The sequence below is a fragment of the Diadema setosum genome, unplaced genomic scaffold (assembly GCF_964275005.1).
Source record: "Diadema setosum unplaced genomic scaffold, eeDiaSeto1 scaffold_50, whole genome shotgun sequence".
In the NCBI taxonomy this organism is placed as follows: domain Eukaryota; kingdom Metazoa; phylum Echinodermata; class Echinoidea; order Diadematoida; family Diadematidae; genus Diadema; species Diadema setosum.
The window spans coordinates 1-124,100 of NW_027307676.1; the positions used below are offsets into that span (position 1 = coordinate 1).

The 124,100-nt window shown below is 39.4% G+C and overlaps 2 protein-coding genes and 1 pseudogene across 2 annotated transcripts; 1 reads left to right on the plus strand and 2 right to left on the minus strand.

Annotated features, from left to right (window-relative positions):
- Window positions 1–15,651: 15,651 nt before the first annotated feature.
- LOC140245877 (probable lysosomal cobalamin transporter) lies at window positions 15,652–85,387 on the minus strand (the record flags this gene model as incomplete). The annotated part of the gene is made up of 14 exons (XM_072325361.1): window positions 85,383–85,387; window positions 84,692–84,867; window positions 83,604–84,037; window positions 63,432–63,510; window positions 48,514–48,611; window positions 42,276–42,339; window positions 39,697–39,788; window positions 32,433–32,503; window positions 29,296–29,348; window positions 28,735–28,808; window positions 27,890–28,014; window positions 22,866–22,880; window positions 16,734–16,943; window positions 15,652–15,754 (listed from the first exon to the last, which is right to left on the minus strand). Coding segments are annotated over exons 1-14 (1,599 nt in total), but the record flags the coding sequence as incomplete, so codon positions are not given.
- LOC140245881 (uncharacterized) lies at window positions 21,960–22,439 on the plus strand. Its single transcript, XM_072325363.1, has one exon. It carries the CDS (start codon window positions 21,960–21,962, stop codon window positions 22,437–22,439), a length of 480 nt encoding a protein of 159 aa, XP_072181464.1.
- Window positions 85,388–110,794: 25,407 nt separating the features above from the next.
- Window positions 110,795–124,100, minus strand: part of LOC140245878 (probable lysosomal cobalamin transporter) — an 18,283-nt pseudogene continuing 4,977 nt past the window's right edge.

Genomic DNA, 124,100 nt, shown 5'->3' on the forward strand with positions numbered 1-124,100 from the left:
ATTAGATTCCCATGGGTGTGTGGTAAATATTTACAATTAGATGAACGTATTATAGACATTGCAAATGTGTTCGCGTTTACCAGTTTTCATCGTTTCTAGTTTACTTTAATTCAACTTCAAGTTTTCATACTGGAGTTGTTGAATCATTGGATTAAAGCAATTGACCTTGTGTGACTAGAAAAAATGAGCAAACGTGGTAAATTGAAGCAATCTACATGTTATTATTATCATAATTCATTCATTTTATCTGGATTTACATTTTTCGCTTGCACGAGGTAAATCAGATATATGCCGTACACAATTTTCGAGGTGCCAGCTAAAAGTTTTGGATTCTTTAGTGACTTTGGATTCTTTAGTGACTCGAGGAGACTTGGTATGCATTTAATATTCTTGTTTATATCTCTTTAAGATCTATAATGTTTGTTTTATGTTATAAGTGCTGTCTGGGGCAAATTATTTGTATAGGGCCCCATTTCTCTCTCTCTCTCTTCTTTCGATCTTTAAAATAACAACAACAACTTTAGTGACTGGCAGCAGTTACTATTTTCTTCTTCCACTCAGAAAATAGTGCTCAGGTGCTATGCCTTGCAGTTACCTCAGATTCCCATAGTTCAACTGGAACCTAATCTGCGCATGCTTTAATTGTTGTAAATTACGTGCCAGTCCGTACATCCAGCTGTGTTATTAAATATTCATAACATAAAATGATTTTGTTTCGTATATTGATCATGAAATAGAATTGCGATGTGGTCCAATGCTACATCTTATCAATTTACTAAGTCACGACGTGCTCAAAATGCTTTGTTGCTCTGGTCTTCATTGGAATGATATTGCTTCTCTTTATTCCAGTTCTTTAAAGTCTTTACTGGTTATACCAGTGTCCAAAAGGATAGAGTTTAAAATACTGCTCCTCATGTGGAAAGTAAGACATTCTTCGGCCACAAATACTTGCAAAACATGTTCCCAGATTATGTTTCTGATAGAAATTTCCGCTCTTTTAATATATTGAACCATTAACAGTCCAAATAACAGTCTCAACTCTCGGAGAAAAGGCTTTTATTTCTGCAGTCATCTCTCTGGAATGCTCGTCCACTGAGGATCCGATCAGCAGAAACCACTGAAGTGTGTTTGCATCTTGTTTTGATTTGTTATTCGTTGGATTTTTTTTTTCACTTATTATAATTATTAGTAACATAACAAGTATACCCTCGCCTTCAGTTTCTCGCCGTGGTAAAACTCATCCTTTAGTGTTGCAACCATGCATCATAGTTGCATTGATAAAGTTGGTAAGCCCTTTTCAGTCATTTGAAATAATCATATATGATAAAACGTCCAAGGCATGCCCAAATTGTGCATGTGCGATACACAGACCAAGTGCTTGTGTTGCACCTATTATATTGGTCACCTCGGAATCTCGAACAGCACAAAGTAACGGTCAATATTGATCTACGCCTCCGGCGTCCTTTGGGCTCTACATGCAGTCGGCCATGGACCTTGCTAGGTCCATGAGTCGGCACATGCGTATCATGTTAGGAGTTCGGGGTTTTGTATCCGAATAAAGAAACTTCTGAGATGATAGGGATTTCCCGTGTATTTGGCGATTTATCACGACGAGAAAGAGAGAGAGAGGGGGGGGGGGGGACGGGAGGGGTGGGTAGAAGCGAGATTATTGACAGTCTATTGTCTTAACCCTATATATAAAGCCCAAAGGGGGGCACATTGTGCCCCCCCCCCCCCACCACCAGATTTTCTTTCGCCACTCCTTCGCCTTCGGTCCATTTTTAACCAAATTTGGTGACTTTTCCTAAAATCTTATTCCGAACATTTTGATATATAATTTAGCTATATTTGATATTGCTGGTTGCTATGGCAACCACAAACTGACGACTATGTCAGACAGATTTTGCGTATTTTTCTGTTCCAATTCCAATTAACAATCTTTAAATGTATGAAATGGGCGTTTCTTGGCTGAAATTTGCTGAAAAATCAAAATGTGAAGTAATTATGGCCCTGAAATGTTTTTTCCTATTATTTCCTTTGTTTTTCTGTGACAACGACATAAAACAATAGATATAATAGAGATACTTGAAAATAACAGTATTTTCCAAAGATTGTTGTTCTATTTTGTGTCATTTTGATTCCTTGACCCAAGTTATACCTCTAATATCATTTGTTTATCACATTATCAATCTGCAAACTTAAAATTCCAATATTATGGGAATATGAAATATGATGACTATGCATTTACCTATCCCAGACAATACATCACAGGTCTCATAATGTATTTCTTTATTTTGTAATGAATAGCGCCCCCATGTGGTGACCTTGAGAAATTTTAACCACAACAAATAATGAGCTTTGACTTGCACATCATTTGTGGCAAATATGAAAAATATTGGTCAATGATAAGACATGTATACTGGGGATAAAGAAATTATACAGAAAAATCATGTTTTTAGCATATTTCCTATGTATTTCTTTATATTTTGGTAAATAGCGCCCTCTATGGGTGACCTTGAAAAAATTCAAGTATGCGGTCATGTAGAGTATGAGTTGCTCTACCCATGTGCCAAATATGACGATGAAACATCAAACAATAACAAAGTTATATAGGGGGGCACAATGTGCCCCCCTTGGGCCTGGGAAGGGTCAAAATAGCTTGGGCTTTATAGGGTTAATACAAGTCGTGGCCTTGCTGAGTGAACACAGCCAATGGTTTAAAGGGTGTGTACAGTTCTGGTCGAGGTGAGGATTTAGTTTTGCGAGATATTCAGAAACCACTCTATGAGATGTCAAAGAACATGCAGTTCTAAGGGGTATCAAAAGTTTATTCGATGAAAATCGGTTTTGAAATGGCTGAGATATCCAAAAACAAGGCGAAACAAAGAGATCCTAATAAAGTTGTGGCATGTCGCCTTTTATTATTAGCCCCTTTTTGGATATCTCAGCCATTTGAAAACCAATTTTCATCAAATACACGTTGAATCCTTCTTAAAATTACATGCTCTTTCATATTTCATGAGAGGCTTTTCATTATCTCACTTAGGAATGTTCAAACCATGAATCCCCACCTCAACCAGTACTGTACAGTCCCTTTAAGGTTAGAGCGTACAGGTTAGAACAATCCATTCTGCCAGCACGTGTCGGAAAATAACAAAAACAAACAACAGGGTGACTCAGCACAACGAGGGGGAGGGGAGAAAAACAAGAATTCGGGCAGAAATTCTGTGCTTCGAGAATAATCCACTTAAATGCGTTCTCATCATGTGCGTATCACTATGAAGGCCAGTGAACATAGTGGTGCAAGGTCTGCACAATAATACCTGTCCCACTTTGCAAACAATCTTAAAGGGACTGTACAGTACTGGTTGAGGTGAAGATTCCTGTTTTGAACATTCCTATAAGTGAGATAAAGAGAAACCCTTTATGAAATGTGAAAGAGCATGTAATTTTAAGAAGGATTCAACATTTATTTGATGAAAATTGGTTTTCAAATGGCTGAGATATCCAAAAAAGTGATAATAATAAAAGACAACAGGCCACGCCTTTTATTAGGATCTCTTTGATTCACCTTGTTTTTGGATATCTCAGCCATTTCAAAACCGATTTTCATCAAATAAACCTTTGATACCCCTTAGAATTGTATGCTCTTTGACATCTCATAGAGTGGTTTCTGAATATCTCGCAAAACATTAATTTGTTTCAAGTAAGTTGGCAGCGCTTCATCGTGCCCTTGCTATAGCGAGCAATATTTGTGATAGCCTTTTGTCCAGGCCCTCTCGCTCAGCTGCGGAGAGCCCAGCCGAGCGCGATGACCCCCACTCGGCTGTATATGGACTCTCTTCGCCATACAGCAAGAGGGTCTTGACAAAAGGCTATATATTTTGTCATGACTCCAACATTAATCGAATACTGTAAGATAAAAAGAAACAACTATATATTTGACTGGACATGTACTCCTTGGATTTCATTGTGAGAATAATCTAATTTGGAGAACAGGGGCCTCCTTTAAAGAAATTGTTATTATGTTGTGTCTATCGGTCACTCAAATTAACACAAACACCAACATCACCAAGTAATTTTTGTTTTATAGCAAGCAATACATTTGTCTTTTAGCGTTGATAGGGCAACAAATTTGTTGAAGTGAGATTTAATTTGAAATTTCTGTGGTCAACACTAGAGATCAGGGTGGTTGAGCATGTTTCAAACATCAAAATTCTTACTTGAAAAGCTGATTTTTTTTTTTTTACTTTATTCAATCAACTTCCATTGTAATCTATGATGTACGCGAGTGGACACAATAGATTTTGCGTACACAGACGTATTGATTTACTTGTCGGATTTCGCGTTTCCCCTTTGTAATCCTTTCCATTGTCTTGATTTTTCTCTTCGTCTCTTTATTTTTTCTTCTCTTTATCACGTTCGTTTTCCTTATTTTCATGGTATTCTTATATATTTGTATGTTTCGAAATCAAATCATAATTTCCACAAAAGAAATCCAATTTTTAGCCAGATCTGCCACGAAAGGAGGAGAACGTTTCTCACTGTGCTTGTGCAAAATGTTCATAACAACGACATAATCAAGTTGTGACATAGATAGCTTCCCTAGCCCCAATTGTCACTAAGACTTTCTAATAATATTATAGACTACCAACCCTACCTTCTTACTGTGATTGCAATTTTATTAAAAATTGATTGACAAATTTTCACCGACCGAACTGTTACTTATGCTTTTGAGTCATATTGACCGGCGCAATGTGTAACTTGATCGCTGAGATGCAGATTTTGAGGGGCCAAAACTCACTTTAAAATGTTGTTGTTGTCGTCGTTGTTGCTTTGTTTGTTTGTGTTTTGTTATTTATTTATTTATTTATTTATTTATTTATGTTGTTGTTGTTGTTGTTGTTGTTTTACCGCGATCGCGTTTCGAACGAAATGGAATCGTGTGAAATTTACTTGAAACGGCTTGAAATTGATATGGAATTTCTACCATGTTGTCCATGTTATATAAGCATAATCATATTATCATCAGTGTATTACTTTCGAATGTCGAACAGAACAGAACAACAGCAACAACAACAACAACAACAAAGGAAATGAAACGAAATGATACATGGCTGATCGAGGTAACTGAACTTTGTCAGCAAACAAACTTACGGACAGCAATAAACCGGATTCCATCATTTCCAAATAATTACACCATTGCAATTAGCCAAGCCGGAAACCGGAAGCCACTTCCGCTCTCCGGGAGGTGTATCAGCTGGTTATAGCCAGATTTTATCCAGGTGTTTCATTTATTGATATCGAAATTCGCCCAATCCAGATGAGTTATGTAAATATAATTATAATGATCACCGCCAACGTATGCCGGCACTACTTCCTCAGTTTCCACGCTCTTTCACCGCCCTTTCCCACGACTTCTTCCATCGATGCCAATATCTGTGCATGTGTTTGAAATGCGGATGTTTGAAAATGAAACTGAAGTGGAACGCATTGTGCAGTCACTGTTTCACCTCACTTCAACCACCCCCCCCCCCTTTCTTCTTCCCTTGCAAGCTCAGTACACGCTTCACAGCATACACCATTATGCACGTGTAATGGTGAACAGTATTTTTGAATGGTAGGCCCTATGGTTTTTATGCACTGAGGCTTATCGGTTGAGCTTTATACATGCAGTCAGGCTACAGAGGATGGAAAAATAAGGTGTTTGTACGGGTGCACGTCACGAGACCGACACCCACGAGTCATACAGCCCATAGTCTGGTTTCCAGACCCTTTGCCATCTGGACTCCGCGGCGACGAAGTCGCCGCCTTTGCCGAAAAAAACCAACTTAAACTATACTAGTTTTCGACGTTGAGGGCGTCAATATCCTGAATAGCGAAATAGTATGGGCAGAGGGTCTGGAAGCCAGACTATACAGCCCACGAGTTATACAGCTCACGAGTCATACAGCCCATTAGTTCGACGCTTAGCTAACAAGGCCCACGAGACCGACACATTAAAGGGCAAGTTCATCTTCATTAACATAAGGATTGAGAGAATGTAGCAATATTAGTAGAACACATCATTGAAAGTTTGAGGAAAATCGGACAATCCGTTCAAAAGTTATGAATTTTTGAAGTTTTTGTGCAGTCACCGCTGGATGAGAAGACTACTGCAGTGTATGATGTCACACGTGTACAACAATATAAGGAAAATATAAAGAGAATTTCACAAAATTTCATCTTTTGAAAACAGTACACATTCCCTTGACTCATTACTGACATAAGTTATGGGTAATATTATTCCCATTGCCTTTGGAAAGAGGTAAGTCAAGTGCTCTTTTATTATGCGAAAAAAAGTGAAAATATGTTGAATTTTCTTTACATTTTCTTTATACTGTAGTTGTACTCATATGACATCACGAGCCTTAGTAGTCTCCTCATCCAGCGGTTCCAACACAAAAGTTTTAAAAAATTCATAACTTTTGCATCGATTGTCCACTTTTCCTCAAACTTATTGTGTTCCACTAATATTGCTGCATTCTCTCAATCCTTATGTTAATGAAGGTGAACTTGTCCTTTAAGCCCCATGTTGTATCTGTCGGACTCGTGGGCTGTTTTAGTGTCAAACTAATGTGCTCTATTTGCCTGTGTTAAACTCATGGGCTTTATTTGCCTGGTGTCGACCTTATGGGCTGTATGACTCGTGAGCTGCATGACTCATGGACCTGTTTTCAATGTCGAACCCATGGGCTGTATGACTCGTGGATGTTGGTCTTGTGGGATGACCCCGTTTGTACTACAGGCCTGCACCCTCAATGTGGCCTATGCTGCATCCGATTTGGTCATGGTAACTTTTGTTGTTGCTTATAGGGCCTAGGTGTTCACATCACAAAATCTGGATTTTTCATAATCAAAATATGTATCAGCAGTTTTGCATCATTTAGGCCTATCAGTTTAATTTTGTCTGGCGCAGGGCTCACTATATACTCTGTTTAGGCTCCATCCTGGGAGGAAAATATCTTTCTTGGCTGCCGTGATATTAACATCAAGAGTAAAGTCAGCAGCGATAAACCTAATAGCAACACCTGATGGTATGAACTTTCCCACAACCACGTGCCCCAGCTCATAGTGGCAAGACAGTTTTGTACATCAGTAATTCCAAACCTTTTCTTGCTTAATATGAGTTTGCAGAGCTGCCAAGTCTCCCTGGTTCTGCATGAGTCTCTCTGAAAATGTCAAAATCTGTTCGTGTCTGAATAAGAGAATATTAGAATCTCCCTGATTTGGGAATTATTTTCGCCCACTGAAATGCATGTAACACACAGATACATCCCTGTTTGCTGTGTGGAATCTCTCTGATTTGGATGTGGGAATGTTGACAGACCTGATTTTGTGCAATAGACAAGGTATATACGGCACATGTATATGGCGGTTACAGCTCGTTATTCCGAAGCTTCGTTATTCCGAAGGCTCTTCAGTCCGAAGATTCGTTATTCCGAAGGTTCGTTATTCCGAATTTCATTTTTGGATTAACAGATCTTCGGAATAACGAACCTTCGGAATCACGCCACAAATGTTCGGATTAACGAACCCTATTTCATTTTCGGATTAACGAACCTCTAGGTATAGGGAATTTGTGTGTTTCGGATTAACGAACCTTCGGAATAACAAACCTTCGGAATAGCGAACCTTCGGAATAACGAACAGCACCCGTATATGGCACTACCCATTGTGATGCTTATTTCAGCTGACTTTACTCCACTTAACATCACAAAAGGCGAGACAGTTGCGACTTCCAGGTGTCCAGTGTTTCTTCTTCTTATTTTTGTTTTAAGTTTCTTATGAGGGAGGGGTTGGGGCGGAGCATGATGTAGTGGGTGCAGAAAAATCGAATATTGAATTTAAGAAAAAAAAATGTTGGATAGACATTATGAGATCAAATACAGTTCCATATTTTGTGATTTGTAGACCTATTTACATCAGCAGAAGTCAACATAACTTATAACTTTAATATCATGGGACCTTTAATCGGCTCTCCGCCATTAAAGGACACACCTAATTTTCCATCTGCCAACTAAAAAGTGTATATTTGCCTCTTGGTCTATATAGGTCTGTAGCTTTCCGGTAGTGACGTGTTATGTTATGATACAGCGTATATCTATCCAAAGTTGTTCCAGCCTTGATCGTTCGAATTAACCTTGGTGGTATGGCAATAATTATCATAGATTTCGAAAAGCAGCAACATTAGAGCAGTGATAGCCTGATCTAATTCATACAGCGAACTATTGATACAAAGGCGTCAATCCTTTACGGATTTCCACAGCAGTAATCAAGCAGAAATCCACACTAACCCATCAGGTGTTGCCTCACACAGTCAATGGGTTACCTGTTCGAGCCCCATAATCCGAAATAGCATCGTTTCCTGCCCATGCGAAGTGAACACAACTGGTGTTGTTATCGTGTTTTCTCCTCTGTTTTTGTAGGTGTGTTCTTGTTTTGTTGTTGTTTTTTAATTAGCAAACACACTCTGTCCTTATATATGCCTAGTCAGTATACGACAGCTCACGAAACGTATGCACATAATAGGCGAGAATGCATGTTAGCTGACCCCGCCTCAATTCTTACGACAAGCAGGATCATGAACACCCACCGAAGAGCACATTGGTCTGTTTCAGACCCATTAGGAAGCGCATCTAACACAATATACCGACCAGTGTGTAATATTAAAGACTGAAGGAGCATTTCAAAGAATGAAACGAAGAAACTAGTGAGCAAAATGAAGAGGAATAGTATAGAAGATGATGATGATATGATGATGAAGATGAAGATGAAGAAGAAGAAGAGGAGGAAGAGGAAGAGGAGGAGGAAGAAGAAGAAGAAGAAGAAGAAGATGATGATGATGATGATGATGATGATGAATTAGAAGATGAAGAGGAAGAATGAGAAGAACAGAAAGAAGAAGAAAGACGAGGTTGGAGAAAACGGTCGTCTGCTTCCGTTGACATCACTTACCCAATAATTATTCAAGTGTGTATGTTTATTTTCTGCCCACTCGTGTTTCCGGTATGAAGTGTTTTTGATATGGATATGCCCATTTACTTAGTCTACCAGCTGATTAATACGCAAGATTCATGCCCATGTTCAACGTATACTTTAGTACATGCCTTTGATAGATAAAGAATAGGGAGCTAAGTGAAAATGAAACAGTATTGTAAAGTCTCCGTCAAAAGCGGACCGAAAATGAAAGATATTGAACTCCAAGGTTCCGTATAGATGCTCTACGGAAACAGTGATGCAAGGAGTAACCATTATTACAAACAAGGCGGAGTATTGACCGATTCTGTGACGCGCTATGTGTATTTTTGGCATGGGCAGCGCCATTACGCGGTGTCTCAGCCGACCCCCCCCCCCCCCCCTTCCCACTCCCCCACCCCTCTCACGCGCGCAGAATGAAAAACTGATGCATGGTTGTTTTAGCCAATGGGCATCTCGTACTGAGTGCGCGAATGCTTGCTTAGTGCGCGAACCTTTGTTACAAGTGCGCGATAAACATGTTGCCCGGGGGGTGGGGGAGAGCAGGGGGGGTCGGCTGAGACACCGCAATTTGAGCTCATGGCTGCGCGCCCAGTGCCATAAAATTGTCTGCTGCCCTCAACGAACCCGAATCGGTCAATAGGTGAGGGTGTCACTATGTAAGAAGTCTCTAAATGACCTGAACGGACAAACCTGCCCCAGCGGCCACCTGTCTATATAGCGACCACTCTTTTTGTCTCCCTTGGGTGGCCATTTAGACAGGTTAACTCGACTGCAATTGCATCATCACATAATTCCCTGTTGGCACGGTGTTGTCCTGGGCAGCAAATTTCATAGGCATGTGATGACCTATGTTAACCAAATACTTTTATATGAGGAAGGGTTTGTATAGCTGGAAATCAACCACGGAAAAGTATATGACATAATAGTTGAATATATTTCTTGGGGATTAACCTTGAAAGGCTGGTTTAAGCCTATGTTGATTCCTCCACTTCTCTTGATATAACGCCTATGTTTTGTATATTTTTTATTTGCCTTTATGATGTTCCTTGTATGCTGTAGTGTACAATGTTATTGTCTCTTTTATCAGATTTGTGGAAGTAAATTGAATTGAATTGAATTGATAATTTTTGGAAGAACTTTAAGGCTGATGCTATATCGTCACCTTTTCTAATTTGCTTTTGTGATTAGTTCCATCCATCACTGTTGTGTGAAACCAAGTTTAGAGAGTACATAACTTTTTAAAGTCATTTTGCATCTTTTTTCCATCCGAGTCTGATGAAACTTCTTTAATTCTACTCGTCTTACGCTACTCTACATTAAAGTCAACTTCAGCATGATGTGAAAGCGAACTAGAGTGAGCGAATTATAAATGAATACAAGCAATTCTATTGTGATATTGGGTTACAGAACAAAGTTGAAAAAACTGTTAATTATTGTGTACGTGTCAAAAGGAAAGAAAGTCCTCACCAATAAGACACGTGGCGGAAGATTACAATTACAATCCGTGTAAAATTTCTTTTTTCACCGTCGGGGTCGCTGGTTTCCCGGAAGTCCGGACTTGGAAGAGGTCAACACATCCGCGGGCATGCGGGTCGAGTCGTAAAGCTAGGACCGGAAACGGAAGTTAGACATAGAGAGTATGCGCGTGGGGCGTTACACGGTACTTCGACCATATCAGAAGCGGATGCGATCTCAGTCAATTAGGCTATGCTCACAAGCGACAATCGTGTAAATAAGAGATAGAATATTCCGGGCCTTGTCACGCAATTATTATAAAATCTTGCGCAGATTACTAAGTAATGTAAACGTTATCGAACGCTGAAGCGCAATTTCACACAATCGAGGTAAAACATGTAAAAGTGAAATACGGGTAAAGAGAACAGCAAAGGTTTTGTCAAAGTTCAAAATGTTTTCCTCTATTTGATTTCGGTTATGAGCACACCTGACAATGTTCCCACTCCGTTTGTAAATAAAGTAAAAGAAACAAGAAGAAGATTGATTTCAAAGATTACTTGTAGTTGCTACATAATTTAGTGGTTTACAAACCCTTTGTCCTCATCAGTAGTCTTTTCGAGGCTATTACTGGACTAGAATAATTTGATTATACCTTTCACTTTACTTTTACCTAAACCTTTTATGAATTCGTTAAACATTCCCTCTATATTCAAAGAGTTCCTTCCAGTTCATTTTCCATATTTCGCTTTCTCTCCAATTATGAAAGGATATTTACCACAGCGTAAAGTCACAGAGATCACAATATAAAATGCACTGGTTTTGTTTCGGTTGTCTGAACAAATACCTGAAAAAAAAAAAATTAGTCAATAACGTATAGAAAAATGATTGAAGCCAAGTATATCGCTTCCTATAGAAGTATATTTCTCTTTCTTCTTGGGCTTTGGAGACCTAGATGGTAGCATAATGTTGGAGTGATGCTCAGCCAAGGATATGAATATGCTTTAGGATTAGGGTTAAAGTTTACTCAATTTAGGATTAGGGTTAGGGTTAGGATCAGAGTTATAGGGTCTCGGTGTCTTAGGGTAATAAACTGAGTAAACTTTAACCCTAATCCTAACGCATATTCATATCCTCGGCTGAGCATAATTGCTCCAATTACGACCTAAACGTGCTGAATGGCTGTTGCCCGTCAGTACGGGTCACATCCGAGGGGATGGTATTCGTTGGTCCTCATTTCCCTTTGCGAGTGGCCTTCTAATGCGGAAGTGATGAAGTGCAGCACCCAGGGAAGTTGGAAATGGTATATGCCAACGGTGAAAGGATTCCGAAAGTACACGGATGGAATCATCACTTCGCTTGGTTTATCCACTGTTTAGCACGCCCGGGTGAGGGATCGGGGTAAGACCCGGGGTAAAACTGTCGGGGGTAAATGTCAGGGGTAAAAATATCAAGGGTAAAAAGGTCAGGGGTAAAAAATGTCAAGGAATTATTATCATGGTTAAAAGTGTCAGAGATGAAAATGTCAGGGGTCAAAATGTCAAGGGTAAAAGTATGGCGCGACATTTCAAAACAAATGTCAAGAAACATCTTTGAAATTAGATGATGAATCTTCTCTTTATGTGTCATGGTGGAAACCCCCTGTGTGCCACATTATTCTGAGACACCAACAAAGTCATGCTTTGAGAAAATATCATGTTGGGTTTTTTTTTAATCGATTTAACTTGTATAGATCTCGGTTAAGCTGGACATGCAGTGAGCAAAGTTGTAGTGAAAATGCCAAGCTTTGGCTTGATGTAAATTGTGTATGACTAATCTATGATTGTTTTTCTTTCAAATGACCAACGGCGTAAATCCATACTGAGGAGTGGGGGGGATGGTCACCATCACCACGATTACAAGCCCATAACCGGACCGGCGCAGCTTTTTTTTTTTTTTTGGGGGGGGGGGGGGGGGGGGGGGGGAGAGAAGCTTTGTGCCCCCCTCCTCCCCCCCCCCCCCACACACACTTTACAGGGATCGGATGCCCCACTCTTTTGCATGAAATATAAAGTGGGAGAAAAGTGGCAGCAACAACATAAAGACTTTTTGTTCTTGTTGCTTTGTTTTTTGTTTTGCTTGTCAGACGACTTTCGGCGGAAAATCAGACCTTAAAAGTATGAAAACATTTTTCTTTTGGAAATATCTGTGAGAGGGAGCGGAACGACCGAACGGGGGAAGGGTGTGTATGGGGGGGGGGGGGTATCCCTCTCCCACACGAGGAAGATTTTGCATTTTCAGACCTGAAATTCAGCGATCTGGTGCTCACTTGTGGTGAAAATTTTGTTTTCTTTTCTTTAAAAAAACAATAAGAAAATGAAATATTCACAATATATTATTGAATGACAAAATCGTGGTATTTCAGCTCTTGCTGTGCGACATCACTGTGAAGGCCTACTAAATAATGGGGCCCATCATCGGCGTAGACAGGATTTGATCTTAGGAGGAGCGGTTATGTGAGGGAACGAATCAAGCGAGGGGGGAGGGTATGGTAGGGGGGCTTCCCCCTCCTACGGTGAAATCTCTTTGCGTTGAAAATTTTGACATTTTTCAGTCCAAAAACTGCCGTTTGTAGCTATATTCTTCGCTATGGAAATTAAGGGGGGCACACCAGGCGCAACTGCTGTCAATCACTGGCAGTAACATCAGGAGAATGGCATAGCGATTAAATGCGAGCGAGCGGAGCGAGCGAGCATGAAAATTTTAACATTTTACAGTCTAAAAACTGCCGTTTGTAGCTATACTTTTTCGCTTTGGAAATTAAGGGAGGCCGCATCAGACGCAACTGCTGGCAATTACTGGCAGCAACATCAGGAGAATGGCATAGCAGTTAAATGCGAGCGAGCGGGGCGAGCGAGCTTGAAAATTTTGACACTTTACAGTCCAAAGACTGCCGTTTGTGGCTGTATTTTTTCGCTTTGGAAATTATGGGGGCACACCGGGCGCAACTGCCGGCAATCGGGCAGCAACATCAGAATGGCATAACGATTAAATGCGAGCGAGCGAAGCGAGTGAGCTTGAAAATTTTGATATTTTACAGTCCCACATGTTCTTTGTGGCTGTACTAGTATTTTTTTCGCTTTGGAAATTAAGGGGGGCGCACCGGGCGAAAACTGCTGGCAATTACTGGCAGCAACATCAGGAGAATGGCATAATGATTAAATGCGAGCGAGCGAAGCGAATGAGCTTGAAAATTTTGACATTTTCCAGTCCAAAAACTGCCGTTTGTAGCTATATTTTTCGCTTTGGAAATTAAGGGGGCGAACCGGGCGAAAACTGCTGGCAATTACTGGCAGCAACATCAGGAGAATGGTATAATAATTAAATGCGAGCGAGCGAAGCGAGCGAGCTTCAAAAATTTGACATTTTAAAGTCCCCAAACTGCCGTTTGTAGCTATATTTTTCGCTTTGGAAATTAAGGGGGCGCACCTGCTCACAATCACTGGCAGCAACATCAGGAGAATGGCATAGCGATTAAATGCGAGCGAGCGGAGCGAGCGAGCTTAAAAATTTTGACATTTTACAGTCTAAAAACTGCCGTTTGTAGCTATACTTTTTCGCTTTGGAAATTTAGGGGGCACACCGAGTGCAACTGCCGGCAATTACTGGCAGCAACATCAGGAGAATGGCATAGCGGTTAAATGCGAGCGAGCGGAGCGAGCGAGCTTGAAAATTTTGACATTTTGCAGTCCAAAGACTGCCGTTTGTGGCTGTATTTTTTCGCTTTGGAAATTAAGGGGGCACACCGGGCGCAACTGCCGGCAATTACTGGTAGCAACATCAGGAGAATGGCATACTGATTAAATGCTAGCAAGCGAAGCGAGTGAGCTTGAAAATTTTGACATTTTCCAGTCCTAAAAACTGTCGTTTGTAGCTATAAAGTTATTATTTTCGCTTTGGAAATTAAGGGGGGCGCACCGGGTGCACCTGCTGTCAATCACTGGCAGCAACATCAGGAGAATGGCATAGCGGTTAAATGCGAGCGAGCGGAGCGAGCGAGCTTTAAAATGTTAACATTTTACACTCCAAAAACTGCCGTTTGTAGCTATATTTTTCGCTTTTGTTTGTCCCACTTTTATTTGAGAACCATCCCCCCCCCCCCCCATCGACGCCTCTATACATATTAGGTTGCTTTTGTTAAGTGAAAGATCTGCTGCACACTCTTTGATAAATTAGGGAATATACGTCTATGTCAAAAGTGTACAAAAATTATCCCTTATCCTGTATAGCGGACCTTTTGCATGTTCATGATTGCAATACAACGATCTGGTGCATAGTTCTGGCGATATTTGGACAATTTTCCATTAAGAAAGTTCGAGATTTGTCCTCATCTCGGGAATTGATTGGGGGATAAATGATTTGTCTGTCTATACACTTTCTTTGGGGCGGGGCAAATGCCCCCTTTGCCCCCCATAGATTCGACGTCCCTGATCTTCCCTTGGTATGCCCATAGATGTATCCTGACTGAGTCATCAGTCACTGTCGTTTCTCAGGAATGATTCAGGAAATGGAGGGGATTCAATTATGGCGATAAAGTTGTTGTTATTGTTTGTTTGTAGTTTTCGTACATATTTTGCAGATGGTCCCCAGTTACTCGCGTCATAGCATGTTTACATGTAAGCCTATACTATTTGACGTTGTCAACGTCTGAGCCATACCTTACAGTGTATGTCGATGTTACTTTCTTCGCGAGCGAGCGAAGCGAGCGAGCGCTTGAGAAAATTATACATTTTCCTACAAGATAGAATACTGTTCAGCTCTGTTACCTGTCTGAAGGCCGGCGTACAAACGTCATGCAATATGCCAAAATTGATACAATCACATTTCTGCTTCCTCCATTTTTTTCCCCTCAAAATTCAGGGGGGGGGATGATTGTACAGGCCATCCCCCCCCCCTCCTCCATTTCAGGGGGGGGGGGGGGATATATCCCCCCATCCCCCGGGATTTACGCCCATGCATGTCATACATGGCTCTGACAAACAGAATGTTTCTCCAAAAGCACTCATGAAATGCTGTCTAATGTGACACACAAGGAAATTTGTCCCTTGGCACACAGAGATTGAACCAGGTTGGAACAGCAATCAACAGTTTCCTAACCCAAGAGCATCACTTGAATAGTGTGTGTCAAGACCACTTTACCTGCTGTGCATACAGGAGAATGATTTCCACAAGGTTAGGGAAGCGTCTCTGCCGAAGGACGTAGCCAGAGCGTGGTCCGAGGGAGTGGAGGGCTCTGTCAAGACTGGAAGGTATCCACAGAAACAAAAATTACAGGAACTGTAATGATTGTTATTACAGCTTGCACATCGCATCACCACTACCACAACAACAAAAACAACAACAGCAGCAACAGCAGCAGCAGCAACAACAGCAGCAGCAGCAGCAGCAGCAGCAGCAGCAGCAGCAGGAACAACAACAACAACATTGCAAAAACACACAAAAACATGATTAGGGGACTTTTATCCAAGGTCGTAGATGTCTCTCTCATTGGCCTCTCTAATTTCACCCTCGCTCCCCCCCCCCCCCACAAAAGATAACCAAATCAAACAAGCAAGCAAACATGTTCGGCATCGGACGGTTTTGCTTGTTTATGCTGTGCATAATAGCATCCCTTAGAAAACTAGCCTTAATCAAGGTATATATATATATATATATATATATATATATATATATATTCTTTATTGTTTTTACATCCTGTCTAATTTAACCTCTGCCCAAACCCCTTTCCTCACCTAAAAAATCGCACTCGGACAAGCACGCATATACACATAGAAACATAAACGCATATACACACATCAACTAAGGTACAATAAGTCAATGCTCATACGTGTATTTCAAGGGATGTAACAGGATTATCTTCTCAGATAGGCAATGTTTCCTGACAGAATTTGAATGTTATATTATTGCTTTCAGATAAAACAGACATGATTTCTATGGTCTCAGTAATAATAAACTGAAAGAGTAAGAACCCCAGCCTAAGACAATCTGGATAATCCTTGAGTGCAGGGAAAGTGACCTGACAGGAATACTTACATCATTTCTTAAAGGCTTATTCACACTGATAATTTTTGGGCAAGCACAATTTGTTTCCAAGAAATTCTGTGGCAATTTGATAAAGTTTAAGTCAGTAAAGAATGCACAAGAAACTGCATTCAAGGAAAATTTACTTTGCCATTAAAGCTATGTGTAAACTAGGGTCACCCATGGATGGCTAGAGTTACCTCGTAATGAAGAGAGAGGTGATCAACAAGAATGAGAGCATCAAGAAAAGGAGGCCGGCTACGACCTGGAAAGGCCTCCAGAACTTCCCACCCTTTGCCGCCAGTGATTTCTCTGTGGACTCGAAGTGGCGCTCTCTGCGTTCTATCAGCTGCTCCTCGTCGTCGAATTCCTGCAGCCTGCGGAACTGGTGTCGGGATGACATAAATCTCCTCTCGGCCTGAACAAGGAATAAGAAGTAAGGCAGTGTGTATGCTTTAGTTGATTTTATGTGTTTCATATGATTAATCCTCCCCTGATAGCAGACTGACGTCAATAAGACGTCCTAATATGGTCGCAACTGGTAAAAACTGGGGCCCGTTGCATAAAAGTTACAATTATGGTAACTTTGCCATCCAGTCAGTGGCGTACCGTGGGTCAAGACATTGGGGGGGCACCTCATGGCAGCAACATCAGAATTGCATAACGTAACAATTAAATGCGAGCGAGCGGAGCGAGCGAGCTTGAAAATTTTGACATTTTACAGTCCCCAAACTGCCGTTTGTAGCTATATATAATAATATATGTATGTATATATATACAAATATATATATATATATATTTGCTTTGGAAATTAAGGGGGTTGCACCGGGCGCAACTGCTGGCAGTTGCTGGCAGTAACATCACGAGAATGGCATAACGATTAAATGCGAGCGAGCTTGAAAATTTTGACATTTTACAGTCCCCAAACTGCCGTTTGTAGCTATATATGGCATATAACGGTTAAATGCGAGCGAGCGAAGCGAGCGAGCTTGAAAATTTTACATTTTATGTTCCCAAAACTGCCGTTTTTAGGTATATTTTTTCGCTTTGGAAATTAAGGGGAGGGGGCGCACCGGGCGCAACTGCTGGCAATTACTGACAGCAACATCAGGAGAACTGCATAGCCATTAAATGCGAGCGAGCGGAGCGAGCGAGCTTGAAAATTTTGACATTTTACAGTCCCAAAACTGCCATTTGTAGCTATATTTTTTCGCTTTGGAAATTAAGGAGAGGGGGCGCACCGGGCGCAACTGCTGGCAATTACTGACAGCAACATCAGGAGAACTGCATAGCGATTAAATGCGAGCGAGCGAAGCGAGCGAGCTTGAAAATTTTGACATTTTACAGTCCCCAAACTGCCATTTGTAGCTATATTTTTTTCGCTTTGGAAATTAAGGAGAGGGGGCGCACCGGGCGCAACTGCTGGCAATTACTGACAGCAACATCAGGAGAATTGCGTAACGTTTAAATGCGAGCGAGCGAAGCGAGCGAGCTTGAAAATTTTGACATCTTATAGTCCCAAAACTGCCGTTTTTAGCTATATTTTTTCGCTTTGGAAATTAAGGGGAGGGGGCGCACCGGGCGCAACTGCTGGCAATTACTGACAGCAACATCAGGAGAATTGCATAGCGATTAAATGCGAGCGAGCTGAGCGAGCGAGCTTGAAAATTTTGACATTTTTTTTGACAGTCCCAAAACTGCCGTTTGTAGCTATATTTTTTCGCTTTGGAAATTAAGGAGAGGGGGCGCACCGGGCGCAACTGCTGGCAGTTACTGACAGCAACATCGGGAGAATTGCATAACGTTTAAATGCGAGCGAGCGAAGCGAGCGAGCTTGAAAATTTTGACATCTTATAGTCCCAAAACTGCCGTTTTTAGCTATATTTTTTCGCTTTGGAAATTAAGGGGAGGGGGCGCACCGGGCGCAACTGCTGGCAATTACTGACAGCAACATCAGGAGAACTGCATAGCCATTAAATGCGAGCGAGCGGAGCGAGCGAGCTTGAAAATTTTGACATTTTACAGTCCCAAAACTGCCATTTGTAGCTATATTTTTTCGCTTTGGAAATTAAGGAGAGGGGGCGCACCGGGCGCAACTGCTGGCAATTACTGACAGCAACATCAGGAGAACTGCATAGCGATTAAATGCGAGCGAGCGAAGCGAGCGAGCTTGAAAATTTTGACATTTTACAGTCCCCAAACTGCCATTTGTAGCTATATTTTTTTCGCTTTGGAAATTAAGGAGAGGGGGCGCACCGGGCGCAACTGCTGGCAATTACTGACAGCAACATCAGGAGAATTGCGTAACGTTTAAATGCGAGCGAGCGAAGCGAGCGAGCTTGAAAATTTTGACATCTTATAGTCCCAAAACTGCCGTTTTTAGCTATATTTTTTCGCTTTGGAAATTAAGGGGAGGGGGCGCACCGGGCGCAACTGCTGGCAATTACTGACAGCAACATCAGGAGAATTGCATAGCGATTAAATGCGAGCGAGCTGAGCGAGCGAGCTTGAAAATTTTGACATTTTTTTTGACAGTCCCAAAACTGCCGTTTGTAGCTATATTTTTTCGCTTTGGAAATTAAGGAGAGGGGGCGCACCGGGCGCAACTGCTGGCAGTTACTGACAGCAACATCGGGAGAATTGCATAACGTTTAAATGCGAGCGAGCGAAGCGAGCGAGCTTGAAAATTTTGACATCTTATAGTCCCAAAACTGCCGTTTTTAGCTATATTTTTTCGCTTTGGAAATTAAGGGGAGGGGGCGCACCGGGCGCAACTGCTGGCAATTACTGACAGCAACATCAGGAGAATTGCATAGCGATTAAATGCGAGCGAGCGGAGCGAGCGAGCTTGAAAATTTTGACATTTACAGTCCCAAAACTGCCGTTTGTAGCTATATTTTTTCGCTTTGGAAATTAAGGAGAGGGGGCGCACCGGGCGCAACTGCTGGCAATTACTGACAGCAACATCAGGAGAACTGCATAGCGATTAATTGCGAGCGAGCGAAGCGAGCGAGCTTGAATATTTTGACATTTTACAGTCCCCAAACTGCCGTTTGTAGCTATATTTTTTCGCTTTGGAAATTAAGGAGAGGGGGCGCATCGGGCGCAACTGCTGGCAATTACTGACAGCAACATCAGGAGAATTGCATAACGATTAAATGCGAGCGAGCGAAGCGAGCGAGCTTGAAAATTTTGACATTTTACAGTCCAAAAACTGTCGTTTGTAGCTACATATATATATTTTTTCGCTTTGGAGGGAGGGGGCGCCCGGTGCTTTTGCGCCCCCTGGATCCGCCACTGGTAGTCAAGGGTGTCGGTTTATGTTCATGATTGGGGGAGGTATGACCAGCGAGGGGGCGTCGAAGTGACCAAGCGGGAGAAGGATGTCCAAAATCTGCACTTTATATATAGAGCATCCCCTGATTTGTTTGTGTTTGTGAGTGTGTGTGTTTCATATAGATGGAAAAGTTAGGAAATAGCCAAGGCCAAGTCTTATTATTGGCAATGCAAGGCATTTGATAGACTAGTATGTAAAGCAACACTGCAAAATCAATGATCAAGCTTTGATAGCAAATGTGTACAACCTATCAAACATCACATTGCGCAACATTGCAGCGACTCTTTCTGCCATTCCGATGTTCTGAGCACACTGCGCACATCCTGCTTGTATTCAAAATGCCAACCAGGAATCACACTGAATCACAATCTTTTGTCGTCTCCGGGCTTTTTGAACAATGTTTAACTATAATACCTCTTTATATCGATGGTTAAAAGAAATCTTAGAAAAATATCTTTTTTCTTGATCATCCTTCCATGTCGATTTCAAAAGTAGTTTACCAACCCTTGAATTACTATTTTGGTTTTTTTTTTCTTTTTTTTCTTCTTTTTTTTTTTACCAGCGGATTGGGGGGGGGGGGGGCACGTGCCCCCCCCCCCCCATGCCCCCCCGTAGTTACGCCACTGCATCCAGTGGTAACTACCATGGCAACAATACTCAACAGCCAATCAAAATCAAGAATTCCATGGAAGTTACCATTGGATGGCAAAGTTACTATAATTGTAACTTTTATGCAACGGGCCTCAGGTCGCACGTCATATTAATGCTAGGAGTCCACTGGGCCGGCGCCAGTTCGCGCCAGTTCGCGCCAAAGATTATGTGACTGGCGCGTAGTGGCTCGCTGTGGCGCCGAATTAATGTTCGCTCGGCATGTGTGTCGGCAAGTGGAATAAACTGGGTGTCATATGGCGTGCGCCAAATGCCACCTGCCTTGCTTCAAAATGGTGCGCCAGTTCGCGCCATTACACGGCCATTTGATTCCAAATTTCACCATGTTGGCGCCATTTGCGCCGATGGACGGCTACTTTGCGCCACTTGGTGATTAGTTTGTGCCAAAGGTCGCAAAATTGGTTTAAACTTGCCGCCACTTTGCGCTACTTGCCGACAATATAAATATCGGCCATCGACTACCTGGTTCAGAACCTCTTCAGCTGCTGTATGAACAACATCTCTACTAAATATTCACAATTTCGATATGTCCGAGGATTTTGATAATGTTGGAGTGATGATGCTGTTCCATCAGAAGATCATGAGAGATGCTGAGGTGGCCACTGCCTATCAACTTATGGTGGCCAATCCTGAAGAAGAAGAGCCTCGTAAGAAGAAAAGGAAGCACACATGGTGGTTTAGACCCATGCTCCACCCACAGCTGAGGGCCGAACGTGGACAGTACCATACCCTCATGAATGAGCTGAGGGAGAATGACAAGAGGAAGTTCAAGAACTACACCAGGTTGTCCCCAGAGATGTTTGATGAGCTATTAATCAGGCTTACACCCCACCTGCAGAAGAAGGACACCCACTTCAGGAAGGCCATTCCCCCTGGTCTCAAGTTGTGCGTCTTCCTGCGCCATCTCGCCACTGGGGCCACCTATGCCGAGCTGGGTTACAACTTCCGAGTGGGCAAGGAAACCATCCAGAAGTTTGTCCCTGATGTAGCTAGAGCGATAGTGGATGAGTATGCTGCAGAAGTCATCTCCCTCCCCACAACCAATGAAGGCTGGCTTGAGGTTGCAGGTGATTTTGAAGCGAGATGGAATCTTCCTCACTGTCTGGGAGCCTTGGATGGAAAGCACATCCGTATTCAGAAGCCCAACAACTCAGGCAGCCTTTACTTCAACTACAAGCAGTTCTTCTCGGTTGTCCTGATGGCTCTCGTAGATTCAAAATACCAGTTCCTAGGGATCGATGTGGGTGGGGTTGGCCATCAATCTGATGCCCAGATCTACAACAACAGTGAACTGAAGGAGTGCATTGATGCTGGCACTTTAGGCATCCCAGATCCAGCTCCTCTACCCCATGATGATGACGACCACCCTATGCCGTACTTTTTCGTGGGAGACGATGCCTTCGCCATGAGGACGTACATGATGAAACCCTATGGCCGTCGTAACCTTGACCAACAGCAGAAGATCTTCAACTACAGGCTGTCTAGGGCAAGGCGTGTTGTTGAAAACGCCTTTGGTATTCTGGCCTTGCGGTTCCAGTGCTTCCTTGGCCAGATGAGACAGGAACCAGACACAGTCCGCCTGCTCGTTGAAGCTGCCATCATGCTGCACAACCTCATCAGGAAGCGCTATCAGGCGCTGGAAGTCCGCATGTTGGACCAGGAGGATGCCCAGCACAACCTCATCCCTGGAGCTTGGAGAACTGCCGCCATCAGAGAGGATTTGGACAGGCCCATCAGGGGAAACAGGGACACTGAGCTTGCCAAACGCCAGAGGGATACGCTCAAGTATTACTTCAACAGTGCGGGAGCGGTTGCATGGCAGGATAAGATGGTCTTGACAACATTTTGTATCATGGTAGTACTTTTGCACAGGAGTAAAGACTGTCTTAGAAAACATTGATTGTGATATTGTATTTCACTATGGACTGGTGTGATGCACTAGTCTGGTTATAGGTATAAATAAGGAGTACCTGCACTCTGAATTCATTTTGACAGACACTGCTAGAAATCATTCTTTTATTGCTCATGTCACATAAAATGACATTTTGGTACACATTGATGTTGTTGAGAACTAGAGAACATGTTAGATTTAAAGAAATGTCAAAATTATATAACCATGTTGGCAAAGTAGCAACACAGAAAAGCATATATGGGGCTGTATAATATTTGCCGAGTGGCGAACACAAAAAATAACGCCATGCTTTAACTTCGAATTCTACAAATATTCAGCACATTTTAGTTGAATTATTTTCATAGAACAACATTAAAATAAGATGCTTTTAGGAGAGAAGCAAACAGATGGGAACTCTATTTAAAGATTTTTCACCCATTACCGTGATACTCCAGATTACCTTTAACATAGTGCTCTTTGTCATATTGTATTGTTGTATGAAAATTTTTGTCATATTGAATTGTGTTATGAAAAACTTAGCTTTATTACATTGCAATAAAGCCCAACACTCATGACAATTATTTCTTTGTGTCAATATGTTCTATGAATGATAAAGGTCTAGTGCTGACATGCTATTTGTAGAAAGTAAAATTTATCCATGTTTAGCAGTTAAAAAATAGAATGTATATCAAATATTCCTAAACTACTAAAATACTTTTGCTGTTTTGGTAAATTATCAAATAGCAAAAGTAAATAGTAATTTAAGGAAAAACACATGCATTAATATTTGGCAGTATTTAGTATTTCACTGTTAAACATTTACTTAGCCATTCTACCAAATGGCCCCGAACAATATATTATTCATGACAACTTTGTAACAAGACAACAATAAATCACAAATTACAATTTCATGGAATTTTATTGACATAAGGAAAATATGCATACATCACAAACAAAAACAATCATCCAACTGTCCAATAATATCCATAAACATATTAAATTATTTCAGATGGTTGCCATCGGCAAGCGTAATTACGCTCTTTTCAGAGCGATTTGCGCTCTCCGTGATTGGCTGCCGGTAAACTGTAATTTACCCCGGAATATTACAACGCTGTAATAATTCGATGGGTAACGACGAAAATGGGAAATATTAACCAAAAACGTTCAGTCTCAGAACGGGGTCAGGCTAGACTCGGACTCGGGGATAACTCGGCCTCGCTTTCCTTGACGGCGGGATGAGTTGTATTGGTCGTCCCTCGGGATTGTAAAGTGTTGTACTCATAACGGCCTGTATAAACTACACTGTACATAGCGTTCTGGCCAAAGACGCTTAACTGGTAAGACAGGAAAGTGCGCGCTAATCCTGTACAAAACAAATGGACAGCGCGCGGTCCTCAAGCGTATTACGCACATCACCTGAGACGCGCTGCCTTGACGCTTGATAAACAGCAGCAGTGGGGTTCACACCTAGATCCCTTTACCTTAAAGGGGCATAGTCCCGGTAGTGTAGATGGCGCTGTTGATGATACTGCCGATATTCGTTAGCATTTCATTTCATTTTCATTTTTTTTTTTTTTTTTTGCATTGATACGAAGATTACCGAAGTTGAGCTGTCATCAAGAGTAAAGTGCGTAGGTGTTGCTTAGTAACGTTGCCTTTGTTGTCTTCTTTGCGCATCGCGCAGTCTGTAGTAATGCCAGGGTGCGTGCATATGTGCTTGTTATTGTGACATCACAAAAGAAGTTTACTAAAGCTGTCATCCCCCTCAGCCGATTCATGACCCGAACTGTGATCGGACCACTGACTACACTGAATCGGACTTCTTCGGACTCGGGAAAGTGGGCCAAAGCGTAAGCGCCAAAGAGAAGTCGATAGCGTAGGTCTCTATAGGAAACTTGTGCCGTGCGCCCGCGTACGCATTTGACTAAAACACCGGGACCATGCACCTTTAAAGTGAAAACAAAGTTCTGATATGGGCTTGAGAACCCGTCTGGCACCATTTCATATTTACTTGCAATATATCGAAAGAGTCTACAAAGAAACTTATACCTGGCTGACGCGGTTTGCCGGAATGATGAGTCGTTTTGGAGTATTTTGAGAAAAATAATAAAAGTCGGTAGACCGACTTTTATTCCAGAAGGCTCCAGACTAACTCGGTCTCAGGGAAAACTCGACCCTTCAGACAATTTACACACAGTTCGTGGTCGCCATGTTCATCAGTACTCTATTGACCGATTCGGGTTCGTTGAGGGCAGCAGACATTTTACGGCACAGGGCGCAGCCATAGTGGGTGTATCAGCCGACCCCCCCCCCCCCCCCTGCTCTCCCCCACCCCTGGGCAACATGTTTATCACGCACTTGTAACAAACGTTCGCGCACTAAGCAAGCATTCGCGCACTCAGTACGAGACGCCTATTGGCTAAAGCAGTTTTTCATTCTGCGCGCGTGCTAATGTAGGGAGAGGGGTGGGGGAGTGCGGAGGGGGGGGGGGGTCGGCTGATACACCCACTATGGCTGCGCCCATGCCAAAAATACACATAGCGCGTCACAGAATCGGTCAATAGGGAGCTTTAGATTTTAGACGCGCGGACGTTCAAAGAGAAAAAAAAACACGATCTGAGCGTGCGCAGTAGCGCGGATCAAGTTACTGCGCACACTCAGATCATGTTTTTTTCTCTTTGAACGTCCGCGCGTCTAAAATCTAAAGCTCCCTATTACTACGGGTACCAAACGAGGCCTTGATGAGCAGACAGGAAAGTGCGTGCTAATCCTGTACAAAACAAATGGACAGCGCGCGGTCCTCAAGCCTACTAGTATACGCACATCACCTCAGTTGCTGAGACGTGCGGTCTTTGAAGTTTTTGTTGTTGTTTATCAAGCGTCTTTGATTGTTTTTAGAGGTGCTTGAGAGGCGCACACTAATTTTGCATGCGCGCCAAAGAGGTTTTTGATGCGCGCGTTGTAACAACTCGGACCATTACTGCGAGTAGCCAGAACGCTACAATGTACTCAGTAGTTTATACAGGCCGCTCCCACACCACACTGTACAATCCAGAGGGCCAAGGGACAACCAATACAACTCATCCCGCCGTCAAGCAAAGCGAGTCCGAGTCTAGCCTGACCCCGTTCGGGTAAGTTCTGAGACTGAACGTTTTTGGTTAATATTTCCCATTTTCGTCGTTACCCATCGAATATCTTGTTATTACAGCGTTACTCCGCACATTTACTAGGCATACGTTCACATTTTGGAGCAAAATTTGACAACTTTTGCAGGCGTACCAGAACTTTGTTTGGGCTTTAAGTATGAAAGTTAATGGAAAACTTAATGATACCAAAGAGTGTCATTAACTACTCCGATATCACGCATTACATCGTGTTTTCTCTGCCACAACGATGCTTACCGTCTTCGGTAACCGAGGAGCGGTTGAATCTTGTTATCATGGTATCCGTAGAATTCAGAGAAAAAAAGAAATATGGCCGATCTTCGAGGAATTTTGTCATTTTATGTGAGCAAAGAGGTTGAGATCTTCGCGTGCGTAGGTGAGGGGTTGTAATCAAATACCGGAGTGGCGCACGGAGCTCTTGGGTTGTAATTACAGGGGGCGTGCAGCAGTGCGCATTGAGGGCATATTTGCGCGTGTAATCATCATTTTGGCTTCTAACAACGCGTCTGATTGGATGGAATAACAATTAGATGGGAGGAACCTAAGATAATTACAGGGGACTTAATCATACCTTAATTACGTCCTCAGAATACCGATTTTGCCCATGATTAAGGGCCTATTAACCTCACGACTTAATCACGAAGTTAATTACAGACTTAATTACGACCTCAGAATACCACCCCAGACTATACCAAATTGCGTTTGTTTACAAGCAGAGCGCCACTACGACAAAATATTGAAAGATTTGAATTTAAAGCGCGGCCGAGCCCGGTAGTGTAAACGGACAAAATTGCTCGGCCCCGCAATTGAGGCTGGGCTAGGCCGCGGCTCGGCCGCGGCTCGGCACAACCCCGCACTGTAAACGGGGTCTTAGACATCCCATGTGTTTGCATGAATTACGAAGAGTTGCCACTCCATCTCTGTAACACATCCCTGGTCTAGATGACTAGGGTGGCTATATGTACATATAATAGACTGACATTACGTCATCAATGGTTGTGCACTATCATAGATCTCGCTGAGGAGTACGATAACTGAGCAGCAAATATGACGGGTGACACTTGCCCGTCTTTTTCTTTTTGTAAAAAGACGTCAGAACATGACGTCTTATTTTACGTCTTGTGCTGGTGCAAACTGTCGACTATAAAATGTGAATATATAACGTGAATATAACTCTAAAATAGTAATTATATATAACTCTAAAATGTGAATATATAACGTGAATATGACGTCCATGAAGACGTCATAAAGTCGTAAGAATATGACGTCTCATTTTACGTCTTGTGCTGGTAGAAACTGTCGACTATAAGACGTAAATATATGACGTGAATACGACGTCTGTCGTGACCTAAAAGACATAAATTTGACATAATTTTTAACAGTCTATGCTATCAAGGTGTTGACTGTGACTGGCTGAAGCTGAGGGCAGAAATCAAAAAATATCTTCAATTGTTGAAAAACTCGAATACACCCAACAAATGGCTGCTGGAAGTACCACAATAAAGACTATACTGACAGTGTATGACTGCGTTGAAGAGTAGGCGTCTAGATCTGGCTCTACAAGTGAAAATCACTATATGGAGGTCTGGAACCAAGGCTAGCATGACACAATCACCGTAGATGCTGAATATGTCAAAGACGTTTTATCTTTGATAATTATCATAATAAGAATAATAATAACAGGGGCTACTTTTATAGCGACAGGTCCACTTTTCAGTGGTCACGGCGCTTCAAAATTGAAAAGATAATACATGCATAATAAAATTATACATGTCAAAACATGTCAACGAATAAGAAAATGGCAAACAGAAAAACAAACATATACCAAATAAAGAATACAACATATACCAATTAAAAAATACAATATTGTTCCGAACACCAATGACATGCAGCACTTACAGTCCTTAAATCAAAATTTAATTTTTGCAAATTTAACAAGTCAAAAAACAAAACAATGCAAATTGAACAACCAGCTAAAATATCGCTCTCTACATAATATGTGAGTAATAAATATGAAAGCAAATGACTTGCATGAAACATGGGCAGGCAGCAGCTGCACATACATGTAGATGTCTTGCCTGCTGTACGTGCTCATACAGTGTACACGCCTACACGCCGAGGGCATGCACACAGTACAATATCCGCGTTTCGCATCCTAAATTCAAACACTTGCGAAAATTATCGTGCAAAGTCCCAATGTCTGAAATGTTATGCCAGTGAAATATATGATATCAGTAATGTAGAATGTATGTGTACACCTCTGCAATGCTCCGAAGACCAATGAAGTATATTTTGCTTCTCTCGACTGCATTCTTCCTGCGTTGAATATCCTGAATGGCTGAGTCAATTTCATCTGGCTCAGACTTCATACACTGGGTGCCTTTGATCATGGAGATTGGAATGGCTGCCATGCCAATTCCCTGTAAAAATACAAAGATTATCAGTGTTATAATTATTTGTGCCATGTGACCACACTTGTGTAAATGGGTCCTTATAACATCATACTATATCACCACAATTCATGCGTGTAAAAGATCCTATTGCATTCATTCATTGCAAAGAGCAGGGTGCTAACCCAATATGTGGATCCCCACTCACCCACACAAGAAAACGTGTGAAAGATGCCGATCCCTCCTGGCGTGCCCCAGGTAACTAGCAATAGTTAGCAAATGACATCAACCAGGCACAATGTGCCATATGCTTCAATGAATTGTTTCTCTGATGATTACAGTGACAAATAGAAAAGCCCTCGGAGGGCACAGACCTTGGTCAAGCAACTCACATCCATCCATACGTGCATGTTGAAAATCGCCTATTAACCCAATCGTAAAGCCTTTCGTTTATGTCATCAGCTTAACCCGTTGAGGACGAGTCCCGAGTATACTCGGGAAGGTGTCTATGGAAAATGTATGTTGTACATTGCAAAATCAGTCCATCCTCAACGGGTTAACAATAATCCAGTCTACAAGTACTTTCTCTTTACAGCTTTCAACATCCTATTAAAAGTAGACATTCTTCTTCCATCCGAAGGATTTTTCAGGATGTTGTGCTTTCAATATAGAAACACAGCTGAAATCAAGCATTTGTCCTAGCATGAATCTAATAAGACATTTATTTCTTTACAATACGTAGGTACCTACTGTATATCCGATGATACCAAACATGCCCAGCAGTGCGATGGATCCAAGCAAGAAGCAGAGAGCATCAAATCCCTCTGAAACAGTAGGAGTAAAACATACATTGTACATCATACATAACTTGCTGCATTATGTAAAAGACTGATCTTTCTATCAGGTCAGTAACTCTTCTATTACCATTGCTGATCTGTTAATACTCACAATGTTATTGTCTCTCATATAAAGCTTTCAGTGCATATGCCAAGCATGCAGTATGTGTTACATTCGAGTGTGCAGCATAATCATGAATAGTCACATCATTCAGAAAGTACAGGGTTAACACACGTGTCAGTTTCTCCTTAGCCTGGGACAAGCACCGGATACATTATTAGTGAACATAAAAGGCAAAACAAAATAGTATACGTGAGTTTAACGATACTCCTGGGCGAAGGATAGTACAGGGTCCAAACAGGAAGTGTAAAAAGGGTGATAGTGTAATCTGAGCAAGATGTCAGCTTTTGCAGATACAAGTTTTATAAAACATTAAAGGAAAAATGCTATTGAGAGGTTATTTTCTGTTCTTACTTCCATTTAGAAATTCATCTGCGTCTGGAATACCCTGCCAAGGAACGAAGGCCCTGCTCCAACAGAAGTGTGTGTGGAGAAATCAATTGCACATTTTATAGACAATACATGTATCAAGTAATACCAGTCTGCTATGGAAATTCAATGCCTAGGCTTCATCATTAATTGCAACTGATTGACAAATTCTCGCTATCGCCAATGACGTAAAAAAAACTCCTGCGCACGCTGAAGAGCTCTGTCACAGGTGCACTGTGGGATTCCTCGGTCCCTTGTTCGCTTCCGGTTGTCTCACGCGAATCGCAGTTCCCATACGATTTAATGGAGTTCTTTGTTTGCTTTTCCGTTGTTAGCCCTTTTTCTCTTGGCTATAATTCAGCTTAAAAGAGTTGAAAGTGTCTAAGCTTTACCGATTTGCGGTCACTAGAGTCATGGTTCACTACTGCAACGCTTCAATGTGCTGGTCACATGATGGAAAGCGAATAAATCTTCAACAAAAATACCTCTTTATAAAGACAGAGCGTGATGTAAGTGCATGTGCAGCCAAAACCGGGGCAAGTTTGTCCCATGAGCTATCCCATAATGCATCTAAAACGCTGCTCTGCGCACGGCACGTACGTATTGGCGATATCCCCAATTGCCCTTCATCGACGTATAAGTACTGAATTTATCAGTGGTTTAGTAGTAGCCATGGCAAAAGAAGTCATGGGCGCACATACTCGAGCAGGATTCAGACCTACAACTTCCTGATCTACGGATAGGCATCATCTCCACTAGACCATCGAGCTCCCGTCCGACACGTGTGCTGGTTCTCATCCTTATAACATACAGCGGCTACTGCGCAATCATTCATATTCATGAAATTCTTCTGTCGGGATATTTTTCTTGCAACTGATTGACACACTGCCCTACGTCGACGTAAATAAGCACTGAATTGATCAGTGTTTTAGTAGGAGCCATCCCTAGTCGTTTTTCCCAACTGAAAAATATATTTTTTTACATATTTTTCGGACATTTTTTGAGTATTTTTCTTTTAATTTGCATATTTCTGTGATTTTTTTTTTTTTTTTTTGGGGGGGGGGGGGAAATACTCTAAAGATAGCGTATCTTATTCATATTAAAAAAAAAGTACTCTGAAAATAGCAAATTTTGGGGATATTTTTTCAAGTCTTCAGATGATACAAATATTTTTTTCTATATTTTTTCATCTTCCCTACAGACGTTCTTGTCAGTTTCTAAAAATACTCTGAAAATAGGATATTTTTGTTAAATTTGAAATACTATTTATATTTTTCAGTATTTTTTTTTAGCTTAATCATTCAAAAACAAATTGATAAACAAAGCATTAAAATATGCTTTAAAATAAAAAAAAAATGTGGTAAAATTGTGGTAAAAGTGAATTCAGTTGGTACAAATTAAAGTCAGTTGACATTTCAACTAGCAAACTATAATATGTAGACCAGGTATGTATATGCTCTTGTGTGTGTTTGGGTATATATATATATATATATATATATATATATGTGTGTGTGTGTGTGTGCGTGTGTGTGTCCATTTGTGTGTAAACAGTTTGACACTTGAAAGCTATGAACCTGACTGGGCTTGCTTACCAGTTCATTCCAGACAAAAACCCATTACAAAACCATAATACCAGTTGATTCCAGTTGGTTTTTACTGGTTTCTACTGGTCATGCATATTCATAAGCTATTCAAATTGAATATTGGAATTGAAATAAAAAGAATATAGTTCGAATTGTTGTTATGATTACAAGAAGCTTTGAACTGTGTTAAAAAGTTTACTCAATATTATTATTATAGTGTTATTCATAATTTCATCTTGTGTTATGAGGAGGCATTCTCATCTTTAAATATCAAAAGTGTAATTTACTTGGTAACCACGTCTTAAAGCATTATAACTAAATGGCCCCTTATAAATGAGTGTGATGTGTCTGGTACCAATTAGGTATAGGGTGTAGATACATCTGTAGGTCTATATAGGCCTAGGCTCTAAGACTAGCTGTAGGGTTATGGTTGTGAAAGGTTACTTTGGATATTGATAATGTCTTCACATATACATAATGTACATTCTATTGTGTTCTGAGATACACTCTCAAACATCAAGATAACTCATGAAAATATTATTTATTTTTGACCAAACTCAAAAATGTATTAAAAAGTATTTTAAAAATATATTTTTGCAGTATTTTTGTACCCCCAAACCATAATGGCATAAAAAATAGCTAGAAAACATATTTTACAATTTTTTTTTTTTTTTTTTGCTGTAGCAGCACGACGTGACAAAAAATATTCAAAAAAATATTTTTAAGGCATTTTTTAAATACAAAAATATTGTAAATAAATATATTTTCTTGGTGATGTTTGAAATATTTGTATAATATTTTTGTGATTTTTTTTTTTTTCGAGCAGGGATGACAAAAGAAATCATGGACGTATACTCAAGCAGGATTTGAACCTACAACATCCTTATCTCTAGACGTGCAGGCATCATCGATGAATATGAATAATCATTAACATAAATATATGACAAATTTGAGTTTCATGGGGCCGGTTCAATGCCAGGGAACCATTCCAAACAAGCCCATGCATACCATGTCACACAACACATATCATTTCATTGCACAGAACTGTATCCTACTGAAACACTGATCAATTCAGTGCTTATTTACGTCAATGTAGGGCAGTGTGTGAATCAGTCGCAATATCTAAACTGAAAATATGTCCTCACATATTCATGTTATATGAAATACACAGTTTATCACAGATTATTTTCTGAATTTTCAGAAAATCATCCATGGTATCCTTGTTTGTTTGTTTTGAGAACTATTTGAAATAGTTTCCTGCAACATTACTTCTCCCGTTATCAATATGCAGTTATGTACAAACTGTATGTGCATCCATGTACTGTGTATATGTATGTACCGGTACCAGTACATGGATGCACAGCACACATGCATTGCTGTCACATTCATGCTGGGATCAGAAAAACGTATTTTCACATTTTCATAGAATTTGTGAATCGCAAACCTCACAAAACATATGACATTTACATCCACAGTACCCCTCCCCCTTGGGTTTTCAGAGTTAATTTTGACGGAAATCTACTTTTCTTTTCTACTCACCTGACCAGCAGCAGGACACCAGCAACCACGACATAGCATGGGGTGTACTTATAAATGGCAGTGCAGCATCGCTGAAATCACAGATTATAATACACCAAAGAGGAAGGTTAAAGGGTGTATACAGTTCTGGTTTAGGTGAGGATTTACCTTTTAACATTTTGCGAGATATTCAGAAACCACTCTGTGAGATGTCAAAGAGCATGCAATTCTAAGGGGTATCAAAAGTTTGTTTGATAAAAATAGGTTTTGAAATGGCTGAGATATCCGAAAACAAGGTGAAACAAACAGATCTTAATAAAAGGTGTGGCTTATAGTCTTTTACTATTATCACTTTTTTGGATATCTCAGCAATTTGAAAACCAATTTTCATCAAATAAACGTTGAATCCTTCATAAAATGACATGCTCTTTCATATTTCATAAGATGTTTCTCATTATCTCACTTAGGAATGTTCAAAACATGAATCCCCACCTCAACCAATACTGTACAGTCTTTTTAAAGGTTAGTGAGTGGACCATGTGTCATATTAAATAGACAAATCTAGATATGATAATGACAATTGATCTTAAACTGAATTTGGAAAACTAAAAAAAAAAAAAAAATGTGTGTGTATGAGTTGCTTCACCACAATTCTGTCATATTCCCTTTAAATATGCAATGAACATAGGAATATAGTATGGTTGAGGGGTCTAGATATCGCGCACGAAAATTTGAAATGCTCTTATAATAGAAGTTATTCCATAATCGTACCTGAATTTCTCAATGAATATCACGAAAATGCAGAAAAATCACCTCCCAGAATCTCCTGATGATACTATGACGGAGTAGTGCGCTGTCGCCGTTTGTATGTCGGACTTTTTTTTCTGCGTTCAATTTCTCGGGGTATGTAAAGATCGCGCAGCTGCCCTCTGTAGTTTCATACGTGAAAGTGTCTGCCCCTCTGCGGCTGTAACGTGCTCCGGCTTTCGTAGAATATTTTTTCACTTGATATTAAATTTGTCCCTGTTAAGCAACAGCAGTTTTACCTATCTTGTGTATATTATTCTTATTATTATTATATGTGTTATTATTATTATTACTATTATTATTATTATTATCATCATATGTGTTATTATTATTACTATTATTATTGTTATCATTATTACTGTTATCACCACCACCATCATCGATCATCATAATCATCATTATCATTTTCATTATTATTATTATCACTTCCACCACCATCATCATTTTATCATTCTCATAATCATTATTTTCATCATTGATATTTTCATAATCGTTAATGATTTTCATTTATAAAGTTTTCTTACAATATTTCTAATCACTTTAACCAATAATATACACGTAACATAAAATGGAAAATAGTAAAATATGAACATAATCCAAATTATATTTTGTGTGTGTGTGTGTGTGTGTGTTTGTGTGTTTGCTTACCCATTCGTCACCCTCTCATTTTCGTCACCCATTTGTCACACTCTCATCTAATTTGTTTTCTTCAGTATCATTATGGCCCTCCCCTGTCACAAATATATCACAAGTTAGCGCAAGAAATCACAAGCAAATTCAAATTGAAATCACACTTCAACTTCGATAGACTGAAATATTTATTCCTTTGTAATATTATAATCGTTGTGTTAAAATTTGACTTAAAACAACATTTATTAACAGTATGTTGATTCCTCCACTTCTCTTGATATAACGCCTATGTTTTTTATGTTTTTGTTGTTGTTGTTTTTTTTTTGTTTTTTTTTTGCCTTTATGATGTCCTTTGTATGCTGTCATGTACAATGTAATTGCCTCTTTTATCAGATTTGTGGAAATAAATTGAATTGAATTGAATTGAAAAAAATTGAATTTCAGCGTAGCTGGCAGCATACATTGTTCTTGTGTATGATGACGTCACGTGGTAAACGATCGATCGAACAAATTACGAATTCTATCGACTACGAACGAGACAAGCGAGACGACACGTCTAGGCTACAACATCCTTAGAACAGATTTTAAGGGAAGGTAGGTTTGTACAAGGTAAAAAATTGGAAATTTAGTGGAAAATTTGTTGGAAATGAAAATTTCTTTCCTGCTTCCTTCTCATGTTGAGCGGTAAGTCAGGTATGTTTATTCCATGGGCGTATCGGCAAATTTTACGCTTAGTCCTACGCGTAATATCGCTTTCTATACGCAGTTACGCTATGCGCGATCATTAGGTCCCTGCGCGAGACCTAGTACCCTTACTATACATATCAACGCTGTAATATTCTATGTATCCAGGTACAACAGTGTACCGGTAATCTACCAAGCTTTAACATTAGCAATTAAGCCTGTTCAGGCGCAGCAACATGTCTCAGTCCAACAGGAAGGCCATGGTGACACAGTGCAAACTAAAGCTATCACTCAATGTGATTAATACCCCCGTAGAGCCCACTAATGTCAAAATCGCCCACAAACAACCACTTATGTCCTAACACGTCGACGACAAATGTCAAAACAACCACTAATGTAATAACACGTCGACGACAAATGTCAAAACAACCACTAATGTCATAACACGTCGACGACAAATGTCAAAACAACCACTAATGTCACAACACGTCGACGACAAAATAAAATATCAAAATCGGATCAACCACTAATGTCATAACACGTCGACGACAAATGTCAAAATTTCCATTTTTACTGCAAATGTCATAACACGTCGACAACAAAAGTCAAAACAACCACTAATGTAATAACACGTCGACGACAAATGTCAAAACAACCACTAATGTCATAACACGTCGACGACAAATGTCATAACAACCACTAATGTCATAACACGTCGACGACAAATGTTAAAACAACCACTAATGTCATAACACGTCGACGACAAAATAAAATATCAAAATCGGATCAACCACTAATGTCATAACACGTCGACGACAAATGTCAAAATTTCCATTTTTACTGCAAATGTCATATAAACACGTCGACAACAAATGTCAAAACAACCACTAATGTAATAACACGTCGACGACAAATGTAAAAGCAACCACTAATGTCATAACACGTCGACGACAAATGTCAAAACAATGCATGCATGTGACTGATCGACTACGAAGCACCCACTACAGGCCTAGACAACTTCTGTATTCGTGGCCTAAATAACACGTAACAGACTTTATTTTTACGAGGAAATGTATGATTTCACCCGAGACTTGAAAGAGAAAACAATTTTATTTATTTATTTATTTTTTTGGTGACATTCTGATAAAAAAATGTCTTGGGATTTCGCGGTACGAGCCTCGACATCTCGCTCTCATCGGGAGCATAATAGATAGGTAAGCTCAGGCTGTTGTGTGATACTTCCGGGTTTGCCCTTCACCCCATGACGTCATGGACACGCCCCCAAAATAACCACGGATCTTCCGATTGAACATGATTCAGAATACAATTTTTCTAAGCAGCCGTTCTCCAAAACGCAATTTTCTAAATGAATGAATTAAAGGCCGCTGTGTTTATCATGCTCTAAGCTTGAAATGGGTATATAATCCAACAATATTAGCTTTTCTTTCAGTATTCTGCTTTAAAAGAGGGAGTGTCTGAATGGAGTTGTCTTAGTTTCTACCATGAATTTGAATAATTTTTCAGTCATAAGAGAAGAAAAGAGCTACTGTATATAGAATAAAGATGCATTTTAGAAACTTCACTGGTGTTGATTTTAGTATTTTATTCATTCATGACTTCAATTACCATTGTTTCTTCTATGTGATTTTAACACAGCCAGATGTCAATGATTTGCCCTTCACGTGTGAATGTGATGTAGTGGTGTTGAAACCCAAATACAGGCTTCTAGATAATGTAGAGTGTATATACAACATTGCATTTTTTCCTGTGGCATTTTGGCATTGCCTTATTAATTTGCATCAAACGTGAATATTTTGGTGTCACTTGACTTTATTAAGACATTCAGAAGATCTCAAATGCTGTAGTTAATTGATGTTTTATCGAGTGCTATAGTTAATGGTTTTGTTGGCGCACTGTGAATTTTGTGTATATATAATATATATAATATATACATGAAACCATATAGTGTGAATAATAACAATAAAAATAATAATAGAGGCTACTTGTATAGCGCACAGTTCCACCTTCCAGTTCTCATGGCGCTTCAAAGATACACACACACGTTTTCCTGTCATCTGGCGAGGTGCTTTATTCAGCTCTGTTTCCCTGATTCACCTATCTTGAATGTCTTTCAAATCCGAAGGTTTACTCCTCCATTATGGTAACTAATGGAGAGAGCAGTGACTTAATGACCAGTCGTATGGATATGCATTATTATGGTGATGATAATGAGATCTCTGATTCCGATATTATAAAAAGGTTAAACAAACAAACTCCAGAATTTGATTTGTCTTATGATGAGAATGATACAAAGAATGATACATTGCCGCGATGTAGAGGTTCCGATTATATTTCCCCTCAGGACATACGTACACGTGATTTTTTTCAAGATGGATAACAACTTTCTATTCTTCATTTCAATATACGAAGTTTGTATAAGAAACTTGACCAACTGAAGACATTTTTGAATTTACACAATGCGGATTTTTCTGTTATAGGTTTGTGCGAAACGTGGTTGTCTGACGTGTCACTTCCCCTAGTTAATTTGGATGGATATTCTCTTGTGTTTAATAACAGAGTAAATAAACACGGAGGGGGTGTGGCTCTTTATGTTCAGAAAGGATTCAATTTTGATTTGATTCAGAATTTATGTCATATGACTGAAGATTCTGAAAGCATTTTTATTGAAATCGACATACCAGCTGGAAAGAATGTTTTGATTGGTGAGATTTATAGACCACCAAATTGTAATCATACTGCTTTTTTTGATGTACTGAATTCCGTATTGAATTTTGAGTCTTTGCATAATAAACATTGTTTTTTAATGGGGGATTTCAATCTTGATTTACCGCAGTATCACGAGAAGCCCTGTTGCCAGGATTTTGTGGACACTATGTTTTCATATGCTTTTACGCCTTGTATAACTAAACCTACCAGAATATTTGATTCAACGTATACAATTATTGATAATATATTTACTAATATTCATTATCTATCTGATCAAGGTATAATAGTTTCGGATATGTCTGATCATTTCCCAGTGTTTGTTTCCAGTACATTTATACTAAATCGTTTTAAGCCTGCAATTTGGGAAATGAATTCTACAGCTCAATATTTCAATACATTGTATTGGGTCATTTATGTATCAATTAAACTCAGGTGGTCTCCCTGATGTGTTTTCTTCGATGTTTGTCAAAAATACTGAAGTTCATTCTCACCCTACTAGACAAAAAGATTCTTTTCATCTTTCTCCTGTACGGACCGTATCTGCTTTAAAAACAATAACCACTACAGGACCTAAACTTTGGAATGAGTTGGATAGAGAAATAATCCAATCTCAGTCTCTTCATTCATTTAAGCATGAACTTAAACTAGTTTTTCTGAATTCATATCTATAGCTATTTTTCAATCCTCCTCGACATTCTCTGTTCATACTTCACATTACTGACATTATCGATTATGTAACATGTGCCTCGCTCGCGATTTCTGTATTATCTCCTGAACTTCCTTTGTACACATTTGTTATCTCTGCTATTGTACACTGCATCTGATTTGTACCTCGCTCGGGTGATCACGCAACTCTCAAGAAGTCTTGTGCCGCGGACATTGTTTTCTTTTTTTTTTTTCTTTTCTTTGTTTTGTTTTGTTGTTGTTGTTTTTTTTACGTTTTGGCGTTTATTTTTCTCCAGTCACAAATTGTCATTCCTTTGATTACATATACCAAGTAAGAAATATTCTCACATCCGCATCTGGGAATCTACACCCTACCAGCAATGCTTCTATGTAGATTCCTCATATTTCACATGTTTTATTGTCTTATAAGCTGTACTTGACAATTCATCCATGCTTTTGTATTGTGATGTTTATGTTTTATGTATTTGTTGAAATGTGGAATGTGGAACAATAAAAAACAAACAAACATATATGCCAAATAAGAATAAAACATATAACAAATAAAGAATACAATATTGTTCCGAACATTAATGACAGCAATTACAGTCCTCAGTGTGAAAGGAACAGATACGTTATATATATATATATATATATATATATATATATATATAATTGTACTAGTGTATATCATGTGTGCTAAATGCCCAAGGTGGCATATAGGTGAAACTAGCACTAAATTCTATATGAGGTTCAACATAATTTTCACCCTTTGAGAGGTCTTTATGTTATTATACTTGGCAACATACTTAGCCTTGACGTGTTACTCGTATACGTATGCATTTTCCTCACCCTCTTCCTCTTTATTTTCTTTTTTTTCTTTCTTTCCTTCTTTCTTTTTTCCTACCCTTCATTCATATTTTTTTGCTCTTCTCTCTTTTCTCTTACTGTATGTAACATACGAGCACATGACAAATTGTATCATTTCATTGCCATTATGACGCTTCTGTGTGAGATCATCGCTATTATGACGTAACAGTCACAAGTGCACAACTCAGCGAGTGTAATGGATCTTTCCCAACTTGGGTCTGATCTGAATCAATCCCAACTTTGGGTTCAATTTCTAGCTCTGTATCGTTCCCAAATGGCTTAGTGAAACAGTTCCTAACTTTTTGGGAATGATCGATCCCCTAACTGCCCCTGAGATCAATTGAATTGAACCTAGGATTGATCCCAGAGCTTAGTGAAACACGCCCTGGCTTCTTCTTTCGCAGTTCTACGCTCGCGCTGTGTAGCTCGGAAAAATCAACAACAGTGAATACACAGTGGCCCATTACATTACAGTATAGCGCAGCGGCATCGTTCGCTACACGCTGCATAGCATGCATTGCTGCACTGCCACAGCCTGGAATTACCGAGAAGCCTGCACATTTCCAAAAGGACACCTTGTCATTAATTTAGTAAAATGCTCGAGAGGGACTCCTACAAATATCGACTGCTTTCTTTCGGATCATGGTAAAACTATTTGCCCTCGATGATTTCTCAACAGTGCCATGCCCCTCAACTTCGTCTCGGGGAATAGCACTGTTGAGAAATCACCTACTGTCCTCGGTGCAAACAGTTAATCACCATTTCCCTCTGAAGCAGTCGATATTTGTATATTATCAATTGCATAGCTTGAAGTAATAGAGACTGTGCAATGGCAAACAAGAATATGAACTTATAAGTAAGACAAACATCTTGACTCTAGATTGAAAAAATACCAATAACTTACCTCTGACCCTGTACTGTCCTCATCTCCTTTATAGAAACACATGACAAAAGGTATGACGAAGAAGATGAGTACAGCATTGCAACAATAGAGAGCTACAGGGAGAAGAAAAAATGATTTGATATTAACATAAAATGTGATATGCAATTTACCTTAGTCCCCTAAATTCATCACAATTTGCATTGAAAGATACCCAGTAGTGTAATGACCATCAAAACAAATAAACAATTAGTTTGATAAAGTTTATCACCTCCGAAAAGTCATCTCTAAATAAACCTTACCTAATTTCCAGTGCTTTAGAGTTGCTTTTGAACATCCCCTATAATCCTAAAATCTGCTTTATATCAGACATTACAGATCGTCAGAAATAAACAGAAACAGTAGAAGAAGCCATGGTGAAAAATGCACATCTAATCAGTTGTACATCCCCTACGCAAAATCAATTTGATGTCACTGATGATAAGCGGAGAATGACGGAAGTGATGTGTAATTCATCAGTTACTACGACAACATAGGAAATTACGTTTAAACCAAGCAAATGATATGTCCTACACCTACAGCTTAAATGTCATACATGAAAGAAAGAAAAGAAGAACAAGGAATGGAAAATGAATTATTTAATTCTTAACTCTTTAGGTGCAACATTCACATGTCGGAGTAAGTTAACAGCTTGCCAAGTTCACATATTTTGCACCAGCGCACAACCCGCCCAAACCGAGGGATAAATCGCCAAAATGCCACAGTACGCTGTGCAATTACAGCTTCACTCGTGAACATTCCTCACACGGAAAACTTGCGTTGTGCGTTGATTGAATAGTGGTGTTCCATCTCGGTTGTTGTTGTTTTTGTTTTTGTCGTTTGTTAAGTTGTTTGTTTTTGTTCACCTTCCTTTAATTTGATGAATAAGAGAGCATGTATTTGGGGAATTGAGGGCTTTTACTTGAATTTGACCCTTTCATAATTTTATGCATTGAGTATTTTTCAAGGTATGGAGAAAAAGTGCAATTTCTGTATTGAATAGTAAATTGTTAACCATTTTCAACTGGACTTTAACCTTAGAATTCATAAGAAAATCACTGTCAGGCAGAACATGCATAAATATGTACTAAGTTTTAAGATAACTTGAGCCACTTCCAAGATATGGAGGAAGAAGTAATTTTAGCACTTTCACTCGATCTTTGACCTTATGACCTTTGACCTTTTTGGCCCCCCAAAAAAGAAAAAAAAAAAACTTCCCAGAGAATCTCTATTGAGTTATACACAAAGTTTGAAAAAGAAAATAATCCTGCCGACATTGCATAAATATAAGGGAAATAGTAAAATTTTGAAATGTTGCCCTTGACCTTTGACCCCTGACCTTTGACCCCATGAACCCCAAATTCCCTAGATAATTACTGCCAGTCAGTACATGCATATAAACTATGTTCCATGAAGATACCTTGAAAAATTTCCAAGATATGGAGAAAAAAGTTACATTTTAACATTTTTACTTCACCTTTTGACCTTTGACCCCAAACTCTCACCAGATAATCTTAATTGGGTAATACATGTATACACTAAGTTTCAAGAAAGTATCTTCAGGCATTGCATAGATATGGGGAAATAGTGAAATTTTAAGCATTTGACCTCGATCTTTTGACCTTTGACTGAGCATGTGCACCAAAAAGTTGATAGGCACAACTTCACCCAATAATACACACACATGCAAAGTTTATTAGGATACTAGTACCTCAAAGGTTTTTTTAGTTACGCTGTCCGAAAAATTCATTACAGACGGAAGGACGGACAACCCGAAAACATAATGCCTCCAGCAGCACTTCGTGGCGGAGGCATAAAAATACAACACAGCAAGGCTAGGAATGTTCGTTACTTAAAGGTAGGGGATACCTTTTACAGACCTCCCAAAATGCAGCAAAACATTAAATATGAACCTCAGGGGACTTGTTTAGGCCACTGCTGAGAAATTTGGAAGTCAACAGTTATCTACAATTTGAATAATGCACAAAACTCAACTACTCAGTAGTTCTGTGTGTCAGCCACACTTAAGCCTTTTTGTTGCAGTCTTCTGTATTTTTTATCTATAAACACAAATCTAAAAGTATAAGAGCTGATATAATAACATATAGAGTGTGTGGCAAGAATGTATAAAGAAATGTTTGTAAGTTTCGATGAACTTTATTCACAAAATATACATGATGGACACACATGCAGTGCATGGGTCTGCAAAGGTAGCCTAGTAATGTACTGGAATTTACGGTGAGCCCCGAAAAAAATTAAATTCAAAATCTAACGGTCAATGAAAATGTACTAAATGTTACCTTCCACTTTCAATACTTTATGGGAGTTTATAAAATGATACTCTCTTCAACATACCACTGTATTTATACAACTCTTCATTTGAGGCATGCAAATTGGATTCCCTACCTTTAATGTTTCTATAAAAAAGTTACATATATGGCTTTGAAAAACAGAATGTCCTCAAAAAGTGATCATGCATTGCAGTCTCAGATTAGTGTTGAATTCAGGAAGTATACACTTCAGCACACATACATGTAAAAATGTAGAGCAAAAGAAGCTCCTACCATAGTAGCTGTACTGCATATACTGCTGAATGTTGCTTCTGGTCACATTGTCTGCTGCCCAGTCCTACAGTGAAACACAGAGAGTGAACATGACAGAGGTCAAAGTATTACGTACTCAATATGAAAGTGAAAATGATGACACTAATTTTTTAAATGATGCTGAGACTAATTTTTCAAACTCAATTGTCGATTTATATCCAATTTCATTATTTTGCATCAAGTTGCTTCTGTGGCAACAGATTGACAAATTGCAATTCACTGATATAAGCACTGATTTCCCAGCAAACACATAACGCTTTCAGAACGTTTCCTAACGGTTTTTTTTTTCTTTGAGGTTCCTTACGTCTTCGTATAAAATGGACATTTTAAAAACGTACATACGTCAAAGTTGGGACTTAGCATTTACCGCAAGGCACAGGTTTTTTTTGGAAAACGTTTTAAAAACATCAATGGACGTAAAAAAAAAAACGTTTTTATTATGTCTGCTACGTTTTCGTCCATGATAAACGTCCACAAAACGTTTTTATTATATCTGCTACGTCGACTTTGTCTTTACTGAACGTTTAAAAAACGTTTTTATTTGGTCTGCTACGTGTTCATCATTGGTTTGTTTATCATGAATATTCATGTCTATTTATGAATATTCAAATAAGATTTAGATAAATGACATTGAAATCCTATACCCCCGTCACACTAGAGGCAGAATGAGCCGGAATGCCGTTGGAATGAAAATTCTTCCTGCCTTCCTGCATATTCGAAGTGCATTCTTAAAAAATTGACGATATTCTGAGTGCGTTCCAAACATTCGGGCCCATTCTTGTGACCAGCCCGAATGTTTTAAGCATGCTAGATAATAAACGGAAAGATGTTAACTCCGCAAATGCCATGGGTCGTCAGCAGCACACCAGGGATCACCAGTGTTTCGGCCATTTAAGTGCTGTACACCTCCCCCTGGCTGGCCGGTGCTGCGTTAGGATCCCCTTGACAGCACCCCCATGGCATTTCAAAGAAGAACAAAACAAAACAAAACAAAACAAAACAAAACAAAGCAAAACATCACAAAACAAGACAAAAAAAAAGGAAAACGCTTGGCATCAATCACCTCTCCTCACTCCAGAAACACTCTCTCTACACCCCCCTATTCCCACCACCCCCAGGCCTTCCCTACTATCCATGCAGATCCTGTCTCTGCTGCCCCACAAATTCTCCTGATCCACCTTTCCCCGTCCCTACCACCTATTCCCATCCCTCTGACCCACCTCCTTACCGATCGTCCAGCATATCCCCTGCACCCCACCTCCACAGTATGCACCTCCGCTCTCCACCCCCTTTTCTCACACTCCTCCCTCAACTCAGCATACCTATATCCAGCTTTCTTTCCCTTGCCTCATCCATCCTTGTCTCCCATGGCACAGTCAGCTCCACCATTGCTAACCTGTGCACAGACCTAGCCACCAGCACCATGTCCGGCCGAAGGGCAGTTACTACCTCCTCCTCTGGCACTGTACGGTTTCCCTCATCCACCCGCACCTCCCAATCATCCCCCGCTGCTAAGATCCCCCCACCATCATCCCTCTGACCCTTCCTCCTCCCACTGCATCTCACCCCCTCCTTCACAAACCGGATTCCCCTCACCCTAGGAGGCCCATTCTTTTTCCTTGCCTCCACTGCCACCTTCACCACCTCGGCCATATCCTTCAACACCTGGTTATGCCTCCATGTATAGGCCTGTAATAGACCTCCACATGCTGACAAAATGTGCTCTAGTGAGCCCTTTGCCTTGTTGTAAACCCTGCATCCACCATCCTCCACAATGCCCCATCTCTGAAGATTTACTGGAGATGGCAAAACATCAAAGGTGGAACTGATCATGAAGCGCACAGTTCCAGAGGACATTGACCAAAGGTCATTCCATGACACCTTCCTCTGCTCCACCCCTTCCCATCGAGTCCATGCTCCCTGCACTCCCTGCTGTACAGCCTTGGCAAAGCGATACTCCTCCTCCTTCTCCTTAACCGCCTCCACCACCAACTCCCTCCTACCCTTCCTGCCTTGCTTGCTGTACCATCTAACACCCTGATGAAACCCGACCCCTTTCCGACCCACCTGAACCGCACCCTGCATCTCCTTCCACTTTGCCATTGCCACTGCCTCGTCCGCAGCCTCCTCCGCCCTCCACTTCCTCCCTGTGCGGATCGGTGGCCTAACTCCTGCTATTGCCTGGTCCTTTGACTCCCTCATCATCATCACTAGCCTAACCTTGCCAGCTTTAAACTCCTCCACCACCTTAAAACATTCGAGGAGCATTCGAAGTGGAGAAATATCGATTTTTATTCGAAAGGCATTCTAACTGGACTCTGATTGCATTCTAAACATTCCTACGGCATTCTAAATATTCGGACGGCATTCTATCAGCATTTGAAACAATCTGATCTCATTTGAGGGAGAATCGAAACGGTGTTGCACCTCAAATTCTGCCAAAATATCTCAAATGCTCAAATGCTCATACTTACCCCCAGTTAATACTGGTTAGTGAAAAGGTTAGAGTAAAGATTACGATTAGGGTTAGCTTAAGGGTTCGAGTTTGGGTTAGGGTTAGGATTAGGAGCAGGGTTAGGGTCACGGGAGGGTCGGGGTAGTTGCCCAGGGGGTAACTAGCCTAGACACTCTCTTTCAAGAAGGTCTTGCTGGAGGACAGCAATCTGTAGCAAAGCAATATGGTCCAAGGATGATCGGGTTTAGACTGGTGAAAATCACCATTTTATACGCTATCGGAGACCATTCCGGCGGAATTCTTACACACACGGGACTTTCGTGTTGCATTCTAAGTACACTCTAAGTGTATTCCAAATTTTCGGGCTGCATTCTGTTTGACCGCATTCGAAATGAGTTTGTACTGCATGCGAGACGCTTTCCGACCATCAGACTTCGGGCAGCAATCGAACCGCGCTCGTGCGGCATTCGAAGTGCTTTCTGAAGATTCTGACCCCCATTCAAACAGTATTCTGAATATTCCTACAGTGTTCCAAGTACAATCGAGCAGCATTCGAGAGCTAATTCATTCGGAATGCGCAAGAAGGATTCGAGAAGGATTCGAAGTCCATTCCAAGTATTCGAACAGCACTCCCTACCAAACTGTTAGAATTTGAATTTTTCTCCCGAATGTGGCAAGAATTTGGAAAATCTTTAATTCCGGCTGGTTCTGCTTGATTCGTGCCGATTCCGAATAAGTGTGACAGGGGTTATGCTGGGTTCAAACTTTCTGTGTTAAAAATAAACTAACCTACGTTATTGTTTAGTTATTCACAATTTCAAATTGTGTTATGAAAAGGTATTTTCATATGTTAATAGTCCTTATTAAGGTGTGTGTGATCTAATTTTAGTATTACCATGTCTTCATGCATTACAACATTTTGCTGGCATATAAAACAATGTGATGCAGATTCATCAATTGGGAAAAGGATGTAGCATAGGTATAGATGGTAGGACATTAGGAACAGGTAAGGATAGGATTATTTAGGATTAGGATAAGGGTACATTAATCCCAGATTGTGCCTGTATAATCTCATAACTATAGATTTTTTTTTAAATACCCAATAAAAAATAAACATTAGACGTTCTTTAAAGGTTTTCTGGCCGTTCTAGACGGATGTGAAAGGTTCTCTTAACGTTCTGGAACGGGTCATAAGACTTTTTAGATGTTCTTAAAACATTTTTTTGAACGTTCTAGACGGTCGTTTCTGGACGTCCGCAGAACGTACACGGAAGGTTTTGAATATTCTTAAAAGGTTTTACTGACGTCTATAACGTCCAATAGATTTTCTGCAGGTCTTTAAAGATTCCGAAAGGTTTTTTTTTTGTTTTTTTTTGTTTTTTTTTAAACGTTTAAAAACCGTTTTTATAATGTCCATTTTAAACGTTTTAAATACGTCGAAAACCTTCCACAAATAGACGTTCTGAAAACGTTTTGACAAAATGTCCAAATGACGACCTTGGAACGTTTCAAGAACGTTCAGAAAACGTCCAAATGTTAGCTGGGTTGGTGCTTAGAGTAATACTGATACCCCTAATGTTAAATATCAGGGGCATACATATCAGGTGACATCATGCTTTACACTTCTCTTCTCCTTTGTGGTTTATTATATTCTATATTTGAATGACTAAAACTGCTCTAGATGCACTTGTTACATTTTGAAGATCAAGTAACAAGACTAGTACCCGGTACATTTTATTTATCAGTCTTCTATGTCCCTTCTTAAAATGATTCAGAAGAGGAGGGTTAAATATTACAAAGTCCTGCTATCTGACAAAGTGAACAAAGATTATGATAATGACAATAATAATCATGACAGTAGTAAAATTATTATAAGAATAATAATGATGATGATGATGATAATAATAATAATAATAATAATAATAATAATGATAATAACAATAACAAATCAAAGAAGAAGCAGAAGGAGCACATGACATTAAGCATAACCGACACCCACGAGTCATACAGCCCACAAGTTATACAGCTCACAAGTCATACAGCCCACGAGTCATACAGCTCACAAGTCATACAGCCCAACAGTTATACAGCCCACGAGTTCGACACTGAGTAAATAAAGCCCACGAGTTCGACATCAAGTAAAATAAGCCCAGGAGTTATACGGCTCACGAGACCGACACTACGCACATAAGGCTCATGAGACCGACACTAAGCAAACAAAGCCCACGAGACCGACACTGCGCTTAAAAGGCCCACGAGACCGACGCTACGCATACAAGGCTCACGAGACCGACATTACGCAAAAGAGGTTCACGAGACCGACACTAAGCAAAGAAGGCCCACGAGACCGACAGGATGAACAGCGCCACCCATAGACCAATAAATTGTATAGGGTGTCCTGAAAATGGCATAACAAGATATGAGAGATGGAAAAGAAGAGATGCCAGGGTGTAACCCCATCAGTTGCCCCCCCCCCTGTAATGATCAGGATCTTTAATTGTGTTTGCGTGGGTGTGTGTTTGTTTAAAAGAATGAACAAAATTCAGTAAAAGTGTGCAACAGATCTTTCCACAATGATCCTGCGAGGGTGTTGATTTAGTATTGATTAAAAAAAAAAGTAATGGTCTACTAAGGCAGCGTTAGGGATTCGGAAAAAACAAAATGCATCCATGAAAACAGCTATTGTATTTCACGAAAAAAAAATGTACTGTTTGGAGGAGAATAACACAAGCCACAAATTAAGGTGAATCCTTGCGATATAAAAGGTTTAAATCAGTTGAATTACATTATAGTTTACAAATAGATCTTACTACAAAACGTCTAAACAGGAGGGCAGGATATCTAATATAGCCTAAGTAACTCGTGAATCGAGAAAGAGAAGAGGTAAAAAGTCCATTCTGTCCGTCTTCTAGCTAAAAACTGGGAAAGCATATTAAAAATAGCACGATGGCATTATCAAAGCTCTAAAATTAATCCATACATCGTTCTTGTCCTGTTTTCTTAATTCATTTGTGTTTTTTGTCTTTTTTTTGGGGGGGGGGGGGGAGGGACATGAAGAATACAATAATATTTTTCTAATTGATAACAATGTCGCTCCCTGACAGACCTGCCCCCCCCCCCGCAAGAAGTATGTAGAAGTGCATATTTGATGTCGTTCATATGTAGATGGTTACCATCTTTCACTTGATAGCGTGACGAAATTGCACCCGCCAGTACGTTATTTTTCCGTTCATGGAACACCCTGTACAGGTTACTGACATGTAGATGGCACTGTTTATCCTGTCGGTCTCGTGGACGTTATTTGCCTACTGTCGGTCTCGTGGGCTTTCTTTGCTTAATGTCGGTCTCGTGAGCCTTTTTTGCTTAGTGTCGGTCTCGTGGGCCTTCTTTGCCTACTGTCGGTCTCGTGGGCTTTCTTTGCTTAGTGTCGGTCTCGTGAGCCTTTATTGCTTAGTGTCGGTCTCGTGGGCTGTGTTTGCTTAGTGTCGGTCTCATGAGCCTTTTGTGCGTAGTGTCGAACTCATGGGCTGTATGACTCCTGAGCCGTAACTCGTGGGCTGTATGACTCATGAACCTATTATTGATGTCGGTCTCGTGGACCGTATGACTCGTGGGTGTCGGTCTCGTGGGATGACCCCGAAATACTACTGTCTCGGTACTTGCATGACTACACTCGTGCCTGCACACAGTGTACTTCCCTGACCTAGCTTTGACTCGAGACTGACTGAAAGGAGGAGGACTCACCTCAAACGTGCCATTGCTGTCCTTCATGGAGGAGACGAGGAAGATGTCGATAGGAATGAGAGCTACAGTCAGGACTGAGACACACAGACTCAGGAAGGCTGAAGTATCAGACATTGTAAATCAATGGGAGCCAACATTTTACAGGATAACATAGAGCTGCTCAGTGTTCATGTACTGCAGACAACTTTAAATCTAACTTTATGTATTTAAGACAAGAATAAATGTTGAAGAATTTTTTAAGACAAAAGAGAACCAGTGCTCGGAAGATTACAATTGCTGCATGTGCTTGGGTACTGCACACAACTCTTACACAAGATAAAACAGGACAGGACAAGACAAGACAAGGCAAGGCAACTAAGATCAAATGCCGAAATATCAGACATACAACTGGACATAAATACATAAGGGAACCAATGCCAAAAGAATAAGATTTGCTGAGGTGTTTAGATATTGCGACAGAAGCTACTGTAACTCAAAAATCTTATTTCATAACCTAAAGAGAGGATTCAGTAAAGGCGCGAAAATAAAACCACCTCGAAAGAAACCACTTTTACACTAATTAGAAAACAAAAGCACAGGTTTGTTGTGTGCTTGTGCATTCAAGATACACATGAAAGGATGTTCACATTGCAACTCGCCTGTTTCAGTAAGCACTGGATGCAGCAACTTTTTTTTTCTCCCTTCCTACTGGATCATCTAAAACTACAGTGTAAAGAGTGGAAAAGTTATTACTGTACAGCATGTACCTTGTTTGAGCTGAAAAGCATACGTTCTTGTATTATGTGCAAGTCAGTTTTAGAAAGTGTTACAGACCTGCTATCAGTGTCACAGTAAAGTGGATTTCGGATCTGGAAAGGCGTAGTATCGTGGTTAAATTTAAACTTATATATAAAAAAAAATGCGTCAATTTGAATACTTACCGATGTATTCCAATTATTGACAAGAGGAGTCGTGGAACGTAGTTGTCCGTTAATAGTCCATTTCTGTATAAATCGATGACTTTAAGGACGTTCCTCAGTTGTGTTTGTGCGCATCATAGCTGCGCAGCTTGACAGTGACGTAACAAAGAGAGTAGAAGCGCACACACGAGTGATGAGCTGAGCTACCTGAGCTGAGCAGCTACTATAGTCCAGTCAAAATACGGCAAAAAGTGCTGTGGGTTAACCCCCAACTAATTGCAACAGAAAGGATTCCACTTGCATTTGACTTGGAAGAGCTATTAAAATAATAAATTAAAAGTTCCCTAAAATTCGAGCGGTGGATCAGTGTCTAATTTGCATAAATTCAAAATGGCCGTCATACAACCTATTTATGTCTATATCTCGGAAAGTTAATTCTGGTGTCTAAACCTATGTTTTTTTAGGTCAAGGAATACAGTTACCATATCTGTAGTAACTTTCAAGCATCCCTATATATAGTTTTTGCATATATTTGCATATAATTACATGCAAAATGGCCGCCATATGTCTGTGCAAGCCCGTATCTCCATATATTTCATCTGTAATGGCCCCTTGTTGTCTGTGGTCTTAATTAATAATAATAATAATAATAAGGTCTTATTTACCCAGGGTAGCCTCTTCATTGTTGGCACTGCTCTACCAGAGGGCCCTGCTATTATTATTACCCTAGCGTTGCCAGGTACCCATTTATACACCTGGGTCGAGAGGGACACAGTGGGTAAAAAATCTTGTCCAAGGACGTAAGCACTGGGCGGGATTCGAACTCGGGTCCTCCGAGCGGGAGTCGGGAGTCTTATCCAATATGCCACAGTGCCCCCACAATTAATTCTACTGCTAAGAATCATTAATGTAGTACACTCAGGAATAAGTCTCTAAATATCTGCTTAGATTTGCATTTTATAAATCTATTCAAATTACTACCGTGTGTACTCAAGTTTACATAGATATACACGCAGGATACACGTACAACCTACTGTGTATACTCAAGTTTATACAGAATATATACACGTATGTAACCTGCAGAACGTTACATGTCATGCCTCCAACCATAAGTTCAAGGGAAAAAAAAAAATGTTGGCATAATACTATTCACAACATTGGTGAAATCTTATCCTTTCACCTACAATAGTTGCATAAATCTGCATTGATTAAAAGTACTGTACTACTCATATTATACATTTTCTTCAGATTAAGCCTCAGAACATGTTTATATGGCAGGAATTGTAATACACATGTATCTTGTAACTGCGATGTAATCTAATAATATTCCTTCATTTTAAATGGTTACCTGTGTATATATTACAATTCTTTTTTTTTTCATCTGTCATTTATTTTCTTTTATTTCAACTCTCATATAGCTTCCAAAGTGCACTTGTAGTAAATAAAAATTGGTCTTAAATCATTCAGCAGAATTTTTCAAACATCTTTTTCGTACCTGTTGATGATTTGCCTCCATGTTTAGACGATACTTGTGTCTTTTGTTGCAAAACTTTTGGTAAATGCATATTTATCTAAGAGAGACGGAAGGTAAGTCATATGACCGTGATAATTTGTATAGAAGAGGATTTTGTCATATTTTCGCGCGGTTTCACCCAGTGACTTTCTGAAAAATGTAAAACATTGTGATTCATAGCCAGATAAAAAGAAAGAAATGCCTGAACATTTCTATTACTAGAACACTGGATTCATCAGTCGATCAATACAAACAGCATCCTTCTCGTCGGCTTCAAGCGACATATGACACGTACAAATGAATTCTGATATGTCTTACTTTTACCATTAAAATTTCATGTTATTGGATCTGCATCTTTATAAAAGAAATATTTCATATTGCCTTGAGGCTTTACACTGTTAACAACTTTCAGCAACACATTTTTTTTTTTTCGGAAATGTAAGCAGCATGAAGGCTGAATGCAATGTTTCCGGCGAAAAAGCAGTCTGAAGCCGGATATGAACAAACTACATAACATTATTCTCCGTCCCCAACACTTCCAAAAGGTCCCTTCCCTCCACTTCAGCAGCAGCTCTTCTTCAAGTTAAACAGTGGAAGGGAAATTACATACAATCATTGGAATTGGGACGATTTGAGGAGGATGTTTAAATGAAAATATGTCAGTGTATGTTCTGGTTACTACAAAGCTGCATCTATTGAGGAACTGCTGCTGAAGGAAGATTGATGCAACTGCAAGACAGGCTGTTAGCAACTGGCAGTGTAGTTGCAGGGCAAATAGACTTGACTGCATACATGCCAGTGGCAGATGCGGGTCATTAGAAATCAGTCACTTGTAATCTTGTATGTCTAAAATATGTGAAAAGTCAGAAGATGCTGTTCTAATTGGTGACTAGGAATAAGGAGCATTCTTCAAAGACGTCGACACTGTTTACAAACGTGAGACTTGTGACCCTTTTTTACGTCCATATGAAATGAAGCCGAGATCCCGTTTGCTTTTAATTAATCAACTGAAAAATCACATTGCCCTAGTTCAGAATCTATAGTAAAAGCATGGAATATTTTGTGTGTAAGCGAGTTTACTCATTTCACACTTTTATCATTGATCTACATGTTCAGAGATCACATTACAAGCATAAAGCATTTGCATTATCGCAAGCCAGAAACTGAACATATATTATGATGTACTGGAAATGGAAGAAAGTTTTCTTGAAATCGAGTAACTTTGAATCATTACATTTTACAGTCATATTAGCCAAAGGCTCAAGACAGTAAGCTAATATTGCAAATAACCATCTTTTATCGTCTGGCGTTCTTCGTCAGTCATGCATGCATTTTTCAAAAATCATTTTCAGATTCTCTTTAAAAACTCCATGCAATGAAAGATTCTCAACAAACTTTGCGAGTAGCATCCCAAGGATGACAGACTATCAAGTTGTTCAAATAGACACCATGTCCAAAAGGTCCCAGAATCCCGAAATTAAAAAATCTATCATTAAAAAAACTCGGAAAAAAAAAGTAGAACCAGGTGTGATAGAGCTAGGTATATAGTACAAATTTAAAGGGGCCCTGAAATCCAAATGCATGTTGATTTGTGTTGATTAATGATACCCTGAACATCACTTTTGCGGTGAAACGAATATCTAGAAACATTCCATATATTTTTGATGATTTTTTCTTCTATTTTTCATCAGATTACTTGGGAACGCCCACAAAAAAATCCTTCCAAGCCAATCAATATTCATATTCTTGAGATGACATCATCTGTCAATCATTGCTAAAGTAGTGAAATGTTTAACAAAAGACATTGGAATGCACCTTCCCCTCGACTCAGCATAACTTAAATGTTCCCTCGCCATGTCTTTTGTTAGTCACATTAATATGACAGAAACATGCAAGTTATGCTGAGTCGAGGGGAAGGTGCATTCCAATGTCTTTTGTTAAACATTTCAGCACTTTAGCAATGATTGACAGATGATGTCATCTCAAGAATATGAATATTGATTGGTTTGGAAGGATTTTTTGTGGGCGTTCCCAAGTAATCTGATGAAAAATAAAAGAAAAAATAATTAAAAATATATGGAATGTTTCTAGATATTCGTTTCACCGCAAAAGTGATGTTCAGGGTATCATTAATCAACACAAATCAACATGCATTTGGATTTCAGGGCCCCTTTAAATATCTTGGCGACTGCAGAGTTTTAAGTTTGCTTTCGCATTTTCATCTATTTTTTTTTTTGTGCGTGAACGTGTGGGCACCATGTCCCCCTCTGAATTTAGAGTCGCTGCTTTTATATAACCAGGAGGACATTGAGCAAATGGATTGGTGAGTGTATTAGCATACTTTCAAGATTGTTTATGGCAGATCCAGGGTGACCACTATGGGGCTAGTGCCAAATACGGACGAATTTTCACACTTCCATCATCTTCACAAAAAAGTGCATCCAATTTGCTTCCAATCTTGGCTGGGACCAATATATTGGGGGCCACATTTGATTTCGTATCTTCTTTTTGAAAACACATGGTCAAATTTTCGACAAACTTAGGTAAGCAGGTGTTATCGCCAGTATCATGAATATATGGACATCATGCTTCCCTGGGCCCTTGAAGTCCCCAAAGGCTTCCAGATACGTCACTAGAGGTTCCCAAATTCTTCCAATTTCCTTTCTCCCAAGTAATAGTCTGCAAGAATGCATGGAAGGTGAACTTGAGATACTTGGGTGAGCGCTAGACACCTGGGTCTTTTATTCAGAAAATCAGTGAATGACAATTAAGGTACCCTACTATGACAAGTACATCCTCTATACAAATTTCCAAACTTTTCACATTTCCAAATTTTTAAAGAGTAGCTCATGGATAATCATGATCTTGATGACGTCCCCCCTCCCCTTGGCAAAAAAAAAAAAAAAAAAAAAAAAACAGAGAAAGAAATAGAAGTATTGCATCATAGACACAAGTATAAGCATTTTACATGATGGAAAATACATATATGATACATGCATACGATCATGCAATCATGAAATAAGTTTAACGATTCCTACCACATAATTTGAGACTTAGATGCAAGGATAATCATTAAGGTTGTGAATGGTATCATAACAATTTTTGCCCTTGAAATCTTGGATGCAGACATTACAGTACATTTACCGTTCTGCAGTTTGTATTCGTATATATCTGAAAGTACATATTCACGGTAATATTTTGAATTGATTTATGTATAAATAAATGCAATTTTTTAGTAACTTATAGGTAATTGATATCTGAGTGGAACATAATTCTATATCAGTGATTCTCAGCAGTAGAATTAAGACCTCAAACAACAAGGGGCCATTTACAGATGAAATATACGGAGATACGGGCTTGCACAAGCATACGGCGGCCACTTTGCATGTAATTATATGCAAATATATGCAAAAACTATATGTAGGGATGTTTGAAAGTTACTACAGATATCATAATTGTATTCCTTAACCTAGAAGACATAGGTTTAGACACCAGAATTTACTTTCTGCGGGTTATATGTTATGTGAGATATAGGCATAAATTGGTTGTATGGCGGCCATTTTGAATTTATGCAAATTAGACACTGATCCACCACTCGAATTTTAGGGAACTTTTAACATGCTATCTTAGTAGCTATTCCAGGTAAAATGCAAGTAGAATAATTTTGATTGATTGATTGATTGATCTTATTTCTGCCTTTTTCCAAATCACACATAACAAAAGAATACACATATTTAGAAATTAACGTTACACGACATTTAAGCAAGCATATACTGTCTTGCAAATTAATTCAAGATACATAATTATACACACACACTATGAACATGACAGTATTCGATGTATAAGACGTGTAGCATATCATACTCAAAAAAAAAAGTTCGGAGGCGAATCGTTAAATCAACACTTGTAGAGTATGTAAAATATAATTGATTATTCATTCGGAGTATATCACGTCGTTTCATTAAACGAATTTTAGAAAAAAAAAAGAATATAACAGAGGGGATTTGAATAAATTGATTTTTAAAATTCAATATTTTTTTTTTTTTTTTTTTTTTTTTTTGGGGGGGGGGGGGGGGGGGTTATTATAATAACAGAAAAGCAGGAGACCGCGATCATAAGCAGCAGCTTGACACGGATCGAGGCCTCGGGGTAAAATTCGAGACTTAAAATTGATTTTCATATCTGTATAACGGACGTGTCTACAAAAATAGAATCAATAGTCAAATCCAAAATATTGTAATAATTTATGAAATCAAAAGTAAAGGGGGATTTCAAAATAGTTTTCGTTTATTTGTTATCAATAGGCATTTTTTACCATAATACTGTGCTGAGGTGAGTGCTGTGCTGTGCTGTGCTGTGCTGTGCTGTGCTGAGCTGTGCATGCGATGAAATACAATTTTGTTAATTTAATGTTTGGGTATATATACCTGATTAAATTGATTCTGGTTTATTCTTTGTGTCACATGTATGTCTTCTACATACTTCTGTATACAATATCAACAATTTTAATGCGCAGCAAAGTACTAAAACTAATACTATATCAATATAAACTGTTTGTGAGTGAACGTAAAATAACCCAAAACTTCTTATCACTCATACACCATTATATTTCGATAAAAGACATTTTTTCATAAGTGCCTTAAAAGAATGTAATTTGGTGGTTGTCTTGATTTGCTTGGGGAGATTATTCCAAACGTCAGGTCCATGATGTCTAATTGACTTGTGAGCTATCATTAACTTGGGATTGTGGAGGTGATAATCTTTAGAATGTCGAATTGGGTAAGCGTGGACGCTGGAGTTCACAGTGAATAGGTTGTGGAACGAGGAAGGTAGGGTGTTGGATTTGTATTTGTACATGAATATTGCGCTTTGTAATGTATGGATATCATGGATTTTCAAAGTTTTCAATTTAAAAAATAATGGTTCAGAATTTGCAAGATAATGTGAGTTTGTACAAATGCGGAGTGCTCTTTTTTGGAGAAGATGAACTGATTGAATTTTTGTCTTGTTAGAATTTGCCCATACCATATTGCAGTATGTGATGTATGGTAAAATCAGTGCATTATGTAAAATGAAAAGAGACTTTCCTATCAAAAAATCTTTCAGTTTGAACAATAATACCTATGTTTCTTGATACAATATTACTTTACCATTACATGTTCATTCCAGGTAAGATTAGCGTCAATAATTACACCAAGAAATTTAGTAGACTTTTTTTTCTACAAGGGGTAACCCATCAATATATAAATTACATTCAATATCAGAAGAATGAACATTTTTGAAATGTATAAAATTAGTTTTATCAATATTTAAAGATAATTTATTGCATTTGAACCATTTCTGTTGCAATTAGTTGGGGGTCATTTCATATTTTGACTGGACTACTAGTAGATTATCGAGCTAGAGGGTGGTAGGTACGAATACCCGACAGCTCCCCACTGCGACCGCGCTGGGCGGCCTCGCTCGGCTCGCGTGCCAACTGTACGCGTTATCTGTACATACTACGCCAAGTTCAGCGGTCCGCATATACATGGTTATATATTTTGCACGTGCCCCCCCCCCCCCAATCAGCTGGTTAAAAAAAAAAAGAAACGAAAATGGTAATTCAAGGGTTATTAAACTGCTGTTGAAATCTACATAAAATGGTGAAAAAGAAATTAGATATTTTTCTCAGATTTTTTAACCATAATAATCATGATTAAAGAGGTATATAGTGTTAAACATTGTTCGAAGAACCCGGTGCCGACAAAAGATTGTGATTCAGCGTGATTCCTGGTTGGCATTCTAAATATAAAGCAGGATGTGCGCAGTGTACTCAGAACATCCGAACGACAGTGAGAGAGTCGCTGCAATGTTTCGCAATGTGATGTAGAATGTACCTTACGCTTTGTTATATCAAAGCTATCATTGATTTTGCAGTGTTGCTTCACATATTTATACACTAGTCTATATTAGCATACTTTGCATTGCCAATAATAAGACTTGACCAGTATATGGGCTATTTCCCAACTTTTCTATGTATAATCATAAAACGCACACACACACGCGCGCGCGCAGTCATTTCTTTGTTTAGTTGAAGTGGTAATTTATTCAGATAAAGGCCTAATATTTACCCTTTTAATTTAGTCTTATGTTATAATCCCAAAATATGTTTTAAGATCTGTGCAGAAATATTTTTTTTTGTTCATTGTATAATAAAACTTCTTCGAGCACAAATTTTCTGCCCTCGTTTTAATGAGTTCTCAATTCATTATGTATATCGTATTTTATGGAAGTTTATATTTTGTTATGTTTGCCGTAACTTTAGACACTTAATCATGCAGAAAACCGTCATTTTGAGAGTGGCTTCACTTTTGAAATGCAAATATTTTTATACACAATTTTTTTTTTAATGGGTCACTGGTGTGGGAGGGTGATACCACAACATTTAATCACACACACACACACACAGAGAGAGAGAGAGAGAGACAAACAATTATTAGGGGATGCTCTGACGTGCAGATTTTCGACGCCCCCTCGCTGGTCACACTACCCCCAACCATGATCATGAACCAACACCCTTGACTACCATTGGCGAAAAAATATAGCTAAAGACTGCGGTTTTTGAACTGTAAAATGTCAAAAATGTCAAGCTCGCTTGCTCCGCTGGCTCGCATTTAATTATTATACATTTCTCCTGATATTGCTGCCAGTAATTTGTCGTTTACACCGTCATTCATAATCAATGTAAGGCAAACTGTTAACATGTAACAAACATTGGGCCGACGAAAAAAAAAAGGGGAAGTAAAGTTTTTGCACCAGCAACTTATATTTTTCGGGAAGATATTTATTGGGTAAAAATCATAAGATATGTATTCAAGACACATGAAAAGAGCATGTTTCTTCAGGCGCTGGCTCACTTTCGCTCGCTCGCACACACAAATAAGAGAAGTAAATGATGACTCTGAATATATGGAATGACTTTAGAGGGTACTGTTATAGGGTATTCGCGCCCCCATCAATTTCCAAAGCGAAAAAAAAAAAATGTAGCTACAAACGGCAGTTTTTGGACTGTAAAATTTTCAAGCTTGCTCGCATTTAATTCTTATGCATTTCTCCTGATGTTGCTGCCAGTACTTTGTCGTTTCACACCGTCATTCCATAATCAATGTATTGAAAAAGGAAAACTGTTAACATGTAACAAACATTGCGCCGACAAGAAAGATAGGAGTTTTTGCACCTGGAACTTATATTTTTCGGGAAGCTATTTATTTGGTAAAAATGATAACATATGTATTCAAGACACATGAAAAGAGCATGTTTCTTCAGGCGCTGGCTCGCTTTCGCTCACTCGCACACACAAATAAATGAAGTAAATGATGATTCTGGATATATGGAATGACTTTAGAGGGTATTGTTCTAAGGTATTCGCACAAAATTATCAGCAATGCCAGCAGTTAATAGCCTGCAATGAGAGATTGGAGTTACACGTCCTGGGTTATCAGAAAGATAATTTTCACTTATGTATGTGTATTCTAGATCATTCGCTACGCTTGCTCGCGCATATAGTCTAATTTCATAGTGAAGAACATGATCATAATTAATAATGTATAATTAATGCAATATTGGGATTATGAAGCTACATTTTAATCATCATCATCAATCAATCGATCAATCAGTCATTTTATTAATGAGCGCAGAAACTATGTTTATATTATTCTATCGCAGTCATATTTCACATTCCTCGAGTAAAGCGATATTTCCATTCCATTCTCCAGAATTATTCAGTGCTACAAAATCATTAAAAAATCTACCAAAAGTATGCATAAAGTCGCACGATGACCAACATAAATAATAAAAAAAAAAAAATCATGGGAGGGGAACACCCCCTCCCACACCTCCCCCCCCCCCCTTTCGCTCGCTCCGCTCCCTCGCTTTGCGCCCCCTTTACGGAATTCCTGGATCCGCCCCTGACTACACGTACAGTAAAAGGAAGAGTCATATTCGTGGAAATGTTGCTCAATGACTGCGCTGTGGAATGTATCACATTCCGTTATGTATTGTAGTCCCCATAAAGTTTGCAGACTGACCGTACACACAAATATACACGCACGCACGCACGAGCATACACGCCCTCAAAATGACTTTTCCACAAGGTGCCCCCCCCCCTCCATGTCTTGACCCACGGTACGCCACTGATTGAACGAACTAATTGAGGACCTTATAATTTGAAACTGACAGTTAAAACAGATAAATAATCAGTTCAAATATCCAACATTTTCCAACACAATACAAAATGAAAACAAAATGGCATGTATTCTATATAGTATCCCGTGTATTTGTCGTAAAAAGACAAATTAAGCAAACAGTAACTACAGGAGACCATCATCATGAACAAACGCTTGACGAGGACATTGGCCTCAGAAACGAGAGACATAGTAAGAATATGTATTCAAGTCACCACTCACTGAGTGGCGATAAAGAGAGAGAGAGAGAGAGAGAGAAGAATGAGGAGGAAAGAAAAAAAAAGAAAACAAAAAAGGAGCAGCGGTGCATCGTGTGAAAATGAGTTGTAGACAACTGCTGTGGTACTATTAATAGGTTAAAGGGATCGTACAGTTTTGGTTGAGACCTAATTTCAGGTTTCTAACATTTTTTGGTAAGATAATGAAAAACATCTTATGAAATATGAAAAAGCATGTAATTCTATGAGGAATTCAACGTTTATTTGACGAAAATTGCTTTTGAAATGGCTGAGATATCCAAAAAAGAGCGATTCTAATAAATTGTGGGACCCACACTTTACTACGATCGCTTTGTTTTACTTTGTTTTTGGATGTTTCAGTCATGCCAAACCCGATTTTCATCAAATAAACTTTGAATTCTTCTTGAAATGGTATCCCTTGTACTATATCATAAGTGTTTTCTTGGTATCTCGCAAAAAGTTAAAAGCCCAATTCTCATCTCCACCAATACTGTACCATCCCTTTAAATGTTACACCTTTCTTAAAAGCGGAACAGTGATACTGACACTGACACAAGAATGAATGCAGAAGAGGTTCAAATTAATCAGATTAACAAAATTGGTCCCGAATGAATTACTGAATACAGTATGTCCATTAAAACCAAAATACAAGAACGGCAATTTCAAATTTGTTGTGTATACAAGGCGAGGCCGGGGGGGGGGGGGGGTTATAATATTATCTACGTTCACTATCACCACGACCCCTATCACAGCGCAGTAAATAGAATTGCCGTGCTACATTTAACTTCTTTGTGACATCTATGCTTATTCTTTATTCTCTCGTAAATGCTGTTTATAGAACCAGTTGCCTCATATCCGATATTCTAAAGAATATGTCGAATGTCGATTGTTTCAAATCTGCCCTCCGTACTTTTCAACATTACTTGTACAGCTGTAGTAGCTTTTGCTCTTTACAGAATTCTGATCCCGAAGCGTTTCTCAAAGGTTCACAGAATCCTTCTATCCGAACTTATGACAAACTCTGCTCTACGTAGCCTCCTCATCTTCCTCACTTTCTTTCATCTAACCAGTGCAATCTTGTAAAATTCATGTGGGACCATTGTTCATGTTGTTGTTGCTGATAAAATTTTATGGCGTTACATTCACGAAATACTCCTTGCCAATAGCTTATCACTTTCTCAATGTAATCCTTTCTCCTCACTCTCCAATTGCTCGAACTAAGATTAATAACCGCTTCAATCAACTTAAATCTTCATTTACTCCTACATTTTCAGCATTTCCAACTGGTATTTTCGATATATTTCACCAGTTTCTTATATTACAAATTGTTAACTTAAATTTATGTCCATATTTACTAAAACACGCTTGGTCCACGAGTACTCATTCAATTTCTACAAACATGTAACACATGACGCCACTATCGCACACGGATGTATACGGGCACGGGTACGTATCATACACTTAAACACACACACGTACACGCACAAACGTACACACACACACACGCACACACACACACACACACGCACACACACACACAGACACACACTTTTCTATCATGTGCACTAGGCAGGACCAGGGAGGTGACCTCCCTGGTAGGACAGCACACATGGCTGGTGCACTGATAATATACATTATTCATGAGATAATCTCTCGCTTGGTTACGGAAAAAAAAAAAAAAATCTGGCGGCACACGTGGTCAAAAGGCTACTTTATACACTGCTACCGACTCGCGCAAGCGCAGAGCTTTCAAATCCGTCCTCAGAACATTAATGTCGTTCGCGCAGATCCCTCCTGACCGAATCGATCAGTCTCATACAAGTCATCGAATTGGACAGAAATGGACTATTAGGCGGACAATTACAATCCCCGTATTCTGTTGTCAATAATTGGGTAACATCGGTAAGTATTCAAATTGATGATCTTTTTTTTAAATATAGTTTTCAAGGTGAAATTTAGCCGCAATACATAATTATACTACTGTAAGGCGACAGACATATACCCCCTCTTGTGTCTGAATTTGTAGACTAGTTCCCCAATTCTGTTACGTGCAAGGTTAAAGTTTCTGCCAGTGGGTTCTTGACCCTCGACAGTCATTGCCCTTTTTATACGTAACTCCCAAAAACAAAGACCCTTTGATTTATAGACAGGCAGCTCGGATGGACTGGCCGGAGTGATCATAACATTAGCCAGAAACAGCCATTGTGAGTCATCCACCGTCGGATGCAAGCGGCAATGTTGAAAGCCCAAAGTGTTGATATTTAGATAAATTATCCCAAACTCCAGGAGGAAACTTCTGCCAGATTTTTGTTCCATATTGAGTGGTGATGGCGTCGACTGTCTCCCAACCTGCCACACATCTGTCTTGACCACTATCCCAATGGAGCCCTCTAATGACTCGTGGTTTAAATGTCCAAGACAACTTGGTTAATTCCTGGAACATTTCTTGTATTAATCTGTCATCCCTTGTAGGCGGATCATGATACTTAGGACCAATGAGATGACTTATCCAAGATGACAATCATTTTAGGCTAATCTCAGAACCTCCCCAAAAAAATTATCATTATGGGATGGAAATATAAAGAGTAAGATTAAGATGAGGAGTGATGTGGGCGGAAGTGAGCTGTTTTAGTGGGTGTGTTAATGAATGTGTAATGACCTATATATCCCCAGCCTTTACCCCAAATCCTGAGTGAAGAAGAAGTGTGGAGTCGAGTCGAGTCGAGAAGCAGAGAGACCAGTCCCAGAGCCGCCCCGGCCGAAGTCCCAGTCCCAGCCCCAACTCCAACCCTATCTCGGCTCCCGTATTCCAGTTCCCGTTCATCTCCACTATTCATCTGTAACTTACTAATTTTTCCGAAGCTGCACATCTTTGAAATATAGTCCAAGTTTCGACTGGAAATTGAACTTGTAGTTATCAACATCAGTAACTTCCTTCGAAATCTAAGCAACGAAAATCGGACTCTTGTGAACGCCAGTAATTTCATTCGGAACAACAAAATAATACCAGTTTTGTCAACGGGACTATTTAATCAAAACTCCACGCCTTCATCAATTTAAATACATCTATTCAAAGAAGAAGAACCCCAATCGGCAACGCCCGTGTTAAACCTGTATACAACGAGCAAAGGAAATCCAGCCCAGCAGATGCCTTGTTCCTGAGATGCCCCACTCCCCGAGCCGCCTCATCCCTGGAGACGCCCCATCCCTGCAGTAGACGCACCATCCCCGGAGTCGAGACACCCCATCCCTGCTGTCACCCGTGTCGTCAAAGGAGGACCTTCGCGTTCATGTTTTGTGTGCACATTTCTGCGGACATTTGGACACTCGCGTCAAACAATAATAATAGTAAGTGGCCACACATACTAACTTCATTTCCCCACTAACTTTCCCTATCCCTTCCCTGAATAGAAACAACTAAAAGGTCAGTGTGTTTGAGAGTGTGATGTGTGTGAGAATTGATAAGCTGCCGATTGGTTATTGTATTGAAATGATCACATTTTGTTAAATAATTTATACCAACCTGTCTGTCATTGATATTTCACGCCTGGGTGGCGGGTGAATAAAGTTGATTATTGTGATCCCAAATTAATTTCCACAAACTGTTTTATTTGACTGTATTTAACTAATTAATTTTCTAAATTATTCTCTCTTTTTTTCGGTGGTTGATTTGTTAACTCGACCCTCACCTCGGTAGTGGCGAGCTAACAGACCTAAACTTAGCCACATACCGTGAGTCTGAACTCCCAATAATTCTTGGCGAGGTAAGGCGTGTGAGGGGGTGCGAGACTACGTTTTCCCAGATCGGGTTGGTCCAAAGAGTATAGAAGCGTGCACTGCGTGCGCTTCCATTCTCTTTGAGCTGGTTATGCTTCTGTTAGAGTGTCAGTTGTTAAGTGAAGAGCTGAATGCCTCCATAATGTTATTGAACTATCTAAAGTGGAAAATCCCATGGCCATGGTTGCAGCTTATTTTTGTATAAGAAAGTTCTTACAGTCCGATGGAAAGTTAAAACAAAATGAAGACTTTTACTTAATTTTACCTGTTGTTGAAGGATTGCTTCCGCTGTGGATCACACTCTTGAGACCATGGATGAGGAAGAAAATGGCTATGAGCAGAAGCTGTGGGGTTGATTTCAGACGAAAACAATATTTAATTTGATGTGCGAAGCGAAATACAGCGAAAGCATTCAGTGACTCAGACGAGAAATAAAGTTGATGTGGACTAGACTCTAGACATCAATTAGGCTACGTTATAGGGAGTAGAAGGGTTCTAGGGCAACTTGTTAGATGACAGTAGTTAGTACTACGAGTAGGGCCTAGATCATAGCTGATTGTACCTGCTAAACACAGCCCGATTGTAACTGCTAAACACAGCCCGAACGCGAACGCGAAGCGTGTGTACAAGGAGCGCCCCGGTGAGGTGATGTGATGTCATTTTCGGTTCTAGGACTATTCCCCGGAGGACAACTCCCCCGGGGACTACTCCCACCTGACAACTCCCCCGGAGGACTACTCCCCCGGAGGACTACTCTCCCGGAGGACTACTCCCCCGGAGGGCTGCTCCCCCGGAGGACTTCTCCCCCCGAGGACTACTTCCCCCGAGGACTACTTCCCCGGAGGACTACTCCCCCGGATGACTACTCCCCCGGAGGACCACTCCCCAGGAGGACCACTCCCCTGGTCGACCACCCCACCACTTTTCATGAAAGAATTCGATCTAAGTTTAACGCTGATCTTTCAAGAGTGACAGAGTTAACTTTAAGTTTGTGTGAACGTAGCTTCATTCATCTAGGGGAAGGTGGGGCAAGATGGGACACGGGGCAGGATGGGACAATGCGATAACTATCTAAGTAAGCATTAGAGGGCACTATAAACTGCACTGATAAAAAGCTCGCTGTCAGGAAGCCATCTTTAAGCTCTGTGAAGCTGAGATTCTCTTGAGCTTTGGAGGACAAAAATGGATATCGATGACGGCAGAATTTTTGCAGTTAAGAAATGTAAAGTATCCCTGGCATAATATGAAGACAGGTAGAACGTTGATATTGTGTTGTTTTTACAGTACTTGTGTATATACATCAAGTTTATTTCACAAAATGTAGGCAGACTGTATGTCATTGCATGTATTGTGTAGAGCTTAGAAGTGTAGTGTGTGTGTGCATGGGGCAGGATGGGACATCCGCCTCGGGGCAGATTGGGCGGGTGTCCCATCTTGCCCCATCATATTTGATAAGGTTAATGTCTAGAATTTGGTGGACCTAAAAATTCGGAAAAATGTTTTGTGTGTACAATATTGTAATACAATGTAGAGCCGATCAACTGCGTGAGTGCTGGAGATGAATATAGTGCTCGGCTGATACTGTATTCAGTTGAGATGGCACCAGCTTGCAGATGCCATCCTGAACAAAAAAGAACAGACTGTACAGTTCACCTTAGGTAACAGTACAACCTGCATAATATGATTGAGCGTGTTGCATTCATGATAATGAAATGTAGCTTGCGCACGTTGTCTGCTAGTAGGTTGGGTAATTTTAGAGCATACCTCGATTTTCAAAACATCAGTTGTTGGAATTCTGAATTTGGATGATCAGAAATTATATAAAAAGGGTATATGTCAACGACAACAAAAACATTAATTGTAGGTAGGTTTAGTAAATACCGAGAGTCATAATAGCGTATTCATCACATGGATTATGGTAAAGACATAGATTTGCTGCAATGGATCATATAACCCCGTGCAGGCTCCAATCACGTACAAAGTGACCTGACAACCATCATGCCCGCCGGGTACAAATCCCAAACAGCTACAGCCTAAGGGAACCCTTGATTTAGAGGGAACCAGCAATGGGCTTGTTCATATGGAATACCTATGAATAGACCGCTGTATCATTCATTACAATAAATAATACGGATGTCTCCTCTTCCAAAGATGCAGAGCAAAAGATCAGCCCACCCCTATGCCCCAACAAAACCCACACGCAGAGACCGCCAACCGCCACTATATAGGGCAAGTATACGATTGCCCACACTAATACCAAGAAATTTTATACTATTAACTTGTTCAAGAGGAATGTTATCGATAGATATATCCCCAGGCAGTATTCCTATTGAAATGCTGAAAATCATAAACTAAGATTTAACAATATTAAGGGAAAGTTTATTAGCCTGAATCTAATGTGAAACTTCTATCAATTCTGAATTTAGGGTCTGGAGAATAGAATGTGGATCAGGGTGGGCGAAACAAAAATTAGAATCATTTTGCCAACAGAATAAACGATGATAGTTTCGAAGATCTTTGAAAATCATTAATGTAAATTATAAAGAGCAGTGGGCCTAATAAACTACTTTGTGGAACACCACAATTTATATTTAACATCTGAGATTTTATATTGTTGAAAGTCATAAATTATTTTCTGTTAGATAGGTAGCTCCTGAACCACTCCAAGGCCTTCCCACGAATTCCATAATGATATAATTTGCTGAGTAGTATTTCATGATTGATAGTGTCGAAGGGCTTCGCGAAGTCCAGGAAGATATACCTACCATATGACAAAATCTATGCTTGTGTCGCCCCTTTTTTACAAACGAAAGTAGAGCATGTGATGTACTATGCTTTTTACGAAAACCAAATTGTGAATCAGAAAATCTTTGATTTGCTTGGCAATATATAACTAACATATATTTTTCTTTGACATACTTGATAGTAAAGAAATTGGCCTGTAATTATTAACATCACCTTTATCCCCCTTTTTAAACACTGGGACAACCTTAGCTATTTTCATATTGTCGGGTAAAACACCAGTCTACTTTTTTTCAGTAGGCGGTTATTAATACCATCAAAACATTGATAATATTGATAACAGTGATTACCCTAACTGGATTTGTTTTAAATAGTATGTCCTATGATGGTGACCCTTGGCCTTAATATAGCTGCTCTAATTAATTTATTAGCAGTGGACCAGGGCCACTAAACATTTATATCTGGCCATCAAAATGTACCTTCTCTCTCTGATGTATTCAGTTTTTCTGTACAATCTCACAGTGCCTTGTAAGAGACTGCAAAGCTCTATTAGTAAAGCAGTAAAAAATTGCAAAATATATCTATATGTAGCAAACTAACTTGCTACACCATTAATTGTCACAGACTGTACCTTGCTACTAACATGGCAACGAATTTTTTTTCACCAGAATTTCCCATAAATCTCAAATCAAGACACGTGTACAGCTTCACAAACAATGAATACCACTGGCCCAGAAATTGATTTTACATATATTTGTTTCTTTTACACCCATTTGCAGGCATTGCTTCTCTGCGCGTGCAGAATTGTGCAGGATGGATACCGCTTATGACGGGCCTGGAGTGAAGAAATTCAACACAACCGTACAACTATACAGCCATGGAATGGTGTCAGGTTTTAACCAATCAGAACGCAAGAAACCATACAGCTATGCTCCTGTGCAACCCCACTGTGCAATTGTACAGCCCTAAATTCACTTTTTTTAATTCACTCCTTTAAGAGTGAATAATTTCACTCGTTTTTTCATTTTTCATTTCAGTATAGTCATTCCATTCTCAAATCATTCAAAATTTGTGATCTTGCATTGCAGTCTTAGAAAGAGCAGTGTAAATCGATGGGCAGGGCAAAAGTCGAAAGGATGCAATGGCTACACATCTTATATATATATAAAAAAACAAAGTCTTCTGTGAAAGGAAGATGAGAGCTTTGCATGACCTTGCCAATGCCTACCAGTGCATGTTGCACTGTTTCTCTTGTGACCCTGCATGACTTCAAATCATGTAACACTTTGAGTACTTGAGAAGGAAGACCAGTTGAGAATATTCTTCTTTGCTAACACACACACACACACACACACACACACACACACACACACAAAACAATCTGTGTGCAGCACGAGCAGTGATTGGAGAATTTTACAATCAGCCTTAATTTGTACAGAATTACAATTTGAAAGATAAACACATATAATAGGGCTATAGCGTGGAAAAGATTAAGATATGAAGTCCAAGTTTGGTCCAATAGATTGTCACATACATAACAAACCTAGAGGGAGAGAGAGATATACGCTGTGTATATAAAAAGAAAATGATACAAAAAAAGAAGGTGAAGGTACAGGTGGCAGATTATTTTTTTTTTTCTCGTGAGTTAGGGTAAGGATTCCCATGGCAAAAATGGCTATGTCATCAAAACAAAATCAATTCTTTTTATTTTTGAAAGTACACACAAAAGGTATGATAATAAACACAGCCAATCTATAGCTAGCACTACATTTCATTACACAAGGCAAGTGTCAAATATGTCTCGCCCATTCGTGTTGGAGAAATTAATGTTTTTCTAACTCCCGGAAGTTCATTGACCCCGCCCATGACATTTTACCTTGTGGTGACCGTCAACTCCCCAAGGGACATTTACCAGCCAAGTTTGGTCACAACGGACATTGGGATCAAAAGTTATGAGCCATAATCAAAATGCGAGGTAAAGAATTAACATTGAGCCCTAAAAGTTCGTTGACCCTGTCTGTGACCTTTGACCTTGTGCTGAACTTCATCATACCAAAGGACATCTGCCATCCAAGTTTGGTCACAAACGGACATATGGATGAAAAGTTTTGAGCCACAAACAAAATGTGTTGTAAAAACTGAACATTGGGCTCTAAAAGTTCATTAACCCCTTCCTCTGACGTTTGACCTTGTGGTGACCTTCTACTCCCCAAGGTACATCTACCATCCAAGTTTGGTCACAAATGGACCTATACATCAAAAGTTATGAGCCATAATCGAAAAGCGCCGTAAAAACTTAACATTGGGTCCGAAAGTTCATTGACTCAGGCCTGTGACCTTTGACCTTGAGGTGATCTTAATGTTTACTCAAATGTGTAACTTTGTATAACCACTCTTCCTTCTAAGTTTGATTGAAATTAAAAACGTCATTAGAGAGTTATTCAAGTTTTTTGTAGCATTACGGACGGACGACGGACGGACAGACCCCGCCGCAGCCGATCCCTTAGTCTACCCGCACATCCGGTGGACTCGACAAAAACTGCTTTCATATCAACCCTTCAACCAAACCGAATCCATAGCAGGTCAAATATCTGACCACTGGATATCAACACAATTCAATTTCGATGCCTATTTGTTTGTTTCTTTCTTTGTTTTTTACAGAAAAAAAAAGTTTATTACACAAAAATAACTTTTGACTAGGGCATAGATCTCTGAAAAATATCTAGCTAACAGGTAGCTCTTAACTAGTTAGAGCTTAGAGGTTAGATTTAAATGCATATATATTAGTTCACATCAAATGATCTGATACATAAATTGATTTGACATGATAACATAGCAAAGTGAGAAGTTCACCATACATCATGGCCGGCGGAACGGGGGGGGGGGGGAGGTGGGGCAGGGAGGCTCGGGCCTCGACTTTGTGTGCACAATACAAAGGAATACATAATGTATCATTACTTTGCCTCCCCCCCCCCTACTTTGTTTTTAACCCGGAAGTACATAAGTGGCAGTAAAAAGGAATAGAGAGAGATCTTGAAGTGTGAGCGCAGTACGGTTATGTTTTTGCGCTGAACCTCCCCCCCCCCCCTTTTTTTCCCTTGTCGAGCTGGAGAAATCGGGATGTTAAAGGAGATTTGTTTTTGTTTGCTTGTCAGCTGAAGAAGGAGACAGTGAAGGAACCCGGAAGTGGAAGGGGGAGATGAACTGAAGACCCTTTTTGGCTCACCTGAGCCGAAGGCTCAAGTGAGCTATTGCGATCGCTCTTCGTCCGGCGTCCGTCGTGCGTAAACTTTTCATCTTCTTCTTGAGAACCCCCCCAAAAAACCCTGGGGGATATGATTTCAATTTATTCAAATGGGCACCATGTCCCACCTTGGGGCCCCAGGGGCCCCAAACCCCTAAATTAAGGAGTCTTAAAAAATCTTCTTCTCTAGAACCAAAATTGATAGAGCTAAGATTAATAATATGAATTGGTACATTGAGGACTGTAGTTTGAAGTTAGTTCATGGCGGAATCAGTGGTCCCCCCCCCCCCTTGGGACACTGGCGATGGGTCCTAATGGGGCCCAAATTGTACGTTTTCATCTTTTTTGTTTTAATTCCATGATGAATTTTCACCAAACATGGCAGGTAGCACCCCTATGGGGATACAATCTCATTCCCATCATATGGGCACCATGCCCCACCTGGGAGGGGGGGGGGGGGGGTTCCCAGGAGACCTAAACTGATGCCTATGCTGTAAACTTTAATCTTTTTCTTGAAAACCCCATGATTAATTTTCACCAAACTTGGCAGGACGCATCCCTAGAGGGAGTGAATCTCATTTCCATCTAATGGGCACCGTCCCCACCTGGGGGCCCCAACCCATCCCCCAGTAAGGAAAGATTTTTCTCTAGAAGCAGATGTAATTGAGCTAAGTTATTACAATGAGTAAGTATATTGAAGACTGTTGTTTCAAGTTTGTTCATGGCAGAATCAGTCCTCCCCTTGGGACCCAAGGGAGTGGGGTGGGATGGGTCCAAATGGTGATGTAAATTGTGCATGTTCATAATCATTTAAAACCCCTTTGATGAATATTCACCAAACTTGACATGTAGCATGCCAGGGATTTAAGATCTCAATTTGTTCAACGGGGCACCATGGGGGGGGGGGGGGACCCGAGGGGGCCTAATCCCCCCCCCAACATTTAGGAATATTCATGATTCTTCTCTAGAACTATAGTAGAAGTGATAAAGCAAAGTTACTATGAGTTTATACATTGATGTCTGTAGTTCCAATATTGTTCATTGCAGATCAAGGGCTGCCCCCCCCCCAGATGCGGACCTAAATTTTCATCTTCTTGCTGAAAACTTCATAATGGATTTTCACCAAACTTGGCAAGTAGCATTCCTAAGGGGATAGGATCTCAAAGTATTTGAATGGGCACCATGCTTTCCTTGGGAGCCCAGGGGTCCAAACGTCCTATGTTAAGTGATATTCAATAATATTGCCCTCTAGAATAAAAAGTGATAGGGTTTTAAGTCTTTTTTTTCCACACTGCATAGTCCATAATTCTATAAAGAACATTGTACTTGACAGGTATTTTTACCTGTGTCATGGATATGCAAATGGACACCATGCCCACAACTCTTAAAGCTACCCCCATCACAAGTTTCCAATGTTCTCCTAAGGTAAGAGTCTGGTAGAATGCAGGGAAGGTGAACTTGCGATATTCAGGTGAGCGTGAGACCCCCCGGGTCTCTTGTTTTTGTTTTTGATTGTTTGTTGGTTTGTTTTGTTCTGTTTTTTGCTTGTTAGCTCATGAAAACCGGAAGTGCCTTCCCCCCCCCACCCCCCCCCACCCCCCCCCCCCCCCCCACACACACACACACCTTTGAAAACGCACCGCCGGCCCTGTATATGACGCATTTCCCTTCAATTTCAACCGCCCATCCGTATCGACGCTACGGAGCGGCCGGCCAGCGTGGTTGGCCGGCTGCTCCCTGCCGCCCGCGCCCCGCCGAGTGGGCATGGCGCTGCTCAGCTCTACTGCCACTGTGAGCGAGCTGCCGGTGGCGCGGTGACACCGGTGCGGATACGGCAAGGGTGAAATCATGCGAACAGCACAATGTCAAACATTTCAACAAACATGCTCAAAATTAGACTTACTCGAAGATGAAATTAGTTTAAGGTATACCCTAAATACACCTTCATACATGATAAAAATAATAGATTTACGAAGATTTACCGACAAAACGACAGCTAAACTTACTGGGCCCAGTTCGTACACCGTGCAGAAAATGAACGTGCGCCTTTGGAAAGCGCGAACAGCGAAAAAGTCTGAAATCTCAGTTTTACATCATTACACCCGAACAAAAGTTATGAAATATTTTTTCAAGAAATCACTGCAAACAATTCCATCTAGATTACGGTTAGAAAAGACGACATAAAGACAAAATGAGCACAAACACAGACAATAATGATTACTATCGATACCAACAAGCAAACTAACTCAGCCCACCTTACAAGGATGGGACGAGTTGTCCCGTTGGCCGAGTTAGTCCAACCCCCTCATGGATGTTCCCTTCCAGAGAGGTTTCACTGCAGCTTCAATTCCCAGCGCTTATATATGGTTGCAATTAGTACCCTTCCAAACATGGTTTGGTTTCAGTCTTTGTTTTCCTTGCACTCGACAAGGAGAGTAATAATCTTACCTGCTGTAACTGTTAGACACACATTTGTATGATCGTGACTTGAAAGGTTATTTTTATAACACAAATCATTCATAGAATTAGAAAACATCACTTTGATCGCCATGAAATTTGAAATATTGTGTCTACAGAAATTATAGTTCATTAGATCTAGAAACTAGACCATGTACGTGTTAGATCTTCCACCTTATTTCATTAGACATTACTTTACACCCTGCTCAGAGTGCGTGAGCGCCACTGAAACTGTCAAAGTAACTTAATAAGTTAACCACAAGATTATGCCGGACAAGCCCATCTCATCTTTATCTGGTAAAAAAAAAACCGACAAAACAAAATAAACTCTACAAAGCAGGATTCAGCCAATATATTGTCCATGAGACCATACTGATACTCGATACTTACCAGTAATATTCCTCCCATGCATCCCCAAAAAATGACGGAAAGACCGGAGAGACTCTCCATCGTCTATACTTTGAGATTTCAACAACAGTTTTGAAAATATGTGATAGTGAATAGGCCTAAGCTAAAGTTCACTTCCGTTCTCTGAAGGCCTCGAAATTCCTTCCTTGTTTCTGTAAAGACAGTTGTCTTTCGTCTCTCAAATCTTGGTACCAAGCTCTGGAGCTGAAATTTTCAGTTCCGAGCACGTCATGTGTCAGTCACGTCCTGGTTTTCCCCAGTAAACTAAAGAGTATTATCTGTCATTCATATCCTTTGATTGCGAACGTGATCCTCCGACTAACCCGTGACAGCTCCCATGTAGTGTTGCGCTTTTATCTGCGAGTACGGCGTGCGTACGGCCGGGTGTACAGTAAACATTGATCACATGATTCTAGATATTGAATGCAGGAAGATCACATCATTGAGAGTTTGAGGAAAATCTGACAGTCCGTTCAAAAGTTATGAATTTTTTGAAGTTCCTGCGCAGTCACAGCTGGATGAGAAGACTAAAAGATGTCACATGTGTACGACAAAAAGAAAATATGAAGAAAATTCAACATATTTTAATTTTTCTCTCTTGATAAAAATGTCACTTGACATCCCTCTTTCAGAGGGCAAGGAGAATAATATTACCCTTAACCCTTAACATACGTCAGTGACGAGTCGAGGAAATGTACACTTTTTATTTGACATCCCTCTTTCAGAAGGCAAGGGGAATGATATTACCCTTAACCCTTAACATACGTCAGTGACGAGTCGAGGAAATGTACACTTTTTATTTTCAAAGAGTAAAATTTTGTGAAATTCTCGTTTTATTTTCCTTAAATATCGTTGTGACGTCATACACTGTGGTAGTCTCCTCATCCAGCAGTGACTGCGCAGATACTTAAAAACCTGATACTTTGATTAGTAGAGTGAATTATGAATTAAAGAATGTTTCACAATGGATATATGCAAATAAATTGTCACTGAATATTGAGACAAAGTATATGTTTTTCAGTTATTCCTTAGATAGATTACCAGGTAATGTTATATTTGGCACTATTAAATTCTTAGGTGTTTGTGTTGATAATAAGTTATCATGGAAGTGTCATATAAATAATATTTGTAATGTAATTGCACGTAACATAGGCATAATGAATAGATTGAAATATTATCTAAACTACCTTCTTCTGATTTGATTACGCTTTATTCAAGTTTGGTATTGCCGTACTTATATACATATTCGACATTATTACTTAAACTTTTTCTTCTGCAAAAGATGGCGCTCAGAATTGTTTTTAACCTTCATATCCTAGCACATACTGACAAGCTGTTCCTTGAACACAAAATTCTGAAAATAAAAGAGTAGTATTTATTTCAACTTGGTCAATTTATGTTTAATTACAACTGCAACCATCTACCCAAAATATTTCATTTTTTATTTCACCGTAACAGCCACGTACATAGTTATCCCACGAGACAATCTAAAGAATTTCATCTTCTTTTGGTGAGAACTGTACACACTCAAAATACATTTGTTTATGCCGGACCCACATTTTGGAATAGCTTAGATAATGATTTAAAAGAATCTGTGAAGTTAATTACATTTGAGTATAACCTTAAAAAATATTTGTTTTCTATGTATATCAGTTAATTTTGTTTAATGAAAAAACCCGTTATGTTTCACTTTTCCTTGAGATTTTGTAGTGTGTCCACAGACCTTTTCCATCCCTCTCATTTTCTCTCTCCTTTTCCTTCTCTATTCTTCCCTGCTCCTCTTTCCTCGTTCTTCGTTGTCCAGTATCTGAGTGCATTTCCTCAACTTCTGTTATTTCTGTTTTTGTGTTGTTATTGTTGTTGTTGTCGTTTGTTTTTTGTGGCCGATTGCATATCTTCCTTTCCGGTCAATTTTCCTGGCATACCTGGCCCTATAGTGTCTGTGCCATAAATGTGATATGTTATATAGTTTATATGTTTGTATTCTAAATCATCCTATAGTAAGTATTGTTCATAGTATCAGAATCATAAATCAATGAGTAAATGTACAATAGTATATCGAAGAATTTAAAATAAATATGTTTTATTGGTACAATAAATTGGTGCTGTTGTTGTTTCGTTCCAGTGTTCCACGTCTTACAAGCTTGGCTTTTTTAGTGGAACACTGTTTTCCATCGTTATGATTATTTACTATTTTTGTCGCCATGGCGAAGTGCATTGTTTCTTTTTTTATGACATCATTCGTGCATATACTTTATATTGTTTTTGAAAAAAAAAATCCCTTTATCAGACGAATGTAAGACAAAATGAAAAAAAAAATGTACCATGCACTTTCGATCATGTTAACTTTTTCTTTTCTTTTTTGATGATGGAAATAAATAAACTATTGAATTGAATTGAATTAAAAATCATAACTTTTGAACGGATTGTCCCGTTTTCCCCAAACTTGCATAGATGTGTTCTACTAATATTGTTGCATTCACTCAACCAACATGTATATGAAGGTGGACTTGTCCTTTAAAACGTCCTGTTTTCAAAATCACAAACTAAGGCCAACTGCACATGCAATGTCCAATGTCCAATGTTCAATTTCAGTTTAATTTATTATTCACAAATCGTTTGCATGTAAAACAAACCCCTCGTGTGGTTACATGTACATTGTTTAGTATATAGTCACAAAAATTGAACCAGGTTGATCTATACATCTGATGTTCTGTGGGACCTTGAAAAAGCAGATTTTCACCAGCTAACAAGCAAAAAAAAAAAAGGAAAAAGAAGAAGAAGAAGAAGAAGAAGAAGAAGAAGAAGAAGAAGAAGAAGAAGAAGAAGAAGAAGAAGAAAAAGGTCTTCAGCGCACAAATTCTGCAAGGTGCCACTTCCGGGTTTCCTTATCTGACAAGCAAAGCTTTACATTACCGCGCTCACAAGTTTCTATCTATTTCTTTCTTGTGCCACGTATGCGCACTTCCAGGGTAAGAAAAAAAAAAGGGGGGGGGGAGGACATTGTGACACCTTGTGCATTCCTTTGTATGGTGCAAAAAAGTTATGGTTAAAGTATGGTAAGTATGGTAAAAGTTATCATAATGATATACAATTAATGTATTGCAAAATGAAGGGCTGAGATGAAAAACAAAAACAAGAGGGAGGTGTGGAAGAGAAAGAAGAAAAAAAATGATAGAATTAGTTATAGGCCCTATTTTCGGAACGTTGGAACTTCTAATGGTAAAGAATGGCCTGTAGATGTACTGTAGACACCAGCAAAATACAAATGACTTGATAAATCATTGTTTTTGCGAGCGGTCATTCGTTTATAACCAACAAAATAGGTTGTGAAAGATTACACCGAAAGTGCTATTGTAATAATTATTATGGAAAGGGATGGAAATTGCTGAAGATTTGAGGTGTAAAGGTATTCCATTTGTTGTATTTGTTTACGATTTGCAGTAGATGATTCAGGGGGCGGTACATCGGGTACCCCCCCCCCCCCTTAATCTGTACTTTTTAGTTGATTTCTTAGAGCCAACATCCCCCCCCCCTTAATCTGTACTTTTTAGTTGATTTCTTAGAGCCAAAAGTGTGTGTGTGTGTGTGTGTGTGTGTGTGTGTGTGTGTGTGTGTGTAGACGTGGGGCCAGGGGGCTGTACAGCACCATTTTGCAGCCCCTCCATCGCCCTGTTTATAACACGTACACTATTTTATTACCATAATGACTGTTATTCACATGGTTGCACTCGATACCATGTTTTATGATCTTAGTTCACGTTGGAACATCACAAAATTCTGGGCCTCGTTTTCAAGTTTATTGTTTTCATTTCATTTATCAAGTTTCCACCCAAATCATACAGTGCATTGTGTTTACAACATCCACCCATGACAATGTAAAGTAACACATAAATTATAAGTTATAAGTTCAGTACACACAAAGCACAAAATCAATCGAAATCATTCTCGAATGTTCATTCATGACGGATAAATACAATAAATGGAGTGAACCTACATAGAAGCAGATGCTTGTGGGAGTAGGTTCCCCGAAATAAAATCAAACACAATCTCTTACACTCACTCACACACACACACACACACACACACACACACTGCACGCACGCAAGTGCACCTGGACAAGTGTGCGTGTACACACACACACACACCCACACACACATAACAGCAACAACAACTTTCATTGAAGTTGGGACTTCAATGAAACATTCGAACCATTATAGTTGTTCTCATCTGTTTTTCATTCCATCTTCATGGGCCTATTCAACGTGTACTTTACACACGCACAGTGATCGGATGCCATGAATAGATACACTATAAACTAAACTGAAGTGGATGTTCATGAATGTTGAAAGAGAAAAACAACAATTAACTCGTAAACCCTGATAAAAACCTTGTAATAACAGATGAAAGAGATAATAAGTTATGCAAACAAGTTAATTTGCATGTTGATTACACTAAGCATGAGTTCAAGAACCAAAGTTTTTTTTTTCTCAGTTAGGTATCGCTCATTTCCACCTATAGGTGTAGAAGTAGATTTCACATAGTTATTATGTGACATTGGGACATTTCCACATAAACTACACTGTGTGACCATGTGTTTGTTCCATAAGGGATATGAGCTCATCGATTGCGCAGGTAAACATTTATGACAGATATCCGCACAAGGTCATGTCACAACTTGTAGTGACATAATAGACATAGGATATGCCATCGTGATCAATTACATATGTTTTTTCCGGTGCGGTCATCGATTGCAACACGTAAGGTCGGATAAAATGACACGCCATCCACGCATGGCGCGACATGGACAGTCATGGACATACACATGTCGCGACATGACGGCCTAATTTGGTGTGATCGTGGCTCGCAGAAACGCCGTTTTATAATAATGGTGAGGACATTGTGGTTTGCCTATAGGCGGTGCATTGCAGACAGCAATAAGTGAGAGTGAGTGAGAGGGAGATATTGGGAGGAAGGGAGAAAGGGAGGGGGGGGGGGGAGAGAGAATTATTTGATACATTATTTTGCCAGCTTTGGCAATACTACAGCGTAAAGTCGAGTCTATGAATTAGAGTGATCATACACTAAAATGTACCTGCAAAAACACCCTGCCTAATGCGTGCATGGCGTGTATTCAGTGTCCATCATGTTTTTATACCACCACGGCATTGTGTTAATTTCTTATGTACTTCCTGCATTCAGGCACTATCCTTCGTTTCCGAATTTAGGAAAAAGAAATGTAAACAATAAGGAAAAAACACAGCGATAAAAAATCAACTATGATAATTTTGGAAGAATTGGTATCGTTGTATGAATTCTTGTTAATGTTTTGCTTAAGTTGCATGCGCAAGGGTAAATAACCAATTTCCCTGTTTTTTGTTATTATTTTACGAGACAACGAGGTTAAAGTAAACACATGTTAGCCAGTTTGGTTTCCATTTACAATGACCTTCTGAATTGAACGGACTTTATTTACAATTGATCAGGATCATATCTGTATCGACATTCTGCCATTTATAGCGTTGTGGTGACAGACAACTTATATTATTTTGGCATTCAGAATAGCCCTTATAAGTAGGTATAAATTCAACAGATGTATACATTACCCCTCTTGACTTGTTCAATATCAAACCCAATAATGTGGATCCACAGATATCATCCGAATTAAGGAATTCCAAAATTTGATATAAACATTCACCACCAGTAATCTAAAAGGGTGAACCAGGGAGAAAAATTCCAGTTTATGTTAAAGGGGACGCAAACCCAAAGAGCAATGTGTATTGAGTGAAAGCTGCAACATCAGTAAAACACATCAGTGAAAGTTTGAGAAAAATCGGACAATCGATGAAAAAGTTATGAGTTTTTAAAGTTTTGGTGTTGAAAATCTTATAAAAATTCACTTTTCTAGCATTATGAAAGAGCCCTTGACTAGTCGCTTTCAGAAGGCAGGGGGAATAATTGCTACCCATAACATCATGTCAGTATCAAGTTGATGGAATGTGTAATTTTCATGGAAAAGGAATTTTTGAGGAATTTGCTTTATATTTTCTTTACATTGTTCTCCACCCATACGTCATAACCTCTAGTAGTCTCCTCATCCTGTGGTTCAAAACCAAAATTACAAAAATTCATAATTTTTGCATATCCGATTTTCCACAAACTTTCACTGATGTGGTCTACTAATGTTGCTGCTTTCACCCGATCCACATTGTTCTTTGGGTTTGCGTTCCCTTTAAGTCCAAAATGTTCGCGAAAGTCCACTGAATGGCGTGCGTCACTTCGCGAGTACGGCGTCGTCGAACATCACACGCGAAGGACGAGATCGGCCGGAATAAACGCGAGCACGACAGGTCCAGAGCGAGATGAAACGGAAATGGGATGACGGTTGGTCGACCGGATACTCGACGTGAATGAGGCAACGAGCGAAGAGTCAGAGTTGACTGAAACGATGTGGATGCCTTATTGTGGCAGTCATTGGAAGAGATGGAGCGGACATTCATTATCCTCCTAAACACGTGTATAATGGAGTCAACAGTTTCTATTTGCCAGTTGCAATAAACTGATTTTGGGCTGCTGTGTTGTTCTCCCCCCCCCCCCCCCCAGAAAAGATGCTTATTTCCAGGCTGGCGAGGTGTGAGCTTGAAGGAAGGACTGCCTGCCGAAACAAAGTCCTCTCGTATACAGTCTCAAACCAAAAGTTGCGGAGTAAAATCAGCTAGACGAGCTGATCTCGGGCAGCATAAGTTTTTAGGGTTTTTACACGACTTGGTCATGACAGTGGAGTGGAGGTCGTGGTCAAACTCCCCCGATAGCAGAGACACGTCAGAATGACGTCTATTTCACGTCAGTGCTGTCGTCAGAAAGACGTCGTAAACTGTCGACAAAAATACGTAATCTTGCTCAAATAGAAGACGTAAAAAAGACGTCATATTTGGACGTCAGAAAGACTTCTAATATGTCGTCTTAACGACGTAAATAAACAAAGAAAATAGACGTCATTTAAATGTTGTAATCTGTCGACAAAAATACGTAATCTTGCTCAAATGGAAGACGTAAAAAAGACGTCATATTTGTGACGTCTGTCAGACGTCTAAGTGGTTGTACAAAGACACCTAAATGACGTTTAGATTACTACTTGAAAGACAAAATATCACGTCAGAATAACGTCATAAATATGTCGTTTACACGTCAATTTATGACATTTCATACGTGTATTGTACTGACGAAAATAAACAAAGAAAAAAAAAAGTCAGTTTGACGTCGTTTTTAAGCCGAGATACATTGATTACTATGTTAATTACAAGATCTAACAAAGGTGTGGGCATTTTCAGGTACAATCCTACGAATCCAACCATTTAACTCCTAAAGTCCTAAATCCTATTCAATAACTCTAGTATTGGGGGGTCAAAGATGCACACGAAGTCTGATGCACACGAAGTCTCCGTCCAGTCTGGGGTCGGATTTTTGTTTTTAGCTGCCTGGCTTTAGGACGCCGTCAATCAGACAGCAACTGCTATATTTCCCTGCCATCTCATTTCTTTTTCTTTTTTTTTTTCATTTATACACACAATGAGATCTATTGCCCTGAACTTGAGAGAAAAAAGACCCAGGAAACACTAAAGGAGTGAGAGGTCAGTGGCGGTGTTCTTTCGTAAGAGGTGGTGATTCTTTATGGTAAGTGCTGATGAGGCTTTGGGCCAAGGGGTATTTTATGAAAAGGACATGCAGAGCGGTCAACTGTCGGCTGTGCTGGTGTACTACAGTGTGACATTTTTCAGTGTCTACTTCTACGGTATATAACATATAAGAAACTGTACAAATACCATCCCAGCTAACATTTTGACGTTTTCTGAACGTTGTTGAAACGTTCCAAGTTTGTTATTTGGACGTTTTGTCTAAATGTTTTCAGAACGTCTTTTTGTGGAAGGTTTTCGAAGTATTTAAAACGTTTCAAATGGACGTTATAAAACGGTTTTTAAACTTTTAAAAAACCAAAAAACTTTTCGGAATTTTTAAGGACCTGAACCCTTTGAACGTTATAGACGTCAGTAAAACCTTTTAAGAATATTCAAAACGTTTTGTGGACGTTCTGCGGACGTCCAGGAAAAACTTTGAAAGCCGTCTAGAACGTTCAAAAAAGTTTTAAGAACGTCTAAAAAGTCTTATGACCAGTTCCAGAACGATAAGAGAACCTTTCATATCCTCCTAGAACGTTCAGAAAACATAAGAATGTGTAAAGTTTATTTTTATAGGGTATCTTAAAAAAATCATAGCAATGAGATTATACAGGCACAATATGTGATTAATGTACCTTAGTCCTAATTCTACATAATCCTATCCTGTTTTTAATGTCCTACCACCTTTACCTATACTACATCCTATTCCCAATTGATGTACCTGTATCACATGCTTTAATATACCGCCACAATTTTTGTAATGATTGAAGACATGGTTACTAAAATCAGATCACATACACCTTAATGTCAGTATTCATAAATAGGCATGAATATTCATGATAAAGAAACCAATAACGAACACGTAGCGAAAAGAAGACAAAGTCGACGTAGCAGACCTAATAAAAATGTTTTGTGGACGTTTATAAAGGACAGAGACGTTGCAGCATAATAAAAACGTTTTGTAACGTCCATTGACGTAATTAAAACGTTTCCCCAAAAACCTGTGCTTTGCAGAAAATGCTAAGTCACAACTTTGACGTTGTATGTACACTGTACGTTTTAAAAATGTCAATTTTATGCGAAGACGTACGGAACCTCAAAAAAAAAAACGTTTAGGAAACGTTCTGAAAACGTCATGTGTTTGCTGGGATATCAGGCACCCGTCCTACTGTTTATTAAACATTTTCCTTCTCTTTTCCTAAATACAAGATGCAAGAGGGTTTTGTACATTCTCACTTTTAGGACAAGAACAGAGCAGTGCCAAGTTGTCACCATGGAAACGCAGTACTGCGCTGCTATATTCAATCCTCTCCTAGTGAATAAGTCCGTGCCAAAGCATTTGCTTACGACAAACAATAAACGCACTACTATGTACAGATCTCTAGCAAACAATGCAAGTCGGTTTAACATAGATGGTTTGCCAGTATAAAGGTGATTACAATACTGTTTGCCAAGCATATACATGTATAATACATAAGTATGTACATGAAATTGCATATCAGAGTGACTGGAATAAAACTACTTAAGGGGCGATCACACATCGCCGGTTTACATGGCGGGTCATGGCGGTTCTCAAACCGCCGTCAACCGTGTCTCAACGATGGCGGAAAGGCATTTAAACTCGATGTGACTACGTTAATTCTCAACATGTTTTGAACACGCCGCTAACGGGATTAGCGCGGTAGTAACACGGATCTCCCAGAAAGGTGGAGGAGTCCTATACCAAGCCATTATACATTGATGTAATCACAGCCCTTTCACAAGTCTTCAGTGGTTTACAGCAAGGAGCGTATTGCTTTGTTTGGTAAACACAATTTAAAAGAAATTGCGAAACGTTATAACCCCCTGTGTATTTACAGATTGACATAAGTGATGCAATGAACAATTGTCAAGTTTCAACATCCTTTTTTTTTCTCTCTCTTTGAACTTTTAAGATATATGTATTAACTGTCATTAAAAAGACATACATGCCAAAGCAGAATCCAACATTGTTTACAAAGTTTCTTGTTCCTTGTTGCCCGTTTCCTTGTTGCAAAATCTCTCTTTTTTTTCTTTTTAGCTCACCTGAGCCGAAGGCACAAGTGAGCTATTGCGATCGTTCTTCGTCCGTCGTCCGTCGTCCGTCGTCCGTCGTACGTCGTGCGTAAACTTTTTTACATTTTAATAATAATAATAATAATAATAATAATAATAATAACAATAACAATAATAATAGACATTTATAGAGCGCCTTTTCCACTGGATGCAAAGCGCTATGACATGTCATCCCTGTTCGCCATAGGAGATAAAATATATACAAAATACCAGGCAGTGACAGTATAAGTCCAGTGCACATATAGGGACATCAAAATAAATAAGTCTTCAAGTTTTGTTTGAAATGATCAAGTGTGGGTGAAGATTTGAGAAGGGGAGGGAGCTTATTCCACAGCCTAGGAGCACAAGAAGAGAAAGCTGCATCTCCCTCTAGTTTTTTCGTGTGTGGTTGAGTAAAGGTAACGGATGATGAAAGACGAGTGCGCCTAGAGTGAGAGTGTCGTACCAGACACTCCCCAATGTACTCTGGAGCTCTATTGTTGACTACTTTGTAGACCAGTAGGAGAAGCTTAAAGGATATTCTTGCTTTGACTGGCAGCCAGTGGAGTTGACGTATAAGAGGAGTGGCATGAGAACGTGAACGAACATGGTACACTAGTCTAGAGGCAGCATTCTGAACTCTCTGTAAGCGATCCACATCAGCCTGACTGATTCCGCAAAGAAGAGCATTACAGTAGTCGAGTCGCGATAAGACCAATGCACGGACTGTTGCGTGACAAGTAGAAGCAGCAATGAATTTTCTGATCCTCCACAGAATTCTGATGTAGTAGTTAGCTAACTTACAGATCTGTGAAACATGCATGCTCATCTTTGCATCAGAGGAAAGGATAACTCCAAGATTGCGCACATGATAAGATGGAGAGATGAGAGTTGTACCAAGAGCAAGTTTGATTTCCTGTACAAGCTTAAGATGGCGTTTGGAGGCAAGAACAAGAAACTCTGTTTTCTCTTCATTGAGTTTCAGCTTTTTCAGATTTATCCATTCCTGCACTTTACCCACACATCTGGACAGTGCATTCAGAGTGAGTTTAACACTGGAAGGGTCACTGGGGTCAAACTCAAGATAGATTTGCACGTCATCTGCACACATATGATACTTAACATTTTCAGCACGAAGAAAATTTCCAAGAGGTCTGGTATACATGGTGAACAATAGGGGCCCAATTACAGATCCCTGTGGAATGCCAACTACTGAAGTACACTCCCTAGACAAGTGACCAGACACGCAGACACGACTCCTTCGATTTGTGAGTGAAGAAGCCATCCACTGTAGAGCTGAACCTTTAATACCAAAGGTGTTGTGTAAGCGATCGAGCAGAATTTTATGATCGATTGTATCGAACGCAGCTGACAGGACAAGCATTACCAGCATAACCCCTTTCCTTTTGTCAATGCTGCGAAGGATATCATCTTGGACTTTGAGGAGGGCTGTCTCGCAGCTATGGTTACTATTATAGGCCGACTGAAAGGACTCGGAGAGATGAGACTCGTCCATGTACTGAACAAGCTGAGATGTGACTACACGTTCGATGATCTTGGATCTGAAGATGATCTTGAATCTGAACCCGATCTTGGAAAACTGGTCTGTAGTTCTTGAGAATGTCCTTGTCATATGAGGATTTCTTTATCACTGGTATCACAATAGCTTGCTTCAGTGAGTCTAGGAAGGTTCCTGTTGATAGACATTTACCAAAGCAGTGAGCGAAGGAGCAAGAATTGGAAGATGCTTCTTCAGCAACCATGTAGGCAAAGGATCAAGACAGCAAGTCTTAGAAGGACTCTTCACGATTATCCGTGTAAGTTCAATAGCAGTTACCTCAGAAAAATCAAATTCATGTTGAGTTTGCTGATCTGCGTACATGGGGTTCAAGACCAAGTTGCTGCACTGGTTACTCAGGTCACAGCTAATATCTTTGACCTTATCAGCAAAGAAGGATGCAAACTGGTTGCTCACATCTACTGGTGAATCATGAGCTGGTAAAACAATGTCCTTGCGGTTGAGTAGAGAATTAATGATTCCAAAAGCAGACTTAGGAGTACAGTCTGAAATCTTTTCCTTAAAGTATTCAGATTTAGCAGTGAGGAGAGCCTTCTTGACCTTGTCCTTTGCGTCATGGTAAGACCTGAAGTTCTCGGGGGATTTCACTTTGAGCCATCTCCTTTCCGCCCTACGACGTTCCCGACGGGCAGAGGATATATCCTCATTGTACCACTGAGGATGACGTCTGTGTCTGAATGTCCGCACTGTAACTGGAGCATGATGATCAAGCACAATCGTCACAGCAGAGTTAAAGAAGTCAATAAGTTTATCAACATCTCTACAGTCATCAAGAGAAGCACCCTCATCGAGCAATGTACCAAGATCATTTGAAAAATTCTCATGGTTCATATCCTTGTACTCTCTGAAAGTGAGAGTTTAACAAGATACCCGTGGCTTTGGTATGTTCAGATGAAGACAAATAACATAGTGATCAGATTCATGGTTGTTACAGACCTCAATATCATTCAGAATTGACTCATCTGATCTGGTGATCAAGGGGTCCAAAGTATGACCGAGTCTATGAGTGTGTTGATTAATGTGCTGGACAAGATCACATGACTCCAAAGCAGAGTTGATTCTACTCACGTCAGCCTGACTTGGACGATAAAAATGAACATTTAGATCCCCACCTATTACCAATTTTCCTGGAAGTAGATTCAGTTCATGGACAAAATCCTCAAACTCTGCAATGAATGTGGAAGTGTTAAATCCGTTCTTTGCTGATAGTGGAGGCCTGTAAATAATCACATAGTGCAATGTTCGGGAAATGTTAGACACAACAGCATATTCAAACGTAGAAACATTAAGTGCATGTAAAACATCCTTATTGTGTACAAGTTTGAGTTCCTTCTTTGCAGGGATACCGATACCACCATGATGCCCTGGATCAATGGTTGCTGAACGAGATACATTGATGAAAGTGTACCCCGGTGGAGTCAATTCTCCTGTGACGACTGTACCCTCGGCAGGGAGCCACGTCTCAGTGAGAAACAGCACATCTATGTCCTTCTCAAAAACAAAGTCACACACAAAGTGACTCCTATTACAAACAGAGTGAGCATTGACAATATCTACATCAACAGTTTCACAAGCTTGACTGGATGGGCTGACATGTTTGAATTCACGTCTATGCATGTGACAGCCAGCCCGCTTGCCTCTCGCATGGAATATGCCATTTTCTTTCAAGACATTGTAAGCTTCTACAAGAATTGTCCTGCTTGCATGACCTCTTAGAGAAAACAGATGTGATATCTGGTGTACTTGAAAGAGGTAGAAAGTCTTGGCTGAATAGCTCCATTCAGTGTTGCAGCAGTCTATTGACTGCAGATCACTACACTCCATTTGCATGATAGTGTTCCATGTAATCTGGCTTCCACTGAGTGTCCATAGGCCTGTGCTGGAACATTTATTGTAGACATACAGAGCATAGACAAGGTAAACCAGGTCAAAATCTTGCTACTAAAATCCATGCTGGCAGAATGATGAAAAATGCTGAAACTTGTCCTGGAGGATCACTGCACTGTACACTAGCACTGGTAAATGTAAAATACAAACTCCATTATGGAAATGACACAAATGGGATGACATTCAGGGAGCAAACTTTGCTATGTGGCAGCAGGAATACAGCGCCCTCTCCCGTTTTCATCTTCTTCTTGAAAACCGCAAGACCGATTTTCACCAAACTTGGCAGGTAGCGTCCCTAGGGGGTTAGGATATCAGTTTGTTAAAATGGGCACCATGCCCCACCCAGGGGGCCCCAGGGGGCCCAACCCCCCCCCCCAAAAAAAAAAATAATAATAATAATAAAAATTAAGGAATCTTAAAAATATTCTCTAGAACCAGAAGTGATAGAGCTAGAGTTAGTACATTGATGACTGTAGTTTCAAGTTTGTTCATGCCAGAATCAGGGGTGCCCCCTTTGGGACCCAGCGAGGTTAGTGGGGAGGGGTCCTAATGGGGCCTAAATTGTACCTTTTCATCTTCTTCTTGAGAATCCCATGACATTTGGCAGGTAGTATCCCTAGGGGCATAGGATCTCAATTTGTTCAAATGGGCACCGTGTCCCATCTGAAGGGCCCCAAGGGGCCCAAACCTCACAAAATTAAGGAATCTTCTCAATAATCAGAAGTGATGAAGCTAAGATAATACTATGAGTTAGTACATGAATTACTGTAGTTTCAAGTTTGTTCATAGCAGATCCAGGGGTGCCCCTCTTGGGGGTAGGGGGAGAGGTGGGGAGGTCCAAATGGGGCCTAAATTGTACAGTTTCATCTTCTTCTTGAAAACCTCATGATGGATTTTCACCAAACTTGGCATGTAGCATCCCTAGGGGTTAGAATCCCAATCTGTTAAAATTGGAACCATATACCCCACCCCGGGCTCAATCCCCCGAAATTTAGGAATCTTAAAGGGACTGTACAGTACTGGTTGAGGTGGGGATTCATGTTTTGAACATTCCTAAGTGAGACAGTGAAAAGCCTCTTATGAAATATGAAAGAACATGTGATTTTAAGAAGGATTCAACGTTTATTTGATGAAAATTGGTTTTCAAATGGCTGAGATATCCAAAAAAGTGCTAATAATAAAAGGCGACATGACACAATTTTATTAGGATCTCTTTGTTTCACTTTGTTTTGGGATATCTCAGCCATTTCAAAACCGATTTTCATCGAATAAACTTTTGATACCCCTTAGAACTGCGTGCTCTTTGACATCTCATAGAGTGGTTTCTGAATATCTCGTAAAACGTTAAAAGCTATATCCTCACCTCGACCAGAACTGTACACACCCTAAAGGGGTGCCTTATTGTACATTTTCATCTTCTACTTGAGAATGTCTGGTCAAATTTTGGTAGAGCTGTAAATAAACATATAATATTGACTGGCCTCGAGGGAGATATCAGAAAATATTGCCCAAACTGAAAGAAGAAGAGTCGAAGACGAGGGCAATATTCTTTCAGTGCAGGCAATATTTATCTGGTATCTCCCTCAAGGCCAGTCAATGTCATAATTATTACCTATCCCCTATAGGTAAACTAGGAAAATATGTGAATACGGCTATACACTATGATATAGATCAAAGCCACATTTGACTACCTGTAGATCATCACCAACATGTCGAATAATTGAAAAATTGTTCATCAATGTAGATCATTCAACTCCAACTTCCAAGATATATATGTAGTTGTAACTTCAAACATCTGAACGTTTTTACACTTTATTTTTGCTTCTTTTTCAATTTGGAGAATTGTAATAACTGATGGTCACTGTGCACAAATGGACTAGTCATTGTTTGATGCGTAGTGCTGCTGGAAGTGGTCGACCTTATATGAGTTGATTTATCGGCGTTCTTCTGCGGTGGGTGTAACCGACACACAGCGACGTCCTTGAATGTTTTCTCTTTGTGTTCGACCGGAATGTTTGCATGTAAAGTGGATGGCGAAACCCGGAAGAAGCAAAATACCAACGAATTTTGACTGCTGACCTCTACGACCCTGCAAAATACCAACTGCAATTGCCTCATAAACTGCCTTGTATAGGTAATAATTAAGATTAGTGACTGCGTGAAAGGTAAACCTGCGATACCCAGGTGAGAGCTAGACCCCCGGGTCTCTTAACCCTGATAGCAGAGACTGGTAAAAATTACGTCAAAATTAAGTCTTTCTTTGGTCACGACACACGTCATATTCACGTCATATATTTACGTCTTATAGTCGATAGTTTGCACCAGCACAAGACGTCATATTCTGACGTCTTATTCACGTCATATATTTACGTCTTATAGTCGACAGTTTGCGCCAGCACAAGACGTAAAATAAGACGTCATATTCTGACGTCTTTATGACGTCTTATTGATTAAAAAATGACGTAATTATGACGTCTTTACGACCAGAATATTGCGTTCACAACCATGAATTTTGCGTTCACACCGGCAAAATCAAGTCCTATTGACGTCTTTTTTTTTTTTGGTCGTGTTGCCGTTATATTAACGTCATATATTTACGTCTTTTTGCAGCAGCGCAAGGCGTAAAATAAGACGTCCTTTTTACGTCATAGTTTAACGTTTTTTACGTCTTTTGTCACATTTCATGAAAAAAAAAAAACCGGCTGGTAAGTGTGACATGTCATATTTACAACTAATTTCATATCGTACTTCTTAGCTTGATGTAGTGCACAACCAATGATGACGTAATGGTAGCCTATTGAATATGTAAAGGACCTATCCTACACACCCTAGTACTCTAGATTCTATGTCTACGTCCTATTCCTAACTGCAATCACAATGCAGCCCATGGTTTATGTACCCACGAAAAATTGTAAAGCTTGAAGGCATGGTTACTGAACTAGATTCCATTCTTATCAGGCCAGCTGAAATATGAAAATATTTCCTGAAACATAAGTTGAAGTTTGAATAATGAATATCACAATAAAGTATACAATTTCTAACACATTTTAAGATTGAAGTCATTATGAATACGTTATAGATTAATGTATTTACTTATTGCCACTAGCTTTTGCATATCAGATCATCTCTCATGAATATTCATGATCGATATAGAAGCAAAACGTATGTCGACTTTTGACGACTTTATGACGTCTTAAAGACGTCTTTATGACCAAAACACACGTATTTAGACAGGCAGAATTCATGTCATATGGAAACATGAAAGTTGAAGTAATATAGGCTTTGATATTCGATTTTTAAACTATTTTGTACATATACTCTCAAAATGAAATAACGATTATGATTGATATAAAAAAAAACGACAACAATCAAGCTCCAACTGTAATCACATTTTGTTATTTGTACATGGTCTCTTAATGAAGATGCATGATCGATATAAGAACCAACAGAAATTACGTTCAAACTGAAAAACCGCCCTTTATTCCCGCACACAAGTGCGCCCGCGCGCACACACACACATGTACACAAATTCATCTTATTCATTTCATTTCATTTCGTTTATTTTATAATCCATAAAATGGAAAGTCCTTATGATTCAAGCGGCATACATAAATGCACATACTTAGAGCACACATTTCAAAATAAACACAAAAGATAACAACACACATGTCATTAATTCATATGTAAATTAAAACAAAAAAAGAAGAAAATTACATCCACGACATCAAATATTGCACCTGTTACATCTATACATAATCTAAATAACTTTTTAAACCCAAGTCTTACAATATAACAAGATTAACAACAGTTGCAAAGTACAATGGAATACAAAGAAAATAAGGCTGATTAAGCACATACATGGATCTCAATAACAAATTTGAATAAAATCCGACAGAGAAAGTGGCTGATACAGCACACGCAAGAATGTGACAGATACAGCACACAAGAATTAAGAATCAGTTTGTATGTGTAAGCCTATTGATTTTTCATAGTAGGTTTCGTAGCCAAGATTATTCCACTTGTTTAACCTCGAATGAACGTACATATTTTAGTATTCCAGTTCATTTACAATTAAATAAACTGGTAAATCTGCCACTTTTTATAAGTACCGTGCTTAGAGTCCATCTGGTGTGAATTTGCCCAGTTTGGTCTGTTTAATCATGGACCTAATACACATGGACATTCATCGTATCGTTAATTAATTCATGCATCCGTATATCTCAAAAGCGCCACAAAGACATTTTTAGCATGCTTCACTGCCTTGATCCCATGATTGTCACCGCCAGCAAGCCGGAGATTCGAGAAATCTTAAACTATATGCGCAGAAGAAAATAACTCACAAAAATCAAGTAAAGTGAATGTGCAGTTGTGGTGTATGTTAGGAAATCATACCTCAAACAATTTCGCTTGGGAGAAGCAGGCAGCCTTAAAAGAAAGCTAAAATTTTGGCAGAATGATTGTCATTTGTGATCTCAATATTTCACTTTTCCGCAGCTTATTCCAGGGCAAAAGGGGACGGTAATGGTAGAGAGCAGGTATATCTTGCCAATAGGCAAGGTCTTATGCGTGTGCGAAAATGTGCGAATCAGCAATTACCCATCTTTTGACACAAAATTTGTTATGATCTCAGGTTTGCTGCTCCTTATCATCTGTATTTATTCAAAGACATTTCCGTCTGAAAAAAGGCACATTAGCGAAACAAGACTGAAATTAGGGAAAAAGATTCTTTTGTTAGTGACGATACATGATCACACAATCGTTATTGTCCAGACACCTGAATGTACTCATTAAGATGCACATAATCAGGTGTCGGCGACGATCATTACATCAAAGAAAGACTGCACTGAACAGTCCATGTATATTAGGTCTATGGTTTAATTGCTCCAAGGAGTCAACAATAGTTACTGGTATGCTATTTAGTGTGGCAGTGCGTTACCTTGTTTTAAAAGTCTAATTAAATATTCAGTAAATTTATGTAATTTCTGTCCAGCCGATTCCAATTGATGTGAAATACTATTTCTATATAGAAATGACGTGAAAACATGCCATAAATAGTCTTAACGTTGTTCAAAAAGTAAAAAACAAAAAAACAAAACAAAACAAAAACAAAGAAAACACATCTAACTTTTGACTTAAAGGGGAAGGCGAGTAACTGATCAGTGGGAATCAGTGGAAATGCTGGGAGATGATTGTTCCAATCCTTATGGGATTCATTCAAGAGTTCATTGTATATCTATTGTTGTGTGAAAATGATTTGCTTCAGAACGGTCTCATATTCAAATAATGTGCAGATTAATGCTCCGTCACTGACCAGGGACGCTAACCTGGAAGCATTAAACTGCACATTACTTGAATATGAGACCATTCTGAAGCAAATCATTTTCACACAACAATAGATATACAATGAACTCTTGAATGAATCCCATAAGGATTGGAACAATCATCTCCCAGCATTTCCACTGATTCCCACTGATCAGTTACTAGCCTTCCCCTTTAATTAGCCGAAATATATTGGTTGAATAATTTACGTAAAATTTCCGTCATATTATGATCATGAATGTAACGAAAAAAAAAATGGTTTTATGAAGACGTCATATTGACGTCTTTGAGATGTCATCAGTCTGCTATCTGGGAAGTCACTAGTATAAATATATGTCGCAAAAACTGACGAAAATATTACGCCATATTTACGTAGACTAATATGACGTGCTAAATATATAACAAAACTCTCGTGAATCTTACGTCATAAATACGTCGCTAATATGACGTGATGAATACATCGCAAAACTGACGTGAAATTTACGTAATAACTACATGTTAAATATGACGTGATGAGCACGGTCACAAAACTGACGAGAATTATACGTCATACTATGTCGCTAATATGACGTGATCCCAAAAAGTCATGAAACTGTGAATTTTACGTCATATATACGACGTTAACATGACGTGATAAATATGTCGCGAAACTGACGTGAAATTTACGTCGTAAATACGTCGCTAATATGACGTAATGAACACACCACAAAACTGACGTAAAATTTACGTAATATGTCGTTAATATGACGTGATGAACACGTCACAAAAGTGACGTGAAATTTACGTCATAAATACATCGTAGCATATGACGTGATGAACACGTAAAAAAGCTGACGTGAAATTTACGTCATAAATACGTCGCTAAGGGCGGACGTCCACTTGGGCGCGGACAAGCCCCGGAAGGGTTGCGGAAGCAAATTTTGTCATTTCGGCATCCTGTCCGCGACAGACGCGGAATAACTTTGTGAATCGACTTGTCCGGGGACATTCCTAGGACTGTCCGCGGACTGTCCGCGGACTGTCCGCGGACTGACTGCGGACATTCCTAGGAATCACTCCGGAAGAGCGCGAAATACCTCGCAATATGCTAATCGTAGCCGGGCAGCGCGGACACATCTAGGATTACACCAGGAATGAACGCGGACAATCAGGATGCCTTCCGGACAACACAAGTTAGGCATGCGGACAAACTGCGGACAATACCCGGAAAATGGAAAGGTATAAATTTGGCGCTGACTTTGACTTTTCCTCATTTGACTGCTAGCCGTCATTGATGCTCCCTGTTGTGCTTCCGCAGTAGCTGCTGATATCATATTGATATGATTGGTGAATATTATTTTATAAATGTGACCACCAAAAGTCGAAGAAAGGATTGTCTGCATGTCGGCTGACGACTCCTTTTTTTTTTTATTTGTCTCATCTGGGAGGACAATCTTTTCTCTGCCTACAGTCACATGGATGATATTCACAAACTTTTTGAACCATAGAAATTATAATATACATAAAAATGTAAATTATATATGTATATATATATAAATGTTGATAAGGTAGTCCACGTGTTGGCAAGATAAAAAGATAAGTAACAAAACTGCAACAAAGTTCATGCTGTATTCACCAACGGTTTATTTCTTCACAAGAAAAGACCTGTGCTTTATCCATCGTGAAGTATATACATGTTTTGTCTGATACTTCTGCAGAGCATGCCAAAATGATCATAATCATTAAATTTGCTTTTCTTTCTCTCATTTTTACCCTTGTGCATCTCTAACTATCTCTTATTTTGATCACTTTTGAACATTTTGCAATGATTCAAGTCCGAGAATTTTTTTTTATGCTTAGAGCTTACTAGCCTATTGTCAATGAAGTGTAAAAATGGGGAAATATTTTTAACATACTTTAATTTCCTTTTTTTTTGGGGGGGGGGGGGGTTCAGCTGGGCTGTCAAATTGGACAATCGAGTTTATTTGAAACTAAAACAAAAAGAGAAGATAAGTAATTATTAGGTAATAACAACTACGAAAATCATTCAGGTAAAGAATATTTCTGAAATGATTTGTGATGCTTAATGTGTACTTAAATATATACACTGAGCAAAGAAAAAGAAAGACAGAAATTTAACACTTTTTCGAGTTCATAATTTATTGCTTTTTCTCTAATTTCACTTGAATTTTGAATTGACAGAAAATTCTTCATTTTCCTCCGTCATCTTTAGCTTTCATTGTTATTTTGGGCTTCAAAGATATTACATTGTAATGAGACCACAGGTATATCTTTGCAATTGAATTCATGCTTTTTAGTGTGATGAATTTGTCTTTTGTTCTGATATGTTGTATCATTAGAAAGCATTTACGTATGAATAAAAATTTGTTCATGTTTATATAATACATTAACATTTAGCCAAAAATTCTATGCTTTTTTTTGTCTGAGTGTACTTCCACCTACTTTTGTGATTTTTCAGCTGGGCTGTCACATGGGACAACCTAGTTTGTTTGCAAATAAAATACGAAAACAACATAAAGGAAAATGTACCATAGTAAGAAATAGGAACCAGGAAAGTCACTCAGATGAAAAATAATTTCTGAAAAGATCAAATCAACATAAACTTACTAGGAAGTTAGGGGGCTGATTTCACTTCTTTCTGGTTGCTTTTGGCACAGTCTCTACTACCTTCTTCTTTGCCTTCTGGGACCGGAAATTCCTTAAATTAACCCGTTCTTCATCACTAGACGAATGGTGTGCCTGTGATGGGGATATTTGCATGGGGGCCTCGCCTCCCTTCTTGCTCATTTTGCGTTTCATTGGCATGACGCTCGCGGAAAGTGTCGATATTTTCGTGTCTGGATCACAAAATTTCCGCATCGGTTCCGGACACTTGCATTTACAGATCCGCATCGGCTCCGCGCTGTCCTAAAACATTCCTGGTGTCTTCCGCTTTCATTCGCGAAGCTTCCCCACACCGCGGGATTCTTTCCGGAGCGTGCGCGGAAGGAGCGGAAGGGTTCCGGACAAGCGGGACATCCTCAGGACATCGTCAGGACAAGTCGCCGAAGGTGTCAGGAAGTTCATTTCCGCGTCCAAATTTTGGTCTCGATCAAAATTTGGACGCGGAAATTTTTCTCTCTCCCGAAGCCGCGGAAACGCCCGGACATGTTTAGGACAGTGAGCGGACACGTTCAGGAACGTGCGGACAGGTTCCCGAAGGAGTGCGGAATACCAAATTTGCATTCCGGGGCTTGTCCGCGTCTTGTCCGCGCCCTAGTGGACGCCTGGTCTAATGTGACGTGATGAACACGTCAAAAAATGACGTGAAATTCACGTCATGAATACGTCGCTAACATGACGTAATGAACACGTCACGAAACTGACGTGGAATTCACGTCATAAATACATCGCTAATATGACGTGATGAACACGTCACAAAATTGACGAGAAATGTACGTCTTAAATTCGTCGCTAACATGACGTTATAAATACGTCGCAAAAGTGACGTGAAATTTACGTCATAAATACGTCGCTAACATGACGTGATGAACACGTCACAAAATGACGTGAAATTTACGTCATATATACATCGCTAATATGACGTGATGAACACGTCACAAAACTGACGTGATTTATACGTCATAAATACGTCGCTAATATGACGTGATAAATACTAGTCTTAAGACTGACGTGAAATTCACGTCTTATTGACGTCAGTCTGCTATCAGGGAATTGTGTATGTAAGCTTTCACATATCGCTAACAACAGTAAATATAAAAAGACATTTATATCAAGGAAGAATCAGTATAGTATCTACATTATAATTTCCTGTTTATTTACAGTCTGACGTAACATTATAATGAAGTACTTTTTTCACGTTTCAACATCGCTTTTCCTCTACTCTCTTAAGTTTCAACATATCTGTATCAACAAGCAGTCTTACAAAAAGACATACATAATCACGACAACAGAACCCAACATATTCTGTGTATACAGGTTCACGTAGCTGGCCATCATTTAAGCTGTTAAGCTTTACCAAAATTATGATCACACCGTTTAATGTAACTGATGTACTATTCAACATACCTACCAACTTTTTGAACATTAAACTTTCTTTGTTTCTATGTGTGTTAAAATACAAAAGTAATTAAACTTTACACTCTTAAAAATTGGGTATTAGATTTAGTTGGGTAATTGTTGGTTGGTAAAAAAAAAACCCATCATTCTGGGCAATTATCGCCCAATTGAGCTTTTAGGTGATTAAACCAACATTGGGCAATCATTCTTACTTTAACATTGGGCGAATATTTACCAACAGAATTGTTAATGGAAAGTTGTGTACTTTTTGCCCCGCTGTTGTGTAAGTGACGCATTCCCTTTGCGTGTTGGGTAATTTTTGTTGGGCAACTGATACTTCGGTAGATATTCACCTTATATAATTTACCAACATTATTTTCAAGCCTGGGTATTTCTTACCAGTACTTGGGTAATTTTGTTACGTTTCTTTCGAAGTTGGTAAATTTCATGGACAATAATTTCATGGACAATAATTTCATGGACATACTTTTCTTATGTTTCCCTTTATTCCGTCACCACCGGAGGGGTTAAAAAAATAAACATTGTGGGAGTATTTGTCTGTGGGAGAAAACTACAGGATACTCCTACATTTTGCTACCACTTCTTTGCAGATTAAAAACCAGTAACTAAAACATTAGAATTGTGATACCAGTTGATACCAGTTGGTTTCTTTTGATTTCTGCTTTTTTCTTTGCTCATGAATATTCATAAGCTATTCATATTTTCTTCGTGAAAAAGATGAAATATTTTTAAATCTATTTTTCTTTATGAATTCAGTAAACTCTGAAATTTCTGAAATGTATTGGAAATTTATTGAATATTATTGCCGTGATATTCACAATTTCAACTTGTACCTTTGATGAGGCATTTTCATATTTCATAATAAAAGTGTAATCTACATGGTAACCATGTCTTAAAGCATTACAACTAAATGGCCCTATGTGAATGAAATATTCCTGGTACTAACAAGGTCTCGGATGTAGGCTAAGCCTAGATGTACTTGTAGGTATTAGGCTTTACGACTAGCTGTAGGATTATGATAGGTTATATATGAACATTGTCTTGACATACACGTGTTCTGGTAAACACCCATACATCAAATAGTTCAACACAAATTTAATTTTGACAAATGGAACTTGGGCAATATCTAATTGGGTAAAATTGCTTGGGCAAATGATTACCCAAGTCAAAATATAACCAACGGTTGGGAAATTGCAAATTTGGGTAAAGTCTGATTGGTCAACAGTTGATGGGCAATTTAATTTGCCCAACCACATTGCAAACTCATTACCCATCAGTTGGGCAGATTTTAACCAAAAGTTGTGTGGACAGTATGTTGCTCAGTGTTGGTTAAAAGTTGGGCATTTTTTCTGCCCAACTATTTTAGGAGTGTAGCATTCAGTATATTTACCCGATCTTGTATTATGGGTTCAGCTTTGCTTTTTTTTAATTTCTCCGCCACGAAGTGTCGGCGGAGGCATTATTCTCTTTTAAGTTCAAAATTTGCTTTTGCATAAACAAAGTTATGGCGGTGTTAACACGGTATTATCACAGATGTTGCGGTGCAAACATGGATGATGCCATTCTTTACACGTTGAACGGCGTTTTGAACACGGTCCATTTCAAAACGCCAAAACTGCCACGAAAAAAAAAATTAAACATATCATGTTTAATATTTCTGGTGGTTCCCCGCGGTTCTCGGGGTTTATAGCGGATGAGTGGCGGATGACCAGGGTTTGTGTACGGTGTGAACACGGTCTTTGCCGGAGTACGGTGAATTGCCGAACTGCCATGAACCGCCATCTAAGCCACCGATGTGTGATCGCCCCTTTAGTAAGCTTCCCAGGACTAAGACCACAACATTGAAAGTGCAAAACATTATTTTCTGGCGGATCCCGCGGTTCCCGGGGTTTATAGCGGATGAGTCATGTGGCGGATGACCAGGGTTTGTGTACGGTGTGAACACGGTCTTTGACGGAGTACGGTGAATTGCCGAACCGCCATCTAAGCCATCTAAGCCACCAATGTGTGATCGCCCCTTTAGTAAGCTTCCTAGGACTAAGACCACAACACTGAAAGTGCAAAACATTATTTTTGCATAATTTCAGCTCCAACAATATGTATGCAGATATACAGTGTACGATGCATTCCAATCAGTAGAACTGTATGAATGTGGCAAATTTCCACATTCGAGCAAGATATTACAATATTCATTTCACTATAGTTAGAAGTCCCGAAAACCTTGTCTTATTCTAACAAGAACTTGTTTTGGCCAACAGACCTGTCCTATCCTATAGTAGGTAGTCGGATGGGTGGAGCAGACACAGCAATATGCCCTGCTGAGGAATGTGTGGAAAAATCTCAAGTCATCAAATTGTATAGGGATTAGAGTGGAATTGTAACAAATCTGAGTCAGCTGACTATTGAGTAAAGCCTTCTTTTACAATTTGGTCAAGTTTCGTGAAAATGACATGGGTTTTAAAAGTAGGCCTACAGCATAAAATTTATGGACCCACCATGTCAGGGCATCCCTGCATTGGTTCCTGACCAGATTTGGGGGACTTAGGATGATGTTTGTCGCATGGGGACGCTGCTAGCACAAAAACGAGCACATGAACTCCCACTTTTTATTATTTTTCTGGAATTAGTAAGCTTTCTTCTACAATTTGGTCAAGTTTCGTGAAAATGACATGGGTTTTGAATGTACAGCATAAGTCTTATGAACCTTGTCCTTTAGCTCTACCCTAACAGAAAACGTCGATGAGAAGGATTTGAGAGATTTCGGTGTTTTCTGCCGCGTGATGGCGCTGCTTGCTCACGAATGAGAGTGTAAACCCTAACTTTAGTAAAACATTTTCCTCGTTTTGGGTACCTTTTTCTGCAATTCTTGCAAATTTGGAGAAAATATCGTGGATTTCGAAAGAATTATGGGGATTTAAGTTTGTCATTTCAGATTTTGTTGCCAATCGTGGTTTTGATCCTGTAACGCTATCATTTTGGTACAGGACGGTAGATTCGTCATATTCTTCAAAGTCCCGTAGAAGAAAAGCAAGCACATGAACCTATGGTTTTATTTACATATTTGGGCCTCGGATGGGTCAAAGTTACGATATGGAAAGTTTGAAGAAAATGACATGAACTTCACTTTAACTGAGGAACGTCCTGAAGATGGGCAGTAACATAGGAGTGCAAACGTCTAGATGCAGAAGAAGCTGATGAGGATCAGAGAGAGATAAGGTTCTGTAGGTATGAAGGGGCTTGGTTATGGATAGCTTTGAAGACAAGGAGGAGAACTTAGAAGATAACACGTTCCTTTATTGGCAACCACTGAAGTGCCTGGCTAATTGGGGTAATGTGTTCAGACTTCTTGGAACGTGTGACTAGTCTGGCGGCCACGGTGTTCTGGATGCGTTGAAGTAGTGCAATATGGGATGGGGTAAACCGGCTAGGAGACTGTTACAATAATGAAGGTGAGATGACACGAATGCATGGATAAGCTTTTCTGTGGCAGAAGCGTCGAGGTACTTGCGGATCCTGTTAATCCTAGCTATCCCCCACGAAGCTGTCCTGCACAGTCTTGTTGCAGATCTCGGACACACTTAGACTTCTGCGCACAACCTGTAGATAGGTCTAGGGGAGGAACATCGTCAAACCGCTGTCTGAATCTAGAAGATTAAGTCGAGTGCAGCGCTCTTGCAGCAGCTCATCACGCTGTGCTTTCATCTCCTATGTCCTCTTTTTGCCATTATCTGGACACCCTATGCAATTAAGTGGTCTATAAGTGGCACTGTTCATCCTGACGGTCTCGTGGGCCTTCTTTGCTTCGTGTCGGTCTCGTGAGCCTCTTTTGCCTAGTGTCGGTCTCGTGAGCCTTTTGTGCGTATAGTGTCGAACTCATGGGCTATATATTTTACTTGATGTCGAAGTTATGGGCTTTATTTACTCAGTGTCGCACTCGTGGGCTGTAAGACTTGTGAGCTGTATGACTTGTTGGCTGTATGACTCGTGACGTGCACCCCTCTCCTTTTCCATCTCTTATATCCTCCTTATGCCATTAGAATGGACACCCCCACTAGGCAATTTGTTACCGATTACCAATATTACCGGATATTACCGGTAATAACGCCCCGAAATTTGACTATGACCAAATATTACCGTTATTACCATGTTATTACCCAAATTATATCATCTGTTACAGTTATCACCCCGATGAAACCGCATTTTACAGAGTTGCAACAGGGTGATGAGGGGTAATATGGGTAATGTTGAAAGGCTTCGTTTGATATAACCTTGCAAACTTGAGTAATAACAGTAATCTTACAGCAATCCCAGCGAAATTTTCAAGTCCAAAAAAAAAAAAAAAAAATACTGTTACCACCCCGATGAAACCGACATTTAACCGAGTTACAACAGGGTGATGAGGGGTAACATGGGTAATATTGAATGGTTTCGATTGGTTATAACATTGCAAACTTGAGTAATAACGGCAATCTTACAGCAATCCCAGCGAATTTTTCAAGTCCAAAAAAATTACTGTTATCACCGTGTTGAAACCAACATTTTACCAAGTTACAACAGGGTAATTAGGGGTAGTACAGACAATCTTGAATGGCTTTAAGTGGTTATAACATTGCAAACTTGAGCTTTAACAGTAATCTCGTAACAATCCTAGAAAAATATTCAAGTTCCACCGATTACATGTACTGTTATCACCGTGTTGAAACCAACTTTTTTACAGAGTTACAACAGAGTGAGGGGGGGTAATATGGGTAATGTTGAATGGCTTTGATTGGTTATAACGTTGCAACCTTGAGTAATAATAGTAACATTCATGCATATTCATGAATATTCAAATGGGGAAATGTGTGACCTAATATCAGTAACCATGTCTCCATCGCGCATTACAACATTTTGTGGGTATATGCTATAGAGTATACGTCAGTTAGGAATAGGATGTAGTAGGTGTTAGATGGTAGGACATTCGGAACAGGTTACGTTATGATAGGATTAGGATTAGGAGTAGGGCATATTAATCCCTAAATTGTGCCTAACATAATCTCATAAGTAATTAATATCCCCCATGCATTCAACCCTTAATTTTTATTCTTAATAATATCGTGTGGTAGTAACATGGGAATGTGGGTAATATCGGTAACATCATACTGGGTATTGGGGAACTTTAATGCAGTAATAACGGGTGGTAACAATGTGGAGATGCTCGAAATATCGGTTACATCATACCAGGTGATAGTGGGTAAATGCAGTAATATCAGGATAATATTGGGTATAAATGCAGTAATATCAGGATAATGTTGGGTAAATGCATGTAGTAATATCAGGGGGTAATAACGTGGAAATGCTGGAAATATTGGTTACATCATACCGGGTAATATTTGGTTAATGGAGTAATATCGGGTTCGGGTAATAACGGGGAAAGATTGGTCTACTATTTCCCCGTTATTACCCACTGGTTTTACCGTGGTAATAACAACTTTATTACCTGTTATTACCCGGGTAATAACGGGTAAAATGCCTAATGGGCCCTATGCAATTAATTGGTATGTAAGTGGCACTGTTCATCCTGTCAGTCTCGTAGGCCTTCTTTGCTTAGTGTCGGTCTCGTGAGCCTCTTTTGCCTAGTGTCGGTCTCGTGAGCCTCTTTTACCTAGTCTCGGTCTCGTGAGCCTTTTAAGCGTAGTGTCGGTCTCGTGGGCTTTGTTTGCATAGTGTCGGTCTCGTGAGCCTTTTGTGCGTATAGTGTCGTACCCATGGGCTGTATAATTCGTGGGATTATTTTACTTGATGTCGAACTCATGGGCCTAGTTTATTCAGTGTCGAACTCGTGGGCTGTATAACTAGTGGGCTGTATGACTTGTGAGCTGTGTGACTCGTGCGGTGTATGACTTGTGAGCTGTATGACATGTGGGCTGTATGACTCGTGGGTGTCGGTCTCGTGACGTGCACCCGTAAATTCGACCGGATCATGCTGGAACTTTCAACTCCCTAGCAGTTGACATGAATTACGCCTCTCAAACATCCCTCAGTGAAATTCGAATGCAAAAATCGAAATATATTGACAGAATGAAGTTATGCTTCATATTACACATCTTACTGAGCGTTATATTGTTATAAACAACATAAACATCGGAGGCAATGTGATGAACTATACAAGTTTCTGTTCGGAGGAATCAACAATGTTTTAATCAAATAATTTTCAGTAAGACCCTCTGAAAGACATTTTATTTGATTCTATATTTAGGTTTACATTTTATTTTTAGGGAAATGTCTTGTTACAATTTCAAATCAATGATAGTTTTTGTTACCAATCGTATGTTTACAGGCCGAGATTTTTATTTGCAGACCATGCACAGTAAGACCCTCTGAAAGACATTTTATTTGATTCTATATTTAGGTTTACATTTTATTTTTAGGGAAATGTCTTGTTACAATTTCAAATCAATGATAGTTTTTGTTACCAATCGTATGTTTACAGGCCGAGATTTTTATTTGCAGACCATGCACACTGGCTTGCCAATATACATGCGTAAAAGGTGTTCATGTAAGTCTACTGTGTACAGGATCAGACCAGGCTTTGTTCAGTTTTCAAGCTTTGAAATTCGATCGATTAATGCCGACCACAAATTTCAGTTTCCCTTTTAATCGTCAAGAAGTATCTGCACAAAATCTCATGTGAAAGACAATATTTTGACAGAATGGAGTTATGATTAATATTGTCTCAGTGATGCGAGCATAACTGTCTTAAGAATCAACGACACTGCAGTTACCGCTTGATTTGAGGACGATTTCTTGAGTTTCTGAAATGTAAAGTTTTTTTAATCATGTTTTCTTTTTCCTTTTTGATGATTGAAATAAACAAACTATTGAATTGAATTGAATTGAATTGAATTGAATAAGAGTAGAAAAATATATACATGTAACATTTATTGGCTGGTTCCTTGATTTGTACTGCAAAGTCATTATGTTTAGCATCCAAGTGTCATCTCTATACTGTAGGCAAGTGAATATTTCAATCTCCCTGCTGCTTCTGAACTGTATGAAACTCATGTCCGACAAAATAGTATAATACACGTTTGTTTAAATATGGATCGTTCATAATTATGAATAAACTCACTGCTTTTTATAGCTGTACCGATAGACAGCTGGAATGCAGTAGAACTTGATCGAAGATGAATTGGCAATATTGCAATAGCGTAGAATTTCCTCTATAGCATAAAAACATATTTGTTATTCATCATTTAACTTAAGACAAGGTCAATATCAATTTCTAAAAGTGTATTATATTATCTACTCACGTATGAAACAAGGGGTTTTGGCTCATCTGCAGGTTGAAATCTTGGCTGTGTGGAAGACGATGCCGTCAAGCAAAAACTCTTGTCAATCTATCTCCACAGGCAAAATCTATAGCATGCAGTGACCATCACATCACAAATTGTATAGAGTCTGTGCCAGTGGTGTACGTGTATTATAGATTGTTGTAAATTTTGAATACCGCTTGAATTCACGTCTTTTCCTATAATTCTATAGAAGAACTCAAAATTTGAGTAATTTCGATCCAGTTATAGATATTTCTTCGCGGTTTTTTTTCTCATTTTTTAACGACCTATACCCACGGACTTCATGTACCTACGTAAAGCACACCACATAAATTTTTCATGCACAATTCTGACAGTGTGAAACATGGCAAATATGTATCTGTTTAATGTGGAAAGGTATAGTAACACAAAAGAATCAAGCCTTACAGAAATGATGATAAATCTGTTGATCTTCAATACAATAACAATGTTATCTTGCATTATCTTGCAAAAAAAAAAAAAAAAAAATCATTTTGATGTGCCGTCGCCAACCAAAACTTGACGTCCTCTTTAAATTTACAATGTAGTTGTAATAGTGAAGAGTTTCTGCTTATACTTATACGTCATTAAATTTGTTTTCGTGTCTTTGGCAGTGAAATTAATGAAAACAAGAATCTGCGAAAAAAAAACCAAAAACAAACTAGCGCTTCAATACAATCGACATTATACTGGACCACAATTTCACACAGAATTATACTCACTGTAATATAATACAGACTGTAGTCATACTCACTGTAATAATAAAGCAAATGAAGTTGCACTGGTACAATTTCTTTTGAAACTGTTAGATTATCGTCACGCTTTTAAAAGAGGGCAATGCAGCCCAAGGCCGTAATTACGAACGTCAGCAGGTTTTCATTTTGAGGAGGAAGGGAAAGGGGCAACAGACCAATTTAGAGGTGTAAATGTAGCAAAGTAAAGCAAGAACGTCATAGAAATTATTGATGGTTCGTCCTTGCACGTAAGAACAGAGGAAATCAGGTAATTGCGTTACATACACTTACCTTAATTGAACATGGTAGTGTTACTGCATTATGAAGGGGGATTAAAGGGGCGTTGTGAATATGATAGGGACTGTACCACAACTACAAATCTTTTGCATGTGCTATCTTCTGATGATATGAATACATTCACACTCAATCTCGTGCAGTAGGCAAGGTATCGCTGCCAATCGACTATCCCTCTGCTCGGTCGTCTCTCTCTCTCTCTCTCTCCCCCTCTCTTTTCATTGTTCTTACTTTTTCATTGCATCAACCTTTTGTACCCCCTCCGGCCTCTGTCTCCCCTCCTACACACTTTCCTTTGCTATGCTTTTTATCTTCAAGTCGCATTATCATGAGCTAATAAGATTTTTAATATGATTTTAATGTCTTTGATGTGATTTCCATTTATATTTGTCTTTCAGAATGTATGCTTTACAATTTTCCAATGCTGTTATGAATGTCGCCGTTTGATTTTATTTCGTATTCTTATTTCAAGTTTATGTAAGCTCACACTTTTAGTCTTCGGATTTTTTTTTTTTTTTTTTTTGATGAGTGGCAATACAAAAAAAGCTGAAAGTTGATAGTTCAAAAGATGTCGTGAGCTGTGTTTATATGATTATTTTTGTATCTATAGGTCATTATGTGTATGTGTGTGTGTATAAAATATATATCATGCTTAAATCCATACATATTCCCGTGTTAATGCTAATATGAGTCAAATAGGAATACAACAGCCTTTTTTTTTTTCGGCGTCAATTTCATCCATTCGCCCAAACATACGCCGTCTATTACAAACGCAGTAAAAAAGTCATGAAGCACGAACAAGATTGGGATTCGCTTTTCATGCAGAGTACAACCCTAAAGGTGTGTGTGTGTGTGAGTGTGTGTGTGCGTGTGCGTGTGTGTGTGTGTATATCATGTACTGAATGTTTCACGGTATATTTTTTCGAGCTTCTTCTGTTCGTGTCAACAACAAAACACATTAGCGTCATCTTGCTTACTCTCTTACGTCGTGTTTTCACATTATTCTGTGTACAGTGTGTACATTCTCTTCAATTCTCCTAATGTAGACGTGAGAACTCGGTGTGCATTATGTTTGATGAAAGTAAGAACTGGTGCTGCACAAACAATTAATGAAGATTAAAACATTGAATTCTGAAAGCAAAAGTGCATTTTATCACTTTTAGAGTTGCTGCTTATCATTGCATGCAAGAATATTAGTTGGAGCTGTGTCGATACGGCAGACCCCTATTCGTTGCTCAAACTCGGAAATGTACCTAGATACATAGAGCCTGCAAAGTATTAGAGCAGCAAGACATTTTGAGCACACACAAACACACAAGAACACACACACACACGGACACGCACACACACACATGTCAGGCATACACACGTCACAGCCATACATGCATACGCACACACATACACACACACGCACACACACACACGCACATGTGAAGTCAGTCAATCTTTAAGTGATGACACCAAGTTTAAAAGGCAAGAGTCAAACAAGTGTTCTTTTATAGCAAATTGATGTGGAACAACAATGAAGTCGTTGCTCTAAAGAATTATACTTACAGTCATGAAGTTTGGATGAAGAAAATGCAAACACAGAAGAGGCGTATACATCCCCACCCCCTTCTTCTTCTATTCCGGGGGACTGTTTTTCCTCTTAATATTGACAGAAAAAAAATGTCAGAGACTTAACCCTATTCTAACTGGGGGGGGGGGGGTCAAATTGACCCTCCCTCGACGTTTCGCGCCACGATTTCGCAACGCGCAAAGATTTTGCCGCATTGTTTCACGACTTTTTTCATGGAAGTCTCCTGCATATTTTGAGACCAAATTTGCGACGTCCGGGTACACCGTTTTGAAGTTACGTAATGTTTTGCATATGCATGTCAACCAAAAAAACAGCTCAAATTATGATAACGTGTGCAAATCTAATGCAAATTGTGTTTTTTGGTTAAATTGATATAAATTAGATTATTTAATCTTTTAACCATTGAAATTAATCAATTCTAGTGTAGATAAGCCTGAAAAAGTGCCTGCAACAAATTTTGGCAAAAAAAAAATAGAAAACAAAAGGTTGAAAAAACAATAAAATACATAAGAAATTAACAAAACAATAAAAAACAAAAGAAATTGATTTCGATTGTGCTATTTTTTTACACTAAAATTGTGTGATGTGTCTTGAGGAATTCTGACACAAAAATTTAGCAATCCTTCAGTCTTTTTAATGGAGTTATAGGTGAAAATCTGATTTCATGCACAAATTTGCATAATTAATTTATTGGAAATAGAAAGGCAATATTTTTCTATTGTATGACCATGTAATCTTGTAGTTGACATCCAGCTCTATCTTCAGGCAAAATTTCGCGGCGATTGCGCGATCGGCGGCCGAGATCTGAAGGGGGGGGGGTCAAATTGACCCCCCCCCCCCCCTCAGTAAAAACTTGGTCTCAAATAGCCCAGTTAGAATAGGGTTAAGCTTATCTTTATGGATGGATTCTAGGAATCCAACTGAGCACACTGTAGCAAAGTAACTAACCCTGTCTGTTATTAACGAGGTCGATGATATCATGCAGAGTTTGTGTTCTGTCAAGACTCATTCAAAAGCGAGGTCTGAGATTGACTTTTTTTGGATAATTGCCTCATATGCTTATATCAAAGAAATTTCAACAACACATTACACTGAACAGGTCGTAGGCATTCACATAAAAATCAGAATGGAATCTACCCATTTGTCTCTTCAATCAATGGGTGCCGATCACTTATTTCATCTTAATCATCATTTTCAGATCAACACTTGCCCATGCATACAGTTTCGTTTACCATTTTTTTTACAACATTGTGGATGCTTTCATAAAATATTTACAAATGCTGAGCATTGACTCGCCTTACAAGTACACCGTATTCTTCAAATACACAAAAATGGAACATCACCCTCACTGCTTACACAATGAATGCCTCAGTATTCTGACTAATGTATATGATTTATTATTTCAAGAAACAATAATGATAAAAATCCACAAACGTAATTCTTGCATTACACATATCATTTTAAGAAACCTCTCTTTCCATAAAAGGCCCATCACCATCAAAAGATATTGCAATTTCTTCAAATTGGAAAAGAGAAGCAAAGCAAAAAAAAAAAAAAATGTATGCCATTTGCTGAGAAACACACAATATATACAGATGTTAAATTACCTATTTACATTGTGCATCCCTTCAGCTGCCTACACTGTTTTCGAAGGTAGATATTTTAGTGAAATAAAGCATACACTTCTCTTGTGTTGAAAGTGAACATTAACACTTTTATGTTGCAAAAAACGTATTAATTCAAGTTTTAAATGTTCTAAGCTGACCAAAGTGATAATGTACATGTACATGTACGGTCTGGACCCTGTTTCATAAAGCTGTTTGTAAAGTTACACATGACTTCATGAACGACGTGGGTTTCCTAATCCCTGTTAATTTCAATAGCTAAAGTTGAAATTTGCTGATGGTAATGATTATTCTTACATTTTAACACACGTTTTTAGTTGAAAGTGTATTTTTGCCCCAATGTAGATGAAATATTCACATACAGTCGTACTTTGTTAGAACGTAAGAAAAAGACAAGGCAAGTGCCATAATGTGTCTCTCCCATTCGCGTACAAGAAATTGTACGCGAATGGGATATAACAGATTAAAGGGGAAGGCTAGTAACTGATCAGTTGGAATCAGTGAAAATGCTGGGAGATGATTGTTCCAATCCTTATGGGATTCATTCAAGAGTTCATTGTATATATATTGTTGTGTGAAAATGATTTGCTTCAGAACGGTCTCATATTCAAGTAATGTGCAGATTAATGCTCCGTCACTGACCAGGGACGCTAACCTGGACGCATTAAACTGCACATTACTTGAATATAAGACCATTCTGAAGCAAATCATTTTCACACAACAATAGATATACAATGAACTCTAGAATGAATCCCATAAGGATTGGAACAATCATCTCCCAGCATTTCCACTGATTCCCACTGATCAGTTACTAGCCTTCCCCTTTAAAACAAGAGACCCGCGGGTCTAGCGCTCACCTGAGTATCGCAAGTTCACCTTTCACGCAGTCACTAATCTAAATTATTCACAGCTCTACTAAAATTTGACCAGGCTTCTCAAGTAGAAGATGAAAATGTACAATAAGGGCCGAAATTTTTAAAGATTCCTTCATTTGGGGGGATTGGGGGCCCCCTGGGGCCCTCTGGGTGGGGCATGGTGCCCATTTTGATAAATTGAGATCCTGACCCCCTAGGGATGCTACCTGCCAAGTTTGACGAAAATCCATCATGAGGTTTTCAGGAAGAAGATGAAAATGTACAATTCAGGCCCCCATTTGGACCTTCCCAACCCCCCCCCCCCCCCTGCCCCCAAGAGGGGCACCCCTGGATTTGCTATGAACAAACTTGAAACTACAGTCATTAATGTACTCACTCATAGTATTATCTTAGCTCTATAACTTCTGATTCTAGAGAAGATTTTTAAAGATTCCTTCATTTTGGGGGGTTTGGCCCCGCTGGGGCCCCTGGGTGGGGCATGGTGCCCACTTTAACAAATTGAGATCCTAACACCCTAGGGATACTACCTGCCAAGTTTGGTGAAAATTGGTCATGGGGTTCTCAAGAAGAAGATGAAAATGTATAATTTAGGCCCCATTAGGACCCCTCCCCACCCCCCTCCCCTGGGTCCCAAGGGGGGCACCCCTGATTCTGCCATGAACAAACTTGAAACTACAGTCATCAATGTACTAACTCATAGTATTAACTTAGTTCTATCACTTCTGGTTCTAGAGAAGAAGATTTTTACAGATTCCTTAATTTTGGGGGGTTTGGGCCCCCCTGGGGGCCCCCTGGGTGGGGCATGGTGCCCATTTTAACAAATTGAGTTCCTAACCCCCTAGGGATGCTACCTGCCAAGTTTGATGAAAATCGGTCTTGGGGTTTTCAAGAAGAAGATAAAAATGTAAAAGTTTACGCACGACGGACGACGCACGACGGACGACGGACGACGCACGACGGACGACGGACGACGCACGACGCACGACGGACGCCGGACGAAGGGCGATCGCAATAGCTCACTTGAGCCTTTGGCTCAGGTGAGCTAAAAAGAGATATAACAGATAAAACTAGAAATGTCGCTACAGCGACTGGTTATACCCCCGCCAAACAACATTTCATAAGCTTTGGTCAAAAAACTGAGGAAGTAGTTAAATCCGCAAGATCTTTCCTTGATCTTCTGCCATTAATATGCCGTTACCATGGCAACGTACTTTCGGGTACTGTCGAAAAATGCGTCTTGCACATCTACAACCAAAGGCACACATCTGTACCAAGTTTCATGGAAATTGGGCAAAAACTGAGGAAGTAGTTTGCAACGCACTTTTTGCCACTGCGGAAATATGTGTCTTGCACATTAACATATTCAGATGAACATCTGTACCTAATTTCATAAAAATTGATCAAAAACTGTGGGAGGAGTTCGCGACGCAAGATTTGTACCCATTTTTGCCCATAATATGCCGTTACCATGGCAACGTACTTTTGGGTACTGTCAAAAAATACGTCTTGCACATCTACAACACAAGGCACACATCTGTGCCAAGTTTTATGGGAATCGGTTGAAAACTGAGGAAGTAGTTCGCGACGCAAGATTTGCAACGGACCGACCGCCCGACCGCCCGACCGCCCGACCGACCGCCTGACCGTCCGCTGATTCCTATATACCCCCTTCAAACTTCGTTTGGCGGGGGTATAAAGAGATATAAAAGGGTAAAAATTTATGGCAAAAAGAAACGTGCCATAAAAACTTAACATTGGGCCCTTAAAGTTTGTTGACCCCTGCCTGTGACATTTGACCTCGTGGTGACCATCCACTCCCCAAGGGACATCTACCATCCAAGTTTAGTCACAAACGGACCTATGGATCAAAAGTTATGACCCATAATAGAAACGCGCCATAAAAACTTAACATTGGGCTCTAAAAGTTCATTGACCCATGCCTGTGACCATTGACCTTGTGGTGACCATCCACTCCCCAAAGGACATCTACCATCCAAGTTTGGTCACAAATGGAGTTATGGATCAAAAGTTATGACCCATAGTAGAAACGCGCCATAAAAACTTAACATTGGGCCCTAAAGTTCATTGACCCCTGCCTGTGAGCTTTGACCTTGAGGTGACCTTCATATATGGTAAAATGTGAAACTTTGTATGACCCCTCTTCCCTTGAAGTTTGATTGCAATTGAAGCCCAGAATAAAGAGTTAGTGAAGTTTTTGTAGCGTTATGGACAGACGACAGACAGACCTACAACGGACGGATGACGGACGGAGAAGACGCCGCAGGCGATTCCTTAGTCTCCCCTCACCTCCGGCGGGCTCGACAAAGGTGGGCACACATACTGTACTGGCACTTCATATTCCAATCATTCGTAGAGTCATACGTAACTTTACAAACAGCTTTATGAAACAGGGCTCTCCTGGACAGCACAGCTTGTGACTGGAGACCATTCATGCTGGTCATCATAGATACCATGCTCCTCACAATCTCAGACACAGCAAACCGTGTTGCCATGGGACACAGCAAACTGTGTTGCCAAGGGCAACAGCTCATCTTCATCCACTCTGAGCATTTCATTAAATAAAGCTTATTCCAGTATAATCATCATCATTCATTGCACAGTATAAGATTCCCTTTGTATCTGTCTGCAATACAGTTTGTACATTACTGATCTACTGTATGTCTGTTAGTACATTTACAATAATGGGACGGTATAGTATTGGTTGAGGTGAGGATTCAGCTCTTAAAGGTGCACACACTGTAGTCCCGGTAGTGTAGAGGGCGTTGTTGATGATACTGCCGATCACCGTTAGCGTTGATACGAAGATTGCCGAAGTTGAGCTGTCATCAAGAGTAAAGCACGTAGGTGTTGCTAAGTAACGTTGCCTTTGTTGTCTTCTCTGCGCATCACGCAGTCTGTAGTAATGCCAGGGTGCGTGCATGTGTGTTTCTTATTATGACATCACAAAAGAAGTTTGCTAAAGCTGTCATCCCCTCAGCCAAATCATGAGCCGAACTGTGATCGGACCACTGGCTACAGTGGATCAGACTTCTTCGGACTCGGGGAAGTGGGCCACAGCATAAGCGCTAAAGAGGAGCCGATAGCGTTAGTCTCTATAGGAAACTTGTGCCGTGCGCCCGCATACGCATTTGACTAAACCATCGGGACCATGTACCTTTAACTTTTTGCAAGATACTTAAAAGCCACTTTATGAAATGTTAAAGAGCATACAATACTATGAGGAATTCAAAGAAAATCGTGCATGCCATGCAGTCAGGTGTGCAGATGCACTTGGGTCACATGGAGACGGATCACAATTACAGCATAATCAGTCACGTCATCTGCACATAAATTACATTGTATGTTAAAGATGGTATGAAGAGCTGAAAATCATTATCACACCACAAATATATCACAAGAATGTCATCTAATTTTGGCATCTTCCACTGGGTGTCTTGCATATGATTACCTTGGCATAAACCCAGGTGACCATGCATTACAAACCCAAATCTTGTGATAAGCTTTCTAGAGTTATGCTGATAGAATTATCATCATATTCCAAAAAATCCACAGATGTGATCTCTTATCTTGATAGTGTCTTTCAGTGTGGTGCCTACATGTAGCAGTAACTATTAAAGAATAAATAACTGTGTGACTGTACATCATCCCCCCCCCCCCAAAAAAAAAAAAAAAAAAAAATGTCTAATGAGCTTCTTTTTCAAATTTGTAAAAACTGATTATACAGATCTCATTATGATGTTTTTCTCTTCGGCGGATAAGCATGTATGATACAACATGCATTCCTGTGACCCTCACTTACAAAACCAGCAAAAGTTGCATGGTAAGCTTTCAGAGTTCAGCTCATAATCACACCCATTCTTCAAAACATTCCACAAACAAAACATCTCTGTTTGGTGTATCCATCCTCACGGCTCCAACATCTCCTCATCGCTATCCTCCGTGTCAGACGCCTCCACGCGCCCCTCGATGGATGACTCACGCCGTCGGATGAGGGCAACTACCACGCTGATGAGGAACACCTGGGGGAAACAATTTTGAGACTCTGTGAGTTATATACTAACATCTTCCACCACTGACAGCACAAATTTAATGTTATGCCTGAACAGAACAATCCTGATATTGTATTTAAATTTATGTTCAAAACTGCTCTTGGTACAATTGTACATAATAAGAATAATTTATACATTTTTTTACATTCTCCTACTGTAAGCAAACAGGTTTCATCTCTGCACATATATTTTGACAATTTGACTTACTTGAGATCTTTAAAACGTAAACAATTTATAACACTATTTGTGAGTCCATTTTCTTCCAATTTTCTATTGATGTACATACGATCTGATTTTTCTGTTCTCATAAAAAACCCCCATAAAAAACAAGAATGGATTTTGGCCTGAAGTCGACATCACCAAAGTCAGAAAATTATGTCCTTGAGTCACCGAAACTGTCCTGATTTCATTCTTAAATTGCTTCTTTCACAATTCAAGTTGTGCAAATTGACAAGTCGGCTATGTCGACATCTATAGTCATATATTGATTGTTATAGGAACTATGCAGTGCAATGCATGTTGACATGTATTGACATATTGGAATACCTTTGCCATTACTTATGTGGCCAAGAGAATATCTACATACAGTGTAGGTGCCATATATTTCATAAATATTGGTACTATTTTTCTTCAGATTACTTCAATATATGCCAACAAAAACCCTTCCAAACAACAGATTCTGCTGGTGACATCATCTATAAATCATTGCTAAAGTATCGATATGATAAACAAAGAAAATGGAATGCATCTTCCCCTAGACCAAACATATTTATCACATGTTTCCCTGCAAATGTCTTTAGAAAATTGCATCTAGGTATATGAGAACATGCAGTTCACTTTTTTCAATCAAATCAAATTTGTCTCAAACCACTCCACCACGGGTGCTGCCAACCTCTGCAGAGGAAAAAACAAGAACATGACCTAACATACTGACAGACAGTGTAAAACATGTTCTTCGGGCAAAATTGTATTTTGTGTCAAATACAGGGATATCACCAGGTGCATGTACGTATAGCCTGTTTACATTAATTTCACAAAAACGAAACAAAGCAGACCAAACATACATTCAATTCCTAAACCGCTTAGACCTAATATGGATGAAGACAAAATTTACTACAAAACTGTGAAAACATGCTACTTAACTGGCAGGTCTGCTGTCACATCCCTACCTTAGTCCTATTTGCAGTATGTAGCCAGATTTGTTGTAACTGTTGTTTTTTCTTTCCAGTGCATGTCGGTTATCAAATTGATCTCTACATTTCCCCTTTATTTTACATGAACTATGATGATAAACACCACGCTAATACTACGTACACCTGCATAGTAGCCTTGTGCTGAATTAGTGCAACGCTTGCCATTCAGCTTTCAATTAATGCAACGGAAATGGGGAAAAAGATAGCAGAAACAAGGCAAAAACGAAACACAATAAAATGTACACCTGCAGGCAGGCGCAATTACCAAGTGAAAGCACGAAAGAGGGTGCCAAGGTCATTGTGAATGGGCCATGGGCAGGGGAAAGGGGGAAGGTGGGGGGGGGGGGTATAGGTTGACCTGCAATTGCTCAGTAATAAACCAAATAGGTGTTGCAGGGAAGCTACATGTAGTGGTAGTAAATTAAATGTCACCATACTTGGCGGTATCAATGCAGTGAGCAATGAAAGCTCTCTTCCTCCCATGCGGGAAACAACAGGTGCTGAGCTGGCTTCACATCAACATATAACAAGAGATGAATAGCATGATACTGCAGTATACAGTATCACAGATGGATATTGATCGACTGGTTGAGCTGTACACATTGATGTTCTTGCATTTATTCATTTATTTATCTATGTACACATATTTACTTATATGCACTTATTTAATTATTTATATATTAATCTATTTTATCTACAATTATCTATTTATTCATTTATCTAATTACTCATATCTTTACTTATGTACATATTTATTCATCTATCTATCTATCTATCTATCTGTCTGTCTGTCTATATATCATCTATTAAACTGGATATTCTTAGCCACCATTATTGCACTATTATACAGCTTGGGCTGCAGACTAAACTGCATTCACTACAAAGCAAACAGAAATTAACAAAAACCTTAAATCATCATCCCTCTGAAGTGCCACAAATTTTAACAAAACTAACTCATCGAAAATGGTCTGATCTTCTTGAATATACCTCAGAACTCAAGAAGGGATATGAATATATATTTTCCTGGAAGTACAATTTGAATCTCATATCTTTACATTTCTTATCATTGAGGCACACAAACACAAACTCATTACTCTAACAGAATAACCTCACTTATTCACACAAACTGCATAAACCTGAAGAATTAAAGCGAAATACATAATTTTGAGATATTTGAAATGAGAGCTGTTAAAAAAAAGAGAAAATAATCAAAACATATGTGATAATTCTAATAACACCTCTACAACTGATAATTCTTTAAAATTGATTATTTCTAATAAAAAATTTACAAATATTTCATGTGGAACATATTGAGTGAAAAGTCCTAAAACAAGACTGTGGTGGAGGAAAGGCAGCATTCAGAGAAAAGTTTCAATGTTTCGGACAAGTTGACTGTCCATCTTGCTGGTCTTTCAGGTCCACACACAAAGTGGATTGCAAATTCTAGATCTCTATGTTTATTGCAGTGTGCAAAATACTTTCTTCAAAGTACATCTAAACATCTTATATCGTCGCTGGGGTGACAAGACCTTGTATCTCAAATTTTGGTGAAAATGACTTTTTTGCATAAGTGGTCAAATAATCGGTTAAGTGATGTCCTGTCCAAATCCCAGCTGTCTTACCCCAAAAATGAAGCCACCACGGCATGTCAAAGGGACGCTATCCCATTCAGTATAGTGCTTTGGCCGCCATGTTTTTTGGCTCTCCTGAACATTTACATTTTTGAGATACGAGGTTTTGTCACCCCAGCGACGATATGTTGATAATGACCTGGCTTTAGCACCAAAGACAGATAGAATGACATACAGAAAGGCACCACCAACAACAAAAGTTTGACGAGTTAAGGGAAAATGTAACATCTTCACTTGGGTCAGCACATCAACACTTCTTCAAAGACAGAGACAATGATAACACTAAAATATCAGTAATACTAAACTCCTTCAGCATGTGAAGTGAGGTCAAATGAAGAACGTCATACAAGATGCTGGTTGAAAAGGGTGTCATACTTTTCCATCCCATTTTTCACAATGTGCTCTCAGCTTACACATGATCGACTTTGTAAACTCACTGGGCTCTTCTTGGTGTACAATTTCAATCAATATCAATTACGAGGCCACATACATCTTGTAAATGTTGTACTTGACATTGAGAACACAGTTACCTTTTGAAGAGACTTTACATGCATACCAAATGAATGAATGATAGTAATTTCCTTTTCAGATTTAATAGGGAAACAAACCCATGCGGGGCTCCTGATAACTGAATCATTACCTCATGTAAAAATATCCACTTTTACAGTACATAAAACGTGGGTTTGGCATTGAGCGAATAAGTTATGAAAGGAGCATTGAGTGATAACATCATACACAACACTACTCCCTCCAAAACGAACAAAACTGTGACACGATAGGGATTAGAGGATTAGGAAATCCCTTATTAATTTACATTTAATTCCCCGACATTTGAGCCAATCGGTGAAGAAAGTCCTCCAGCATGCATGCTCATTCATGAACTACTGCACGGTAAGGGTTAATAAGGTGTATGTGAACGCACAACACTCATGATGGGAATTAGTCAGTTATAAAATGTGATATTGTAAAATTTCAAACAAATGTTGCAAGCATCTTTTAAAATGACTGTGGCTCACAAATCTAACAGGTGATTTAGTGCAGTTGTTTGTGGTGGTTTTGCCACGCAAGGTCAGGTACATAATAGTTATGTTCACACGCTGTTCCTAAACTTTAAGTTCAGATCGAAAACTAAATTCTCGATGATTAGCTTGTAGTTTAGTGCCGAGTGGGCACACTTGAAAGTCAGCAATCTCAAAGTTTAGTCAATGATTAGAACCACAGACATCTTAGGGGTTTACGCTCTATACATGATCCACGGGGGGTACCCACCTGTAATTTCGCTCCGTGTGGACACAATAATCAACGAGCTTGTGAGTTAGCATGAACCTCGCTTCTCATTTGCTTCCTGGTCAACTCCAGCTGAGCTTTTTGTATGGGCATAAGGTCATAGTGAAGACTCTGCACTTTCAGTTTTAATCATCGAGCGGGATTCGCTCGTAAGTTGTATCTTAAACTTTAGGTGCGCATGTGAACCCGCGTCATGAATTCACAAGTGGAGCTAATCATCGACAGTTAAGTTTTTGACCTAAACATCCACGTTGGGCAACTGTACATGAACGTAGCTATTACCATGACAGGCTGTGCTTACCCCAAAGAAAGCCCATGTTGACCAGTAGTAGCAGGCCCCAAAGAACCAGACCTTGTACAGGAACTGGTCATCAGAGTGACAGTCACTGTCATCACACAATCTGGTCCAATAAAGTGAAGTCCAATTATTGATATGTACTATCGTGCAGCAATGCTTTGATAGAGAAAGATTAATCACGATGTAGCCTGATTCTTCTACTGCTTGTATGACTATTCATCTGCATGTAGATAATCTGCATGACAGTCAGATTCTTAATCTTATTCATTTTTGCCCTTTGAATGGACATACCATTGGGACAAACATGTCAAACAAGATAATGGTAGTTAAGGTCTCTTACAAAACTGATAAACACTGAAAGGGGTGTTTACCCTAAACGTATCATGTTGCATACTTCACATAAGTGTTTCACGACTGGGACATCATCAGCAGTTGTAACCTTCTTATTCAGTGGTGGAATTGAACAAAACTCAACAAATTCACACCCTTTGAAGGGATTGTCAGGTTTCCTCAAAATTCATAAAATGTTTCTTCTCCTATTGCTGCATTTACTGAATCTGCATGACTATTTGTGGTAAATCTATTTTAACCTGTTGAAGACTAGTCCCGAGTATACACAGGCAGGTGTTTGGGGAAATGTAAGCTACAGTAAAATCCCCTCCCCCTCCATGAGTATGAGGCACCATTTTAAACATACCTCTGTCTCAGGCAACACCACAAATATAAAAACAAGCTTTTTTCCCCTTTGAGATAACATTTCAAACATACCCTCAGTCTTTTAACCTTTTTATGACCAAAGTTACACTTTGTGATTGAGGATTCACAAGAGCCAGAGCGATGCTCAGAAATAATGTGCAACAAGACATTACAAAAGTATCAACTGAAAATGTTTAAGAAATAAAAGAAAACAATATTACACTCCATTCAGCAAAGTTTTTAAACACTATTTTTTATGCTGCCAAGAATTTCCAATGCCACTCACCTTTTCCAGTGAGTATTGCACTGAACAGGTTCTGTGCCATTTGCCTGAAAAAAAAAAGAAGCAATGTATGTGAGAGAATTGAGTAATAACAGCCACTTCCTAATAGCTGAACACATCACTCACAACATCATACCCCCCCCCCCCCCCACACACACATCACACACACATCAAGCATGGTTAATGCTCATTTCTTTTCTTCTTTTAAAATTATACACTCTGTTAATGCATCATATTTGCCGGTTATTTCTAACAGTAATTCTTACAGTGTCATTCTTTCATGCCAATCGCATGTTCTTGTTGATCAAAATTAAACATGATTTCTACACAGTGCTGTGTACATGTACTTGGTCTATATGCACAAAGTTGACAATGCAAAAGAGAATACTTTCACATTGTCATATACCTGTTACGCATGGTTCAGAACAAACACACACACACACACAAAGCATACAAACAAAACCTCCATACAAATGCTGTATAGCTGTTATTTGCGCAAATTTCGCAAAGCAATGCTGGACAGAGAATTTAACAAAGCACAAAAATGTCGCCATGCGCTAGGGTAATGGTACACTTACAATAGCTGTGGCATCAATTCACGAAACATCTCGCATAAAAAAGCTGTACTGAATATGACAGCTTATACAGTAAGCATATGACATACATCTACGAAAGATAGAAAGGATGGAAAGAAAAAAAGTATAAACAACAAATGACTGAAAGAAGTGTCAACATAGATGCAACACAAGCACAAAGTTCACAAAGTTTAAAGAAATCAACATACCGGAATGTACTTCTGGTAGCCGTAGCTCAGGTAATCAGGAGCTAGGGTGTACAGCATGGTGTTGAGAGCCATGATCATACAGATCACCATAGCACACATGAAAGAGAAGGGCCTGGGGCTTGGTGCGTTTGGGTCGGATCCTGTAAATCTGGGGCCCCACAGTGGAGATCACAATATGAAAAACAATCATCAGAGCTACCACAACAATACTGTACATGCCGAATATTTCATGAGGTTTTATTTTGTGCAAATATCGCGAGTCAGGTGTTATTTGCGAATTTAAAGACACGTGAAAATATTGACTCTGATCCTGACATGAATGTGATGTGCACGCTTGTGTATTTCTCTGTTCAGTACTGTACTCCACGATCGCGAACTTAACCCACTTGCAAAATCGACGGGAAGTCCTGATTTGCAAAAAATTACAGTAGACTTGCTAAATATATGGCGTATACAGTATGACAGTAGTGTAGCATGCAATTCTACTGAGACTTGTCTAATTTACTGTACAATTTACTGCACTGGTCACTTCTTCCAAAGGGGATCTAATGATCTTTAGTGCATCTTCAACATACTTGCATTGCACCATCATACAGGTGAATGAATTATTGATGTGCAATCTCAAATAAAGAAAATTTTCTCCAATAGGTTTTTCTGACTTTCCTGTCTTAAAAGACATCAGACATTAGACTCAGAAGCACATAGCACAGAATTTGATGCAGAAAAGAGATTTATGTACAGTCACATGGTAGTATCAAACTACAATCCCCTTAATTTTTTTTTTCAACCAGTTGCTCTTTGTGCATATGATGCCGTTAATCATAACAGCATCAGCTCTAAAACTTAATTCGTCCAATAACTATTTCCTCAAGACAACCTCTGATCCATGACAAATTTTGCTTTTCTTTTTTTTTTTCCCCCACAGAATTACAGTCTACATAACTTGCTGCCACATGAACTCGTTTAACAAACATGTAGTAACTTTAACTGTGATTTTTTGTTTTTTTCCACAAACAAGACATGATATTAGTACAACACATGCTCGGTAGACTTTAAATAATCTTGGCATAAAAAGCTTTCAGGATCACAACATCACAAGGAGCTGAATGCTGTTATTAACAACAATCTTTACTAATATGCATCAACGGACCTCATAACCTTTGACCCTAAGAAGCAAGAGTTTATTCTCACCCTGATGCAGCAGAGCCAGATCCCGATTCTCCTGATCCCACCCTCGGAGGTCCAGAAGAAATAGGTCAGTGTGGCTCCATACAGCACCAGATCTAGGGGATAGACCTGCCATAGAGGAAAGTGGACAAAGAATTTCTCTCACATTCAAGGTTTCTCACACTTTATTGGGCTTAACATTCACACATCAATATTAGGAAGGTCCTTACGAACAGTCAGGGAGATACTAAATGTTACATGATATCTCAAAAGGGGCAAAGGTATATTCTCAGACAAGGGAGCAAGATGTTTTGAAGTTCTTAAGAAGTTTCCTGCGGAATTTGAAAGGCTGGGCAGCTCTGAGGTATGTACAATGAAACTCTACACCTACATGTACAACTCCACACTTCATTGGAAGCATAAAATATCAACGACATAGATGGAAGCTATCATTGACCTGTACACCTTATATAGTATTGATAATAAAAATAATTAACAGCGCATAACACTTAGTACATAATGTCCCTATGTGCTCAAAAATTGGAAAGATTATACAAAAACATACAATTCCAATTACAGTGATGGTAGCGGGCTTCATGTTTGCTTACACTGTGAAAATAAAAAAAAATGTATTAGTATTGCGTTACATTGTGAAACATAAGTGTATTGTATAATTATAGCATCGACTCCTCACACATATTAATAACCATAATAGCAAAGCTATTAGCCTTGCAATGTTTTCAATGACTTCACTGTAGTGCATTTTTAGCATAACACTTCAGTGAAATGTTTTATACATGGCTTTGACAAACAGAATGTTTACCAAAAGCACTCATGAATTGCTGTCTAAGAATTATGTGGCACACAGGGGGGTTTGTACCTTGGTACGCAAAGAGTTATTTAAACCAGGATGGAACAGCACTCAACAATGCGCTAACTCACGAGCATCACTTGAATAGTGTTAAGTGTGTCAAGACCACTTACCTGCTGGGCATACAGGAGGATGATGTCCACGGGTTAGGGAAGTGCCTCTGCCGAAGGACGTAACCAGAGCGTGGTCCAGGGAGTGGAGGGCTCTGTCAAGACTGGAAGGTACCCATATGGATAGAAACTAAGGTTACAGAAACCGTAATGATTTTTATTGCAGCTTGCACTTTATCACCACCAACAGCAACAGCAGCAGCAGCAGCAGAGCAGCAGCAGGAGGAGCAGCAGCAGCAACAACAACAACAACAACAACAACGAAACAACAACAACAACAACGACAACAACAACAACAACAACGACACGACCAAATTAAACTAGAATGTCGCTTTGGCGACTGGTATGCCTCCGCCATAATGCATGATTTTCCCAATAGGTATAGATAGTACATGTGGACAATGTGTGATTACATTTTCACAAAATTGGCAAAATATTGAAATGACAAGTTTGTCACAAATGTGTTGAATGTTCACCTTCCTTGACCTAGGTTTAATTGGATGAATAGGAGAGCATGTATCTAGGGATTTAAGGACTTTAACTCGACTTTGACCCATTCATACATTTAGGCATTGAGTAATTTTCAAGGTACAGGTGTGGAGAAAAAGTGCAATTCCTGAATTGAATAGTAAATTGTTACCATTTTCATCTGGCCCTTGACCCTAAAATTCATAAGATAATCACTTTCAGGTAGAACATGCATAATATGTACTAAGTTTCAAGATAACTTGAGCCACTTCCGAGATATGGAGGAAAAAGTTAGTTCAGCACTTTCACTTGATCTTTGACCTTTTGACCTTTGAGGCAAAAAAAGAAGAAAAAAAAAAAAACTTTCCAGAGAATTTCTATTAGGTTACACATGTATGCATACACCAAGTGTAAAAAAAAATAACCCTGCTGGCATTGCATGATAGGAGGGAAATAGTAAAATTTTGAAGTGTTTCACTTGACCTTTGACCCCTGACCTTTGACCCCATGAACCCTACATTCTCTAGATAATCACTTCCAGTCAGTATATGTATATACTATGTTCCATGAAGATACCTTGAACAATTTTCCAAGGTATGGAGAAAAAACAAAGAAGTTTTAATATTTTTACTTGACCTTTTGACCTTTGACCTCATGACCCAAACTTTCACCAGAGAATCTTAATTGGGTAATACATGTATACACTAAGTTTCAAGAAAATATCTTCAGGCATTCAATAGATATGGTGGAAATAGTAAAATTTTATGCATTTGACCCTCACCTTTTGACCTTTGACCTTTGACCTCATGACCCAAACTTTCACAAGAGAATCTTAATTGGGTAATACATGTATACACTATGTTTCAAGAAAACATCTTCAGGCATTCAATAGATATGGTGGAAATAGTGAAATTTTATGTATTTGACCTTGACCTTTTGACCTTTGACCTTGAGCATGTGCACCCAAAAGTTGATAGGCACAACTTCACCCCCTAATACACATACATGCCAAGTTTCATTAGGATACCTCAACAGGTTTTGATAGTAACCTTATCCACAAAATTCATTACGGACGGACGGACAACCCGAAAACATAATGCCTCCGGCACCACTTCGTGGCGGAGGCATAAAAAAACACAAAAACTCGATTAGAGGCTTACTTTAATCCAAGGTCTTGGATGTCTCGCTTATGTCTCTCTCACGGCCTCTCTAATTTTCATCCCTACCCCCCCCCCCCCCCCACACACACACACACACACAAAGCTAACAAAATCAAACAACCAAACATGTTTGGTATCGGACAATCTTGCTCGTTTATGCTGTGCATAATAGCATCCCTTACGGATAATCTTGCTCGTTTATGCTGTGCATAATAGTAGCCCTTAGAAAACTAACCTGGACCAAGATAATTTCTTTATTTATATTCTGTCTCATACAACCTCTGCCCCAACCCCCCTTCCCCGCCAAAAAACTCACACTTTGACAAACTCACACAAACAAACAGAAACATAAACACACACATCAACTTGGTTACAAGAAGTGAATACTCATACCTGCATTTCAAGGGACATAACAGGATTATCATCTTAGAAATGCAATGTTTCCTCGACAGAATATTGTAATATTACTGTTTTCAGGTAAAACAGTCGTGATTTCTATGGTCAAACAGTAATGATAAACCCCTTTTCTCCAGAAAGAGTAAGAACCCCACCCTATGATTAAAGACAATCTTGTTCTAGACAATCCTTGAATGCAAGGTAAAGTGTACCTGTCAGGCATACTAACATCATATCTTCCAGGCCTATTCACACTCTGATAACTTCTGGGCACGCACAATCTTTTTCCAAGAAATTCTGAGCCAACTTGATATAGTTTATGCCTGCAAGAATGCACAGGAAACTGTATTCAGAGAAAATCTACTTTACCATTAACCCTAACTAGGCTGGGCTATTCAGGTAGATGATAGGGCCTCCCAGGCCCCCCCTCCGGATCTCGGCAGTCGACCGCGACGAAAATTGGCACACGCATTGCCTATGATGTAATCTAAAGTACAATGAAGTTAATTTTTTCAAAAATTATCATTTACACTAAATTATGCTAATTTATGCATAATGATGCATGAAATCAGACAATTTGGTATAAATCACTAAATAAAGCTCAAAACAGGCACATTTTTTGTGTAAATATTCTTTCTAGTGTCCTTAGCAAATGTAAGAGAAAAAATTGCGCAATCAGAAACAATTTCCTAAGTATTTTATTGTTTTTTGAATTTCTTATGTATTTCTTTGTTTTTTCGACTTTATGTTTTCCATTGTTTTTTCGATGAAATTTGTCCATGACATTGTTCCGAACAAGAAAATGCATTTTTAATTGATTTTTATCAATAAAACCCCAAAATAATCATGCTTTTATGAAGTTTGCCTGTAAACACAGTTTGCATTGAAATTGTACACAAATTCACGTTTTTGAGCAATTTTTGGTCTGACATGCATGTGCATATTTATGCGCAACTTCGGAACCGTGCACCCGGGCATCGCAAATTTGGTGTCAAAAGATGCGGGAGACTCGAAAGAAAAAAGTCATGAAACGTCGCGGCGATAGCTTCTCGCGATAGCGATACATCGCGCGAAACGTCGAGGGGGGGGGCCTCGGAGGCCCTCCCCGGCCTAGTTAGGGTTAAAACTACACTAGGGTCACCCATGGATGGTCAGACTTACCTTGTGATGAAGAGGGAGGTGATTAGCAAAAATGAGAGCATCAGGAGAAGGAGTCCGGCGATGATCTGGAAAGGCCTCCAGAACTTCCCGCATTTTGCCGCCAGTGAGTTCTGCTTGGACTTGAGGTGGCGCTCTCTGCGTTTTATCAGCTGCTCCTCGTCGTCGAGTTCCTGCAGCCTGCGCTGGTCTCGGGATGACATTCGACCTTTCCTCTCGTACTAAACAAGGATATGAAATGTAAGGTAGTGTGTACGTTCTAGTTTACTTTATGTGCCTTATTTGATGAATCCTTGATTGTGATTGATTGGCTGAAGCCGAGGGCATAAATTCAAAATTTCTTCAATTGTTTAAAAACTCGATAACACCCAACAAATGACCACTGGAAGTACCATAATGAAGACTATACTGACAGTGTATGACTGCGTTGAAGAGTGAGCATCTAGATCTGGCTCTACAGGTGAAAATCAGTATATGGAGGTCTGGAACCAAGGCTAGCAAGACACATTACTATACACAGCACTCACCTTTCTCCTGACTACAGATGCTGACTATGTCAAAGAGTTTTTACATATATTTAGGCTAATTTCACAAGTCAATCCCCCCCCCCCAAAAAAAAAACATATGCAATTGAACAACCCTCTAAAATATCCCCCCCCCCCCCCCCCCCCCCCCCCCCCGATATGTGAGTACTATAAAGTCTGAGAGCAATGGACGTGCATTCAACATGGGCAGGCAGCACACAGATGTTTTGCCTACTTGCCCCAATGCACACCTATAAGCCAAGGATGTGTAACAGTATTATATCCGCATTCCCCATCTTGAATTCAAACACCTGCGAAATTGTCTTGCAAACTCCCGTAGCCTGAAATGTCATGCCAGCGATACATCAGTAATTTACATCTCTGTGATGATTCAGAGAACCATAAAGTACACTCTGCTTTTATGGCACTCACCTTTCTTCTGACTGCATTCTTCCTGCGTAGGTTATGTTGAATGGCTGAGCCAGTTTCATCCAGCTCAGACTTCACACTCTGCGTGCCCTTGATCATGGTGATAGGAATGGCTGCCATACCAATTCCCTGCAAAAATATACAGATAACTAGTGATATATTTGAAGAGTTTGTTCGCAAAAACCGATAAGGTCATATTTGCCAAATGGAGATATATGCGATGAAAGGTCAAGAAAAATAAAGAGAATAATAGGAAAATTGTTGCTTCTTTTGACCATGACTTCAAAAATGTACCTTTATATGTAATGACCAATATATCATTTAAAAGGTATTATTTTGTACTTTATGACAGAGACCGTACTTCAAAATCTTTAAAAATGGACTTACCGGTTTTTGCGAACAAACTCTTCATTCGTAACATAATTAAGCAAATATTTTCTGTTACCATCAAACCATATCACCCTACTCACGCACTTAAAAGAGCTAATGTCATTCAAACAAAGAGC

Bases quoted from the DNA above. Each gene is read 5' to 3' on its own strand.
- LOC140245881 (XM_072325363.1), top strand. From the start codon at position 21,960: ATGAAACCCTATGGCCGTCGTAACCTTGACCAACAGCAGAAGATCTTC.